The following is a 142350-nucleotide window of genomic DNA, read 5'->3' as shown; positions in this document are numbered from 1 at the left end:
GAAAAACATTGAAATACGCTATCTGCAGAGAGCTGGAGTACCATAATCCAACTAAATCTCAGGAATTACAATGGTCAAACCAGTGGAGCAAGAGAAGCCTGTCTGTACTTTGATGTCATTGAATGCGTCACTTACAGAAAAGCAATTCCTGCAGAATATGACCGGACTACAGCCTGTTTAAGATACAGTTGTTGATACTTTATCGACTTTTTCTGCTCTTGGCAATTCAGCAATATGCAAACGATCGTTGGCGATGGTGTGACATTAAAATTCATGCCCGAAAAGGCTGGTTTAACTTTGACGAGGAGAGGAGGAGGCCAATGCTCCTTCAGAGAGAGAGAGAGAGAGACCACTCTGCTGTTCTCCTGGGTGGTCACAGTTAGAAGGAGTGGAGAGGACATTCAAACAGGCACATGTAAGCCGGCTCTGCTCTACAACGAACCAAACTGCCACTGGCGTTGGCAACAGAAACAACACGAGACTACTTCACTGCCATTTAGGCAAAGATGCAGCAGAAAACCTAAACTCCAGCTGAGGAACCTGCTGAACAAGTCAAATACGATTGGTCACTAGGGACCGGAATAGGACCGCGGTTTCTGGAATAGTAGAACAGCAGCACTTCAGATGCATGGGTTATATAATAGCCTCCAAACCTTTGGCGTAGTAAGGAGATCAGACAGCCACACACGGACGTGCACATACACGCACACGCGCACGCATGCTAAGAGCTGCAACAAGTAGGAAATGACACAGTTTGCTTGTGATTCCAGCTGTCAAACACGAGGACGTTGACCCCATCTGAGCAATCTCCGACAATCAGCTGTATGCTCAAATGGATCCACGGCCGAGCGGTTTACCTTGTCCACGTCATCACGGAGCCGGTGGGCCCGGTTTAACCAAAGTGTGTGTGTGTGTGTGTGGGGGGGGGGGTCGCGTTTGGTGACAAATCCTCTCTTGTGGATGGCCTATTGGGAAACATGTCTGGCTTTCTCACCGCCTAGAATGGGAAGGGGAATGGTTGAACCGGCCGAGGGAGACAGGGGAGCAGGGCTGGCAGGCGGGCCCTCATCATCCCTCACCACAGGAAATTAAAGTAAACAATCAAGACCTCACATCCTGTTCACCAGAGCGCACCATGGCCGGAGCACAAAAGTTAGTGACTGTGTGTATATCTATGACTGGAGTTAACAAGTTCAAATAGGTCGGTGCGCTTTGCCCTGACCTCTCAGTCATTCTACACTCTGCATGATTTTACTCGGAGCAAATTCACAGATTAGGAAAATAACAAGTTCTTCTGTGATGTTCTGTATTACAATAGTAATCCTTGTGCAAGGCTGACAATTATTTACAAATGTGTTTATTTTCTTTGACTAATATTATTATCATTTAATGCTACTATTTCCACTGAAGTCCACTCATTTATTTTATTTTGCCACTTCTTCTCTATACAAATAATAACTTGGGAAAATTGCATGGAACGTGGAAACATATCTCCAAATATATGAGGAGATATTTCAGTGGGCACCAATGAGGCATAGAGAAGAACATGTTCTAATCAGAATCTTTGTTTAGCCGGCCCAGAATATTTGGAAGGAAACGACTTGCATAAAGTTAACCAGCGTTTGTCCAACCATCCTCTCATGTCTTCATCTGTCGCTTTGTGTCCTGCCCTTTTGTCCTCCCTCCTCCCTCCATTGCCACCCCCCCCCCCCCCGGGGGGGGCTCTCAGGTTACCACGCGTCACTGATCCAACCAAGCTGGTGATTCTTTCATCGAGCTAATTACAGGCAATTAGAAGCCCAAAGGATAACATTTAGTGTGCAGGAGAAGGCCGAAGGAAGAGGAGCAAAGGTTGTGCTGTGGAACACCCAGATCCTGGAGAGAAGTGTGTGTGTGTGTGTGTGTGTGTGTGTGTGTGTGTGTGCGTGCGTGTGCGTGTGCGTGTGCGCACGCAGAATTATTCTCGATAACCAATTTTTCCAGTCCTGGTGACGTGATAATCCAGAAACTTTGTCCCTCACCCTTCTGCTTACGCACAAAGACGCATACTGTATACTCCTCGGGGGAAATGTAGAGTGTACTAAAAAGGGCAGATAGTCACAATGGGAGCGCCACACACACACACACACACACACACACACACACACACAGGAGTGTTTAGAGTAGCAGCATGGATTAGTGAACCGCAGCCAAACTGCAGCATTCTTCAGAACCTCTGCAGCTTCAAACCAATATGTCTCTCAGTTCTATCTCCGAGCATGTGTGTGTGTGTGTGTGTGAGTGTGTGTGCAACAGAGTACGTGTTGCCATCGTGTAATTTACCACTCTGAATCGAATGTGAGAGAAGACCGAGGAGATTAGATCTGAACTGAAGGAATAAAGAGTAATGGAAAAATGCATCTCATCTCCACAATGGGGTTCGATTTCTCCGAGTATCTCGAGTGAGTCCGGTTTATGCTTTTTTGCTAAATGCACATTTGGTTTGTGTTCTATTTGAGTGGAGTTCAGAGGGGTCAGCTTCATCTCACTGATCGTTGCTAATGCGATGGAGGAGAGTATTAGCACGCGACTCCAGATGGTTGTCTTACCATTCATCATGAGGAGAAGAGACCGTTTCTAACTCCTCAGCAGGACCTCGGAGCGACTCAATCTTTACACATTTCTCTCACAAACGTCACGACGGCTCACCTGACGCGTGTCGACAACGCTTCGTGTTTGGTTGTTTTTTGTTTTTTTACTGTCTGGAATTAGCACACGATTACCGCAAATGATCCCTCACTGAAACGAGGTGGGAAGAATGAAAGAGAGGGAATAGAGAGAGGAGGAGAGCACCGAAGGACGGTGCGTTCAACAGCTGTGAGCATACCGGGGCCTGGAAGAGCCAACATCATAATCCAGGCCTATCAGTGTAATCACTGCTCCATCACAAAATGGATTTTGTCAGCGCACGCCAAGTCCACTAAGAGCTGATCCAGTTAAACATTAAGCAGCTGCTCTCTCTCTCTCTCTCTCTCTCTCTCTCTCTCACACACACACACATGCACACAAGACAAATCAAGACATAGAATTACATTTGATGTCTTTGAGTGTTTGTGAGGGATACCAATCTTTTGCAGCGGTGTGTGTGTACCTGCGCGTCTGTGGATGTGCAGCAGTGTGCGTGTACCGGCGTGTCTGTGGATGTGCAGCGGTGTGTGTGTACCTGCGCGTCTGTGTGTGTGCAGCAGTGTGTGTGTACCGGCGCGTCTGTGGATGTGCAGCAGTGTGTGTGTGTACCTGCGCGTCTGTGGATGTGCAGCAGTGTGCGTGTACCTGCGTGTCTGTGGATGTGCAGCGGTGTGTGTGTACCTGCGTGTCTTTGAATGTGCAGCGGTGTGCGTGTACCTGCGCGTCTGTGGATGTGCTTCTCTGTGCGTTTGTGTGTCTTAAGTGTGTTTCAAGTGAGGCCTGGAGCTGGTTCGGATTAGCTCTGCGTCCTGTTCAATCTGACAACAGTGACGTGTGCCCCGGTGGCCTGCACTATTGCAGCAGTGGAAGCCTGTGTGTGTGTGTGTGTGTGTGTGCGTGAGTGTGTGTGTGTGCGTGTAGGTGTGTGTGTGTGTTTGTGTGTGTGAGTGTGTGTGTGTGTGTTTGTGTGTGTGAGTGTGTGTGTGTGTGTTTGTGATTCCGGGCTTGTGCGTGAACTTGTTTCTGTCCGTGCACCAGCCTCATCTCTTCTGGCTGGGAATGCAGGGAATGCTCCGGTCCCGACTCCTGGTCCTGTCCTGCTTGCCCGGCCCATTCCAGCGGGACATTGACGGGGGGGGGGGGGGGGGGTTGCCCGGGACGATGCTTGGGTGGGAGTAGTGACAGTTCAGTAACACTCACCAGAGCCTGCCGTCCCCTGCCGTAGAGTGGCATCGCCCACCCTCAATGCCAGAAGGGAGAGTTTATTTTTTTAGCTCCTGCGCTCCCTCGTGCTGGCGAGAGAGGACCACCGAGAGTGGGGTCTCTCTTTCTCTCTCTCTCCCTCTTCCCTAAGCCTCGTCTCTTCCCGCCGGATGAAGATTTATTGGGGAGGGGAAAGAAAGAAAAAAATGCTTGTGACCTCCACTTAACTAAAAGTAAACACATGGCTGTGGTAGTTTAATCAAAAGTGCACGCTCTTCTCTCACTATTGGAGCAGGGTTATGGGAGTTCTGTACACAGGTTGGACTCTGGCTTTTTTTTTTTTTTTTTTTTGAGCATCAAGTGGGAATGAAGGGATGTCAGTGCAGGAGGGGGGCCTGTACAGTTTCCTCACAAAGTGAGGGTCCTAAAATAGACAAGAGTATCAGAAGTTTAAGAAAAGAACTAGGAAGTTTGTCGCTGATTACATCTGTGTGAAAGAGCGGAACTAACTCATCTCTGAGAATATCTCCGTCTGAAATCAGATCCGATCTTCCTGTCAAGCAATTAAAACTCGCACACTGCTAATAACCTACATCTGTTTGACATCATATTTATTTTACAAAGAAGAAATTCCGACCACTTGTTTTGGCTGGTTCAGCGCAGGGATTAAAAAGTCAATCTGCGGGTTAACATTTCTGCAGATTTCTGGTGTTATGTTCTACATATTGGGCCGATTAACCTTCATTTAGGTAGGTTTGTTGTTGTTTGTCTGGTTCAGCTCATACAGCTCTTTTTATAAACACAGCAAAAACATGTAAATATGGAAATAAAAACTTGATTAAATGATCTTGCTCACATTCTTTATTTAAATGTCAGTTTGTAGACTACCTGCTCCTTATTCACTGAGCTTTTGAAACAGCTGTTTATCAGGCTCTTATTAAGACAAAATTAATATTATTAATAAATCTGAAATTTTATAACTCACTGACGGAGTTAATTGCAATGATATCCGCTATAAATGAAATAATTTTAATGGTTTGTTTGTTTTCACAATATATTTCTGCACAGGTATTTTTCATGGGAGGAGAAACAGCATTAAATAGTTCATAACTAAAAATAACTTTAGAATTACATTCCATTTTATAAATGCTAACAGTTGCCTAAGGTTAAATAAAAAATGGAATAATTATCATTAAATGTAATTCTGCCGTTATCAGAAACATGTGCAAAGTATGTGTTCAGTCGCAAGGAATTTGAATTTGGCTTAAAGTTTTCTGTCAGTATCAAACGTAGTTCCAAGAAACAAACACTGAAACAAAATTATGGTTTACAAAAAAGGGCATAAATGCCTTACAAAGATGCAGTTTGTGGACTTGTGTTACGTACTCGTATAATAAAATCTGAATGTATTCAATAACATTAATTTGAGTTTTTGTTACCCTGTTATTGATCATTTCCAAAATAGCACCACAAAAATGTCACTAAAATCTGAAGAGCTGCTTTTTCAGAAACATGCTTAAGACACAGGTGCATGTCCTACGCTGCTGTAGAGCAGGTGTGAGACATCAGTCATCTGAAACGCAAGTGATTACACCACCGTTCTGAGCACCGCCAACGCTTGCGCAATGTTTTTCACATATCTGTGAATAAGACGTGTTTTCCACTGAGCCTACGCTGCCAACTATTTACTTTTTCCCTCACAACATAAGTCCACTGATCCTTATCTCACCTCCAAATTCTCCATGGAGCACCCTTCATGTCACAAATAATAGCACAACAATAACTCAATTTTCTCAAGATCGACTTTCTAGTGTTTTTTTGTTTGTTTGCACGCCTAGCCATCTGTATCTCACCTTCAGACGTTTGTCTTGGTTTTAAATCCACTCATAGGCCTAAACCGGACATCGTAGTGTCTTGTGGCACTGATCATTTAAAAGAAGAGGTCAACTCTGTATAATACCAGGATTGAATAAACGGCCTCCACCAATCTGGGCAGTCTTTGAATGCAGTCCAGGCCTCCGTCCAGCTCCTCTCACTGGGCAGCTGTTGTGCAGCCTGGCCTTCCTGTCTAGACCGGTGGAGATGGGGTTAATGAAATCCGTCCTGCTGAAGCAGACCATCACACCTCAGCATACACCTTTCTTTTTTCCGTCCCACCTCCTAACCCATCTCCACGGCTTGCCTCCCCCCCCCCCCCCCATCCAACTCTCCATCCCTGACCGCTAACTTACACTCACTGTCACTGGGGAATTTTTTTTCTGTCCCCCGCACCCCCTTTACATCTGAGAAGCATGCGCACCTTCATTTCGCGGCAAAGAACAGTTTATGGGACAGTCCTAGAATAAATGGTGGTCAGCAGTTCAGCACATTGGCCCATCCAGCGCGCTAAATATGGATGAGTGGATCCAGCCAGAGGGAAAATGTGTGAGTCTAAAAGAGCAGCTCAGCCAACAAGAGCACCTGGATGGTGTTAATCACAGCTTAACATAAACACCTCTGCGAAAAGACTGCACACGTACACTCGCAATGAAGCGCACAAACTGTTTTATGTGAGGGGACTCATGCTCGCTAGCAGTAGAGACACTTGCCACACAGACACTTGCTGATGTAATACACACTGCGCCTACGCAAAAGCATTTATTACTGCGTTTTCTGTAAGAGACCCAGACAGAACGCAAAAGGACGGATCCCTCCAGCCACATATTCACAAAGGCCATTTTACTACCACTTCATTATTCAGTCTGCTGGTTTGGTTCACCTTTTTCACTCAGGGAATGGTTTGATGTTTGCACTAACCAATCACTGGTGAGTGATGCGTCCGTCTGTGCTCTTGTAACAAACAAAGCAGGGCGTTCTAATTAAGGATGAGAAGAAATGTCTCATTCTCATTGTTTTTATCGGAACATCTCAGTGCTCACAAACGGGGATCATGCACTAATAGGCCACTGTCAGAGATTTACAGTATAATTTAATACTGACAAAAAATAATTGATGAATAAAAGACATTTGAAAAGTTCATTTCCAAAGCACGACTTCCTTCTTATGGTAAAAATTCAATCTATAAATATATACATAAATAAATAAAAAACAGTTAATATAAATACAAAAATATAAAACAAGATTCAAAAATTACAAATATATGTGGACATACATACTAAATATAATTAAATATCAATAAATCCAAACACGCACACTTAAGACCGCCCTCTCGTTTGAATAAAACAATTTGCTGCATTTTTCATCTGCAGCATGACTTTTTTTAAATTAATATAAGATCAGAGCACTTTTATTTATTTATTGATATGTAATTAGATGTATAGATAGATTTTCGTATTTGTGTCCACGTATATTAATTTTTCGATCTTGTTTTTTATTTTTGTGGCAGTTTCGGTCCTCCACACTGCACAGCTTTGCAGCCACACACAGACAAGCACGCATGAAAAGGGGGCTCGTTTCATTGCAGTGTGCTCTTTTCACCACAAACTCCTTTGTGCATCAAAGCATTTTAAATCGCTTTTGTGGAACTTGGCCATCCCGATATTTATCTCTCTGGGAGCCCGACCCGACTGTAATGGATAACTCTCGCTGTCACATAAGATACAGTCAGCTCTGTAATGAGTAAACAATGCTGTCACACATCAGCTCATCAGCCAGGCCTCTCCAAAGGCTCCACCATCCTGTGGTGGTGTTTGTTGGGAAAATACTTCATGTCTGGCCTGGGTGCTAAAAATGACTTTGCTTTATTGCCCGTTGCATGAGTTGAGATAAACACGGCCAGCATGTCACGAGAAAGTTGTGTCTTTGAGTACGCTTGTGTGTGTGTGTGTGTTTGTGTGTGTGTTCATCAATCAGAAGAGAAAGACATATTATCTGTTTATACTTTCTCAGTGCAGCCAGGCCACACAGCAGGCCTGCTGCCACTTTCAAGAAAGCTTTCAATCTGGCCTTCTTCTTACATCTGCAGTTTAAATGGTTTGACTTTAGATTGAAATACCGCGTAACTTCAGATGGCATCTGGCTAGTTTGGTACGTGTTAAGAATCGTAATCTATCTGTGGAAGTGGTAGAAAGCGGCTTACCAATCAGGAAGTAAGGGAAGCCCCACCACATATTATTTTTTTATAGGTTTCATTAATGAGGAGGAAATCGCTGGCGGCAGGTGCCGCCGCCCTCGCCTGTCCGTTCTCCTTCACCATCACCGATCCCAGTTTCTTCCCCGCCAGCAGCTGACATGCCTGAGAATCGGATGGCCCTCGCGCGTCTGTTAGCGCTCATTCTCCAATTCCTCACCTTGGAGAGCTAAGCAGGATAATTCTGCATGACCTTGGAAAGACTGGTACTCCTGGATCGTTTTCCAGTTTGGCACAGCTCAGGGAAGAATTTCACTTTTGCCCAGGGCATGTTAGCAAAACAGACCCTGACTTAAGTAAGAAGAAATGTTTAGTGAGGACGTTCTATAAATCTAGGAAATACCAGGAGGATTATTAGGATCAATCTGAGCCACCAAAGTCTATTATTGTATTCTTTATATCATCAACGACTCTCCTGGATTATTTTACATCTTTTAGGCAGTTGAAAATATTTTTCCGAGTGTATATCTGCCAGTATTAAATAAAATATGTTAGAGAGCAAAACAAAATGTCCTTGAAGCTCCACAGAGTTGCTAGTCTGGCGTGTTTAATGAGCATTGCTGTCCGTGGTGCTGATGCAAATGTCAAATTACATTTCAAATTTAAATACATTGACCTGTTTAACATGTATTTAAATGCACTTAAATGTTTTCAGTGCCCTCCTGTGAAAACCAAACGCTTGGCTAATACTTTCCTCTGGCGCCGGAGCTGTTCCTGTTCCCGCCTGTCAAGTTGAGCTGTATTTCGTGTATTTCCAATCAAAATTATGACATATTCTGTACCGTTTGCTGTGTAATAAGACCACAATCTGGCAACCACACTTTCCAAACCTCAACCACAACAGACCAGGTCTTGGTTTTCAGCTCTGGTTTTACTTGAGAAGGAAAAGGCGGGTGAAGTAAGAGCAGCGGTACCACAGTGTAGAAATGACTCCATCACTAGTTGAAGGTCCTCATTCAAGCTTAATATCATCAAAATATACGATGTGTCCAAAACAAAATAAACATTGTTGAGCAGAATGTCTTAAAATTGTCTTTTTTTAAAATTACTATTATTATAATGTCAGAAACATATAAACACAATTTTGAATTATTGAATCTAAAATTGTGATAATTTGAAATAGTCTATATGACATTGGATAGTATAATTTTAATAATTATATCAAACGTACTGCTGACGGTAGCTGTCAAACAGAATCTAAGTTAAGGCACTTGGCTTTCTTTATCGCTGTACACTTTATATAGTTTATTATTATTATTATTAGTGGATTTTTGTTGTTTGTGTCATTGTTGTTGGAAATCATGTGCTTTCTTTTGGTCTCATATTTGTGCTGCATAAAATAGCACAAAATAAAGGCAAATTATAGCAATTATATTCAATTTGAAAAGTAGCAAATCTAAATTACACTCGATATTTTGATTTTGTCTTTCTCGTATTAAGGCGCTTCTTCCTCATTCTGGGTTTTGTGTTCTTATCCCTTTTATTTACACGTTACAGCGTGTGTTTTTTGTGTGGGGACTTTGCTTTGTGCTTTTGTACTGAGGAACTCATGTTGAACTTGTGATCCTTGCTTTATGAGAAGAACTGGAGTCTCACTTCTCCGTTGGAGCCAGCTGGAGTCTCTTCAATCCCAACATTTTAGTACTTTCTGCATCCACAAGGTTTTTTTTTGCAGACAACAGGCCTGATGCTCAACGCGTTATCAGTTCCTCCTCCTTCACTGCTCATAATAGCATCAACGACACAGGAAGGGAGGTAATAAACCGGGATCAAACAGGTTTTTTACACGCACACACACACACACTGACATGTGTGTGAGGCTCAACCTGCTTGCACATTATAATTAACCCTCAGAGTGTCGGGCCGTTAGATCCCAATCTGCAGAAATCAATCCAATATGTGAACTCTGTGTTTAATGTCAAAACTGTTCCGACGGCTTTCACTCAGAAACCAGAGCTCGGCTCATTCCAGTCCTGCTCTCCGTATCTTTGGTATGAAATACAAATACTCTACGATGAGGGAGAGAAGCACAGGAGAGATGCAGGGTGGGGGTTATCGGGAATCTGCATTTTGTCTGTGGAAAATCAGAGTACATGTCACCCTTACGCTCATCTTCTCTCTCTCTCTCTCTCTCTCTCTCTCTCTCTCCCTCTGATATACATACACACTGACAATCAGCTCCAAAGATATTTCTGTAACGTCAAATGTCCGGAGGCTACCGTGGCAACTCAATTCTCCCCAGTGGGAGTCAGAGCAGAGGAGGACGCTGCTTTCTACCTGCTCTACTGACAGACCTCCCTGAAACCCACTGGCTGCCTTTCAGCTGCAAATGGAGCCACACCACACAAATACAATCTTATAACCCCACAGGGCAAAGTGCAGCAATACAGCAGAGGATCCCTGCCAATGCAGAACACCGTCCAAAGACATAAATGCCTTCTGTCTAATAGTTCTTCAAAACACCCAAAAGCCAAGGACAGGAAAGAAGGAGAGACTTCAGGGTTTACAGCACAATGCCAGGGGTGATGGAAGGATAGGGAGTTAACAGGAAGGACGTTTACCACACTGCGTGGGTGATGTGGATGCGGGGGCAGCACAATGGGCACAGTGAGGATTTATATTTACATTTGGGACGATTGTCTCTGAGTCGACTAAGGTGACTTTAGATTTCATCTCAAGCGGACATGTTTTTAACTAATGCCCATCAAGTTAAAAGAATTTCTGACCCTATTTTAAATGCTACCCCCACTCCCCCTAGCGTAACATAATAATCTAAATTGCAGCGTCATAATGGAGATATGATATCGTGTCTCTCTCAGGATTGGCCGGTTTGAAGGCAGAGACCCGGCAGGAAGTTCGCGATAGGAATAAATTGTTAAGAGGAAGGAAATGTTTTCCGTCCAGTGGGATGATATCTGCTGATTCTGTCACGAGGCATCTCCAAGGACAATTTAAGATGCTATCAAAGTCGAACAAGCTGTTCTACCACTGAATCATGTGGATTTAGCACTTCCTGTAAAGTCACATTGACAAGAGCTAGCGTTTTGATTGATAATCCTTTGGATTAGATCAATGTGTCTGGCGTGAAATACTCCACTGTAGAAAACAAGGTTGAATAAGGTGTCGGGCCAAGACGCAGGACAAATCAGTATCTGTAGGTATTTGTTGTATTTGTCCCCATGACCTCGAAGGGGAAGTGGTTAAGAAAACATTTTATGCCACTTTAAAAAAGAAATGCAATGAATACCACACATCGCAAAATAACACGCAGATGCTGGTTTAGAGACTCAGATCTTAAACCATCTAAAAGTCATATGTTTATTCTGTTTATTTAAATGATAAGTCGGAATGCAAAACAAAAGACAGATGAAACCAAGCAGGTTTGAATCTCTTCAATTCTCTTTGCTCCACCCACATCTTTGCTTCTTGCACCAAAGTCATTTGATCAAATCAGTTTAAGTGTTTATGTGGCGTATCTGTGTGTGTGTGTCTGGTGTGTGCTTACAGCGCACACAAAGTGAGCTTAAAGTCCTATTTCTGACCCGCACGTAGAAAAGAAGTGGCATTAAGCACCTTCCTGTGGATCTGCGCTTCTCTTTGTCATACGTGATGCAACATTCCAGGCTTATTGACAAGTTTATTTTGCAAATGGAGCAATGTCATATGGCGTCGCCGCCCAGGATGAATGCTGCACGTGTGGGCTGCAGCCCTGCAGTGGAGAGTTGAGCCTATGGAGGTCTGGAGCTCTGCCCTCCACAGGTTTAGTCTACAGGACTGGAGGACGAGGCCCCACATCTGGAACTGACCACCGTCCACGCCATTAGCACTGCCATGGCGCCGAGGCACGCTGCACCTCTGCGTCCAACGCGGGGGTATTAGAGGACACTCCGATGATCGCAGAATCAGGGCATGCAGCAGAGACGGAATATTTAGCTAATCTAACAGATTTTCTTTGACTGCAAATGTATTTATATATACTGTAGATGTTTGTGTGCCTGTGTTTGTGTTGGTGTATTTATGCATGCAGCTGTGATGTGAGTAAGGTGTTCGTGGGTAGTAAACAACATAGTGTACTCGTATACCCATCGGGGGACCCACAGGCCTGTACTTTCCTTTTCTGTTTCCTTTTCTTTTATTCCAAATACTTCCCGCATTGCGTCTTGAAGCAGAATACGGCATCACAGGTAAAGATGTCTTTGTCCAGGTTCTCCAGAATGTATTATTATTGATTAAACCTGCCACTTCTGTCACACATCAGGCTTCAGAAAGCACAAGAGTCACTTGATCCTGAAGGACAGATTCTTTTCACCAGCTTTATTTTATTATTTTTTTATCCCCTCTCAAATTGTGACACACGTGGGAGAGCAAAACCATCTAAAGTCTCACGCAGCGGTAAATCTCCAGCAGCCTCACTCGGACATCCCCGCTTCCTGCTATTCTATATATTTCACCAGGCCTTTGCGGAGGGGGGCTCTTTTGGGAGCCTTTGCTGACGAGAGATTTGTCTTTGCCCACTCACGCACGCTTGGCATTCATTTAAATGCAAATACAGTAGACAAGTCTGACGGCTGGCGATCACGCACACACATGCAGAGAATGCCGGAGGGTTGCGGTCCGACGCCTCTCGTTATCTGTGTCACTTACAGCTGTGGGAAACGCTGCGACCGGGCCCAGAGGCTGGCGCTATGGGGGCAGGATGTGTTTCCAGTGGTGAGGCGTAGCCGTGCGTGTGGACATGCTCAGAGACCTGTGGAGGAAATTCTCAGCACCCCTTGGCCTCGTCAACTTGTTGGCGTCAAGAGTGGTGAGCCGTGCCGGCCACACACGGATCAGACCCAGCTATCAGCCCCCTCTGCGTGGAGCGGCTTCATCTTCATTTCCACCTGGTAATAGGAGATCCTTACCTAAAAGTTCCTCTGATATTTGGAACTTTGTCTGTACTTTATTCAGGCTTCCATAGGATGAGTCGCAGGACCAGTGAAAGGCCGCTTGATGGACATATGGTGACTTAATTATGCTGGTTTGAGTGACTCATCCAGTGCTCCGGTGGAAGTTATGACTGCTCCCTTGTGCTCTCTATAAATCCAAGCCCATGTTAAAACATCACTCATTTACATTCTAAAAGCAATCTGGGATTTTAATTGGTCCCGTTGCACCACAGAGAATGAAACGCTTCTGTACTTAATGGACTGAAACAATTCTTCAGAGTCTCACGACACGGCAGCACTTTTTCAATCACAAACTATTTCCTTACATCCCCTCCTCTCTCTCCAAGGGTTTATCTCTCTCGCTCTCTCTCGCTCTCTCTAGTCTAACCTGTCCCGACTCTTCCTTGTCCCGCGATAAAATTGTGGAGTCCTTGAACCGCGGTGATCACGCTTCCTGAAGCAATTACTATTAAGCAGGCTGCAGTGTGGACTTTGAAGCTGGCGACACAAGGCTATTTACATGGAGGAGCGTGGTGACACCCACACAAAGCGGCCAGAGGTGCTTTCCACAGGCTGGCAGAGGGAGGTTTGGGGGGGGTCAATGCGGGTTTGGAGGATGAGGGCTAAAGGGGGCACTGATCTGTTTTTACTGGTTCCCAGCTGTCAGGCTTTGCCCACATGATATGAAATGTTAGAAACATTACAGACAGATGTTTCTTGGCTTCACATGGAAAATCTGATTTCTGGTTACACACACTGTATACACAGAGACATATGATGAAGAGAGGCAAGTTGAGAAATGGTGGGCTGTAGAGGTGTAATGAAAACAAGGGTTCTCACATTCACAGCAATTTGGAGCTTGCTTATAAATTAGAGATCTTCTCTTTCTTTTCATCCAATGGCAGGGTGAGAATGTGAGAAAAAAAAAACCCAGACAGAATCTTGTTGCTCGTGATGCATCGAAGGTCCAAATATCCAGAAGAGATTCAAGATCTTGTTACAGCTCGGTAGAAATTCAGCAATGTCGTCATTATTGACGCTTCAGTTTCATTAGGAAACATGCAGATGCTTTATAGAAGTCGTCAGCCAGCAAATCATTTTATTCAACCGCGTGGTTTTCAGGGCTTATTTAGCATAAACCTTCTGTTTATTGTTGAGATGTCTGTGATAAATCTAATTTGTGCTGAAGAACTAAGAATCCCCTTCAGCCTTGGCAGAGCAAGAAAAGGAATGTGACCCCCAGAGGTCAGTGGTCCCCTCTCCTGGGTTACAGGGGGCTCCTGCGTAAGGGCTGGGCTAGGGTCACAGGTCAGTGGGCTCGCTCTTTCGGCGCTACCCTGGCGCCTGCCGGCACAGCCCTCAATTTGTAAAGCAGCAAAGGGTGACCCCAGAGGGCCTCTCCTGGCTTCCCTGGCCAAACAGGCTTAAACACTACCAGCTTCCCCCCGATTCCCTTGTCTCCCCTTGGCTTTCCCGTCCCAAAGCCAGGACCAGTAGTCCCAACACACACTCGATACCAATCCATCCTTAATAAGAGGAATTACCCCAGGCAGGGGCAGAAGAGAAAAGGAGGAGGGAAGAAGGTATGCCGCCGTCTCCGCCTCATTACTTAGTGGATTTATGTAAGATCATATGTCCTTGCGTGTCGTCGAGCGCTCGGTCGCTTAACTCCTTGACCTGCATTGTAAATAAGTAAATGAATAAATACAAAGGCCTTATCTGAGGAGAGAGGAGTATCAGAGGAACTCGGAAAGGTTAATACAACAAAGGCACGTTTTCATCACCAACCAATATGTGACGCAAACTGAAAAATAAGAAACCCGTAGTTTTGGCCGAAACAACGGCGAGCCACGGTGGTTCTTTGGAAAAAGCGTTGTTTTCCTCCAAAGTCTGCCCTGGAGTGAGTGGCCAGGCTGTTTCCACTGATGAGAGAGACTGAACTCTGTCTGATAGTGACTGTTACAGCGAGACCAATTATCCTGACCAATGAGGACAGGCCTCTGACAGCATAATTACAGACAGCCTTGCCTTGCAGCAACCATACGCCTGGGTATGGCCACCAGTCACCCAACATTTGGGAACAGGAGACAGGAGGAAGGCAGATTCGGGACATGGGGGGGGGGGGTTGGTCGGTCTGAAGGTGTCTTAATCCACCAGGACCCAGTGTCCTGCCTTGTCCTGGACTCTGGGGCCTCTCCACGGGCTGCTGAGAGTGGAGCTGGGGCCTGATTTGGCCCAGCTGGAGGAAGCGGGCGATCAGAGTTCAGTTGGTGCAGACAGAAGTAAAGTAAACAGCCGTGGTCACTGGGCAGGCCGTTAGCAGGCCTCGGACAGAGGGGGCCGGGAAGACCACACACATTCACATGCAGCCAGACCACACAGGGGCCAGGACTTACGGACCTACGCACGCAAGCACACGCCCCACCGTTGAAGTTCCCCTGTGGACAGAAGCATGCTGCAGGTCAGGATGGAGCAACATGGAGCACGGGGGGGGGGAATCATAGACTGGCAGGGAGTTGGCCCGGGACCTGACGAGTGCGTGGATGAACCTCAGCGTCACGGACACGCCGGCAGGTCTGACCGAGTGACGGGAGACGCAGTAATCCGCTAGCGGAGCAAAGCTTTAAGAGAGTAAACACAAACAGGAAGAGATTCATAAGTGTGCTGCTGCTACACTGCCAAATCTTAAAGTGCATTTTCAAGCGTCTTTCCGCCTACATGTTGGAAGCACGCACTCTGTTCAGGGGAAAATAAAACCACGCACGTTAGCTGGGAAAGCATTTTGATTAAGCAAGAGTTAAATAAACAATTGTTGACTAGCATTATTTATGGTTAAAGGGAAAAGAGTTTAAATGACTTTTTTTTTAAAAATAAATTTATGACCTTTAATGTATTTTCATGTTGCTTGTCTGATCAGATTTGAATAATTTTGTTTACATTTTGGACAAATAAATCTATGCGTAAACATTTTATGATGCTGATGGAGAATGTGGACTTGAGATAAACTTGTAATAAATGTTTCATTGGCATGTTATAACAAGACGCTGTGTGGGGGATACATTTTTGTAATGAAACTCAATGCTGGGTTTCTTTTCATTGTCTCTCTCTCTGAAATTAAAAGCTGGAAAAAAAGGTTATCAATGTTGAGTAAACTGTCATTCTCAGGTCTTAAAAATACAAAACAACAGAAGAAATGTAAACAAAAATAAATATGTACCACACACACACACACACATACAAACAGAGGCAAACACGTATACACACATAGTCTCTCTCACTCGCTCCTTTTTTCTGTCTCTCTCCACATAGTCATCAGTCTCTTTATCTGGACAGTGTCAGATTGACCCACGGGAAGTGTGTGTGTGTGTGTGTGTGTGTGTGTGTGTAGAGAGAGGTGTAATGCTCTGAATCACAATTACCGTACTCCCCAATGCCACCAGTCAAGCTGTCTGCCTCGCATCACCTTACCGTGCATTCATCTGCACATGTACCCCTGGCTCGCACACACACACACACACACACACTGAAAGACGAGGTCAGCATTTCCACTGGAAAGAGCCCAAGCTCACCTTCACTGAGGATCTAGTGCAGCTGTCAGAGGGATCAGGCGGGGCGGGGCTGGACTGCACCATCTGCCTGCTTACAACACACACCCTCGTGTGTATCGGTAATCCTCAGAACCCTGCCTCCCTCTTCTTTCATCGCTTATCTGCACATTTAATACCACATTTATGATAAGGCATGACAGGTAGCTCGGGCTGGGATCCCTCTTCATCTGGCCTTCATCTCATAATGGTACGAGCTGCATTCTTTGTCGTAGCGCGCACGGCCCTGCAAGCCCTGCAAGCCCTGATAAATCCTGAACACCGGGCAGGCAGAAACATCCGCTAAAAGTTTTTCTGGCTGTGAAAACCAGTGCAGATGAGGCATAAATATGAGACTTGCTGCTAATGATACATGCAGAATGTGTAGATGTGAGTGCGTTGTGTGTGTTAATGGGAAAAGACACAACCCATACTCGCTGTAATGTCTCGGGATGCTCGGTGAGCTGACCTCGACAGATGCAAGGCCTCCTTAGCAAAGTCTGACTGACATCTTAATGCTGACGTTTGCTATTTGGTGTTTTTTGAGCTGAGCAGAATTTGACAGTTTGTGTCTGGGGGTCAAGCCTGACAAGGACAAGGGTATGTTTCATTGTCTGGACAGGATGACGGGGTCACGGGGGGGGGGGGGTGTAATAAAATAGGCTGAGATGTGAGGAAAAGGAGTGGCTGCAGTAAAGCAAAGCTAGAAAATACTGTTGGGAGGTGCAAAGATGATTTATCGTTGTGATGGTGGGGTTATAGGCCAGGATCGTGGGGGACTGTGGGGGGTCTGTAGCACTGAGGGTTCCAAGGGGGGGGGGGAGCTTGACACTTGCTGTGGAGGGAGCCGGTGAAGGTCATGGGGAAGTGAAATATGGCTGTCAGGTAAAGGGTAAGAATAACACAGACTCTGTCCTTCCTGCTCATGCCACGAGAGCGCCGAGGTCCCGCCGGGTGACACGATGGGGTCACGGCCCGCTCGCAGGCTGAGAAGAGGTCCGACTGACAATCACGCACGATGAGAACGCCATTCAGAAAGCAAGCGCTGAATGAATGCAGCAATTAAAATACAATTATGTTGATGCTAAAACAGGCATATCGGGCGCTATGTGTTTAGAATTGTATTCCTCGTAATAAATTTATTCAGGACGTCAGTTAATGTTATTTGTCAAATTGGTTATGATGCCATTCTTATCTGTTTCTTTTTATTTCTCTTGTCATGCGTCATGTTATTCTACTAAATAATATTTCACTTTTCCATCAGGACACTTTTAATTGTATTTTTAAGTACATTCTGAACGTGTTTAAACGCAGTGAAACAGCCGTGTTCTTATATTTATTGCATTCATTATTCCTAATATTTTTTTCTTTTAAACATTAAGAACCCTGAGGCTGACCCTGAGCCTGATTGAACGTTGAAAGACTTTGGCTCTGATTCTGCTTCTATTGTTTTTATCAGACAGGAGAAATCCACAGTTCTCTTAATGAGCCTCGCACGTAGCCCACTTCCCTTTGACCCTCGACATCCCCGAGCAAGTTCCACGGTTCCTCCTCGGAAAAGGAGGCCCAGGCGGCGAGGAAACCTCGCTGTGGGAGTGTAGAGACGCAGCACATGAAAAGCTCCCGCAAGGAGTGATTCATTAAGGATTCCATCACGGCCATTTAAAGTGCAGAAACACACTTCCCGTCTTTGGCTGCTGCCAAGCGCTGCGTGAATCGTTATCAGTGAAAAAACGTGAAGCAGATGGCGACGTGGGGGGGGGGGATGCTTTCCTGAATGATAATTTAACGACATGATAAATAAAAGCAGAGTATCTATTTATTTAATCAAAATATGCCTATATCAAAATAAGACATCTATGATGGTATTAATTATTCATATCAATTCAAATGCATTAATAATAATTTATTCCTTTCACGTTATAGCAGTTATTTTATTCAATTTCGTTCTCTTGAAATGAATAGTGACGTCATCGTGATGACATCACCACACGTGCTTATGCCCAGGGTGCAATGATACAAACATCTGATCATTTCCTGGAGGTGATTAGAAATGAAAACGAATCGCAGGTTATGTGCACGCTCACAGGTGCGCCAGATTCTTCTGGCACGCCATGCAAAGCAAAAACAATGGCTGCAGGTTTTGTTTGGCTGTAGCCTGGAATCTATTTCCGATTGTGCAGGTTTTAGTCACAATGCAATTGTGGAAATAAGTGTTCTGGGCGTTTTCTCAGCTTCTTCCAAGAATAGACCCTTCCTCTTTATAAACCTATGTAAAATGTCTTTAAAAAGTAGCAATCAGATTTAAAAAACAATGATGTTCCTGGCCCGTATCAGTTCGCAGTGGTCATTTAAAGATGCCGTTTATACATCAAATTCTTTACCACATTGATCGATGGTGACTTAGTCATGAAATATATTTTTTTCTGACACTACTTTTTGGCCTATTTATTCAGAATTATGAGGACATCCAGCAAATTTACTTTTTTCCAGTTTCTTTCAGAGTCACCCTTGAGATTATCATGTATTTAATCTGCAGGTCAAAACCAGGCTGATACTTAAGTATAAAGAAAAAGTCCATCTTCCTTCTAAAGAATATGAGATGGAAAATAAAATTATTTTTAGTGTCTTAAATTCAACATAGTGTAATCTAATCACATTTTACACTTTAGATCCTTGGATTAATCCCCATTAATCCAAGGATCTTCATATCCTCCTATGTTTCCATACATTAGAATGTATATACATTATTCTGTAGATTTATTTTTTGTTCAAAGAAAAGTTAAACGTTTCTCTCTATTGCAGACAATGCTGGACAAATATAGAGAAGACATTTCACAATATTGAAAATATATTTTCATGTTTTTTAAGTATCGTCAGACTCGTGTAATCCCAGTGTGTTTACTCCCCTCTAGGTGGCGTTAACATGCTTTTAAGGTCTGATGCGTCACGGTCTGAAAACACTTGAAGAGGAATAAAAAAAATCATAAATGCAGTTCTTTTGACTCTGAGAAAAATAACGTGTTTTTATTTTATTAGATTGTGTCAGGGATATGCAAAGAATCAGGTAATAGAAGAGAAAGTAAAAAAAAATACAATAATGCATTCAATTCAAAATTCAAAATAAATAATCAATGAAGACCTTTCAAAAAATCAAACATTTTGCATAAATTAGATGAACAGCAGCACCTCTCTCTCTCTGTCTGTCTGTCTCCGAGTCTGTGCAGGCCTTCCAGACACACTTTGGGGTGCCGGTTGCCCTTTCACATATTTTAACATATCTGCTGTCCTAAATGCTCATAATTGATGCATCTGTTGGTCAGCTGGCAGCTCATGATTGGGCTAAAACAGTCCTGTGAGGAAAGATGGGTGGGGGGTAGGATGGAGTGCATATAGAACAGAGTCTCACAGACCCCTTATATCTAATGATTTGGGGTCCCAGGGTCCCAGACTCCATGGCTGTGTGGTCCTGAGCAGACACAGCAGGCTCAGTGAAAAGCAGCCGTCCTCTGGGACAGAAACAACATTCATTCTCTGGATCAAATAGCAGCACAACACTCCGGTCGACATGAGATCTCACCGCAGGCACAAAAGAACTGTTGTGTCACTCGATATCAAACAGAGACAAGCATTTAGACAACTTACAAGGTCAGTGTCACCAGGGTGTGGAGACGCGTCCGCCCGGTGAGGGGATCTCCCCCCAGAACATTTGTGCTTTCAGTCACTCAAATGAATCAATGAAAAAAGAAAAAACCTCGAGAATGTTTTTGTTTTCAGTGCAATTAAAGGGAATTCTTTAATTGCTGGTCTTTCTCATGTTTCCATGTTTTTTCCTTAAGCTAAATATAGGACCAGTAATGGAATACAATCCTGAGGCATCCAGAGATGGAATAAAAGCCAAAGGGATCTGAGTGATTGCTACTATAAAACGTCTCCCAGGCCTTGTAGAGCTGTAAAGGACAGAGAGAGAGAGAGAGATAGTCACACAGGCCTGTTCTCAGGCTGCAAACGGGCGTCTGGCTGCTCTCAGGACGGCTCTGACTCTAGCACACGTTCTCTACGAGTCCACCTTTCCTTCATCTTTCTCACTTTCTCTTTCTTTGTTCTCTCTTTGCTCGATTTGTCCATTTCACTCTCTTTCAGCGTTGCTTCTCTGTACCTCTTTTGGTCTGTATCTCAACTTGTAGAAAGCATCCAGCATTGGTCTGACAGCTATTTAAGGATATGCGTGCGTGTGTGTGTGTGTGTGTGTGTGTGTGTGTGTTGGCAGGGCTTACGGCAGAAGTCTGGGGAAACAGTAACCAGAGAGAATCTCTGAAGTGTCGGATGGGGTCACAGGGAATTGGGGGTGGGGGGGGGGGGGGTTCTTCTGTGACCCATCACAAAGTTGAGCGGTCGACAGGGAGTTCTTATCACGCCACACTGTTGTTCACAAATCAACTTCTCCACACACAAACACACACACACACAGCGACAGACATTTACATGCATGCAAGGCAGTGACGGAGTTTTCTCCTGAGTTTCTGTTTAAGCTGCTGTTGACACCACATATCTCATGTGCTGGGGGGGGGTAAATTTATTTGTTGCTCATCCAGTTTCCCTTCAGAAAGAGTCACAAACACACATGCACGATGCATAAACATGCATGCAAGCAGACAGATCAGGAATTACGAGGTGTTAAATATGATGCAGGAATTAAATCCGAGGCTAGAATATAGTCTGCATATCACCTCACAGCATCGAGATAAACAGAACATAATCAGAGTATCCAAGTCAGCTTTCCTTCACATGCAAAAAAGATCTTATGAGTAAGAAACATTAGGAATCATTAAATTAGACATTAAAACGAAATATGCCCAAATTCCTGTGCAGTCATTACGGGCTTTAAAGTACTGTCATTAAATTCTATCCTCTTGCTTGAATTCTGTGTGTGTGTGTGTGTGTGTGTGTGTGTACGTGTGTGTGTGTGTTTGAGTGTGTGTGTGAAGCTGGGGGAGCCACAAAGTATGAGGAGAATTCATGTAAGTCTCAGGAAGGTCTCAATGTCTGTTTTCCTGACGTGTGATCCATAAATATTTGAAGTGGAAAGGGCTGCGCTGCGTTGTAGGACAAATCTAATTAACCCGTAACTTCCTAAGGGTTTCGCCGTCTGTAGGGCTGCGTGGGTGTCTCTCATGCCGCCAGTTCACCTCCCCCTAAAAAGGTCTGGCTCCTCATTTAAGCCACTTAAACTTTGCTCCATCAACCAGTCATGTAAATTGAAGACCTGATTTTTGTAAATTGAGTCGAGACATTGAGACAAAGACATGTCGATTCTTACATTCTTTAATTGGCTTGATTATTGTCGAAGATTTAATCTCCGATTCGAGACTTTGCTTTAAATAACACTGTCACTTAATAGGAACATGAAATTTTATATTTAAGAAAATGCTGTGCAGAGAAATCAACATGCATTTTGACTCCACTTTCTAGAAGATCACAGCCTGTATTTAGAGTTTTGCTGCTGCCATGAGACAGAAACAACCACGTGACCACCCTTATTCTGTGCCTTTTTCATCAAGCGATCCATATAACGTTCAAATTACGACTCTTGGAATTGTCCGTGTGTGTGTGTGTGTGCGGCTACAGTAGCCTGAGATTCAGTGCATTCTGCTTCTCCTCCCTTTCTGTTCTCAATCTGTCCTGGGCAGGAAGCACAGTGCCTTCGACATACTATACAAGTGCTGCTGATTCCGAGATAGTCTGCCGTCCTTTTAGGCAGATGAGACATGAGGCCTCTTCATAAAACCAGTGCTGGAACGTACCAATTGAAATGTCTGCTTGGGTGAGGATGTAGGGAACGAAAAGCATGGCTTTCATTCCTGAGGCCTGGGGTTGCTGATTTCATTAGCGTTATACCACACTATTAGAGCCGCCTCAGTTTGCTTTGCGCTCGCTCCTGACCCTCACATTTCCATAATACAGCGGCGGATTACATTTCACAAGAAAGGACCATGTTCAAACCGTTTCCGTTGTAAACCGCTTGTTTAAGTTATTACCCATTTTAATAATAAATAATGCGAGCAGCTTCTCGTTGGAAGAGGTTAGTTTGGAAGCCGCGCCGACCCACGTGGTGTTCCCGTTTGTCACGTGTGGACTTACTTCTGAAAGGGAAGCACTCGTGCCGCCGTTCTTTAGGGGTCCAGCATACTTTCGTTAGTTTCATCCAGAACACTGACAGCCGGCGGAGAAGCATCTGATCCTCGGCAGCTGCAACAGTTTAAATAATGATAATGAAGGTGCTGTGTGGTGGAACCAGGTCTATCTACTAGTCCTGCTAGAAGCACCATGGTCCCATGAGCAACCAGTGAGATCTGTCTGCGTCTGGACTCTCAGGGCTGCCAGCAGTTATTAGACACACAGACAGAGCACTAACGCCTGCGCCAGATGTTCAAGCACATGCAGGAACCGGGAATTGGATGAGACCTTGAATTAGAAAGCATCACACACTGAGCATATAGTCCACTTCCCCTGTGCCCCTTAGAAGTGCTATTCCATTTCACTGCATACCACCAACAGTGGACCACTGAGGCAGGATAATGAGAAGGGCCAATTAGGAGCTGTTGGACAGGATAAGACATTTCAGAACAATACTGCCTTTATTATTATTTCTCATAGCATTAGCACAGCCAGTGTGTGTGTTTGTGTGTGTGTGTGTGTGTGTGTGTGTGTGTCCGTGCTTTGGAATACAGTCATCAGGGAAGGACGATGGAATTCTGAGGTCATCCAAAATAAGTGTTTTTTTGTTGTTTGCATTTATAGTTTTTATCTATCTTAATTTTAAATTTCAATTAAAGCTTTGCACAATTACTCACGTATTCTAAAATTTGTGTTCATTCAGAGAATGTTTCCATTTTATCGTTCTGTTCTTTCATATTTCAGAGAAAGTTATTCTCGGCCTGAGTCCATATGTTTTAACATACTGTGTATTAATATCTTACACAGTAAAGCTCTGGACCAGTTTACAATCTATCGCGGTATTCTACAAACAAAACTAAAGATGTAAAACGCTGCTCATGTTAACTCTGTCAAGTAGTTTATTTGAAACAAACAACAACATCATTATTCATTCATTCATTCATTGTTTTGTCTGTTTTTTCCAGATATTTTCATATTTTCTGCGACATAACCAACACCAAGTTTCATCATAGTTTGTCTGGTGTTATATGCATAATAGATAGAAACTAATATCCCACAATTCCGGCAGCCGCACCTTTATCTGGATACATTCCAAAATGTAATGATCTGATATACAGTATCTCCCCAGCTTAGCAGCAAGTAGCCCAAATTGGGCGCTCCACTTGTTCTAGGAAGCCGGAATTTCCGGGTTCCCATTTTGGAAGTTTTAACGGGAATGTCCCCCGAGGTTGGACTTCCGACTATGAAAGCTGGAGGAACGCCATGACCCTGGACCTCATAATCCAAGATGGCTGCTCCTCACATCAACAAAGTGGAAGCTCCAGTAACATGTTTTTTTAAATGAGAATGTCTGACTCATTTTTGTCTCGTTAAATCAGTTGTCCAGCATTGTCCAGCTTCCACTTGTGAATTCATTGATGAGAAAACTATCGCTTACTTAGTTGTTTATATTCTGAAGGGACGAGTTTCCAGTAAGACTTTCATTGTGTATTTGACCTCCTTACTGGAATGAGATCAACGCTAACTTGAAAGAGATGAAAAAACACAAAAGATCAACTTTCATGAAAAAGTGAAATGTTTTATTTCATCATGTTCATCCGTGTCCTGCGATAGATTGGCGGCTTGTCCAGGGTGTACCCTGCCTCTCGGCCGTAGACTGCTGGGATGGGCTACAGCACGACCCGTTACGGACGCAACGATTGAGAAAAATGCTGCTCTGTGCTAAATGTTATACGTCACTCCAAGCAACAGGTTAAGCGTCACGCTTCCTTTGGCCCCACAACACCAGCACGCAACTTAGAATCACATGTTGGAGGCATGTTGTTCTGCCCTTGTCAGTGCCTACAAATTGTGGCTTTGTTGCATGATGTCTGTGTGAACGAGATTTCAGATGTGATGTTTTGGGTGAGTGCTTTTTTTTATTATGTCGGAATGGTCCTTGGGTTGTGCATGCATCCCATTTAGAATAGTAAGTTATTAGATAATGATGCATGGAGAAAAATGTCTCAGAGAATATTGTGCACCGTTGTAACTTTATGTAATTTATGTTTGTATTATTTATTTTAATGTTGCTTTGTTTACATTCTTAGTTTAAAATTGTTTAAATATAAAGTAAACCAATAAATGAATCATGGTCCTTGCAGCAGCTGTGATCGAAACAGCCTCGTCTCTGCATTTACTATGAGGCTCAGCTTAGACAGAAAGTCACAGCGAATGATTCACCGGTGAGCCCAATTAATACACCTTCAAATGAAGAGAATCGGTCATCACAAATGCTGCTTGCAGCCCAGCGAAGTTCATTCGTCTGATAAAATAACATGAAGCGCGTCATATATGAACCGGATGAGCTGACAAGCATCAAAGAATGCCTGTGTAGATAGTAGCTTTTGTGGCCTAATGGATAAAATACTGATTTGTGGTGTTTTAAATGTCGAAATTATGGCCCCCGCCCCCCGAACCCCCCCTTTCTCTGTAATTTGTTCTTATCTAGCTTGTAGCGCTTGATGCCGAGACAGTGTAAGATCACGAAGGGGAAATAGAGAACATGCATGCCATGTCGTCAAGCCAGATAAGAGACTACTCAGAGTGTGTGTCTATGTTTAAGTGCAAGTTTATGTGTGTGTGTGTGTGTGTGTGTAGGTGTGTGTGCGTGTGTCTGAGTGTGTGTGTATGGCACAGAAGAGTCTGGGACTCTGATTGCCTCGGCCAGGCTTCCCACATTAAAGTGGCTTCTGCCTCAGGGAAGAGATTCCTGGCTGCATGGCAAAATGGAGCGGGGTGGGGAATACGGTGAGGAAAAGATATGGGAGAAGGGAGTGAAGTGGGAGGGTGGGGTGGGGGGTGGGGGGGTGCATTTAGGTGAAAAGGAGCTGCCAAAACAACTCCCAGGCTTCATCTGGCATGGGTCCAACACACACTTGTTCTCTCTCTCTCTCTCTCTCTCTCTCTCCAGTGCAAACACACAAATACACACCGCTTCGGCCTCACCACATGTTCCTAAGTGCAGACCTCACAGGGGGTACCCCCCCCCCCGCCCTCCCTGCCCCCCCTGCCCCATATCCCGTTCCTCTCTTCCCCCTCTCAGCTTTAATTGAGAAGACAAATGGATCTTTCAGAGCCCACTACCGCGCCACCATACATCAGTCATGACAATGTTAGCTTTATAACGGCGGGCTTGCCGTGAGCCCAACCACATGTTCGGCCCCGCGCCACACGCACGAGCAAACACCTCGGCACCGCGCTAATGGCGCCCTAGTAATTGCCTGTTGTTTTATTATTAAAGGTAATTTTGGGCTCTAATGGAATTCCTTCAAAATTGTGCACCATCACCACCCAGACGGCGTCGATGGTGAGACGAGCCGCGTCCCCGCGTCCATCATTAAACCCCTCTATCACTCCTGAAGTAAAATATTAGCGCCCTTAATGAAATACGCGACAGCAAAGCCACACTCCTCCTCTGAAAGACAATTCATTTTCCACACTTTGCTTCTATTCAGCAATACAATTTGCATCTTAAAAGTTCACTTTTGCATCTTAAAAGATATGAGAAACATGATTCCAGAGGAAATAAATACCCGCGTAGCGCCATGTTGTTTGAGCTTTTCAGAGAGATTAATGAAAGAAGCCTGGACAAATGAAAGCTAACGTAGCAGCTAGTCCATCGGTCAAGACGACCACGCCTCATGTCACAAGTTTTGTGCTGCGTATTTCACTCAAGTATAAAATGACAAACGGCTCGTAATTCAATGTACAACGCTATAGTCATAGCGGGATATTAGGCTATAGTGTGTCATCAAAGAAACCTTTGCAGGTAGAAATATTTGGACCAATATAAGAGATATAAACCGTCACGCGTGGAGTTCCGACAGAAACAGTCAGAAAATGACAAGATGAGATGACGGAGCATTAAAACACTGCTGCAAGTTCAATGACGTTCTCTCAGCATCCGGAATCTGGCGCAGATTAATGGGAGTGGGAAGAAGTAGGCCACCGAAGGCCTGATTTATGAAAGGCTAACTACAGAGTTATGTGAACGTGATAATTCTGAGTTACAGTATAGCTGTAAAACTACAAGATAGATTGCTGACCGACCCCCATGTGAACAAAAAACAGATACTCCTCCGACATGTGAGAAAATGTCACACAGACATCCACGAATTTAGACTCTGCCGTAAGATGAACTAACGTGCCGTGACACGCCGGTGACCTTTTCCCAGCTCCATGTTGGATAATTTACATGCATGCAAACATCTGCGTTTCCTTATCAGCTTGGACTTCAGCATCTTTTTGATTTGACTTTTTCCCTTTTTCTGACAGCGTTTGTTCCTTCAGCTTTAAGACAGACCATAAACTCCTCGGCCCTCTTTAAATGCCTTCTCTCGCACATCTCGCCCATTTCTAAATGCCTTTGTTTCTCAACACAGGAAGCACATGTGGTATCCAGGGATCATCTGAGGCTGTGTGATCATCATCATCATCATCATCGCTCTTCTTCCTGTGCCTCACTCCCATGCTTTTTCATGCTTGGTGTCCAACATGCCTATCGTCTGACTGGACTTGCTCTCATCTGGGGCCAAAAACACCAAAATAAAGATCTGCCCTCCCCTCATCTGCTCGCTCTGGCGCTCTGGTCGCATGTTCGCTGTGTTTCAGCTGCACACGGTGACACATGTCTCTCAGAGAGCTTGTTCTCATGGGTCGCCACGACCTCACACTGCGTCTTACCACGTCACTTTAGACAGGTTGGAAATCACAACCCACAGCGATGTAGACGGTGTCTTTCTGTTTCTATGACTACCAAAATTGGTGTTCTATAATTTTACGTTTTTAACTCTCTCTGTCTGTTTCTCTCTCTCTCTCTCTCTCACTCTCTTATTCCCAGCAGCATGTGAACATTAGCCAGCATTTTTTTTTTTAAATCAGAGGGTTTCCAGCAGAAGTTCAGCAGGCATTCCCTGGAGAGGAGGCTACAGGAAGTCGTAGGATGATAACTTGGCCATTACTGGGCCAGCACAGGACCCCGAGGTTCATTACTCTCCTCTTCCTAATTTCACTGTCATTGCAGGGACAGCATAATCCTGAACACACCCCAAACTAATGAGACAAACAGTCTGATTTTTAAGATGACACTTTCTCAATGATAATGGAGAAAAGAAAATCCTTTAATAGGCTGAATGAGTTGCTATTTCAGTTTATTTCATTCACTAAATGAATGAATAAAATCTTAGGAACTGGGGTGGATTGGAAATTGCTTGAGGTATACTTTTGCCACGATACATCAGTGGTGGTGCCTCGAAGAAATAAGTCAAGAAGAGCAAAAAAAAAAAAGAATCAAGGGTTTCCTCAACCGACCCTAAGCGAGTCCGGTTGATTCGCTTCTGCTCTTCTCGACGTATCTCGACCTGGATGATTGAAAACCAAAGTCTCAAAGAAATAATTTCAGAAGACAATAGGAACAAGTATGAAGTATATTCTGCTAATAAAAAAAAATATTTCTATAACATGGCATTTTCTAAGCATTACGTTGTTCCTCAGCACTGCCATCCCCTGCAAGGGAGTTCACAGAGGGCATAAGAATAAAACCAGCTGCCTCCGTGACGACGTCACGCCGATAAACACTGCTGATGCAGTTCCCGAGAATAGCACAGAGCTGCATGTTGCTGCAGCTCTTCAGTAGTAGCATGGGATGCAGAGAATTAATTGGCGCTGGTGGCCTTGTTGAAGTGATGACAGCACTGAGCAACTGGAGACGACAGCAACACCGGAGCGCCGCGTAGCACTCGGCAGCTACACTGACAGAGAGCAGCCCAGCAACCACCAAAGAAGAAGAAGGAGAGAAGTGCTGTATGCTATTATTTGTTTCATATTACGACAAGGACAAAATTCAATCTGTATTTTTATTCAAGTTTATTTGTCTGTCATCTTTCCATTGTTTTTATTATTATTAATTACAGAAATGCAAATGTGTGTATTTTCATCTTGAGTCTTATTTTCACTAAAAGCTGACGAAGCATCGGCGCATGTTGTTTGTTTTAGGCAGAGCGAGGCTAGCGCTGTGTTCCTGCTTCCTGATTCGTGCTAAGCTAACCACCAGCTGGCTGTAACTTCACATACACACACCCATACTGTACACAAGAGTGGTATCGCTCTTCTTATCAAGGTCTTGGCAAGTTTTTGAATTAGCATTCTAATTATGGGCAAAAATGTCCCTAATTTAGATGTTTCTAAACATTTTAATTGTTTTTGAAAAAAAAAAAGAATTCTTACAGAAATCATTAAAATAACATTTCATTTCATTTCCACTGGGAAGAAGATCTTCGTAGTCTTTTGCACTCCTCATGTTCACTCCAGTTTATCAGAATCATCCGCCTTTGTGGTAAGTAGGCCTATAAAATGTCTCTTGTTGCTTCTGACATTCCTCTGTCAATCCAGAGAGAGCAGCCAAATGACCCTTATGCTCTTGGGACACCCTGTTCCCCTCCCCGCTCATACCAGCAAATCAGCCCAGCTAGTCTCCTTATCTGTTCACCACTCAATTACCATGTGCTACACGGGGCATTGGAAGCCTCAGGCAAGCGGCCTGGAGGTTACAGTGGGCTCGGATGGGAGGAGACGCAGGGCTGTTGATGGCCTTTTAACCCTTTCTTGCTCAGATTTAATGAACGATGGGACGGGACGCGGGGCCTTAATGCTCCGGTGAGACCCCACCATCTGATGGGCTCGCGAATGGTCAAAATTCACAGGATGTTTAAACCAGAGGTGAAATCAGGTTTTGTAATTTGTATTCATTTATCTTGCTCTGTTTCCATTTGTTACCTTGTAGAGGTTAACATTTCATATTTTTGACAAGAAAATTACTGTAATTGAACATTCTTTATTCATATTTCAATAAATGGTAAAAGTCTAATTATGTTGGTTGAATTTTTTTTTGTCTTTTGCAACTTTTTTGTTAGTCTGTCCTCTTGCTGCTGAAGATGCCACCAGTCACCCTCCATGTGAATGATGTGGCTCCTCATTACGTGTTTTCTTTCAAACGAGACGTTAAACAGGGAACGCTGAAGCCTTCTGCAGCCCCACCGAGGCTTTCAGTAGGCACGCGATGGAAACGGAAGTCAAATCATATGCTGGAAAAAATGTGACACTGGTGAACGGAGCCGGGCGGCCAGCACAGAAAGCTACCAACACTTATCAAACCGTGCGTCTGTGGATGTTTCCCTCCTTTTATGGCAGTGCCGATGTTCTCATGTCTTCAACGGTGCAGCTAAAGAGAGAGCGATGGAGCGGGATGTCCGAGGAGTCGGCTCTCCTCTCCATCACTTCATTACACAAACACAAACGTTGTCGTGTTTCTGTTGCTTGATTTGTAAAAGTTCTTTTTTTATCATTGAGTTATCTCTGCAAACCCTGAATTCTTCTAAAAGTTCACCTCCTCATCTTTTCATTCCATTCTTTATCAGCAGCATTTAACACGGGAGATCGGGTTTGATCTTGCCGCTCCATCATGTTAGTTATCTTCCACAGATAGAGTCTTATCTCTCTGTCAACACCCGGCTGCTTCATATAGGCTATCACACTTTCTGTGACGAGGTCTCCTCACCTGTCCATCCATCCTCACTCGGTGGCATCGCTGTGTGTGTGTTTATCGCTAATTACAAGGGAAGGTGTTGAGATTTGAACCAGCTGTTTGTGATTACAGCTCAGCATCCGTGACACCAGTTTGACGGGTAGTTTGAGGACGGGGAGCTGAAGCTCTTCAGCATGTCTGCAGGTCACAACGTAATGTCACACCAGCACTTTATGAACGCATTCAGCCTCTTGAAGGATCAATGGCCGGAGCAGAGGTGATATGTACATAGGATGTTTTTGATTTGAAGCATGTGGTCCTCTGGGGGGGGGGGGGGGGGGGGGGGTTGATTATGTGACTCTACAGTAGGGCAGATTATTATGACGGTTTGATTGAAGGGTGGTCTCTCCTTCCTGCACTGCCCGAATGCCATCAATAGAAATAGATTGAAGGAACACTTTGTTGTCGGCGTGTGTGTGTACGTGCGTTGGGATCTCATGTGCATGGGTGCAGAAAGCAACTGCCGAAAACGCTGGTCCCTCTTTCTTTTTCTTCATGTGTGTTCCACGTATTTCAGCCACATTTCTGCAAATATTTATACCGGGTGTAAAACACTCTTGATCTCCCTCCCGTGTTTACTCTCCTGTTCCTTCTCCCAGCAGACTCTCACACTGACCTTTTTTCATCCTGACTGAGATCGACAGGAGGGGAGGGGACAAAGAAAGGTTGGAGGGGGTCGAGAAAAAGAGCAAGTGCGAGTCGGGAGGTCGGGAGAAAAGGAAAGGAGGGAGGTGAAGGAAAACTGTGGTGGAGAACGGAGGGTGCAGCAAGCAGAGGAGCGAGGCGTGGGCGTTTGGCGTGATGGATGACTTGTCATCTTTTAGGCATCAGTAGCCCAATCTGCCGATCCAGACTTTCAGAAAACACACACAACGTCGTCGTGTGAGGAGAACATTGAGCTAATTGTGAAGTAATTTGACATCTGAAAACATGCCAGCTTTGACTGAGGGACTCCTGCTTGATTTCCCTAAATGAGGCACATGGCCGAGGTTGGGGGGGGGGGCACACACCTCGGAAATGAGGACTATCATCCTTTTAGCTGCGTTCGCAGCAGTTTAATCAGCAGGGGGGTGCAGCACGCTGTTATCTTTTGTGAAATTAATGATCTTTTCCACTGGGTGGCCTATTGGACGTGACACACACACACACACACACACATGCTTATCTACATCACGCTTACCTTCCCAGCATTCATTTAGATTATCTCTGTCATGATCAATAAAATCAGTTTGTTAAGCAACGCTGCCTTTCAACCATCATCTCTAAATTCCGCATCGATAGATAACAATTTCTTCTTCGGGGTCATTTGTGGATTTTTTTTTTTAACGATCAACAGCTGTGTACCATAAAAAAAACCAACACATTTGTCATGTGATGAATGCATTTTGATCATTCTTGGCATCAGATATGTTTGGCTAATATTTAAATCATTAAAATCTTAGCGAAAGAGAAAACTATTCTACTGTCAAGCCAGCATTAGACAAGATAATTTGTGGATTATTGTCAGCTGACATTCTAAAGCTGCTAACAGGGTGCTAACGCGTCTCCAGCTGTGAGAAGTTCTTCACCTCTCCCTCCACATTCCTATCGGTGTAAAGGCTGCTGTTTTCTGTCTGTGGAAGGGAAACGGAGCTGGTAGGAGATTCCTCTGCAGCATTTTGGCACAAACTATGGAAGAGGCCTTAGGATCATTAGTGAGGCTGGCATGAGAGGTTGAACGAGATCTGCCAACACACTGCCATTATTCATCAAGACAAGACAGCCTTTGCCTGACTAATCACAGCGGTCGTATTATTCTCTTTTAAATGGCAGCTGTCAAAATAAGACAAAATGGCCGGGCAGTGCAGGCACATTCCAAGTCTGCCATATACCCTTACAAAGATCTGTCAGACTGACCTTGCTCTCTTCCGTGCAAAAGTCCTTGGTTAAAATTTGGCATCAGTAATTTTCTCATCACAATTCCAGATAATAGCCTGGCCCGATTCCTCTTCGCACATGTAGCAAACAAAGGACAAGAAGGGCGCTGCGAGGTGACACAGGTGAAATGGAAAATTGTTGACAATAAATGAAAAATCCAAGGCCTGCGAAAGGCCTCACATAACGGGGAGAGAAATACAAAGCAGGAAAGCTGTCGTTTTTGTGCAAACGTGCATGACATCACAGCACTCCCAGCTTCCATTAAGGCCTAATAAATGAAGGGCTAACGAGGCCGAGTGGGTGGGAAATATGGGAGAAGGGGATGGAGAGGGGTCCCTGCCACTCCAAGCCTCTGTCGACTCCATCAGGAACACTTGAAGGGAGGGGTGGGCGTGGGGAGAGGTTCGTAGTAAGGCAAGGGTGGAAGGAGGCTAAAAAAACCTCCCGGCCCATTAGAGAAATCAGGCCGGGACTCTAAAAACACCCCGAGAGCAGAGAGGCCGAGTGGCCCTGGTGTAAACATACGGTGGGTGGCAGCCCCCGAGCGTTCTGACAGCCAACGGCGGCCATGATGGATCTCTGGAGTTATCTCATTTTCCACTGTTTTAATTAGAGGCCAGGCTGTGAGCCTCGGCAGCTGGCTCTGCTGTACTGACTCCTGCGGCCTGACAGAGAAAAATGTCCACCGATACCGCTGCCAAGTTCAGCCTGACCAGAGAAGGAGAAAGAAAATCCACTTCTGGGATCCATAATTCTGTTTACTGTGCAGGTTCCTCTCAAATCAATAAGACACAATCATTTGGGCCAATGTGTTTCGACTTTCTAACTCGTAATGAGAAAGCACCATCGGACATAATTTGGAGGAGAGATTTTTTTAAAAAAGAATCACCTATATTTACTTTAAATTAGAGCCATGCCTCTTAGAATGCAATGATAGAATGAGTTAAGGTATCAGGTATCTGTCCACTAAGTGGACCTGGAGTACAGTTCATGCACCCTGTTATTAGATGGCTCCCTGTAATTCAACAGAGCAGCACGTTGATGGGGCTGAAAGGATGAACAATAAAAGACACACAGTTACTGAAGGTCAAATATGACATTTTAAATTAGAGATTAGATTCATAGAATTTACAGAAATAAAAAATCTCCTGAAATGATCGAACATTTCAAAAATAATTCTGTTAATAATGAATGAAAAAGAGTTTTCCGTATTCGTGCTGCAGTTATAGCAGATTTCACTGGTATAGAAATGTCCTTTTTTTGTTTTTTATGGAGTTCTGTAATTTCAGCATATTTAATTCAAAGTTTACAGGCATCCAGAGAATTAAAGGCTTTGCAGGTAGACAGATTTGAAGTGGTCGAGCTGGGCAGAACGATCCTTCTCTAATCTTGAATCTCTAAACACTGGTTCAGAAACTGCAAAAGTGAATCCAATTAAAACATTTATTTCGTTTAGAATTCTGCAGTAGTAATGACTCGATGGTTTGGTGGCTGCAGCTATTTCAGTATCAACCTGTGTAAAAGATTTTAAAAATTGAAAATGTATTTTTTTCTTGGACAGGGCTCATAAGAAATATTTGGTTTTGAGTTTCCTTGTTTCTTTCCTTCTGCTGAATAGATCAATGTAGCTGTTGTATAACATTTGGTATAAGTTGTGAGAGAGTTATAATGTTTAAAAGAAAAACTGTTTGCGCTTTTGTAAAGTTATTTGACATCATTATTATAATGAGAGCAAATCATTTGACAGAAAGATATTTCAGAGCTAAATGCAGACAACAAGCATTTTTACATCTTCCTCCTCTCGCTTGTTGGAAAGCAGGAAAGGAAAGGAAAGAAAAGTGCAAGCGTGAAAGGTGTTTTACACAGCTCTGGAGGAGATGAAAATAAAATCGTGTCATTGTTGTTTACTCTGTACCCCCAACCTGTGGGTCTGTGTGTGCGAGTTTGTGTGTGTCCCTCCATTTTCACTGTTTAGGCTGCGTGTTATTCTGAGTCAGCCTCCAAGGAAATTTGGAAATTCACCACCATCCGAGACCAATTTAAACTTTCTCCCCTGCCGACGCTTTGTTCTTGTCCTGTGTCCACACGCAAATTCACATAAAGACATAATTTTTGCATTAAGAATATAATAAGAATATCGTTTTGTACATCAGTTATTCAATTTATGCAGATAAAGCACTTCAAACTTTTGTGAATTAAAAGACATAAACTTCTAAAACAAAAAACAAAAAACTGACAATTCCGGCATTTTGACTTTTTCATTCAAACTTCTTTCGTCAACGTTTTATTTTTCTGGGAACAGTAATCAGTCTGTGTTGATGATCGTCTGATGAAATGCCAGACACCCACACACACAAACACACACACAGATATGGATGCGAAGACAATTACACAGAAGAAAACACAACTATGAACACACATGCTTCCAGATGCTTGATGAGCTTATTGAGAGTATTGATCTTTTTTTTCCCCTCAATCTACCAGCTTCCTGCTCATGACAAAATAATCATAATAATAAGTCATTGCTGCGACAGCGCTACCTTTTCCTGGTTGCTGTGGCAGCACCCTTTTTCTCGAGCTTTTCTTTCACTTCTTCTCCATGCTTATTTGCACAGCGGCCTCCATCATAGAATGGCAGAGTGTTAAAGAGCAGGCGACTGGTTACCTGCATTGCCATTTCCATCTCCAGACCTGCCATTGTGCCGGAGCATGCGCACACACACACACACACACACACACACACACCCTCATGCATATCTGGTCTCAGCCTGTCCAGATGGAGTTCATCCCCATCCCAGCCTGCAGCCATATTTTCACTGTTTACTCTTTTCCTCTATATCTGGCCATTGTTAAGCCAGCTTGGCTGTGTGAAGACATTCAGATACATGTTTGAAGTGGGAGTATAGCATGTGCCGCATGTGCCAGTGGTGAAGTATTACAGTGTGTGTGTGTGGGGGGGGGGGGGGGGGATCATGGATCATGAGTGTTCGAGTATGTGCATGAGTGCACGAAACATGTCCGAAGAGTCACTAATTTGTGAACTGCATGACCTGCGCAGGTGGGTGTTATTCTCAGAAATGCATCTTGGTTCCTCAAGACATTTGTTTGTACACATGATGAGTTAGTGTAAGCTGCAGCAGGATGTTTAGGACCTGAGCATGTGTGAGAGGGCGCTTCAGTGTGTGTGTGTGTGTGGGTGGGTGGGTTGATAGTCGCGTGTGCGTATGCATTTGCACCCAGACGTAATCACGATTGCATTGCGATTCCCTTAAAAGTCGTGTTGTCCCTCTGGATTAAAGGCTTTCATTGGAAACCTGAAATCTGTCATTGTCTTAAATTACACACCTCCTGTATTTGAATAATATAGAGTACCGGTATATGGAGCACCGCGGTTAGAGGAAAAGTCAACCAAAAGAAACCCGAACATTTGAGTCCTAGAAATTAGTGGAAAAATGAAATGGTCGACACGGCAGCGCCTCGTTGCGCTATTGTCTTCCTCTTCTCCACGTTCACTTTTTCCACATTTAGCACTGGCCGCTTTGATACATGCTGGAGGAATGCCGGGTGAGTAATCATAGGGGGGGAGAAGGAGGAGGGAGGGAAATGTAAGAGAGGTGGATTACACTGATGAACTGAAGAGGTGATGGAGACAATTAAAAAGGCCACAGGGTGAGAAAAGATGGACGTTTAAGAAGAAAGGTAAGAGAGAGGGGGAGAGGGAAAAAGAAACAGAAAGTAAGCGGGGCCTCCCTGGAGGTAGTTACGCCCTGTGCGATCATTTGAGTTGATTTGGATTAATGCTTTAATTGGGAAACGCACAGAGACCGTTAACATCTGCGTCCCATAGCGGCGGTGTGGACGCCAAGACAAACCAGCGCCGCGTCACGCTGACAGATTCCACCCCAGTAACAAGAGCGCTGCAGCAAAGGCCTCGCATGATGGAGAGAGGGGTTCAAAGGAAAATGGTCCGGGCTTAAGGCTTGGGAGCTGTAGGTCATTTAAATGGCATTGCCAACCCAAAGTTAACATCACACACACACACACACACACAGAGAGAGAACGAGAGAGGGTATCTCTAGTAAACTGGAGAGCTACAGGATTACATCTGGTTCAACAATATCTCCGCACTGGCCTGCGCACAGAAAATAAAATGAATCCCAACGTTTGCAGCTGCTTAAAGCTTAAAGGGGGCGTGGAAGGTCAGGTGGATGTGGAGAGAGGTGCTGGACTGATGATCTTGATCATGAGGAAGGTCAGGAATCCTGGGAATCAGGCAGTGATGAAGATGTTCCGTCATCAGGTAAACATTACTTGCTGTAAAGAGAAAGACAGTCTGAGCTCGGCTGGCATGTGCGCTGACTAATGATGGGCGGAGCTGCAGGGAGGAAGGAGAGAGGGAATAAGATTAATTGGAAATGTAACGAATACATAGAGGTTCATGTATTTGTCGGGTAAAAAAAAAAGAACAGTCACTGGGAAAACAACATCCCAAACAAATGTGTGAAATTTTCTGCATTGACATTTTTTCCATTGTATTTGTTTATCGGTGATTTTATAGTCTAATGTGCTATATACAAGTGTGTAGAAGTATTTCATTGAGTGGCATATATATATATAAATGTCCTGAGGTTGTGCAGAATCTTTGTAGCATCTGATGCTACTGTAAAACACGATGCTGGGTAAAAACAGAACGGCCCTCGTGCGAGTTAGCCGAGGCTGCGTCTTATGTCGGAGCGCTTGCACTGTAGCATGCATGAGCATAAAATTCATGAGCACACACATTCTCAGAGACAATAGTGAGAAAGTGTTTTTTTATGGTGACACACCGTTATTCATTCCGTCAGGCTGCGCTGGAACAATGTAAGGCTACACACCCTGTCTGTGTGACTCTGTGACCCCTGTGACCCCCCCCCCCCCCTGACTGCCTCTCCTACTCAGACTGGATCCCTACTACACCACTCCAACGTTGACCCCCATTCATCTGAACCGACCTCTCTTATCAGGTCTGCCCCCCCCCCGCCGTCCTCCGACTCGACTCTTCCCCATCCGTACCCATGTCAAGTCTCCCGAGTTTTCTTCTCATGTGCTCACACGCATCTGAAGCCGAACGCTGTGTGGGAAGCAGCGCTGACTCTCCATATTCACAGGTGGCACAAAAAGCAGTGTCAAGGCCGAAGACTCAACCTGCCAGGCCAGAGAAATCAGAGCCTGTGGAGGCTGATCAATAAGGTAGAAAGAGCAGGCTGATTGAAATGCCACGGAACTCACACCACTGGAAACACACACGCACTCACACAAACTCTTTACCAAGACGCCTTTCATGGCTGCACGGCTTCCCATTCAACGTTTGATCATTGCGAGTGTGCAACACTCACCTCACCGTACCTAATTAACAACAAATGGTGAGAAGGAGACACTTAATGCCCGCACAAACACACAAGCGCAGTGCATGTTACCCTGGCAGGGAAACGCAGGGGCATTCTCCTGAGCAACACGACCCCATTACTCATGTGTGGATTAAAAGTGCTGCCTGTCAAACACACAGACTCACACTTTAGCTTTTGTACCACACACAGCGTCCAGCGGTTCAATAGTCTCTGAAACACACTCGCACTGCACAGCAGAGACAGAATCATTAGAGGGAAATGGGTTAAAATTAGAGTGAAAAGGAAATCACACACGCCACATGTGGAAGCGCCTCTAAGTAGAGGAAGATGTTTGAACATTTCTTACGCCAAGCTCGTTCATTCCAGGAAATATGTTGCACCTAAATGATTGGTTTCTACCAAACAGCAGTCTTACTGGTGGAAGAGGAAAATAAAATGGGAAGAGAAAGGGGGGGGGGGGGGGCTCTGACAGCTTCCTGACGCTGTGTTGATTGTCTCCACTCCTGCCTGTTGACAAGTTTCACTTCAGTGGGCTGATCCTCGTTCCCTCTCTGGGCCTGCGGCTTCGCTGTTTCGGCCGATCTCACCTCACTCAAGTGACGAGCGAAAAAAGTGAAAACATGTTGACGCACAAGCAGCCGGCGTCTTATCAGAATCTGGAGCACCCGAGAGAATTGAAGGATGGAGATAGTTGGTCCCCAGAGGGCCCTTAAGCTTGTGCCACTGGACTAAAATGTGACTGACTGGTACTAACAAATAAAAAGAAGTAAAGTATATATCGGTATGGTGTCTTTTAAGTGTCTTTGAGTCCGTCCTGCTATGAATGACGCTCTCAGAAAAACAGCCGGGCCTCAGGGACTATAAACAAAGGGTGGGCTAAATGATGGGTGCTAAAAAACCTTGCCCACAGCAAGTATCTGTGCCAGGGCACCTTATATGACGCATCTTTTCTTCACTTGTGAAGTGTAATTACAGATTTCCTACTAACGAGGTAAACAGAGCATCAAACGCAGCTCAAAACAAAGCGCCTGATGAGGAGTTTGGAGAGAGCTAATAGCGTATTCCTGCCACGCAGCGGGGGCGGAAGGTGTTGAAGGTTTTAGTGTTTGTTCCACGGAATCCAGCGTTGGTGCTTTCTCATATTTATGTCAGTATTTATGCGTGTGTGTGTGTGTGTGTGTGCAGGCCCTCTGAGATGTTTACATACTGAGGGAAATGGGATAACTCTGGCCTCTAACGGCGGAGAAGCAGGTGCTTATCTTGTCAAAACTGTTGTGCTAAGTTAACCTTTGACCCCTGGTTAAAAGCCAATTGAGAAATTAAAACAAAAAATTAACTTCTCGCTCTTCTCTCCCAACACTCACAAAAAAAATAAAAAAAAATAACACTTGCAGGTTCAAAAGTGCATTTGTGCAGTAAAGGACATCCAGATGAACGTTTTGTTCCTCACTGTCTGCTGCAAGCCAGTTCGCTGAAGGAGAGCGTAAATGTGAAGGGAAGGATTCAAAACGATGCATTTTTCATCAACACTGGACGACCTTGAGGTTGGGGTTATCCGTGGAGGAGAGGGCAGCAATAAGATCATGAGTGTGTGTGTGTGTGTGTGTGTGTGTGTGGGGTCTGACTTGTGTGTTCACCATCAGGTCTGAGTCGTTGATTTTCAGGCATAAATCCAGAATATTGTACAAGAATTTTGCTTTTTCTCTGCACAACCTGCCAAAGTCTTTCTAGTAGCCCCTGAAATATGGTTTTATAAAAGATGAGCTCTGTCTCTGCATAAATATGAGTGGAAGTTGTAATGTGAGCACATCGCAGGGTTGCAAAGGCTTTTCACATTGACGTGGCACGACTCTGACGTTCAAAGCCAGATTTGTGTTCTTCTAAATATTTCTAAAACGCGTTGCAACAGACGGGATGACTGCTTTCACTTTGACTTTCAAGAGTCATTTCTTCAAAATGGCAAACACACAAAATTTCAGCCAAAATATGCATTTATTATTAGATTTTTTTTTAAAATAAGAAATGTTATAGCCCTCCTGAAATCAGATTAGAAATGGCAGTGGAGATTTCTGAGCGACAATCTCAATTCGTTTTCCACCGCATCCATCATTAAATCCCTCAAACTACACACAAAACACAGACATGCAAACAAGCACATGTTGACAGTCCTTCACTGATGCATAAAAAAGCAGACAAATACAGAAATAAGAACAAAGAAGACCAAAACATAAGCATAACGTACCGTGTCCTTGTCTGTATCTTTGATATGATGCATATGTTTGTGTTTTGACATCATGAGCGAAATAGAAGTTAAAAAGCTTTAGCAAAAAGAAAGTTCTCATGCTCAAACATGAACATGAACATGAAGTTTAATCCCAAAATTAGAACAAAACACCAAACGGAACATCCTCTAAATGTCTCACTTCTTAGTGATTTAATAACCTCTTTGCCAATTATGTGTCCGCTACCAAAATAACTCTTCTTCTTCTGTGGTTGAGTACTGACAAATGTTTAACGCCGTCTCCCTCCCACAAAAAGAAGCTGTCGAGTGTTTGGGGTCAGTAAAACCAAGTCTGTGCGTCTCCCCAGTAATCTTCAGGCCACAGAGGGCTACCGAAGGTGGAGAGCATCCTGTCGCGCTGCAGCCCGGGGGCCTCACAGAGACCTGGGACCGAGGTTGATAATGAGCGCGGGGATAAAGTCGGTCTTATCACCCTAAGCCCCCGGGTCACACGGCACTGCTGGTGGTCACGGGCCCCTTAATCATTACGAAAGCTCACAGCACTGCTCAGCAAACGGGTATTAGTTGTACCTAAACAGACGAATCTGAAGAGTGACGAATGAGCGTGCTCTTTATGTCATATTTGATTTAATTCTTCGCGTCATTCGGCAGAAATATGACCCGCAAATATAACAGAGCCTCTGAGTTGCAGGGATTCTTGGGGACAGCGTGGTCGGTGGAGGTTTAAAAGAAATCCGCCCATGGGTGATATCTCCGTTGGGGGCTGCGCCCAGTCAGGGTGACCTGTGTCGGGGTCAGAGGGGGAGACAGAGATGAGTGTGGTGTGGAGATAGCCAGACTTCAGGCTGTGATTTGTTGAAGTGCATCAGACGGGAGTTGACCAGAACGTGAATAAATCACCTCAGTGGCACCAGTGACAAAATCTCTGCAATGCCCTCGTTTTGAGTGCGTTTGTTTTGCCTCTAAATAGGCATTAATGAATGAGAGCCAATAAAGTGATGCCGGTAAATCCTCTCTGCCTCTTGAATGCAGAGGAGACTGTGCCCCCCCCCCCCCCCCCCTATACTGAAATGTCTTATGATTTGCCCAGATTTTACAATACAGTTGTTTAAGTTGCAAATTGGACCAAACAATGGTTTCCAAGCACATTTATCACTCAAACCTTTAACCTAAAAGGGAGGACAGGAACACTTCTCGCCTCTTCAGTTGATTCATTTAAAAACGTCTTCTTGTTGCCAAACATGTATCACTCTGCAAAGAGAAGGTCCACGTGACACAACAATAAGGGAATGACTATATTTGCATTAAAGCCAGCTTCCTGAATGGGAGAGAATATGAGGACGACGAGCTTCCCAGCAAACTTGTTGCGTAAATCAGATTTGCACCGGCACAGTGGGAAATTGGAGGTTAGTGTAAGTTGTTGGAGTATCGTGTCTGAGTCCAGCCAGGATAAGACAAGCCAGTATTGTCTTACCATTACTATTCTTACGCCGGTTTAACCGCAGACGCAGCAGCCGCTGAAAAGATTGATTGTAGCGGGTATTAAAGCCATTTGATACTGGTGAGTCTGATTAAAGAATGTGTCTTAGGATTCAAACAGCATCAACGGCAGGACGCCCAATAAGCTAATCACTACTGTTCTACTGGTGAGTAAAAAAATAAAAAAATCCTCATTTAGAAAAACATATGTGAATTTTATTGTCGAAACAATCATTAGCACAGAAATGCAGGACAAGCAGTAGAATTTCATTGATGTTTTCATGGCAGCGGTGGTGGAAACAGGAGCGGGCCTCCACTTCGCCCCCTCATTTCAGCATGCATCCCATCATGGCTGTCCTGCGCGGACAGAAGGGTTCTGCCTCCTCGCCACAGCTTTATTTATTTTACTGTCTTTCATCTGCAAACCGCGACCAATCTGCATCAGAGGGAAATCCACTCTAGGTGTCATTTAGGATTGATTCCCTGGAATTAGGAGACGTCAAATTGGAACCATGTGTCTGTCTGTCTGTCCATCCGTCTGTCTCTACCGACACCTGCGATAAGACTCTTTGCACATGGAGAAATTACCAATTAATGTCTCTGGTTAGGCTGCGGCCTCCAGGGATCCACTGGAAATTCACCTCCGGAGTATCTGTCATTCTGTTAAGGAGTTCGTGCAGAAGTGCTAATAAGCAAAATGTAGAATCCACCACCGTCCACATCTGAAAGAAACACTCCGGAGCGTCCTGTATTAATGTCAGGTCAATATTTTTCCACTTGCTGAAATGTTCCCAAAAAAAGGACTTTATTAATTGATTGGGCAGCACGGTGGCGCAGTGGTTAGTTCTGTTGCCTCACAGCAAGATGTTTGCAGTTTCAAATCTGACTTTCTATGAGGAACTTGCATGTTCTTCCTGTGTCTGCATGGAACCCCCGGGTTCTCCCACCACCGTAAACATGGAACCCATTTAGCGTCTTTGAGTTTTCAGAAAAGCGCTATATAAATAAAATGTATTATTATTATTATTATCCTACAGTCCTCACAGTACCAAGAAGAAAATCTGATTTCAGGATCATTCAGTTTGTGTGTAGAAGCCTAACAAGTGGACGAGCTGCTTTTAGCTTAAGCTTCTTTAAACACTGTGGTCTCGCCATCTAAAGTTTTGGACTGCATGAATTTAGATCTGCACCCCGTCGTTCAAGCAATTCTTCCATCGTTTGGTTGAAGGAAAGAGCGCGACAACGGCGAGGGATCCAACATGAAACATCTGCGACCTGATTGATTCCTGAATCAAATTGCCCATAACAACGGCTCGAGCTCGGGCTTTTAAAGAGCTATTTCGCCCTAATACATGGCCCATTACCAAACAGCCATTCATCACATTAACCCCTTCACCTCGAGAGCTGCCGGTGTCTCAGCCGGTGCAGTGCCACAGTGCTCTCTGTCTCCAGTCAGGACACACTCAGCAGCATGTCCACTTTACCATGACTGTGTTTACCTCAGGAATACACAAATGCAGCCTGCCGCAGGCTCTATTAAAGACGCAAGGAGAAACCTATGCTGATGAACGAAGCGTGGACTGGCTGACCTGCTCGCGTTAGCTTTGACTTGTCGTTTTGAGCCTTCCACTCTCATGTAATGTACGAGCAATGGAGCAATGTGACAATTTTCACACTCTAAATTCAGTTTAAGCAGCAGGATTCGTCCTCACTGTCTTTCTAAATAACCGTGATCTCTTTAAGGAAGTTGCAGCAGGACACTGAACGTCGGTACAGATATGAAGAGGATACAAATGCACCAATCAGCACACTCTCAAAGAAACGGAGACAACTATACTTAAAAAGAAAATGCACAAAAAATAAACACGTTTGCCAAACCTTTAATTAACATGCAGCCGTGCGCTTTAGATGGAATTAAGGAGCTTCAGGCCCAGCTGTGGTGAGCTTGATTGCTTAATAATATGGTGATAAACACAGCTATCAATCAAAGCCCCTGACAGGACTTACAATTCAGGAGCGATCAGCCAAAATAAGAGCCGCTGACTCTCTCATTGTGGTGGTGTGTGTGTGTGTGTGTGTGTGTGCGGCTATGTAACAGGATACTTGCTACAGTAGGCAATGAAGTTACTCACACCAGTCGAATGATGGAAAGAAAGTGTCACCTTTATTTACAGGGCACGACTGCAGCAACTACAGGCATCGCTTAAAAACAAGTTAGGCAATCTAACATGTACAGTTAGTGTGGAAAATGACAGTGGCAAACCTGTCTGAGCACAGTAAACACACTTTACGGTATATATAACATCAGGTCCACTGGAGCGATGTGTTGTTCACATAGTAATGATGTAAGAGCCCTCATTTACATATATCATTAACATGATTATAAATAAGATACAATATTTATTGTGTAGGGGCAGTAGAGAACTGGCACAAAATTACAACATTTAAAACTCATACAAAAAACAGGGTAAATACTGCAGATGGAATTTTGCACAGCATTTGGAACTGTGTATACAGACATGTTAACAGTGATGAAACTGCCTTGTGATTTTTTATTTTATCGCCCTCTAAGTGATGAGGTGGGTGAGTAATAGGCGTGATTGTTGGTCTTTCTCTGTGTCAGCGCCGGTGCATATCTATTTATTGCTGAACGTTTTCTACTGTACTGTGCCCTGACATACTTCTCACTGTCTTGTCAATGCCTGTTGTGCTTGGTAGCAAATTAACTTCCCCCTTAGCAATCATTAAACTGCATCCTAATACCAATCATAAGAATCTGTGTTTACTTAATTTGATCAATTTTACTGTCATGCATTTTTTTTTTTAAATCAGCAATATGTTTGTGAAACTGGATTGATCGGAGCAGCAGTACATTGAAATCTTCTGTCTCTACATTATGAGAAAATGTTTTTGTTTGAAAATAGACCTGGTCCCAGTTTAAAGCCCTGGTGCACGCCACAATTTACCAAGGATGAGAACAGACAAGGACATATTAACACAGTGCTGTAGTCCTTCAATCAAAATGTGTGTGATCAATTGTTTAAAGCCAGACTGCTTATAATACAGGAACGAACGCGAACCACCATCAGTCATTCTTAAGTCTTCTCTTGGTCTAGTGACCACAGTCCTGGTGGCAGCGACTTGTTGGTCGAAGAAGATCTTTGCAGAGATGAAGTGAAATAAAGTCTGTCTCTGAGGAAAGTCGCTGCAGCTCTGCTGGACTGCAGCTATTCTCTCTCACCTCGCCACTTTCAGCAGACCGTGGCTGATTTCCTTCCTTGCGTGACTCCACAGTGTAAACACACAGCCAGAGTGACTCATCACTATTTCTCACTTCCATGGTTTGATATAAACACATGAAGGGGTCAGGTGTCATTTTGGGCTGTTGAGTGGGTGGGGGCGGTGGGGGCCAGCATGTCTCTCCATAATACATCTTCCATTCTCCCAAGAATTCATGGCTTCCTGTGGCCAAAGCCGCACGCCTTCCCACTTCAGCCTGCAGCGAGGAGAAGGAAAAGTTAGACATATGAAGGGCGAGATGGACAGACAGTCGGCGTGACAGATTACCCGCTCTGCCGGCGCGATCCTCGGCAAAATGGAAAGAATGCAGTCGTGATGAGCCCGTATCTCGTTTCACCCCATAGCCAGAACAAGAGAAAAGCTGCGACGATCTAAGATGAGATGGAGAGGAGGCAGTTGGTTTTAATTGTGTCGCCTTCCTGCAAATTTACCTCTGAATGTAAATGCAAGCGCGGCGCATGCACGGCACGAGAGACTGGAAGCATGTTGCAGCAAACACATCAAACAAATAGCATGTCATTGTGTTTCCTCTGGTGCCAGTTTGAGTTTCCTTTTTGTATACGCCAACCGACTTCTCTTTCGGACAGATTTTTTAAAATGAGATGTCTCAGAAAGATCTGATCAGCGCTTTGCCTTCTTGAGCCCTGGATTATTACAGGGTATATTCAAGGTGGGTGGAAGGGAGGGATAGCCACTTCCTTTCAGGCCCCAATCTGAAGAAGGGCCAAATACGGTACAACATCAATCACTTTGCACTCCGCAGCTTTCCCAGTGCCATTGTTATAGAGCAGACCAACGGAAAGAGGCCGGTAGCAGGTGGAAATAAAAAAGCCCTCTGACAACTACAGGCAAAGATTTACAGAAGGCAGCAGGGGCAACGTGCAGCATCGCCAGCACCAGACTGGACGATCACGTGCAGATATTTGGTGAGCATCTTTCTCTATGCACTGATCAATAATGGTAGTTAATGTTAGTTATGCACTGATAACTAGCATTATTTATCAGTGAATAGCTACCGTTGGTCACAAACAGGGTTGCTAATATTCTAATATTCTAGCCATATTTACCCCCCACTGATTTTTTTTGAGAATCAAACATGTGAGTAGAAATGTAATGAGAACACAAAAAAGGGTGCAGCTGATCAGATGATCTTCAACAACGTCCGGTGCATGCCCTCTTTGACTTCCTCCTCCAAGTGAAATAGTAGCAGCTACCTCGCCTTTATTATTCCGTCTTTATTCCCTTTATTCTCAGCTTTCTCCTTGGAACTGCCCTCTACACCAAATACCCCCCCCCCCCCCCACTGTTGGACTCCTCTCTTCACTCAGGATCATAGGCTAAAACCTGGCAGGATCACTGTCACACGATGCCCATGCGTGTGATGCTTCACTGGGACCCCCCCTCCACTCAGGAAATGCTCTCGGCCTTTTTCCCACCCTAGTATTCCGCTGCGGAGAGCTGGGCATTACAACCGAATCCAGTTACCGTCCCAAAGCATTCCTGACTGATTCCGACCACTGCTTGGCTATAGGTTCCCACAGACAATGAGGATATGCTATAATTTCAAACTGGCTGGAGCACTGGGTATCAAGTTGTGAACAACCAAAGCTGTTTACGGCATGAACAGAGGAGTTTGAGCGCCACAATAGGCAATTACCATGCCCACTCACCCCCCCCCCCCCTTCATTCAATCCGTGGTTTGTCCGTAGGTGGGTTCAGTTGTGCCCAGATTAAAAATAGTCCATCCCCATTCCAGACAAAAACTGTGAGAGACATGGAACACACATTGCACAAACGATATCTCCCATTGTGGTGGACTGTTTGGGAATTCTTAATTGCTTTTTCCAAAGCAGCTTGCCACAGGAAAATCCCCCCTTCAGAAGAAAGGGGGAAAAGAGCTGGTGGGCTGTGCATAAACACCATAGATATTATGTAAACGCACAAGTAAACACATACATAAACCCATGTCACCCCATGTGCGCCCATCAAACTGCCACCGGGGCAAGTATCAAAGGAGCTAACCTGCAGCAGAGCCGGTTGTGGCCTGCATGCCTGCCCCGCTCTCTTTTGTGTTCTCCACTGTGGTTTCTGCTTCAGCTCTTATTATTGATGTCTCTCCCTGCATCAGACAGACCATGATGGACCAGCCCTGGGAGGCATGCGGGGCTGCAGGGTGGGGCAATAACAGGCTCTCGCTCACTGTGTGGGACGGCATCTTCCCAGAGAGGCCGCAGAGTGGAGGCGAGAGGTGAAGGGAGCATTTTCATCTGTTTTCACGTTTCTGTGAAAGAAATGTTTTGGGGTTTTATATTATTTAGTTTCATTTTCAATACTTCAGGACAGCTTCAGTCAATGTCAGATTAAATACAATATAGTAATGTTCATCTGATATTTGTTTTTGACAGGATTAACTAAATTAATAGTCCAGCACTGAGCATCAACTGGAGCATCCTGTAAAGTTTATTATATCAAAGTAATGACAAAACATTAGCAAAGCAATTATTCAGAAACTCACGAGGGCTGTTTTAAATATTCTCATTAAACATTGTATTAAACTTTTGCTGTGCTTTCAAATTCAAATGAATTTTTTTTTTACTCAACCACAATCACAACTTGTCCGATTTAAAGATCTCACGGAGACAACAGTGGAAAGTTAAGAAATGTTTATTTGACTGTTTATTATTTGACCAGAGTGACTTTTTTCAACAAAATTTAAATAAAAAAAACCCACCAAGAATAATAAAATACAGTCTAAAGCTGACAAGATTTTACATGTATTTTTTCAAATATTCTATTCATGAATTTCAATAAATTAAACAAACCCAAATATATAATAAATATTTAAGTTATAATTCACAATCTGTCTCCAAATCTTTTAATTTGGCTGTATAAATTGAGGACAATAAATTGTCAACTAATTGGATCCCATTTTACATTTATTCCACAGTAAAAATTATATTATGTTATATAATTTATACCTTATTTATTCATACTTTAACCCTGTAATTTAGTTTGATGTGAGTGAAATATGCTTCTATTTGACGGTATATGATTTTCCTTTTATTTTTTATTGAGTTTTTTCCCCTGTCTATGCGTTTTGTTCTGTTTTATGTAGGACTTGTTGAAAGACCAGTTTCGTCGTGAGCAGATATTTAAAATGATGGAACTTTTTCTCTGCACGTATCATTGGACATTTTTGAATTTGTGAAACCTCTGAATTTGCCGTCCTTCATGCGATCACAAAATAAGCCAGAACAAATTTAACACGTCTGTATTCTTATATTATTTGTTTTTCCTGTTTAAAGGAGGCGTCTGTTTTTTATATGCATCTTTCATAAGAACAAAAAAACCCCAAAAGAATAATGAACCCAACCGGTATGATGGATTATTAGAACATGCGGGGGGCTGTTGCGGAGAGGCTTTACTGACGAGGCAGAGGTACTCAAAACAACTATATTTTTTAAAAGGATCAGATCCATACAATTTACCGGGCAATGAAAAATAAATAAAATAAAAATACACCCAAACGAAAAAGATTCCCTCGCGTTAAACTACCAGATGTAAAATCACTCTGCAGATCTTTGTAATATCGCTCTTGTGAAAAGCCCAAATGAGTTTGGTCTGAGATTTAAAAATGTGCTACAGCAGCGAGTTAAACCCAATATTTTGTCGAGCTCAACAATTTCAGGGGATAAATTCAGCGAACAAACGTAAATAAATTTGTATTAAAAGTATGCAGCATCCTTGCATGATCCACGACTTTCAATAATCAATTTTTATCATTTAACTGCTACTACAGGTGACCGTCGGATGCAAACAGGTGGGCGTGTGTGACGTGCATGGGACACGTGCATTTAAACCGTGCAACCGCGTGCATGTGCAGCCAATGAGACAACGGGACAGACTGTTTTACCTTTAGCTCATAAATTGATTGTTATAGAAAGACGATATCGTACATTTGTAAAAATTATTATCGAGAAAAAATGATGTCACTGTGCCACGTTATCTGCCTGTCTGTATTTATAAAGTCTGAATGAATGGAGGTGCCGGAAAGACAGAACGATCCTGAATTACATTTTAAACGCGACGGATCTGCAGGGGATCGAACCAAAATGCGTCTTAGATCAATAATAAACCGTTAAATGAACTCTCATCGGGCCATGAGTCATTACGTGTTGAAAATATGAAATGACAATTCTGAAACTGAATAGGATCAGGCAGCAGGGTCATATATTGCTGAGTTGTGCTGAGTTTCATGCTCAAGGACACTCCGGTAGAGAGAATGTTTGCGTCATATCCGATTGAATCGCGTTTCCATCCATTCTTTAATATTTTACTTTCGTTTGCGTGTTTACGCACAACAGGATCGCGTAGCAGATTAAAGAGGCACGGGGCGCACTTTGTGCTGATCACGGCGGAGGGTGGTGCCCATCACATGCCCTTCAAATCCACGCGCACCCAACGCGCGCGCAATCAGCGGTCTGCGAGCAATCCCGTCTTTTCCCGTTCACATAAACACCACTAAAACGAAAATATACACGCGCGGCCACCTACAGCGCGTTTGGGGGGGGGGGGTTGGGGGGGGGGGCACCTCGACATTACACTGGTTTCAATTAAAGCGGCGACGTTGAGTGAAGTTCAGGCGAGCCAAAAGATCAATTAGGATGATGCTTCCAAAGGTTCGGCTCTATTGTGTTTACAGTCAATACTTAAAATCATTTAATGTAAGACAAAGAGTGCGTGTGCGTGCGTGTGCGTGCGCCAGTCAACATAAAAGTAAAAGGATGTCTGTTTATTTTCTCCAGGTTTGCTGTTCTGTCTTGTGTTGCGTTCAGTGTCTCCACTTTTATCTGAATTATATTATGCATTTTATTATTTCAGGCTAAATTTTATTTATTAAAAATACATAAATAAATCCTGCTATATGAAACTAATTATTTATTGACCGCGTGGCGAATATTTAAAAGGAAGACTGCAATTTTTAAACACGGCTATATATATGATCGTTAATTTCGATATTTAGCCTTTATTGGAAATATGTGAAATACGTTTATCGATTAATTGGTTTGAAATTATCTATACCATGCAGTATCTATACCATTATCTATACCATTTCAAGACATACTCTTTTTTAGTGGCAGCAGGAGTGTTCACTCACTACCAAGCTTTTCATTTGTGGAAGTTGTCAGCTATATGTGAATTCTATAAAAAAAAAAGAAGTAGAGACTTCAAAAAGAATTTCAAGTTCAGCGCGGATGAATTTACGGTAAATTGATCGATCAAAGTCCCTGCGGCCTCTTGGTGACCCTCCGCGGGCCTCTTTCACCACCGAGGAATACCGTCTAATTTCTCAAAGATAATCGTGAGTGAAGTTTAAATCTTTGTCTTTAACACATTCTCTGCGTCACCGTGATTTGGGCCTCGTCGTCTTCTTTAATCTGTTTCTGTGGGACCAAAGTGTTGATCGCCGCAGCTGCTATCTGTAATCCAGCGGGTGTATTTATCTGAACTGCATGAAGAAGCATCGTTTTGAAGTTAACATTGTTTCATGCTTAGATGACGTAGAACACGCAGTATGGGAGAAAACATCTGGATTATGTACCGTACCAAGATTAGGCTGACTGAAGGATGACTGTAATCAATAAGAATCTCTTTGGGCAGGACGATACTAAGGGGGTCCAAACTGGACTCGGTGCACTAAATAATGGTGGAACAGTCCGGAAAGCCTGTCAGGGCTGCGCGCTCTGCGGTGCGCCTCCGCCCAAGTGGCCGAGCATTCCTGAGGATGCAGCGCTGTCAAATATTTCATGATGGGACGTCATGGAAAAGTGCATGACTTTTGTCTGCCATGCAGAGAATAGGGAAGTTCTGACCTCGGGACTGAAGCCGTGCACGGGGATGACGAACATAAAGGAGAAACTATCACGGAGCCCGATTCATCTGATCGTTGAGATACTCTTTGATTCTTATATTGGGAACTGCTTCGATGACGCAATGTGGAGGATTCTTATGTCCTATGTCGACTTTTCAGTGACCATGACGCTTCATTAATACCCCAATAAGAATAACGACAACACAATCATGCCCACATCATGCATGGGCCCAATGAGCATGTAGGGGTGGGGGGGGGGGGGCATCCTAACGGGATGAAGTCATGCGGTAATTAAATGCAGTGGGCAGAGAGAGGACGGGAGCGCGCCTGCCTCTGGTGCGCGCTGGGTGGTCCGCTCCGCTGATAAATGTGCATGTGGCCCTCACTGCAGGCGAGTGGCCGAGCGCGCACCGGTTAAAACAATACTCACGTTCATTTATCCGCGGGTTTAAATCTCCCCTTCAACAGCACAAACTAACAGCGGCGAAAAATGTATGAATTGCTTTTTTTTTATTTTCTCGTGGCAAACCTCGTGGGACAAAAAAATAAAGCAGCTGGTTGTGTTTTGGGAACTGGATGATTCTGGATAATATCAACACGCCATTCATCGAACATTCATTGAATTATGTTTCCTCTAATTTAAACAAAAAACATAAAACCACTTGATATATATATTTTTTTTTTACAGGAAAATCTTCAGAAGCTTCTTGTGACCTTTGCATAGAAGCCTCCAATCGTTGTCTATAGTTTTACGCACAGGACAGAGACTGTGAAAATAAGCATCCACTCTGGTGTAATTTTCCACGATATGTCAAAGCCATCAGCTACATTGAGCAGAAGCGCAACACGCACAACATGAGAGAACCCACGGAGAGGCAAAAGGTTGCAGGCTAGATCTCCAGGGAACAATAAGCGACCTGCTGTCAACAGTTTTACGTTATGAACTGATCGTCGTGCAGTAGCGCGCGTTTAGAGCGACATAATACATCAGATTGAAATAAAAACGAAGCGTTTGGACTTTATAGACACAAACAAATCGAGGAGCATCAACTTCTGAGCGAATTACAACTCACCTAAAGGAAAAAAAACATTCAGAATCATTTAGATTGGCTGCAACTTTTCACCTTCTTATGTCACATAAAACTAAATAAATAAAATCCACAAAGTTCCCCAGTGTGGATCCAAAGCTAAAGCGATTTAAGAAGCTTTATTGAGATTAAATCCACTTTACCTCATATTCTACATCACTCGATCCTAAAGCGCCCGCAGGAGTCGATCTGGAGTCTCCGTCCGCGTTTCTGTGCGCGCTGTTCGGCGACGCTTCCACCTTACTCCTCCTGCGTGCCATGCGTAAATATTATGACTGCATTACACAAACAATATTCATGCGCAAAAAACGTCCAGCGTCTCCAGAAGACGCAGCGAACAGGCGGGCATGTCGCATCAGATGCGTATTAGCTGATCTGGACGGGGCTTTTGCTTGATTTTTCTTTTTTATATTTAAAGAAGGCCAGCGAACATGTTTACTTCTTGCTGTATAAACATCCTGCCCATGTTCCTGTCGATCTTTTTACAGAAATCGGGAAGAATTTTTGAATATGAGGGTCGCGTTCTGCGATAAATTGTTTTTCAATCACTAAAAATGTCGAATAAAATATTCGAAAAAGCATAATAATAAATGGAGACCCAAAGTTTTTTTTTTTTTTTTTTTTGCGGTCCTGGTGCGTCAAACATGTTGCGTTAAAATAGAGGAAAATCATTTTCAGAGTTGTTTTACGAATCTGCAGAGTTGATATATTTAGTTTTAAAGATGAGAATAAAAAATAGAATAAAGTAATCCTATATAAGACGAGCTGAATCTTTATCGAAACGCCTTCACTGGTCCTAGAAGTGCGTGGCCGCGCTCCGTTACAATAAAGCGCATGCACGTCGCTATATCCTATAACACAGAGTCTCGTATAGATTATTTCGGATTAATATTGCCCCTGTTTTAATATAAGGAATGGGAAAAGGCATTTCCCCGAAAAGTGAACGCGCACAGATGTGCGTGCTTTCAGCCCACCGCTGGAGTAGGAGGGAACTGGGCGGGTCCCAACATTCGGACGCTCAAGCTTCCAACGCGCTGATGGTAACAGATAAGTAAAAAGTGAGCTCCTCGGACGCACGACAAACACACCAACCGGAGTGGAACGCGGCTCCTGTTCTGCTCTTTGTCCCATTTCGGACGCTGCCTATAGTCCGCCCGGCTTCAGGTCTGAACGCAGGAACCGAATCAAAAGGACAAAAGACGGTCTCGCAGTTTTGGCTCAAGTTTGTCTCCAGTTTTGTTTTTTTTCTGGTTGTTTATTTTTTTTATTTTTTATTTTTTTGCTATTTATGTCAGCGAGTTTGTTTCCGACATTGTAGGTTTTTTTTTTATAAGCGTAAAGGTGGAAATCGACCGTTTCATTGTGTCATCTCGAAGACTCCACTTTAACTAATGACGGCAGAAGTCCCGCAGCCCCCCGCGCAGACTCCTGCTCAGAGCAGCCCCATGTCGGCTCCAGACAAGCCGCACGCACAGACCGCGGCGATGGAACCCGCCTCCTCCACGACCAAAGCGAAAAAGAGCAACGCCGGGATCCGCAGACCGGAGAAGCCCCCGTATTCGTACATCGCGTTAATAGTCATGGCGATCCAGAGCTCTCCGACCAAGCGCCTGACGCTCAGTGAAATCTACCAGTTCCTGCAAAGCCGCTTCCCGTTCTTCAGGGGCTCCTACCAGGGATGGAAGAACTCCGTGCGTCACAACCTGTCCCTGAACGAATGCTTCATTAAACTGCCCAAGGGCCTCGGCCGGCCAGGGAAGGGCCATTACTGGACTATCGACCCGGCCAGCGAGTTCATGTTCGAGGAAGGCTCCTTCAGAAGGAGGCCCAGGGGCTTCCGGCGCAAGTGCCAGGCGCTGAAGCCGATGTACAGCATGATGAACGGCCTGGGCTTCAACCACATCCCCGAGTCCTACAACTTCCAGGGCGGCGGCGGGGGCCTGCCGTGCGCGCCCAACGGCTTGGCTCTGGACAGCGGGATCGGGATGATGAACGGACACTTGGCGGGTAACATGGACGGGATGGGTCTGTCCGGCCACACCATGTCGCACCTGTCGAGCAACAGCGGACATTCCTACATGGGAAGCTGCACGGGATCCACCGGGAGTGATTACCCCCATCACGACAATTCCGCGTCCCCGCTGCTCACCAGCGGAGGGGTCATGGAGCCGCACCCCGTCTACTCGAGCTCTGCCTCGGCGTGGGCTCCAGCCCCGCCCGCCACGCTGAATAACGGGGGCTCTTACATAAAGCAGCAGCCGCTGTCTCCGTGCAATCCGGGGGCGAACCCGCTGCAGCCAAGTTTGCCGACGCATTCATTGGACCAGTCGTATTTACACCAGAACGGGCACAACACAGACTTACAAGGTAAGTTAATGGGCGTTTGTTTCACCCTTAAATGTTTCTGGGCTGCTTCAAAACGCTGTAAGATTATAAGACAAGTAGAAAAGGCAAAATGCATAAAGCTCCCAAAGAGTTTATTCTCGCTGTTCATGTTCAATGGCGGTTCAGATGTTTATACACCAAACATGCATGGCCTAATGGGAATAATGAGTTGCCCCGCATCTGAATGGGTCTTATAGATCCAGTACAAAATATATAATTCAATTAAATTCAGAATAAAGCGACACCTTAAAAGAAAACGTCAGTTTTTATTTTATTTTTTATATATAAACTAAAATAAGTCCCGTCCATATTCTGCTCCAAACCAAATTGAATACTTCAGTTCAAAAGAAGCCCCAAAATATCAGGGATTCAAGTTTCTGTTATTGGAAGTGGTGCAAAGAAATAAAAAAAGATTCAAGCTGGGACACTTTAGGACGGATAAGAAGCAGCCTGCGTTACCCCGAGGCCCAGAGTCCTCCGGGACTGGCGTGCCAGAGGTCCACTGTTAATTAGCCCTGCAAAACCGCCTCCCTCTTTTGACAATCTTAATCGTGCTTGCTAAATGGGGCTGCGAGTCTATGAGGAATATCTTCCAGGGAAAACAGAAAAGGAAGAAAAACGGGGGGAAGCTTTCCATCCGGTCTCTGAAAATTAAATAGCCTTAATATATATATAAATGCATATTGAAAAATATTTATATTATTACTATTATTTATCCAAAGGATGGATTGTGAAATGTGCACCATAAAATAGGGATTATTTTAATCATTTAAAATCCTTAGAGTTAATATTTATTATTTTTATTTATTAAAAAAAACAGAGACAGAGTAAAAGCATGTACATCATTAGTAATAAATAACATGCCACTGTTTTGTTTTTTTATTTATAATAATTCACGCGTGCACGCGCTTCCCGCAGGTATTCCCCGGTACCACTCCCAGTCTCCGAGCATGTGCGACCGGAAGGAGTTCGTCTTCTCGTTCAACGCCATGACGTCCTCGGCGATGCACTCGCCGAGCAGCAGCTCGTACTACCACCACCAGCAGGTCGCCTACCAGGACATCAAGCCGTGCGTCATGTGAGATGCCCCCGCGGACACAGGACCGGCGTCCGAGGCCTGCTCTCCGGCCTCGGGAGGAGAGCGGACTACTTTCTGTACACATCACTGACAAAGACACGGAGACAGGCCAAACAAACAGCAACAAACATAATAATAATAATAATATATAATAATAATAAATACTTTTACATGCCACACACTACGACCAGCGGGGGGGGTGAGGACTGGCGCCCCCCCACTGTTTGGTACTACTAGTCCTGCAGAGCGGATGACTACCACGTCTCAGACTGTGTCACGTTCATTCGCCTTGTTAATGTAGGCCATTATAAATGCACACGTCCAGTTTTTTGTTTTTTCTCCTCCGTCTTTTATTTGATTTATTAGAGTGATGTTCTTTCTGGACTTTTCATACCAGCGTTGAATTTCAAGATGAACATTAAAGGCTGCGGACATCGCATATGTAAAAGTCCACAGCGTGCTGTGTAAAAAAAAATGATGAAGGCACTTTTTGAATAGCCTATAAGCGCAAACTTTTTTTTTTATTTATTCTGCAGGCCTACATATTTTAATTTCAGGCAAATTGGCAAAGGAGGTATGCTTTATTGGCAATATTTGTCAGAAGGCTTATTTGTTTTAAAATGAAATATATATTGTAAGCACTGTCGTGTTGTTAATGTTAGATATATATGTAGATCATTACATCCAGCACTGTATACTTATGTTGTTAGGACAATTAGCAAGGGTCCGTCTATGAGGTTTGAGAATTAGGCTGTTTTACAACAAATCATTTATAAGAAATAAAATATATTCGTTGGGCTGTTTAAGCCTCAGAGCTGACATTTTTCGATTTTTATCATATACCCCTGTAGAGCGTTAAAGAGTGTTTAAAGTAACTAAACAATGAATTATCACGATAGTTACAACAATTCAAACAGGATTCGTCCATGAATGTGAAAGCTTGCGATAAATAAAACCAATAACGAGGGTAAAATGAGCTCATGGGGGGTTTAACCAAGCGTTTATTCAGCTGGCAGGTTCAGCCTGTTATTGTAAAATTACAATCAAAAGGGGGGGAAATCAAACAGATTTCATATAAAGCAACGATTTGATTGTGATGCTGCCTGTGTAATGGAACAAATCAGACGCAGAAATCTCACCCACGTTTGGTTGCAGGGTGAAAACCATTACTTTGGTGCATTTAGCCGAGTTGTACAACTCCAAAGCAATTTGCCCAAAGGTTGTGTCCTGCAGGATGACGCAGGGGTGTGAGATGGATCGGCCTTTTTAGACTTGAGATAATTAACAATTCAAATTCCTGAAGACAAGAAAAAGCAGCTCAGTTACTCTGACATAAAATATGAAACGATGCTCAGGCACAAAAAGCTTTATTTCTCTTCTCACAAACGCTTTTTATTTGGGAAAAGTCCACTCCAAACTGTAACGTTTTGGGACACAGAAAGAAAGAAATGAAGGTCACACAATGGAAACTCTACAGCAACAAAAGGCACATGACCCAGTTCTCAGAAATGCTCCTCATCAAATTTCATAATTGAAAGTTTCATCTGCTACTAAGAAATATAATTGGTTGTAGCTTGAGAGAAGTCCATGATGTTGAAAATAAAAGGAGAACAGATCTTTGTGATGTATATTCTTCCAAAAAACAAGGAGGGTTTCACTGCGCACCTGTTTGTCCTATAGTTATAGCTTAGGATGCCTTTCTGTTGGTTTGATTTTACTGTTTTTATGCTTCTATGGGTAACTTTGAAATCTCACAGCATGACCACTGACTGAACCCCAGTAACGAGCACGCCATGTAGCACAGAGCTAAGAAGGCTCAGCAGCAGTGGAACGGCACTTTAACAGACTGATGACATTTGCCGAGGTTCAGCGCTCTGGCAGGACCCGGGGAGAGGGATGGGGGGGGCTCCTCAGCTGTTCCCTCACCGGGCCGGACCACAGCTCCATAAAAAGCCAGAGACCTCTGAGCAGACAGACATTCTGTGTGTCTCAACACAATCAACACTGTCCTGGTGCTGCAGACTCAAATGAGAGGGATCAGAGACCAGGTAATAGTCTGAACCAGATACAACAGGGTGCAAGATGACCGTTGGGAAGTGTGTTAATCTATTTATCTGGTTTAAAACACACTTGAACTGATGTACAATTTAAAAGCAACATCCAAAAATTATGCATTACGAAATTAAAAAGAAAACACACTAACTGGATCAAAAGCACTCAAAAATCGCTGCTGTTCAGAGAATCAAAGCACTAAATGTTGACCTTTTATCTTTTTTGTATCAGCCCTGAATCCAATCAGTGATTTAGATTTTTTAGAGTTTGTTACAAATCTAGTCCCGCAATGTCAGAGATTTGTAATTTTTCAAAAGCTGCAAAGCAATGTGAAAATGCTTCGGCCCTCAACTATGTCAAAAGCAAAAATAGTACAAAGATTTTTTATCTCAAACTAAGTTGAACACTGAGTCAAAGGCATGGCAGCGTCTATTTAATGGTGCGGCAACATGGCAACAGTTTCAGCGTCCCTATCCAGATAGAACAGAAATAACATATCCATGGTATTCTAACGCATTATATAAAATATCTATTTTTTATTTTTATGAAAGAGTGGAAAGCAAGTAAGAATCAAAACCCACAGGTTCAACAAGAACACAAACCTCTAAATGTGCTATTTTGTATTAAATATGATGCATAAATCTAGATTCCTTGTCAAAACACACTGAAAGACAGTATAGCGTCTAGAAAATAGCTACATTTTGGGTAACGTGCAAGAATCACAACAAAATCATGTATTTTTAAAGTTATTATATCACTGTAGTCGAATCAAGCTGCCTTCAGATTTCCTATTACCGGTATCTGGATTTACAATTTAAAAAATAAATTCTATTTTTTGGGGTCATTCAAATGTCACAGAGTTGGTGGGAGAGAAAGAAAAAAAAATTATGCATTACCGGTACAGTATATCAAATGCGTGTGGCCAAATAGTTTAATGATGTAACTTCTAATTTTACTCCATGAAGGCATCTCTTGGCTCAGAACTCATCTGTGCTGCTTGAGATGATTAAATGTCCACATGGCGGCGCCAGCAGGCAACGCGAGGAGGATTTGTAGCTGCTGTGGAAATAAAACAAAATACTGCATCCGACTGAGTTCACCCCCGAGGCGGCCGAAGGCCAGGCGGTGAATGGATGAACGAGAAACGGTGAAACGTTTGGTGACGCTGGGATTCAGCCAATGCAGGCTTGTTGAAACGTACGACTTGAGACGATTGAAATTCATGAAACTGAGGTCATCTTGCCACAAATCCCGAAATGTTGACATCAAACACTATTTAAAGCTACCCTGTTGTTGAGTTATTGCAGGATATAAAAGAGTTTTTTTTTTTTTTTAAAGCAGTCTTATTTGAAATTAAGTCCTTTCAATCTTCATTTCTCTGACCCTAGAAATGTGTGTGTGCCGACACCGTCGCGTCCCCCTGCCTGCACTTCCTCATTTTATTCTAACTGGGCTCCGGTGATGCTGTCTAAACACTGTTATGCCCCCCCCCCCCACCCCACCAACACGTCAGATTAATAACCATAAACTACTTTTTCCTCTTTTACAATTGCGTGTTTACAGAAAGCAACAAACGTATCTTTCGCACTAACAAGCCTTTTTAAACGTAATTTAGCATCCCGGCCGTCGGAGCTACTGCTCAGTCGTTTCAACGGTGCCGCTGTCTGGCGCCGCCGGCGGTGCCGAGGGTCTCGGCCTCCTATTGGACCTCCTACCTCCTTGCTGGCTCTTGGCCATCTCAGCCCGCAGGCTGTGGCCGTTCACGCTGAGATCCTGCAGAGCCTCCAGAGCCTGATCTGCAGCCTGAGGGTCGCTGTAGTCCAGGAAGGCCCGGTGCTGAGCCCCCTGCCAGGTGAGCCTGAGCGGGGTGGCCTCCCGCTCTCTGAGGGCGGTTTTCAGCTCGCTTACACGCAGCCCAGCAGGGATGCCCCCCAGGTAAACCGTGGTCACAGTCAGAGGGAGCTTACGTGGAGACGCGACTTCACTTCCAGCTTCCTTTGCGTTCCCTCCTCGTCTCACCTTTTCTCTCTCTCTCTTTTCTTCTATTTCGTCTCCTGTAGCTCCCCCGCTTTCTTTCCTGACTCTATCCGGGGGCTGTCTGGCTTTACGTTCTGAAGGTAATCTCTTCTCCAGTTTGGACCCCCCCTCAGGATCCTGCTGTGCTCTCTGCCTCGGCCTCCGCCTGGTTTGCATTCTGGGTTGATCAGTCGGGAGGCCGGCCTCTGCTGCAGCAGGCGTCGCCCCCAGTGTTACATCCTTTCCGGCCTGCTCCTCCAGATCACGGAGCTTCTTCAGGATGGGGATCTTCTCCAGTTTTTCTGAGTCCAGCTGAAAACGCAAGAGATGGATAAGCTCAATAAAAAAAAAAAAATATAATCATAATAAAGAGCCAGCAAGCTATACGCGTGCATGAGTGGAATTCATATCAAATGTTATTCCACCCTGCTCACGGCCCGTAACATATTAGAAGTAGAACATTTCACTTCCCAAGCAGTTAAAAATAAAGACTGCTCACTTGATTTGTTGGGCTTTTAAGAGTCCCGGCAGCCTTTGATGCTGACCGGTTCTGTAAAGGATATACGGGGCTATTGTTTTTACACTGGCCTGTCTGACACGCCGTTCCCCTGCCCCTGCACAGCCAAGCTGGCCGGGCAGACGGGCCTTTGATGATCAGACATGGCCTTCCTCCCAGTGGGGTCACTGGGTCCTGTTTACACACAACCATGTCCTGAGGAACCAACGAGGTCGCACACAATCGCTCTTGCACGGTTAGAATAATGTCCGCATCAAATTATCAGATGGAAAAACGCATCGCTTCTCTCTGCCAGTGTCCGCAAATCAGAAACACTTAAAGAGAAGACGGAAGTGTGATCTGTTTAATTATTCATAAACAAAGTTTATTTTTTTATGGTGGGGTGTCATCTCAATTCCACTAGAGGGCAGTGTCGTTTAGCAGAAAAGCCCTGTCCCTGTACAATAAATACTCTTACATCCATTCCACTGAATTATTAATGTTCAGCTCTGGTATGGAAACTGTCACAATAAGACTTGATGAACAAAATGATTTATTTTTCGCAACATACTTTCATTTTAACTGGATGAAATTTGAAATGACTACTATGTTGAACATATGTTTTGGTTTTGTAAAGATTAAAAGTGATCAGATTACTATTTGAATAGAGCTGTTGCTCACAGTTATCGATCATCATCTTCATAATCTACCCTCATATCAACCGAAATTAAAAGTCTGGAGCAGGTTATAGCGTAGCAGAGAAATATCATTTGAAATTACCTTTGTCCAGGTGATTCCCTGTGGTTTCGGGTGCCCGCAATCTGTTTTAATAACTCTAGTGGGCGTCAGGATGTAGTCCACAGTCAGGTCATGACTCTCTTTTAACTCCTCTGGAATGTGGACCACCTGAAAACACAAAGACTTCAACTAGGACAGAAATGATCCGTTTTATCATCAAAATGTCTTATGACTATTTAAATAAATAAACAAGGTATAATAAAATAAATTAAAGGTTTTAATCAGGATTGTATTTGATATATATTGCGCCGAATAAAAAAATATTTTAGTTACAGAATAATTTCACCTGTGCTGGACAAAATAAATGAGAAACTCAAGTCACATATTCTCTGATATAAGACAAAACAAGTAAACTAACCTGACAGTCGTGCACAATAGAAACCACCACGGTAGAGTCATTCACAGCTCCCATCGATGCCATCATGCCGTACTCCATGTCAGCGTAGCCCTCTCCTTTTCCTATACGCAAACCTGCATGAGAAGACAAAAGCCTGAAACGACCAAACTGTGCAGCTATCGATTGTCGAGTTAAACTGATTTTCACAGGACTTTTATTTTGAAATTATTTTGGGCAGGGCTTAAAAGTTGGAACCAAACATGCACTGGAGCCAAACTAAGCAGTGTCTGATGCAGCATTGGGGGAGCTTAAGATCAAAACAAACTGCTGGATCTGCAGAGAAAACTTTGCACCCAATTGTTTTACAAACTTTCATCGGACATAAATGGGATTCCTGAATGGCAACACGGTTCCATGGCGATCAATGAATGTGACTTTACATTGTGTACTCCATGCGTTAGGTCATGATCATCTGCTTCAAATTTAGTGAGATGTAATTCACACTTCACGGTTCATACCACGGAACTGGTATTGAATTGTGACAGTCAACTGGCCAATCGTTTCAAACGGCACCGACCTTTCTCCGACACCGCCACAGAGCCAACCACCACCAGGTCGACCTTCACCTTCGCATCGAGGCCGACGGGCACACTGAAGTCTTTCACACCCTGAATTTCAGGAGGGAACACTTTGCTTAAAGTATTTATTAATGAAAAAATTATTCGAGGAGAAAATATTAGTGAAAATCAGAAAAAATATGCAACTGGAACCTGAGCGGAGGAACAGATGCGGAGCTCCTCTTTCTTGGCTCCCTGGGGAGGAACTATTTTATTGAAAAGGCCGGTGCGAAGACGAGGAGTTGGAACCAATAATGTTTTCTGCGCCTGCAAAGATAATCCCCCCAAAAAATCATTCCATTCATCATCATCTATTTAGAGTTTGTTAACATTTTTGTACCTTAATAAAAGGTACAAAAAGACAATTATACTTGGAAGACAATTAGTGAGGAAATAATCCGAATATTAAATACAGGCACGCTGAAATTCAGCAGAAATAAATCACTGATAGGCCTGAATGCTAATATAGAAAAATAAAATTAACGATTTTGTCCCTTTTAAATAATCATTCTGAATGAAATCCCTTCATATAGGTCACTAGGGCATGTTTGCTTTCTCAGGCATTCTAGTTCTTGGTGCCCCCCCCCACACACACACACACACACTCTGCGGGGCTACCTCTAGCACTGCCAGCCGGGCCCCCTCCAGAGGTTTATCAGGATCCACTTTCACCTCAGATGTCTGGGTGAACGCCTGCAGCTCAGACAGCCGACCACAGGCCGTGAAGGCTCCCTGGTTGACGAAGAGGAGAGCAGAGGAGAGGAAGACAGCGAATCAACTTACTTCCAGAGTGAGGAAACGCGCCTGCTGCTGCGGTTTGTCCGGGTTTACTTTCACTGTCTGGCTGGACTTGAATTCCTGCAGCTCTGCAATCCTGTTGCACGCTTGAATTGCATCCTGGGTCAGTAAATCCATCGTAAGCGAAGACGCACAGATGGACAAAGACGGCCATTAGCCGTCCAAAAAGCAACATTAGTCAACATTATAGCAATGATTTTACCTTTACGGGCATTTCCTCTGTAAAAACAAACCTGTTGACATTGGACAGGAGAAGGGGGGCAGCCTGGACAGGTCTCCCAGGACCATGTCTAGATGGAGATTGCTTTAACACCATGCAAACTCCACACAGATCTGGATTCAATGGCACTAACTTTCTTACTGAGAGTCCAAAATGCTAATCCTAGCGCCACCATGCTGCCCGTTACCTATGGGAATATTCAACAGCATCGATATTTATTAATAACGTGCTCACAGAGCACGACGCGGTGACTTTCACAAGTCTGTGGGTTGATGCTTCACAGCCGGTGAGATGTTTAAACTAAAGTAATATCGCTCTAGATTAGATTAAACTACACGTTACTGTAGTTGAGCTACTCTCTGTACGGACGGATGGAAGCTGCTTGCAGATTATAAGATTATCCATATCCCATGGAATCTGGCCAGCACGGTCTAACGTTGCGTTTCATCGCGCCAACGTCACGGATCGTCAGCTTGTTTTACATTCTGGTTAAACCAAACCAAAGTTCTGACATCAAAGCGAAGCCTCATCCCAAATGTTCATAAAGATGTGGAGGCCTGGCTGGATCCAGACTTCTGTTCAGCAGAATGTAAACACAGAACACAAATCGGCAGGTCACATTTTGACTGAACCTCCTGTTCAAACAGAACTTTGCTGGAGTTTGTTCAACATTTGTTCTGCATTTCAGCTTAATTTCCAGCCTCTCTCTTTTTGGGTCGGTTTGAAGTGATTTTTTTTTTTTTTTAACCTGCCTTGAAATTCGGGATCCTGTCGTGAACAGGCCTGGGGAAGTTCGCCAGGTTCTTTTCCTCCACGTAGTCCCAAACTCTCTGACGGACGTCCTGCTTCGACGCTCCTGGAGAGAGAACAGAATCCGCTTCGTGACGCGAACTCGGCGCTGCCATTACGGCCGCTTCGCGTTATACACACACGGTTGTTGCTTTGTTTTACGAACGTTCGACTCACCGGGATTTATAGTTATAACAGGCTCCATCGTGTTAGTTGTGATCGAAGTTAGCGTCTCCTACAACCCTCGGTTCCGTCGAACGTGTGAGCTTCGTAACATAATATGGAACGGACAGCTGCTCGTCAGTGTTTTTCTTTGCTACGGCGGCTCGGGAGGGTCAAACTTAGTTGCGCGTTTGACCTAATTATCAACACATTTAAGAAAAACATTCTATTCGAGCGTTATTTTTCAATAAAGCAGCTATTTTCTTATTTTATTTTGCATGTTACTATCACAAAAGTGGTAAGAAATATTATTTAAAGGTAGATTATTTTTTAAGGTAGTTTAAAACATCGCTATTTCCACTTTAGTAACATATTTTTTGTATTTTATTTATATTTCACGAGTCAACAAATGTTTACACATTTAAAGGCCCATGATAAAAGACAAGTGGTCACAAATGATGGTTGTAATCTTAGCCGGTTGTTTTTGGGACACATTTGTTGAACCCACAAACTTTACAGTGAAAGATTCAACAGATTCAACAGAATTCTTCCTCTGTGGATAATTATAACAAAAATATTGCCAAGAGATTTGAAGGATTTTTTAGATGAAGTGGTTTTCGACTCTAGGCAGTCACGTGATTACCTGAAGGAGCCCCATCCCACCACAAGGGGGCGAGCTTTACCAGCAAATCCCCCTCCGTCTTACTAGGCGCACTATTTCTATTTATCATTTCTCACCGCGTTTCTGAATCACATAATAATCAGTATTTGATTGACGCATCATTTAATCACCCGATTTGCTTTGCGTGGATTGTAAATAACTCAATTTACAGTTTAACCACATTGATGCACATGAACGCAGAGAGAGAGACGCCTAAAACCGCACCGACACCTCTCTCTCTCTCTCTCTCTCCATCAGTCTGGGCAGACCGCCAGCTCTCCCCCCTTTTCAGCCTGGACCTCTCTCTCTTTCCCTCCCTCCCTCTCTCTCTCTCTCTCTCTTCCTCCCTCTCTCTCTCTCTCTCTCTCTCTCTCCCTCTCTCTCTCTCTCCCTCGCTCTGTATTATTTTACATACTAAGCCATCCCCTGCGTTAAATGAAACAAGTGGCTTAGATATTTGCAGTGATGCCGCTGTTCCCGCACCTCCCTCCGCTCCGTGGAATGTCTCTGTGAGGCGGTGCAGCAACCGGCACGGCTCTGATGGGCAGAGCAGGACAGGTGGACCGTGGGAGACGAGAAACGGGCATCAGCGGCTTAGAGTATCCTGATCAAGGGAGGACAAGGATCAAAGAGAGGAAGCTCTGGTGTGGTGAGCAGCGACACCCCCACCCCGGCTGAGCTTGCATGGAGTCACAGGGAGGGGCAGGGAGCCCAGGTAAGATCCATGATCCGTTATTTCTTTTGTTGGTGCCCAAAGCCGATGGTACAGGACACGAGGATGGTTGTTTACTGTATTTGTTATTGTCTGGTCGAGAACTAGACAGTTTCACCACTGGATTTGGATCCAGACTACATTCTACATTCAAACTTCATCCCTCTGGGTCTCTGCAGCCAGCAGTGATCACTGGGTCAGCCACAGTGAGGAGGTGAGGCTGGTGAAAATACAAAATTGCAGCACAGTAGTGGACACATGTAGCCTTTGTGTAAAGGCTACAGTGAAGCCCGCTGTGTGATGGATTGAACCGCACAATGCTAAACCTATTCATCATATCAAAGCACTCGGTTTTATCACGCTGTGACGCGGTGCAAGGATAATATACGCACTTCATAAAGTGAGGTAAAAGCAGCAGGAGGGCGTCTTATAGTTCACGATCTAAATCCCCAAACCGGCGTGCGTTCAGCCTGTGGAATGCTGCTTTTGGGTTAAAACACTGTCTGCAGTAAATGCTCACTCGCAGCATGATCAGTGCATGTTGAAGAAATACCTGCCAGGTGTAGGTGACTCTTCAGCAGGCCCTGCAAAACAAGAAGACGCACCAAAAACATCTCAATCAATTTGTACATAATTCAGTCATTTATTGAAATACTTGTGGTGGAGTGTGTTGAAATATTTAAACTTGTACTTTCTGAACTGCAAAGCTGGAAGCAGGCAACAGGACCTGATGAAAAGCCTGTGTGGATGTTACTTCTTCCTTGCCTGCGATTTATTGAGCCGACCGTGCATTTGGTTCGACTTTCATTTCAACACTCTCCTCCTTCCTTCCTCTCTTTCTTCTCGCTCTTCTCTTGTCTACCTGTCTCGGGTCAGCTGGTTCGCAGCTATTCACGGTTGACAAATGAAAACAGGTCGGCCGCTCGCTGCTTGAATAGACTCCTTATTCTGCTATCGGGTTGCCTTTCGCTGGCTGTTTCCTCACAGCCAGATCCGCAGGGGGGGGGGGGGGCAGCTTAGATCAGACCATCTGTGTCAGCATGTCCTGGATGATACCACGACTTCTTCTTAGAAAGTCTCCTCTCGCACGGATTTAACATCCGTAAACCTCGATATATGGATACAGTATGGCGTACAACAACACACAAACATGCTGCACAATCAGCACAACAGGTTTATGTGCACAGGTGATCCATGGAGGCTCAGTTTACACGAATACACTCTATGTTTGTGTCTGTGTCGTACAACAAACGTGAATATTCCTTAGATGTCTCAAATCAGTCAAGAATGTCACATCCTCGAAGTTTCATCCAGGAGGCCTCTTCAGTTCTAAATGGGAAGCTTTTTGGAGGTCCTTACACAATTATTGACATTATTAAGGATCATTGCATGCGTGAAAGAAACAAACAGATTGTTTATTTAATCAGGCATCAGGAGAGTCGTTGGTATTACTAGCAGTTTCACTCCAAAGACCGATCGATGGTGAAACCTTCTGGGGAGGGAAGCGAAGCCTGAATTGTGTGTAGATGAGAGGTGGAGGATTTAGTGCGGCAGGATTTCTACAGGGCTGAAGCAGATGGAAAATAAATAAAAACAAAGCCGCTGACAAATAACCGAACAAGCATTTCATGATAGCAGCAGAGGGAACACCTTTGGCTCCTGAGGAAAACGGTCAATAGCAGAGCGGCGATCGCTGGGCTTCTCGGGGCAAGATAAGAATCCATCATTTTCTGACAGCGGCACCATTTTCATGTGAAATAAGGAATTCCCGCTGTCTGTGAACGGACCCGCACCATGCAGCCATCTGCTGAGGCCCGTCAGCAGCCGGCCGTCCTCCCACGCTGACGTCACCACGGCTAAATGCTGCTGTTTACCCACAGATGAAAATCTTTTCTGTTACTATATTCTCTTTCACTTTGTTGACTTGGATGCTTCTTGCATGTTTATAGCATCAGAATGACTTTGCTCGTCGTATATTTTTTTTTAAGATTGTTTAAGTTAAGCTTTATCCGACGCCCGGCCTCTCAACGTGCTCCACCGGGTTTTCAGCTGTGACAAACAGGTGAACGCCGTGTGCATACTTCTGCATTTGAAGGGATGCTATTTTAAGTGTCCTCTATTTTGAGACTTTGTGAACAGCTTGTGTGAACTTGTGCTTTTTTTTTTTCTTTCTCGTTTGAATAAATGTTTGAGAGGACAGATGCATTTATACAGAGATTATAATGACAGTAATGTAAAAGATTAAGGAATCAATACATGCACACATTTATACACGTTGCAGAGAGAGGATACAGCACTAAGAGTAGATTTGTATTCTGTGGGACAAACTAATCATAAGATGAGATAAGATATTTTATGTTTAAACTTTAAAGCCAACATTTGATACACGTCGTCTTTCAGGATTTGAGACTTCTACGTCATAAGTTTATCATTGATTTCCCAAAAAACCCGATGCATTCAATCAGACACATGCATCTGCATTTTCAATGTGAAAAATTGCAGATTTAGCAAAAAACTCTACAAATTAAGGCACAAATATTCTAATTTAATTATTATCTTCCATAAAAACCCAATTTTCCAAAAAAATGATCTTTCTGCCAATTATTACACGGTTCCACCTTTAAAGGGTTAAGCCTACAACAGATCCAAGCAGAATCAAAACGTCTCAAATCTATCGATCAACCTTTCATTTTTCTACTCCAATCTAGAAAGATGCTACGGTTTGGCTCGCAGCCAATCACCACAAGCGTTCTTCACGTTAATGCGATGTGTGATTGGCCCTTGACTGCAGTGGCTATGGCCCCGTCTGTCTTTGGTCTGCTGAAGTTGTTTTCATAAGAGCGATATCATTTACTTCTTTCAGTACTCGAGATCTCTTAGGTGATTGTTTCCTCTCTTTACACCATTTTATAAATGTTACTACATTTTAATGATGCTTTAATTTGTTAGAAGACGGCCTGAGATCTGCAGAAGGTTAAGTATATCCGTCATTGATTATTTCTTCACTCTGTTTCTTAATGTGTGTGTTACTGTTGACAGAGCCCAATAAAGACATCCAGAAGCCGCTGAAGCCCTCCAGTTCAGGCGATCTATCCAAGGGGTTGTTCCAGCACAATTCTGGGGGGGAGGAAGAGGACAACGGCCCACCGGGGCACACTGCCAGCCTGTTGCAAATCTCTGAAAGGAGGCGTGAGTACCTGAGAGACGAGAGGGCGAAGCTATGCATGTGAAAGGATGATGAACATTCATGAGTGATGAAGAGGTGATGACACCCGATCCGTGACAGAAAGAATGATTCGGAATGTTAAATAGGGAGTGGAGTTCTTCTGTTATAGTCCGTTTTTTTACATGTATGAATTGGGAGCATGCAAACCCTCAACCAAGTCAGAGTTGATCCTCTCTGAGCTCTAAAACCACTGAATTATCACTTCCTAGTTTAGGTATTCTGAGGTCGCTCGTTCCCAAAGAGCAGGATGAAAGGACTCATTGTGCATCAGCCCCATACAGAAGCAGCCCTGTCTGTGCCTCGCTCCAAGCTGGCACAGACACAAGCAGGGCTGCCGGGGCTGCCGGGGCTGCAGGGGCGACACGGCAACATTTATCTGCCCCAATCACTTTTTTGTTTTAGAGAGGCGGCTCATCCAGCAGCTAATAATTGTGACTATCTAGCCACGCCACCTGAAAGGTATACTCATATCTGCTTCTGCAACAAATGGAAAGACAGGAAACATCACAGTTGGTCCAGTCCAGTGAAAACATGGTGGTGTGTGTTTTAAGGTGTTTTCCATGAAGCCGCACTGCAGCCCCGCCTTAAAAGGCCATCCGCAGCAGCAGCAGCTTTAGAAGTTAGAAAACACCACTTAATTACCAGGTATTGATTAGCAAACAAAACATCATGATGAACTTCACCAGCACCTGCATATGTGTTAGCATCACCAACAAATATTATCTCTACAAGGTTTATCAGTCATCTCGACTCCCTTTCACTGGTAGGGAAGAAAGGGGAGAAAATGAAAGTAAAACCTTTTTATCATGTTGAAATGAGGGTAGCAAACAATTATTACTTCTTACTGTGACATCCTGAATGAGTCGAGAGAACCTTCATTTCATTTTTTTTTTTTTTTTACTACAAAGGCATGAACATAAGGTGGTCAGTCAGGTGGAGGGGAAATACAGTAGGAAATGGTTAAAAATCCAAATACAGGCCTTCTCGCTGTATGCTGGCCGAAAGAAGAATCATTCTTTGCTTCTTTTTGTCTGAGGGTGAATCCTCTATTGTCAGTCTCATGAGAGCTCCCTTGATAGGCGTTGTGTGCTAAAGGCACTAGTCTGAGTGTCTGTGTGGTGAAGCAAACGTACAGTGCCGATCAATTATTCAAGGGTAAAGGGTGTGGGACTGGGAAAAAAGAGATGGGGGAGAAGTGATTAAAAAACCAGCAGAGTAGGAATAATCTTTGAGACTGTTTTACATCAAACCTTCCTTTCTTCTTCATATGCATCTACTCCTTGCATTCCTTCCCTGCTTTTTTGTTCTAGATCTACCTCCTTACCCCCACTTCATCTCTCCTTCTTCTCCCATCACTCTCTCGCTCCTCTTCAGCTCCTCCTCCACAGTTTCCATCCTCCCTGCTCTCCCTGCCTCCTCCAGTTTCTTCACTTACTGGAACAAAAGGGGGTCATAAAGACAGATAGCTCTGAGCAGGCACCTTCCACCCTGAGGGGAAATGAAAATGAGTTCATGAAAAATAACAGCCAAGAAGCAGAGAGTGATGGAAACGTAATGGGTGAAGGGTGAATAGGAGGCGTTAATAAATTATACTAAATTATATTTGCCTCCAGAAAACTCTTGATCTATAATCAATGTCATATTTGCACAAACTAAGGAGGAGCTCTCCTGTGATGAAATGTAATCTCTCAACTCACTCCTCCCCTGCGTTCTTCTCTCCGCCTTGTAGAGCCGCTGAGCAGCGTGTCTTCTCTGGAGGTGCACTTTGACCTCCTGGATCTGACTGAGCTGACTGACATGTCAGACCAGGAGCTGGCCGAGGTTTTTGTCGACTCCGACGAGGAGAACCACAACGAGTCCCCAGCAGGTAAGGGAGGCGTAACAATGAAATGCATACCGCTTCGTAATAAGAGAAGATAATAATGAAAAGTGCGAGGGAAGGAACTATTCATCATCCAAAAGGAATGGATTTACAAAATAGTTTTGTATCATTCGATGATCTTCATTAATCCATGCATTAAGTTCAAGCTTTTAGCCCAATAAACCATACATCATTTATTTTTATGCCTTTACCCTGATCCTAAAGGAGCTCAGTCAATGTTACATTTTATTGCTGAGGGAAGCTTTTCCCAAATTAAATCTCCACCCTGCTGGCTTTTCCTCAGAATATTTGCATGTAAAAAAAAAAGAAATAAAAAAAAAAAAGAATTTTTGCATCTTGGGGATTTTCACATTTTTGCAGCCCGACCGGGCCCTTTTAAATTAACCTGCTGGACCATAATTCAAACTAATTCATACTTCAAACGTAACAAGCCTTCAGGGACTCGAAAGAACACATTTCACAGTGCCTTGGATACATGTCCTTAAGTTGCACTTCATTATAATTGAGATATTTTATTTAGATTCTGCATCACAGTGGTCACATACAAACCGAATGAATCAGCAGTACTGCATGCATATCAATGAGAAGCGAGAGCCCAGGCCCGGTGTACAGTATGTCACAGCAGCAGAGGGGTAAAGGTCAATCCGTCTGTAAAAGGAAACACCGAATCTTTACCATGTTTTATTTATGAGGTGTGAGCCTCATCCCACATGCGGACAGTCATTGCCCTCCTCCTCCAAGGAGTCCGGCCTCTCAGCCAGAGGGTGAGGATACAATGCGAGGCCCAGAAGCACCTCCGACACGCTTCAAACGATGTCTCACACATGTTTGAGTCGAGACGTTTACTGTCAGTTTACACTTCAACAGGTATAATTGTGTGGGGAAATGCCAGGAAGAAAAACATTTAACTAAAGAAAAATCTTCAACAATGGAAAGCATTTCCCCCCAACAACACTTCCCACTGTTGTAGAGCACCGCTAGCATTTTGTTAAATCCATGTTTCGGGCAGCCTTACAAATGGAAGCCCAGTGTTCTCTTTAAGTTCTGTGTTTTTGTCTCTCTACAAACCCCTGAAGAGATTCTCCTCTGGGTCACTTAGAAGATCCTTTTAGCCAAAAATGAATTTAGCCCATTTCCACCCTGAGTATGATAACAAGGGAGATGCAAAAAAAAAAAAAAATCAAGCATCTGCAAAGGATAAAAAAAATAAAAATGTTTAAAGCATAAAAATTGTGAAATTAGTCGTTTTAATATTCTGTGCAGGAAGAAGAGTGTGAATTTGAATAATCAGAGACGTTTGCATTGCAAATCTGGTCAAATGTATAGTTCTTCTGTGCTTTGTGAGCATTAGGCTCTACGGGAATCTGCTGCTGACTGTCTATAAGAGACATGGGGGAGAGTTAGAGGGGGGGGTTCAAGCTAAATGGGAGTTCCTGAATTATTCACTTTTCCCTGCTGGAAACAAGCAGGCCTTCGAAGCCACCCATCAGAATCTTAGAAACTATACTACCGTATGATTCAGACGCTGCAGTCGTGTTTGTTTAGTGCACTCTGTTGTCTTTTCTTTTCTTTGTGGAAGTGAAGCCATGCAGAAAATCAGCAACATACATTCATTGTTCATTCACAGTTTGTTTACTACACAGCAATTATTCAAAAACCCGCCCCAGTTTTCAAATGCAGACAACACAAGATCTCTCTCTCTCTCACACACACACACACACACACACACACTACAGAGGAGGGCCGTTTTTACTAAAAACAGTCAAGATGCCATTAACCTTCTCGGATCTTTTCCACCTCCTCCTTCTTGTCTCTGTCTGTAATGTGTGTGAAGATATGGATGCGTCTTTGGGGAGATCTGACCTTCACGAAGGAGAACCAACATTGGCCTAATGTAGACCCCTACCAGTCATTCCCTATGTTGCTCTTTGGCCCTACATCTCCCCCATGTGGGCCAAAGTGTAACTGCACAATTTCTTTACATGGCTTTTTTTTAAAAAAAGATGCTAGATTGTAGATTCTAGAACATCCAATTGCCTGGCGTTCACTGTGCTCGTCTCTCTGGCAGCCCAGCAAAAGCTGAAAAGAGAAATTTAACTCTGAATCAAATTTGAAAATTCTGATAAAGATGTGAGAGCTGGAGGAGGGAGGAGGAATCGACTTGACCTGTAAAACTCCAAAAATACCAAACCTTGTACAGGTTTTTAAAAATGTTCATGCCTTCCTCATACCATAAAGAAAAATGCCTCTCTAACGACCCCCGAATTGGTACCGAATATTTCAGGTACAAGTTACTAATGTTTTGGCACAAAATATTAATTTTAAAAGTGTTGAGTCTTCCAGTTAACAAACGGTCAACTTTCCCATCTTTGCAGGTCAGTTTTCATTTTAGAGAGTACAAAAGGAGTAATGAGCTGAAAACGGCCTCCTTCTTGTTGGTAAGAAGTTGTTGTCTGTTGGATCTGCAGGTTCTTACCAGCCCGTGCTGCCCCGAGGAGGGTACATGCGCTCTCCCTCATGGACACGCTGCAGCAAAGCTGAGCCCCCCCGAGAGAGGAAGCACCACAGTGACTCGGACACCCCGGATCCTGTAACGAAGCTGGAGAGACCGACGCAGCCGTGAAACATCCAGATCCCAGAGAGAAAACTGAGTGGCAGAAAGACACAGCCAGAAAGTCAACCCAATACGGACCAAGAGTCCCCCCCCCCCATCTGCCACTGTCCATCCATACAGCATTCCATGGCAGTGAAAGACATACACTGTGTTTCTCTTCAACACGAACACAAAAATCATTGTGTTTGTTTTACGGGATTCTTAAGCTTCATTTCTGTGTGACAGACAGGATAAACGTTGGTAGAATAATAATCGACCTCCATCTTTACAGCCTCTCAGGGTAGAGAATAGCCCGGACGGTGACACCGATCTCTAAATTGTGTTGACAGCACATGATGGTTCCGTCTCTCAGGAGGAGGAAATCACTTCACTGGGATTCTCACTGAATTACCAGGACAATGATTTTTAGATTTAAATCTGAGGCTATTTTCGCAATGCAAGCAGCTTGATAACATGACAGGGTTTTTCCTCCTTCTCGTTACGGTGACGTGTTTATTGAAAGCCGATGCCCTTTTATTATCAATCAATCACGCCTTTATTTAAACATGTTGCAGTTGGAGTTGCCTAATTAAACAATACGTGCTTCTCTCACTGGATTGGATTTTCCGTGCCCACTAGAATTACTGGCATTTGGTGCAGATGACATTCAAGATAAATAGCGATAAGTAGCGAGCTATGTTATCCACTCATGCATAATCTAACACTTTGTTCTTCAAAATGTATCCTTTTCAAATTGTGGCTGCTGAGATAATTAAGGAGATGCATTAACTAAGCGGGGGGGGGGGTACTTGAAGCCGATATAAATCAAAGGAGCATTGCATCGTATTCCAGTGGCTTTGCATGAATGCCAAAAAATACATCATCAAAGTGCCAACACATTTTTTTTAAACGTCTTTTAGAAGATGCATTTACTTAAAGATTCTAGTTAATTACTTGATTATTTATCTCATGTGTCGCTTGTCTCTACCAGGAGTGCCAATAGTACTGAATGCTGTGACACAATGGATGAGAAGTGACACCGGAACGATAGAAGAATAAAGAAGTCTTGAAAACGATTGGTTTATTACTGTGTTATTCACTCGTTATGCCATGTGTAATAATGAGCACACATTTTAAACATATCTGCTTTGAAGAGGATCAGGGATGCATGTTGGTCAAAAACAGTAACTGTTAGCAGGCATCATCAGACCGGCAAAAGGAGTCAACATGAGAACTGATCCCCCCCCCCCACACACACAATGGCCTCCAGTTGACCCTAACCCTTCTTTTTGAACAAAGCCAGCGCTCACATTCTGAACCGGTGTTGTTTGGCAAAGAGAAAACTGCCCTGCCTGCTGTCATAAGGCGCATTAGATCGTATCGGACAGGGAAAGATCAACCGTTTAAACCGCACAGAACGTCACACAATCACACAAGTGAACATTGGTACACAAAAAGAACAGAAGCAAATCTAACAGGCGTGAAGCCGATTTGTATGGGAATGGAACAAGACAGTAAGTAAAAGATAAGAATGTCCAAGAGGTCAAGCTTCAGTCCCATGATTGACACTGAAATAGAATTTCTGCTCCATATCCAAATAGGATTTAATTAAACACAACACTTCTGATTGAATGCATTTCTTTACTTTATTCATGCTCGTCTGACATTTTTACATTGCTTGTACTTAACATTTGTCCAGTAGTTCATGTACATCATGCTGAAAGATAGCACAGTCAAAACTAATTATTTTAAAACAAATAATTAAGGTCAACATTTACACATTAGCAAAAGGTATTACTTTTCATATTTGTCGGCTGCAGACAAAATGTACTCAAGACTGAAATCATTCGCATGATGCCGAGTGCACGAATATGTTTGGATAACAGCTGTATGCAACCTGACAATCTTAGGTTCACAAATGTTCACAACACACTGGAGCTGGATTAAACATTGATCAGACTGTTTACAAGGAGTTCAGTTTGGAACAAATTATAATTAAAAAAACAAACATTTAACACTATAGTCCAGATGCTCTTTTATTGTTCATCGTTCTTAGAAAATGTACTTCTGCCGTCTACAGAGTGGCTAATCAACAAAGTAAAAAAGGCCATCATTAATAAGTTCGCCTTTACATCGTGGGCTGAAAAGATATTCACCTTTCTATCAGGATTAGGGCTTTAATTTCTTATAATAATAAGGAAGTTAAAAGGGAAATTTGTGCCTGATGAAATGTTTATTTTTGAGGTGTGAAAAAACTCGTTTTGTTCAGCATTCATGGACAGAGTAGGCAGCACTGGTTAACGCGGTGGAGGCCGGTAAATTGATCTAAACTCTTGCATGCATAATCGCCTGCTGATTAGGTGGCGTTTCTCTGTATAGAGCATTTATTTTATACATTTATACAAGACACACACAGACACTAAGCACTCACACAAACAGTGTTCAGTACATCAAATTCAGGATGGATTAAAAAGTCAGATAAAAAAAATATATATATTCATTTCCAGTCTGCTTTCTAAGCACCCTGCTTAAAACAGCACAGGAATATAAAGACGCTGCAATACAATCATATGCACAGAAGAGCACAAAGACAATAATGAAACATTTAGTCTTCCATCAGACCTTCTTTTTTTTGATCAAGTAGAATGGAAAATGTGGCAAAGTGCAACATGACTAATATCAGGCATCCTTCACGTCGTCGTCGTCGTCGTCCTGCTTGCGCTCAGTCATTCGGGCACATCGAGGACAAGTCGTGGAGTTGTCATAGTAACAATCTCTAAAGAGACACATAACCAAAAACAACTTTTTTTTAAAGTAATACATGTAGCGGTTTAAATTCTACGGGACACAAGTGTAATCCAGCTATTGAAACAGACATTTAGTGCGAGCTCCGATAAGACATCAGGAGTTGCATCAAGGCTGGTGGATTCATGTCGGGTCGAGGACCCACTGCCAATAAAGAGGTCGGCAGTGGGTCCAAGCTTCCACGTAAACAGAGGGCAGACGGATAAGTGACATTAATTTACATTATAGCTCACAGAAACATGAAGCGGCCCATTTTCTCTTCCTCTTTCACCATCATATCTTTTATTTTAGAGACAAATAGAAAGTAAAAGAAAGACCAGACCAGTCCTACCAGTCACTCTCACCCGAGACTAAGTACCCAAGCACACCGACTAACCTGTGGAAGACAGCAGAACACTCGTGGCAGACTGAGGTGTGACTGTCAAAAGGGAACAGGATGTCTCCTTCCTTACAAAGCTCGCACACAAATCCTTTGGCCTGGCAGCGCTGCACATACAAGACACAAACACACCGGGACGGAAGGTCAGGGTTTCAGGGAGGCTGTATGTTTTACACAAGCGTTACAATTGTGACCAGAGATATCAACCAACAGCAGCTGATGATCTATCCGTGCCGCGTATGAGCTCACCTCACAGTCTAGTTTAATGTGCTTAGCAAATGTGGCGTGGATCTCAGCGAGCGAGCAGCTGAGTCGACCGCTGGAGATGTCAATCAGATCCTGGAGTGAATACATGTCATCGTTCTCCACGAAATGCTGCCGGTCGTGAAGCTGGGGGGGGGCAAATGTGCAAGAAAACAAGGCTGCGTAACATCGGACTCAATCGAGCAGAGCGAAAATAAACAAAGTTTATTTTATTTTATGGGAAAAAAGTTTGGTAAGACCATAAATAGCCTTTGAGCTGATACTAAATATGAAGCAGGAGTCCCCGATTCGTGTATATTAGTATAGTATTTGTGTATACTAAAAAATACAGTCTCAATTTAATAGAAGGAACCTGTAAACCAAACACTCAGCTTTCACCACGCGGTGGCGCTGTTGTAACATACATATCCCAGGTCACATAAAGTCATACGATGCATATTCTGGTGCGACATGATCCAACTGCGTCATGTAGTGAGATTACCTGTAATAACAGGCGCGCCTCCATGGCCTCCTTACAAGTAATAAAATAGGGTTTCATCAGCAGAATGTCTTGACGGAGTTTCTGTAATCAAAAGCAATAATAATGTTAATGTTAACCTGCGTTAACATTCACTTAACGCAGGTTGCCCTTCTCAGTGCCTGTGATTACAACACACCAAATAAAGCCTGCATTATAGAAGATGAGATCATTGTTATAAAACACACACATCAGAATCTGCATGAAGAACAACTCTCCATCTATCCACCAGGGAGCCCGGTACACAGCAGCAGCTCTCCGGCTTCCTCCCACCTCCAAAGACGCCAAACTTAGGTGAATTGGTCCCACTAAATGGTCAGTAGGTGTGAGCGTGTGCATCTATCCATGCGTGGCCCTGCGACAAACTCACGTATTTAAAGACTCATCTACAAACCCTGATCTCAACCAGTTCCTCCACGAAGTTGAACAGCAGCGGATTGATTTCTTTCAGCTTCAGCACGGGCCGCGACATCATCAGAGCCAGGTAGCGCAACGAAGAGCGACAAACCTGAAAAGAGAGACATGCTGTCCAAAACACACACTCTCTGGATGAAGGCGCCAAAATGAACGCACAGTCACACAGTTTACAAACCCAACAGTCACGCGAGTCAAATCAGCGTCGGTGCCTGGATGGCCTGAAAACCTCAACGCGCATCACATGACAAAGAATCGCAATCTTTGTTTTATCTCGGTTGCATGTGAAAGGAGGTCAGATGCTGGCTAAATTTAATAATACTAATGTTAAAACAACATAAAACTAACTTCCCTTGAGAAAAAAAAAAAACCCTCCCCTACTGCCAGCCAATGGCATTTCTGCTAATCTCTGAAGCACGATTTATAACAAGTTAACTGATCTTAACAATTACAACGGATGGAATGCTGGCTTTTGGTTTATTTTACGCTTCCGGAAGGCACAGTGGGAAAATAATAGGAAAGCCGTTTCATCGAATGACTGAAATCTTCTCGCGGGGTTTAAGTCGGCACCGCGTGCTGCTTGAGAGGGGCATACAGGGCCAACATTTTAGGGCACGTAAGCACCTTGCGTGGCTCAAACTCCCAGTTGTGGATGACCCGAGCCGGGACGATAGCAGCGTCATTCCAGTGGCAGGTGCTGCAGTAATATTGGCCGGTGTAGTCGCACTGTCTGGCTTCAGTCGGCACCCCCCCTTGCAAGAAAAGGGCACGGCGCAGCCAAATAAAACTCTCATTATATACATGGCATTTAGTTTAGATCACATATGCTATACAGATAGGTCAAATTCTACACGCGTTCATATTTTCTATGAATGTATTAATATCTCGTCAGCACTTTGCGGATGTTAATTTGGTAACTTTATTCACTTTGGAGAATCTGCAAACACTCCATTTGAAGGGTCCGCCATGTCTCCAGTCACTAAAGACACGGGAGACACGAATCTTCCGAATCCCTTTCTCCCGTTTCTTCATGTGAATGAATGAATCACAGTCCAGCACCGTGAATTTGAACTCACTCAGGGAAACAGGCGTGCGACACTCTGCGCAACGGTAGTCTTGCCGGTCCAGTCCGATCTCGGGGCAGATGCTGAGCTCGTACTCAGACTGGTGGCTGACCTTCGACCTGACACAGGGCTTGGTGATCGTGTTCATACACTTACTATGGCAACGATAATAGCAACCTGAAAGAAGGCAGGGTAGCTGCTTCAAACAAACAAACAAACAAAAGAAACGGATGTGGAGGTTTGTGCAGCACATTTATCAGAATGTGCAGGATACAAAGGAAACTGTCTGGTCCTGTACAGGCGTTTAACTTTTGAACAAACTACGTGACAGATACACTGAATATGTATGTACCTGTGCAGGTATACCAAGTCTGGATGAGGCCCCAGATGATGGTGCTGCACTTGTCACAGGTCTGTTTAACACTTTTGCTCTTCTCCTTGGAGAAGCGGTGCTCCAGTACGATCCTCAGATTCGGCTCGTCTTCCTCAGGGTCCTTTAAAAAGGGGACAGAAGTGCAAAAACAAAGTCGCCAACCTGCACCGATTTATTTGAAAGGTATTTTAATAATCCTTCTGTTGACATTTTACTATTGAGATTGTCCTGCGAGACAGAAGACTGTAAATAATCATGTACTTTGCGTCATTTGATCAATAAAGGCGACAGGCTAATGGCACCGTGATCGTTTAAACGGAGACAGCTTTAATGATCAACCTTGAGTTCCTGAAGTTTGAGGCGAAGGTGGATAAGTTTCACCACCGTGTCCTTCTGGCGCTCCGAATGTTCTGGCAGCTCCAAGATCAGCTTTTTACACTCCTCTATGGCCAGTTTCAGCTGTTCGATGTCCGACGCCACAAGCAAGCCCTGTAAAAGGTAAATGAGACAACAACGTACAGGAAATGATCTGGGAATAACTATGCAAAGAACTGTCCGTTTTGAGTTGACAAATCAAAGCTTCTCTCACCATAGGCCTGGAGAAGTGGTCCTCGGCTAAACCGAGGTCCATGGCCCGGTCTGAGTCGTGAGTCCTGGTCCCAGAGAAGAGTTCAGATCTTTCTTCTAAGAAAATAAAAATAAAAAGAAGACTTGAAACGGAGGAAAGACAGAAGCTCAGAATGTGCAACAGGAGAAAGTAAGTTCTGATCACGTGCAGCAAAGCGCCGATGAGACAGACGGACCTACCGCTCCGTTAAATACGCTGCAGATATTTGATGTACTACTGAGTATTTTTGCACCAACATTTTTTTTTTTACAATCAATTCAAATAAATCACAGCGCTAACATTCGGTTAACACTTCACAAACTGAATGTGGAACTATTGGCTTAAATTACGTTTGGCTACCCATCTAGAAAATACACAAAGTTCTGATGATAAGAAATGTATTTCTATGTTCTAGGATGAAGACTGACGCTTTGATGGTTTTGAAAATACACACAAAATCTGAACCGAGGAACTTCAAAATTGACAAGAACAACTTTGATTCATAATCTGCCTCAGAAATCCACAGAGAACGACGGACACATTTGCTACCTGCTTAGGATACACATCAGAACCAAACAAGTTGAGTGAATTCAGATTCTGAAAGGCGGACAGAGAAGACAATAAAACAAAACAAACAAAAAATAAGAGCAGAGGAATCAGATCAGCTCAAAGCACGTCTCTCAAAACTGCTGCAGTCTTTAAACCCTAGACGCCAAAATACAGGAAGTAAATGGAATGAAGCGAAGCCGTTCATTTAATCTGGTTCAGTAAGTTTTCAACTTCCTTTTCTAAAAGGTTAGAGTTACTAGAAAAGCCTTCAGTTCTGGCTAAAAATTAGCTCAGATCACTTTCATTGAATACCCCCCCCCCCCCCAGGCAGTGAGAGTCACAGCAATATGAGCTACACACATAGCAAACTAGCTGGATTTCTCACACGCACCAGTAAGTGCCTTTCAGAGAAGCAGAAACCACGAGGTCAGGAAACGCCTCCCACTGCAGCAGCCTTGTGCTTTGAGATCAGTGAAATACGCATTTTGTCCTCCCAAACACGGAGGAGAGAGACTGATCAAAGATCAAATCTATTTTCAGAGTAAGAGCATCTTGATAAAATTGTCTCGACACGCTCCGAAGCAAAAGTCAAAGTTTCAAACAAATCCGAAACTAGAAACTCATGATGATCCTAATTTTATCTTCTCAACGTGAAATCGATCTTTCTTAGTTCGGGAGCATTATACAAGCTTCTGAGTAATGTTTGCTAGCTTGACTTCCGAGATTTCATTCTCCCTTCATTTCCGACGCTAAAGAGAGTTGGAGGCGGTTATCCAATCGCTGCTGTTCGTTGATGCAAGCAGGAAACTTCAAAAGATATTTGAAGGGATTTCAATTAAATTCTGCGAAAGAGTGGGGCCCTGGGAGGGACAGGCGATTCGATTTTGAAGCTTATTTGGCGCGGTGACACCGCAAATGTTTATGTTTCTCTGAAAACAAGAGACTGTTGGGACTATGTTCTAACCAGCCCCAAAGTTCTGCGTCAAAATCCAGCTTCAGTCAAAGCACCACCCGGTTGAAGCAGGTGACAGTCACCGAAACCGTCCAATGAATTACGCCCATCTGTCTCCACATTCACCTCCGAGTTAGTAATAATTAAGAAAGTCAATCGAACATATTAATTTAAGGGACTTTCAAAGGCTGCGTCATTACGTGGCGGTGAAAAGCGCCTTCAGCGAACGTCACCTTGCTGCGGGGGCATCTTCCCTCCCCGTGGGCCATCGTCATCCTCTCCACGATCAAAAGGATTGAGGCGGGTTTGGCGAAAGAGTGCGAGTCTTTCATCGTACGCCATTTCAATGGCTACATCTGATGGAGACAAGAGAGAAACCGGCAACATCAACACAAGAGAATTCCTCAGCCTCTGCTTTGTGTGAGTAAATATGAGCTGCATGCAAATACAAAATGTATATTTGTGTTTGCAGGGAGTTAAAATGAGAAACGTAATCTTGTAAATGTCAGCGTCAGGATGCAACTCTGCAAATAAAGACATACATCAATGTTTATTTAACTGTTATCACAGGTTTTAGCATGAAAGAAAACGAGCTGGAGGCCTTACGTCATCAATCACACCCAATCAGAGACGCTGTTTACAGTCTTCCACACAAAGCCGCCAAGCAAAACTACTATTAATTACCAGCACGACTAGTTTCAAGAGTCACGCTTTGACTATGACTCCGACATGCAATATATAATTACAGAGCTGGTAGCAACACGAAAGGGCCCGTCCAGCTACTGCTAGCCTGCTAGCTGCAAAAACAGCCAATCCCGTTTGCGCTAGGTCGGTATGCCCGCTAGCTTACCCCGTTTCCGCCTCGTTCGATATCAACGATCCAGCGATTGGAACGTTTTCTCCGGTCGATGCTTGTGGTGATTACGGGGTTTCTCCCGGTGTCGTCTCACTCCGACTTCTGCAACATCACGGGAGAACGACGTCAAGTCATCCACGGTTAAATGTAGATATCCGGTAACAAATTTCAAAATAAATCTCCTCATTGTTATTATTTAACAAAAAACTTTATTTATACTGTACAGTATAACAAAACAAGAAGCGCACTCGGAGAGCGCAGATCTCTGCCAAGCAACTCAGTCCCACTTTATTGTAATTTACACCAAAAATGATTTTCTCACATTTATTTTATCTATATTTTTTAGAACCCAGTAATTTATGGGACTATTAAAAATAAAGGTTTGTAATTTCTGCTTTGATAACAGTATACGGTGTTAGTTTTGCTCCATTTGAAAAGTTAATTTATGTTTTTTTTGCAGCACAGTTGATAAACTTGATCATGGGTTTAAACATAAAATGTTTCAAAAACATCCATGCAGTGTTCTTTATCAATAGCCCTTCTGTTTTGGAGAACAAATGTCCTCTGGCACTTTTTCTTTCTTTAAAGGATGAAAAAAAATAATCATACACATATTGAAGATAAAAAGCATACGTTTAATTTTTTTTTTAAATTGTTTCTTGTTTGTTTGTTTGTTTTCATTCAAAGACTTTTGTCTTGTTAGGGGACACACATATCAAGGTTTGCATATTTGTATTGCAAATTACTAAGAAGAGAAGAAGAAATCTTCATTTCTGTCATTGAAAGTTGGACGACACACAACAAAACTTTTGTTTACACCCGATACAAGTGGCTCCTTGAGACAATCACATGCATATATAGACGATTTAGGTCATCTCGTCTGGATGGATGGAATGATGCATGGATGGAGGGACAATTTGGACTGATTAGTTCACCTAAATTGCAAGTTTGTGCGGCAGCCAGCATGCACAATCTTTAAACATGAGTCATTCCTCGCTATTGGTGACTTTTCCGTACCCCAGGAAATAACTCTCAATATCTTACTTAAAATAAATCGCACGTTTATCATGAAAGGTCTTCTTTATAACATTAACACAAAATAATGCATGTAATAAATGTTTAAAATGTCATTTTAATGACCTTTTTAGGCACATACATTCCATTTTATGATGTCCCCAAAGCAAATTTACAGTTTCAATGAGAAACATTTGCAATATTATTATAAATAAGTACAAACATGTCTTTATTATTGTGTAGTTAAAGCTCTTTAATTATAAATATATATAACTGGATATATTAATGTCATTTATTATTTTTATTGAATTTATTGAATGTCCCTGAAATTGCGTTCCACCCTGTTAGTTTGTGTTTTTTAGCCTTCTGAACAAAAGAAAACTAAAATTCCCATGAACTAACATTCAGGAAGTGTAATCTCTCTTTAGGAGGGAAATACTATAATCTGTGCCAGTTTTATGTTGTTAATCTGTATGTCCTACTCTTAAATTTGCACCCTGTTAGTCTAAATTATGTAGAAAGTAAACCACATTTGAAAAAAATCCAAAACATGTTTGATCTATATACTAAAGTACTGTTTAAATCTGGAGAGCCAGATAGATAAATTTGCTCTTTCATAGAGCAATGGGTAATTTAGTTTAAAAATATTCCACCCTGTTATGTATATAAACTCTCACAGTTCATTTCTTAATACAAGTGCTTAATACAGTGCTCGAGCTCTACCAATACAAATACCTGAATGTTCAATATGTCATTTAACTGATACAATGTTAAAAACACGACAAATTCATTCTTTTTCTCCACAAATGTGAACGCACTGAAAAGTCACCGAGAGCCATGCAGGAATGACCCAGCTGCGTCCTCCGGCTTCCGACACGCCAAGAAAAGGTAGCCGACATTGTTGCTTTCTATTTTTTTTGGGGGGGGGGGGAAACATTTCATCATATTCGGATCCGCCAACAACACCGGAGCATCTCCAGCAGAGTTTTACGCAGCTCCGGGCTCCGGCAGGCGTAGATGAGCGGATCGATGAGAGAGTTGCAGATGATGAGAATGAGGAAAACGTTAAAGTTTCTGAAGTAGCAGTTGCAGAAGCGTTCGGTGGGACAGACGACGATGAGGATGAGGTGGAGGAAGAATGGCCCCCAGCACAGCGTGAACACCCCGAGCAGGATGGTGAGGGTGATCGCTCCCTTCGTGTTCGTAGAATGGCGCCTGTTTTTGTCGAAGGACGTGATGCGCCGGGAATGCAGGTGCGCCGTGAGGAACATGTGCACGTACAGCGCGGCGTTAGACACCAGGATGACGCAGAAGAACGTCACCAGGCAAACGATGACGGCCACGTCGGTGTGGTAAACGATGAAGAGGATGCTGGAGACGACGCTGCCCAGCCACACGGCGGCGATAATAGCGGCGGCGCGCCGCGTCGTCATGATGCTGCGGTAGCGCAGCGCGTAAAACACCGTGATGTAGCGATCCGCGGCGATGGTGCACAGAAAAGAAAGAGACGACACCACGGAGCTGCAGATCAACGCGTCCACGACGTTATCCAGGTGGCGCAGCGCGTAGGGCGGGATGTTCATCCACGCGTGGTCGTTGAGGAGCATGCAGACGGTCTCCACCACGTTGCTGAGGCCGACCAGCGTGTCGGACACGGCCAGGCAGCAGATGAAGGAGTACATGGGCGAGTGCAGTGCGCGGTTCTTACAGATGGCCACAATCACCAGGACGTTCTCGACCAAACTGATGAGTCCGAGGGCGAGGAAGAGCTCCGGCGGGGTGTGGATCTGGAAGCAGCCCACCCCGTTCCCCTCAGCGGTGAAGTTCGTTTCGTTATAATCCATAAAATCAAAATACATGTCCGCGTCCGGGTGCAGGAGGGCGGGAAAGGACCTGTTGCTCATTCTTTTTCTTTTTCTGACTTTTTGTTTTGAGGCTGTCCTGTCAAATAAAATAAAAAAAGGAAAATGGAAGAGGAAAAAAATAAATAAAGCGCCTCGTCCAAAGAAGCTGCTCAAGGCTGCCGAGCCATCGTCGGCGTCGTTATCTGCGGATTGTCGTATGAGCGTGATCCGCCAAACACCTTTTTAATTAACTGTTAATTAATATTTACTCGAGTCATTAATTAAATGGAATAAATTAAAAGGAAGTCAACTTTACGCACGGCGGCGAACACCAGGCGCGTCCGTCCTTCTCTTCTCTTGGACCTAATTCCTTTCAGTTAATGGTTTAGAAACTCCCGACGTCCAACAGCAAACGTCCCTCCTTCAGTTCACGGGTCCGGCGGGTGTTTCCATGTTATACCGAATTAATTTTGAGGCGACCCCCCCCCCCTCAAGTAAACATCAGCTGCCCGCCACCCTCCAGTTTCGGTAATTGATTACACGGTTACATAAAAGGAAGATGAGAGCAGGACTGTGATGTTTTGTTTTTGTTTTAGAGTTGTTCAGCAAAGTATTTCAGCTGCACGATTCTACTAAAATGGATATTTCTTTTAATATCTCTACGCAGCATCGTGCGTAAAAGGCACCACTTCGGCCCATCTGCTCTATTCATGGGTCCTTTCATAAGGAAGAAATGTTGGGATTTTACGTACATGTAAAAAAATAAATCTATAAAACCATTCAGAGATCCCTGATCTGCAGTCAGAGCCTGCTGAAACAGCTCGGAGGAGAAGCAGAGAGACACTCAGAGATTTTGGGATAATCATCTTTGGAAGGATGAGTTAAAAGCAGAATTATTTGGCAGATGGAATATCTTTCAATGAAAAGGGCTTCAGAGCAAACAAGAACAGAGGAGAGAGTGTCGTGATGTGAGGATGCTTCTATTCTAAGCACAGACTAGAGCGCGACAATTTGAAGCTTTGATGCAACAATTCCAAACGGCACAAAAGAGGTTCAATTATATTCTTGTGTCATGAAGCAGTTTGTAAATCAGAAACTCACACACAGTGAAGATCAAACGGTAGATATGGGAACTTCCTCGTGTTCAGGCTCATTTGATCTTTCTCATTCTTTCCTTGGGAATAAAGTTCAGCATCTCATTCATCACGGAGTCATTTTGTTTTTCAATCCGCGCCACTAAAGCAGAAGAATGAACTATGACAACTAAAAAAAACACAATATTCAGTTGTTCTGTGCCATCTGTTTTAATTATTATAAACATCATAACATATTAAAATGATTCTTGCCATCATTATTTCTTTGATTCCTCTTCATCCTCACACTTGGCACCCCCCCCCCACTCCTCTCTCAGTCCCATTCCTCCTCATCTCTGTCGGGGTCGTCTTCTCTCGGCGGCTCTTGAAACCTGATGTTTGCCAGCATGTCCCTCATGGCCACCATAAGACGATTCACTTCCTGGTTGAGTTCCTGACCGGCTCGAGCCACTTCCACGTCCTCCTCCTGCATCGGACCATCCTTTAAAATAAACGTATCCAGTATCAAGGCTATTTCTAAACGGTTGAATCCCATCAAATCTAGCTCTTCTCTCCTTCTGATAATGCTCGTCTCTCTCCATCCGTGGGACGACATGGTTGCTCGTCTGTCTGACCTTCGTGGTCGCTTCACTTCCAACCCCGCCTTCTCCTGATCACCTTGGCTCAATCGCCTTTAAGCTCCACCTGACCTACAAATGGCCCTCCTTCAAGCCAACCATTGTACTTTCAGGACACAAAACCAATCCACAAGTGGTTTTGTTCAAAACTTCTGATAATTAACTGGAATCAGCACCTAATATTCATCCAGTAATGTGGATTCCCAGAGTAAAATTAATTCATTTAATTTTAGAAACTGTTACAACACCCCTCGGACATGGGTCGTAACACACACACTAATGGATTTCCACACATTACCACCTAAAAGCAATTCATACACATCTTTCAGTATCTTCTGTGGTTTAGAACTTCACAATGTGAAATTGTCACATAAATGAGAGGCACTGACAAAGGACAATGGATTTAATCAGTAGGATTTGATGTAGATTTTGTTCTGGTTCTGCAGACACAGAGTTCTTTTATTATCAGAGACAAATGCACCATTAATCGGCTTAATCTAACTGTTGCCATTAAGACTGTAAAGAACGTGCTAAAAATCGAGACTGGATCTATCGTTCAACGGCCTGGGGTCCTTGGTTTTATCTACACTAGACACGGTTCAATGAACCGAACTGTCCTGATAGGCACCTGACCTCACAGCCAGAAGGTCACAGGTTCGAATCCGACTTGCGGCCTTTTCTGTGAAGAGTTTGCACATTCTCCCAGCGTCTGCGCGGTTCTCTCCGGGTTCTCCGGCTTCCTTTCACCACCAAAAACTATGCAAATTAGGTAAATTGGTAACGCCAAATTGTTGTGGGAAAGGCTCCAGCACTACCCACCACCCAGTTATGGATACGGGTAATGTTTTGCACGTTCGTATCAGGAGAGGATCAGTTCACAGTGAATTATTCACACTCGCGAATTAAAAGCATTAAAATTGAGTTGATTTGATGGTAGATCTCAAAGCTGCAACTCACATGATTTCTGGTTCCTTGTATTTGTTCCAGCAAATCTTCCCTATTGTTGACCACTTACACCCGGGATTATTTCAGAGTATGTATAGTAAAATAAAAATAAATGTGAACTTTAATATAATGTTATGTTTACAAATCCGGTTTTACGCCCATTTCCTTCCTTGGCCACCTTCACCAATCAATGCAGCTCACCTGAAGGTTGAAGTTTGGCAGCAAAGACCGGAAGAAGAGCGACAACGTACTCTCACTGGTTGCACCAACGTGCCTATAAAACACAAAATAAACCACACTGATGATATAACGGAGTCCAGTTTCTAAACTACGATGTTTGTAACTTCTTTTGACTGGCGTGGAACCTTCGTGCGCACAGTTTTAACGGTCTTCCATTACCTTTCTGGCTGGAAATAAGATACTACCGAGTCCAGTGGTGGAAGGGGGTCAAAGCCCATCAATGGCTGACTCGTCACCTCCTGAGTGCATCAAACAAATTAAGCATGACTCTAGCCACTTACCCTGGGATGCAACAATTCAGAGATTAAAATGGTTCCCAGAGTTATCAGAATTCTGTAAAATACTCTGTTTAAAGTCAGACGTGTTTTTCACTCTGTGTGAGAAGTGATCAGATTGAAAGGCTACATGTTGTGAGTGACGATCCCTTAACTCTTGTGCACATGTTTTTTTTTATTAAATTGATCGAACTGAATACAGTGAACGGCGCTTCCATGCGGTTTCTGCTTACAAAAGGTAGACTTGAGATGGCTTCTTTGATCTCTGAGAGGAGGACATGGCGATGGATGTTTCTCGGTGCACTCTGGTATCTCTGCTTTCTCCTGGAACAGTGATGCAGGTATGATTATGCAAGCTGGAGTGTACAAATATGTGGTCAGGCCAGCAGCTCTTTGACATCTCACTTGTTTTGGCAGTCCTCTACGAGGAGGTCTTTGGCATCAACTCGATGTAGCACCTCTTTCACAGACTCTTCTAGCCATAGCATTACTGCTGCCTCCTTCCATAAGGTAAAAGTCCTCCCCGCATACAGAGCAGTCAGTTCAGCCAGGGCTGGGGGTTGCCTAGAGAGGTGGAGAAATACACAACAGAAGAGCAAAATGGACAAAAACAAATTAAATACGCAATATGTCCGTCCTTAGAAAAGTGTCAAATGTGTCCCTGTCCACTGAATTGTACAATAAAAATTTCAAAAATTATTGTCACTATAGCATACATTACCCTGTCTGACTCCTTGGCCCAAAGAAGTCGTGTGTGGTGACCGAGGCATCCGGTTGCACAGTACACAGATCCAGTAAGGGCATTAGGACTGCAGCAGGCATATATAAAGCAACAACAGGTCACAGCTCATCAACAAGTTCTTTCATACGAGTCAATTATCACCGCAAACAATGCAAAGGACGGACGGAGAGCCAATGATATCTAAATGTTCAAACAGTCTAACCTCCAGGGAACATTATGAGAGCATTCTGCAGCGTTTGGTCAGCTTTGTGTCTCTGCTTGTCATTTTCCTCTGGACCCATATCTTCCTGCTGGCTGAGATGGAAATGGCAAAGCGCAGTGGAATACGCAAAGTTTGGCAGCTGGGACAGATTCCTGTGCTCCTGAAATGCAAAAGTGAACCATTTGTGTGTTTTGACCAAAGGTGCACTCGAATTAACACACATGTGAGCCAAAAAGGTCTTCATTGGGCATCCACTAAAAATGCATCCTCTTTTCCCTCACCCGAAACAATATCAAAGCAAACTGACATTTGTAAGCATTTAAGAACACTAAACAGAGTTTTAAGCTGAGACCCATCTGCACAATGTTAATGTCATATTCTAATTTTGAACTATGTTCTCAAGTTTAACCTGCGGCATCTGCTGGCTTCTTGGGGCACAAAAAAAAAAAAAACAACTTTACCTCCCACTCCTGATATAACTGCACAAGAGCCTGGTACTCTCTGGAGCGTAGCATCAGGAAATCAATAAGCAGCAGCATGCAAAGTGGGTCAGATTCGGGCTCCAAACTGGATGGAGTGAAAACAAATACATCTGATTAGTAAGTATAACTTAATCAAACAACAGATCACCAAACGCAGCCATGGCTTAAATGTAGATGTTCCCACTCTGTGTGAAATAAACAGAACTTTAGAAACCTGCTAGTATTTAAAACACCACTATTCTGCACTAGACATATTGCTTTCATGAAGCCAGACTTAAGCAATCATAGATAAGTATACGCTTTTAATGCAGCCTCAGAGGTAGCAGCAGTCGTGTCTCCCACGAGCCGGTCCCAAGCCCAGATAAATGCAGAGGGCTGCGGCAGGAATGGCATCCGGCGTAAAAAATTGCCAGAATTAAGCATGTAATCGACCAGAATGTCGATTTGCTGTGGAGACCCCCGACGGGACAAGCCGAAAGAGGAAGAAGATCCGCTTTTAAAGGGTAACTAATAAAATTCAAGCTGGAAAGCACTGGCAGCGTGAAAACACCCCTCGTGATCATCAGCAATTATACTTTAGTCATGTAAAGAGGTTTATTACTGGCAGCCGGGGGGGGGTTCTGATTTGTTGAATCATCTTTCATGAGACAATACTGACACTAACAAATTAATAAAATTAGATACATATTCAAATATCAGCTGATACATCAACAAAATAGCACATGATGACTGTTGGCGGTTATTCCTTCCAGAAAAAAATTAATATGGCTTTCTCAATACTCTGGAGGAATTGATTAATTATGATTATGATTTATACCTTATTGCTTATTACAATATCGTACTTTTCAACATGTGAAATTAAGGACTGGGTCAAAATTGCCTTCTTTCAGTAGAAAGTGTGTGGGTCAGGAATAGTGGGAAAAGATGAACGTCAGAAATGACTCACTGGGGTAAAAGCTATTTTATTGGCTAACCTTGAATGGAGAAGCAGTTTTTTTAGTACTATGTCTACCTGTGCATTTGTCTTTTAACTTTACAGCTTGTTTTTCCCCTCCGTTTCAGCATTTTCTATCATACCTCAAGATGAGTTTGCAGTACTCCAGAGCCGTCCGAGGGCATCCTCTCTTCTCTAGAAACATCATGTGCTTAAAAAGCGCCAGATAAAAGGCCCTGCACATAGAGAATCGATGATGGTTGTTAATTACAATCTGGGGTCCCACGAATTTCCCGAGTATGCAAAGTAAGGAAAGGAAAGCGAACGCCTAACCTGTTCTCTGGCCTCAGATAATCGAGTCTGCTGGTACCCGAGGTCAGACTGAATAAAGGGTGAAAAGAACACTCAAAGCTGTACAAGGCCATCTCTGGGGGGTGAAAAGGAGAAAGCAACACACCTGAACAAATACAATCTTATGACAGTTTTATGAAAGCATCAGCCATCTATGTACTGAATATACTGGAGGCACAATCACAGAACCATAAGACCAAATCAGTTTGTTTTGGCCATTTCCTCTAACAGATAGTCAACAATATTTATTTTGTTTCACGTGATCATAAAAAGTAGCTCATCTGATAAAGGTTAACTGCTGACATTAATTACGGAATGAGACAAGTTACCTTTGTTTAATTATCCCCCCAGTCTGCAAAGCATTTTAGTCACGAGTTCATGAGAGTCTCTTATGACGAGAACTTTGAAACGCTCACAAGGCCAAAACCCCCGGAGAAAAACATTCTGTAAATGTATCTGCCCACGATATCCTTCGTTGCTTTAGCGATCTTACAGCAGTCTATTGTTTTTGGATATATTCTTTGGTATAGTCACAAGATGTCTTCCATTGAAAACAAATAGAGTCCTGTGTGTGATATGACCCAGCAAAAAAAAATATCACCTTGCTAGTTGTTGATTTACATTTAAAAATATCAATTAATAATAATTTCCTTTATTAATTTATGTGTGAAATTTGGTGAAGGTAGGATATATTGTTTGTTTGGTTTTTTTTACCTATGGATAAACCCATTTTCAATTGATGTAAACAATAGAACCTCACCAATGAGGTCTCTGGCCAACTCTTGATCCTCCTGTATGCGACCCACATCAGATAGCTGCAGCAGGGAATCGATGTGGTAAGGGTTAAGCCGAAGAAGGACCTGGGGGGGGGCAGAGAATGGTGATAGTTATAGAGACACACAGTGTCTGAGAACACACTTAAAACAAATACCGTACACATGTTGAAATGAAAGAAAAGCACCCCTCCTCTGATCCCATGTCACATTCTTCAGAACAGCCTTTATTCTGGTCAGATTATTAAATATAGTGAATTTCACAGTCATTTTACTAGAACAGGTGCCGGACAAATCATGTTACCTCACCCAATGCTTTAAAAAAGACTGTCATTTATCATACTATCACTCATTGGAATAGTTGCTCTCTGCACATCCATCGATCCTGCACCAAGTACAATTTAAGAAAAGCTTTCATTAACAGCTGATCAATAGTCCTGTAATGATCATTTCAATGTTGTCCTGTTTTGTGGATGACCAAACGTGAAATATTTTTAGATGATGTGCCTATGAACGTAATTATGTGTATATGTAGTGTGGATATCTACGCTATAATGCGTTATGATTTGATATAATGACGCATGTAATTCCAGACCTCAGAAAGACGAGCTGGTGTCACGGTAACAGCGATCCTTTTATAATACGCAAATACTATTATCTCCTCGTGACACTAAAGTGCACAGCAGAGGTTAGCTTTGTCTTTTACCACAATGTTGTTGGGGTCCATAGACTTGACAGCCTCGAGGAACTTGAACTGTACTTGCTGGTAGTCACGGTTGTGCTCAAAGGTGAAGTACTGAGCACCATCCTGCGACTGCAATAAAGTCATTGAGATTCCTGTGGAGACGTCAAAAAAAAGTTCAGAACAATGTCTAAAGAAAGACAATAGCATGCAATTTAAGCTCTTATAGCTCCCAGTTTACGTCACCAACCTTTGCTATCAAGGCTATTCGGTATCGTTTATCTGCTCTCGCTTTCCATTTGTACATAGTTCATAATGATGGATCTAAATCATTCATCTCAGTACATATAATATCTCTTCTTCTAAGGAGTCCTCATCAAGACAGCAGCATAGATTAAGAGATTAAAATGAATAAAACAGAAAAATTGACATCACAAAGCACACACAAAATAAACTAGAAAGACAATCAGAGATTGCAGACCCTCGCCTCCAATAGACTATTCGATCTCGCGAGACAGTAAACAGGGCTTCCGGATCAGAGGGGCCAACGAATGAAAGAAAAGAGGCAAACAGGAAATTCCCAAAATAGCATTATAACTCTCCATAAAAGGCCAAAACTATAAAAGACATTTACTTCAGGGCAAGCATGTAGAAGAAGTTTAAAAGTATTCAGAGAATGAAATGCATTTAATGTGATTTTGATTTTAATACCAAGGAGCATGAAAGGACAAACCAGTTTTAAGAAAGCTCTGCGTGCAACCGGGGGGGATGTGTAAAAGTATCCGACATGTGAATATGGTGCTGCATTTGCAGGAATAAAAATAACTAATATCTGAAGGTAGTTTACCGAACAATGCCTCGACAGTAAAGAGCAACATATGACTTTAGTTCCTTTGGCATAGATGCATATGGACAATTTAGCATAATAGTTAGTTTTAATATAGAAGGTAACGGCTAATTTCAAGGTACCAAAATAACTAATTAGTTGTGGTTTAATTAATCTGTATACATTTTCTTCTATAAGTAAAACTTTTGAATGTAAGTAATCTACTAAAACAAAATATATACTTAAATATAGCTCTCGAGTAAATTATTTGTGTAAAAGTTATATTCAAGACGACTGTAAGGAAAAGTCTACCTGGGCGGCTGTAACGAGGCCAGCTGTCCTTAACGCTGGTCATCCAGGTGCTACGGTGAAACGGTCTGTTTCTCTGTCGGGGTCTGTCAGAAGAAAACAAGTAAAAGCCAGAGCGTCCACACATCCGGAGCCAAGGCATCCGCCAATGGTTCAGAAAATCAAGCTACTAGTTTGATCAAAGTTCTACTAATAATAAGCAAATTGGACCGAAAACAACAGCTCCTTGGACATGGAAGCAAGAGCAAGAATACATGTGTACACAGGAGGAGAACAAACATTTGATTTTCACCTCTGATCCCCTTGAACAGCCCGTGCCCCAAAATATCTTTTCAGCTCCGTCTCTGGGTTAAGATTCCTAATGAATTGACACAGAAAATTATATTCAATACACAAAACTATGGAGAAAAATATATTCAAAAGGAAATCAAACTTTAGAAGTCTGCTCTAAACTTAACAGCACCAATGCTTTAAAAAAAAAGTGCAGTGTATTATTCTGATATTTATTTATTTATGCTTCTATGCCAAGAGGTAGAACAAATCCACTGATGAACATCCAGTATTTAAGTAATTAAAGGAAAGATTCAGTAAACAAGCAATCATGCTAGGATGGACGCTATATGAAATGTGCATGCAACCGTTAAACACGTACGGTAAGCATTTGTGTATGGAGTGAATTTAATGGACCCTCCACAGTCTCTGCAGAGTTCAGATCTCTCTCTGCGTGTGCGTTTACGACTCTGAAACAGGAGCGGACCTGAAATCTTATGCTGATTCTCATACAGCCTGGTCTGATCTGGCCTTGCAACACTTTTAACCAGCAGGAATTCAATGCAGCCTCTCCCCAGACACTGCTTCCTTAGAATAGCTGTTTCTAAAATGAGCCAAAGGCGCCACCTCATGGTGGAAATCAAGGCCTACAACAATGTTTGTTTATTATATCACGCGTGGCAATTAGTCGGGAACTAGGAATTTTTAGAATACTTTAGTCCATGTTCATAAAATTCATGTTTAACTGTCTTTATTTTTGAACCACAGAACTGAACACATTTAATTTAATAAGTTACAAGAGTAATCTCGTAGAGAAAAAAGTGCGCGCCTGTGTGTGTGTGTGTGTAAAAGTAAGGACTGTTTTGTCAACAGCAAACTCTAGTGGGTGGAGAAATAAATAAAAGCCAATAAAATAAAGAACGTCTGATGTGAATCCATTTAGTCCGTCTGCATGACAGGTGCTGGTCTCTTCACCTGTGCTCCACGTGGAGGGCCGATTTTCGGTCAGAGCCTCCACAATCTTCACTTTGCAAACTCAGACCATTGGATTTCTCAAGGTTCTCCAGTATTAAATCAATGTTATCATCTGGTGCAACTTCCTGTAGGTCAAAAAACACTGACTTAATTGAAAACAGTTTTTGAGTCATAATCTGGAACTGAAATATGACGTGTGGTCAGACAGGAAACATGGAATCAGATCATATATGTGTCTCCTCACTTCATTCACCAGAGGAAATGATTGTTTATGCAGTTAAATTATTATGAAATAACATGAATCAGTTGTTCCAGTTTAAAAAAAGACTGCAAATCATTTTAGAAAATATTCACCTCTCCATCTTCTGAAGTGACTTTTGTCTTCTTCTTCTTTTTCTTCTTCTTTTTAACTCTATCTCCACACTGTTAAATAAAAAAGACAAATATGTGCATTTGTTAGTAGAATATTTTGGTAAAATCTGAAATGAAGAGGAAAAACAACCTTCTAACATTATTTCAAATGTACCGGCACCTTTTTCTGTGTCCCTTCATCTTGCTTCTGATCTGGTTTCTCGATGTCTCCGTTGTTACTTTCCACGCTGCTAGCTTTATTCACATCCACATTCTCTGTCTCTTCATCAGAGGAAATCCTTTCTGCATCAACCATCTAAAAACAATAGATGAAAACCACATCGAGATTGAAAATATTCCTCCAACAAAGACATCTTTTCTTGAACTTATATCATAGTTACAATAATTTAAGAGTAACCGCTACTCGTGGAGAGGATTTGTGCATTCCAAAGGGCAAGAAAATGTATGTGATTCAAAGTTATCTACCACAAATGCAAATGAGAGGCACTATTTGCAGGCTTGTAGAAAATACCAATAGTTAATATTTAAGGTTAGGAAATAAGTAGCTTTTCTGTTTACTAGTTGGTGTAAATAGCTCCTACATTAAATCTAATTATTTTATAATACAACCTGTTACACTTGTGACATATCCATTAATATTAGCATAAATTGAAAAGTGGATTTTAATGAAATTACATGTGTGACTGATACTTTTGATTTGACAACTGCATGAATCTTCCTTTCAAGTCTTAAATATACAGTTTATACACTACAGTGATATAGACCAGTAATGACGTGATGTCTTGATTCATAGGGACTTTGCTTCATCATCAAAAAACCAAATCCATATGTTCAAACAGTCCATTTGGCTGTAGAAATAAACTATATAGTGTGTTTCAAATAAATATTTTTGTCAAAACAAGTCTTTATATACAAGGTAGACTTTGAACTGAAGAGGCATCGCGTTCTTTAGTGTTTGTTTTTAAGACAAGGCCTGTACAAATCCACAATTGAGGTTTGAAACTGGTTCAAATACAGAATGTATAACTGTCTTTAACTAAGAATAGCTTGTATAGAGGTATGTTGCATCATGTTTACGCATCTCCATTTCCTGTCACGTGTCGTTTGTGGACATTTTAATTGCGCTGAAGCTTTACTTCTCGAATTGTTATGAAGCAGGCTACGTCTCAGTACTTTCCTAACGTGATGACATTTTGCTAGCTAATCCTAGCTGCTAAGCATTTGAGTGCAGTCATAAAACTTGACAGTTACGCTAACGCCGCACGGCTAACTCCAGCTAGCAATGTTGAACGTCACTGGACAAGTAGCGTTTACAAGTTCACGTTTGACCCGGTACATTTTGGGAATTACACTTTCACCTTACCAATTCATAAATGTTAGTGACGTCTTTTTTAGCCCTGTCTCTCTTTGCCTTCTGGCTTGTTTTGGTCTGGATAGACGCATTTGCCGTGTCCTGGTCCTCCTCAGGGACGTCACAAAAAGTTAAATCCCCGCTTCTCAAGGCCTCCTGGCCGCGCTGCTTCCCTCTCAGCCTCCGCAGAGCCCGAGTCGACATTGTCAACTGCTCGAACACATACACGTCAATGTTCGAGATTAGTTCTTCTTCTTCTTCTGCTTCTTCTTCGTGGTTTCAACAACAGCTATCTATTATCCTTGTGATGCTGCCACCCTCTGGTCCCTTCGGTGAGGCCCCTGACAACGCATTTTCCCCGCCTCTAGGGGGCACAGTTCTTTGTTTATGGTCTCAACAACAACAACAAAAGGTTTGAGGAAGTGCTGTAGCAGGAACTTTCTTCTTTTATCCATCCATGTGTTTATAGCCCCTCTGATTGAGTAAACATATTGATACAGAATCCATCACTGTGTGTGTTCATTATTTTAGTCTTGATGTCAGTCTGAATCTCCGACCTTCAGTATCAAACTTCAGGTTTGATATGAAGTGTTGTGGAACTAAACTGAATCAATGAGCAGCTCACCCGTGACTGGACGTCGTCTTGTTTGAGGGATCGGAACTCCTCGTGTTTCTGCGCCTCCTCCCTCCTCTCAGTGAGCTCTTTCTCAAACTGTTCCCCCCACTCGCTCAGCTCCCTCTCAAAGGCCTCCTTCTTGGTGAGCATCTCTTTAAAACGCAGACTTTTGGGTCTGGGATTGGAGGCTCAGATGAAGATCAGCAATCTGACCAGCTTTGTGTTTGATCTCCATCTCTGCCTGGTTCTTCTCCAGGTCAACCATTGCCAACATTCTTCATATTTGGAACTAGAGAACCTCAAGTTCCTATGATGTTTTCTAATAGTTCTGTAAAAACAGAGCAGCACAGCAACGTCTAAGAAAGACTCTTTGGGTGTGAAAGGGAACTTCTCAAGTGTTGAAATTAAGTGGCATTGTGAAACAAGGAAGTTGCATTGCTTGAAATAAATTTCCAGGGCAAACCAGGATACATGAAAGTCTAAATGACAGATCAGAAATCAGAGTGCAAATTGAATTTATCTACAAGTCATGATATTACAGAGAACATAATGAAACCTTAATATCAGCCACACAAGTGTGTCACTTTTGTACTGGCAAACTATGTAGTTACACAGTATATAACGCGAGTACACACTGAGAAACAGAAAAGTCCACGTCAGCAACAGAGTGTAAGTGCAATATAGTGTTACCTGGCAACACAACACAGTTAATGAAATGCAGCTTAAAATATATGACGGTTGGAGCAGAAGGCAAGTGCTGCACTTTTATAATCCCAGTAAAAACACCAACAGCAGGTACAATTTGAGGGTTTTTTTCTTTGGTTTTTCTCAAAAATAAAACAAGACATGAACTTCACCCAGTGTCTTTTGAATTCTCACTTCTTGCCAAGAGACATTTTCTCTGCATTGAAGACTTTTCTCTGGAAGTTGAGCTATAAAAAGGTATGGAGCTAATTTATAGACCAGTTACAAGCTTCATTTAACAGCAAGCAAAACATTTTTTTTAATCCATAATCACAGCCTCTGGTGGGCATCCCAGCATGACTGATTTTTATGGATTTAAATGTACCGAGATCTCAGGGGGTCAGGGTAGGTGACACAAAGGATGGGGCAGTAGGCTGGTTAATCAGTGACAGGGATGGGGTTGTCATAGGCTTCTCCCTCCAGGTCATCGACCCGTTTTCTGCGCATCTCTGCAGGAGGTCTTGGAGGCGGGTTCTGAGGAGGATTCTTGATGCTTTGTGCAACTGGCTGTCGGATTTCCTTCACTGGAACATTGGGCTCCCAGTGTTCACCCCGGATAGCTGCCTACGTGATGAGAAGTTGATAAAGAATCCAAGCTATTTATGGTTGACTAATATTACAAGTCAAGTCACTCCCCTAACTGGTATGATTTCAAAACCGCGAGGCGGTGTCTCAACACAGGTTTCAATAATGATCCGATCTCTTCCTCGTTGCCATTTCTGTGTTTCCCCCTCAACGGGCCACTTCCTGCCTCACCGTGCAGGGTTTGTCAAAGTTGACAGTGTTAAGTAATGGAGCTTTATGTTGTAAAGAAAAAAGAAAAAACTTACCACAAGGTAGATGAGACTGGCAATGCCTAGGCAGACGCATCCAAGGACAGTGGCAAGCATGAAAGCTCCAGGAACACAGATGCTGCGGAAGACAAATGGACATTTGAGAACAGCAGACGATAATAATTTTATTTGTATATTTTTTTTTTTTGCCAGAGGCTGACTGTGAATCAGAGGAATGCTGCCCAGCAAAAGACGGCAGCTCATATAATGAACTCACGCTGCATGTAAACCTGCTCTAATATAATAGTTCCTCGTCAGTGGACCGAATGCCTTTACGCAAATAGTGAAGCAGTACTGGGCCCTGAGAAACAAAAAACAAAATTCAACAGACAGGAGTGAGCGAAAAGCTTCACTGACAATATGTGCAGAATTTGCCTGAGTGTTAAACATACAGGTTGAAAAAGACAACATGAATTTACATAAAGAGAAGCAAACTTCTTACGGTCTCTGCACACTCGTGCCCTTGGCCTTCTTGCTCCGGGGATACTCAAGTAGACACACGAACACCCCAGCAGCGCTGGTTAACTGTTAAGGCCGTTTCATCTTACGGGCTTCACTGAGTCACATAATAAAGAAAAGAAGACACTGAAACCATTTTTAACAAAACAACATCGGTAGAACCTGAGCTGCTCCAGAGGGAAGAGTAAATGACAGCTGGGCAGGCTCTGATATGAAGGAGAACACGAGCACAACAAGGTAAAACTGCACAAGTGAAAGGTCACGATTTATGTACGGAAAAATATTGGTTCAAGCATTGCCAAAAGTAAACATGGGTTGTGATTTCAGTTTAGTCAGCTCATCTACATTTAGTCATCAAAACGACACTTATTCCTGTCGGTGCGTGGCTTTTTACATTTTAAACATACATGAAAGCTGTTGCATAAAGGCTGAATAAAAGAAATAATAATAAAATAAATGGCTTCCTGTTTCTTATGCAAACTATAAAGGATACACTGCATAGGCAGCAATCTGCCATCCTCTGAACTGTCCAGCCACCCCCACAATGCCTCCAGTGAGAAGAACTGAAATGAGGAAACAGGAAGGTCAAAATTAAAACTTGAAGACATTTCTTTTGTGTAACTTATGACACAATTTAAAGACACAAGCACATGGAAAATCGATTCCACTTCGAGTTGCAGTTTCTAAATATTGTATTTTTCATAATGTCACATTTATTATGAAAGCAGTGGGTTCATTTCAACGATTTAATTGTATTCTGTGATTAAAATTAATACTAATGAATAGAATTTACTCCAATAATAAACCGGTGTAGGCAGCAAAAAAAGAAAGAAAACTTTTCTATTTGGCTTCAACTTCATATACGTTATTAGATTTACTAGTGAAACGCCCAGAATATTTGTTTTTTTAACTTAAAGTCTTATACTCACTGAGTCCTGAAGCCAGAGCTTGCTCGTTGGCCCACATCGCCCACTCGATTTTCCCCATCGCGTTTACCTGAGCCGCTCCGCCGACGGCTGACTTCCTACCCCACCTGTTACAAGGAAACAAATGTTTTCTACCAGCTTTGGGGAATGTAGATGAGCTGGCTGAAAGGGGCGGGGCTTATTCTGTCGTCATTTCCGAAGAGCGCGAGACTGCAGGAGGGGCGAAGGGACGCGCTGCATATTGTTTTTAACTAATCTGTCCGCGTCCATCTGGATCCATTCCAAACATTTACTGGAATCGTTCTGTTAGAAACAGGTTTTACAGAAATGCCTGGATTGGCTTTTGTGTAATCCTGCTGACAATTTACCAAACAGACATTGGTGATGATGACAATGAGAAATAAACTGACATGAGACACACGCAGGTTTGATAATTTAATGAACAAGACGTCTGCTGTTGCTGTTGCAGTCCATAGAAACATGGTTACATTAAATTACTGCATGTTTTTATTTGTACATTATTATTGCTCATTTAATCTTTGTTATTCCAGGGCTGCAGGGCATCAGGCAGTTTATGTTAGGCAAACCATCAGATCCGAGTAGTTGCTGAGTGGGATCGTCCACAACGCAAGGGCCCGGTCCAGCCTTGAACACAAAAAAGGAACTACATTATGTCTCTATCTTATGAGAGAGAATAGAGAACAGAGAACACATCTGAACTAACATCTAAAAATACATTTCAATTTATAAGATAGTTTTTAATCAAATCTAGCCTGAAAACAGCAGCGCTACCAACACTCAACTACCCACCACTATCTGACAAATGCTATATCACATCCTCAGCCAATAGAATGTTAAATCTTCAGAAAGACACACAGAGACGTAGACCAGAATAGGATAACTTCAGTTAAGGGGTTAAAATAAAACTGACAAAAGAAGCGCGCAACAGAAGGATCACACGTTCGTGTACCTTGGTGCTAATAATATAGCTTATTCCCTTTGGCGTTGGCTCTAGGTCGATAGCCTGTTTCAGCTCCTCAGAGAGAGCAACATGGCCAACTAGAAGACCCTGAACAAACCTGCAGACACATTTTATAGAAGATGAAAGACATTCCATAATTATAAACAGAACATTCATGGGCAAACACTACATACATCATTGTGTATTTATGAATAGAGCTCATAATTGAAATACATAAATTCATTTCAATACGAGAAACATTTTGTCGACTGACACGCAAACCGAGTAAGCCTGGAAACAGTCAACTCACCGTCCTCCGTTGGTCTCTGGGGGGAAGAAGTTATGAACCACCTGAACAAACTCAGGAAGATGCTGCTGCAGAGTGAAGATCACAGCATTGGGTCCTGCGTCAAAAGTGTAACACGCCTGTATGGAAACAAACACACCATCGTATTCTGCTTTCTGAGTGACAAAGTCATCCCATACATTTCTGTATCACAAGACCGCTTTTTCTTTTTTACTAAATCCACAGCAGTCCAAATAACAGAAAAAACCCAACAACTTACACAGACATGATTTATTTAGCGTTAATTACAGTTGCTCACCCTCGTCTCGCCATAGTGTCGGTTATACCGATGCACCAAACTGATAACCTTTTGAGACACATGGTTAAGGTAGAAGATGGGAGGATACGTGTCAAGGCAGGTGGCATGAAACTGGTTACTGTCCTTCATGGTTAGTTCAGCAAATGCAGCAAAGTCCTTTCTCCGTATTGCCGCAGTCATTTCTACCATTCGTTCTGGGACAACAGACTCGGCACGATGCTGAGAAAAGACAGACAGAATAGCTCTTTAAAAACTGGTAAAAAGAATCACAATCTCTCAATATATAGCAGGAAAAACAGTACAAAAAGTATTTACAGTAATACAATCACATCCAATCATGGGAATTAGAGCAAATTACCTTCAAGAGGCAGCTTGTTTGTACGCTGGTTTGCATTCCAGAGGTGCTTCCTACTGCTTTTTTGTCAGCACTAACCTGTGGCACAATGCATTATTAAAAACAGGCATAACTTTTTTTATTGCTAGTCATTACATCAAAAAAATATTTTATAGAGGTAAGAAATAAACAAATTTATTTCACAGTACACATTTGGAACACATTTTTATGCGATTTTGTCGTTTTCTTTCTCTTTCAAACGCACAGAAAGACCTACCACAAGGACAAGGATTCTGAGCTCAGGCCAGTGAGTCTCTGGCTCCACCTGTTGGGCCAGGCTGTCCATGCCATCCTCTTTCTGTCCCATGATCCACCGGACAAACCCTCCATACAGACTCCGGCAAGCGCTGCCCGAACCCTGCCGAGCAATGCCAGACAACTCCGCTTCTACGCCGAAAACCTGGGCCAGCGTGTAAACTGCAACAGATAGAGGAGAGCGAGTGAGATGAGCACATCGCTTAAAATCAAGAGAAAGAAATGGATGCGTCATGTTGAAGAATAGGCATCTGCATGACTTTGTCTTCTTGTATGCTGATGCACGAAAACAGAGTTTACACACAAACATACCGAGACAAGCAAATCCAGCAGCTGAAGAAGCAAGGCCAGCAGCAGTGGGAAAGTTGTTGACGGAACAGATGTGGACTTTGTGAGACAAGCTGGTCGAATCCAAATTGGGGTCACAATCATTACGTCTCTTCCTTGCTAATCGTCGGACTAAATACAGAAACACAAGAAAACGACGTGACGACCTGCACTCTGCTTGGTCTTCTTCTCAGCCATAAAAAAAAAATGAAAGACTAACTCTCTCTCAGACAGGATTGTAGTCTTGGATGGGTTACGTCCTCTTCTACGCCATTGAGCCATATTCGATCTTCGAGAAATGATCTGCTGGTTGCGACTGTTGTGGTTGTTTTCATCTTATCGGAAGGAAGACAAAGCAGATCAATCTTAAACTGCCAGATATGATAATTTATCAAGATATCCACATATTGTCTATAACATAATTTATTTTACCCATCATCCAAGTTCAACCTCAACTGGAATCATGCTCTTGGCTTATTTAAAATGTAAATTTAATGAAAACTATAACACACAGATATTGAAGCTATGTTGTATTGTCAGGAATGCTTCAGAATTCAGACCATAAGCAAAACATATATAATTAAAGACTGAACTGAAGCTACAAGTGAATGGAATCAAATTTTTCTACGAGCATTACTAAATCAACCTTATATTTGTGGTGTTTATAAAATCGCAGGCAAACATGGATAAGTCTGGACAGAAGCAAAAAACACAATGAAAAAGAAAGCAGTTTTCTTCCAGACTCAGTCTGAATGACAACAATGTAGTTTATTTCAATACCTGGTCTTGATGCAATGTGACACTCAAAGATGAGTTAATAGGCAGAATTAATTCTTCATGTCTCTTCCCCCCTGAAAAGTAAGTTTCATACACAAAAACAATACTTAAATAAAACAATAAGAATATGCTCAATTGAATATTGGTTTTATTTGTATTTGCATTGTTAAATTTGTATTGTTAATTGTGGATGATTTATGTACGAAGGACTTTCAACGGAAACAAGACCGCAAGGGCTTTTTTGAAACGCTCCTCTTAGACAGGATGTTTGACTGTATTTGTACTGTAATACATGCTACCGTGTGACTGTACTTGTACTCTAACATTCTATCTAACAAATACATTCATTCATTCACTCAACATTAAATTCACCCATCTAAGGTATAGCAGTAAGAGAGTGAACACAAGTCACCATACAAGAAACCCAAGTATTGAAGATTAAACAGGATTTAGCAGTTTGAGCCTGATTTAAGCAGGGCTGAGCACTAGAGCGATACTCACAGTATTTGATGACGGCTATGTTCACAGGAGCCGAACACGTAACTACGTTTAGCTTGTCCATATTGACTTCGGTTTATCTGCAGTCTATATTTATATTTATATAAACCGTACCCGAATACTCACAATACAGCGAAACTTGTTTGTGTAACAAAACTCTGGTGTTCAGCAGTGAGAGTTTAGCTAACATCACTCAACCTTACTGTGGCAGAGCTCCTCGAAAGGTCTCTCTCGATTGGTCGGTGTTGAACACGTGGTCAGCATCGCGACGAATCAGAGCTGAGACCCTAACCCTAACCAATGAGAGATCATCTCACCACGGTCGTGCGGAAAGTGGGCTGAACCAGTTTGGATCGATCCATCCAGCTGGTAATATAACAGTACATGCGGTGCCGCATTCAATGACTCCATAAATATATACTTTTACATGATTAAAGTTACCCCGATCTGTTATGTACGGAATGTAAATAATGCAATATACAACAAAGGTCACTACATGAATCGATTTTATACTTTAAGTCATGCCAGCACAAGATTCCCTCTCCTTCCCACCTTCCAAGTGGCTTACAGCGATATATATAGTTTAAAATATTTTATAGTAATTCAAAATTTGGCAAGCTGGATAAGTAGGCGTAAATTGTTCAAATTAATTCCAGTTAAGTGTTCCTTTCGGTTATTCTGTTCTAATTTGTTTTTACGCTGATTGTGGCAACAAATAATAATTGCCAGATTTTTGGACTTGACAAAGAGAACGTCTTACTAATGATAAAATAAATCTTATCTTTGTACTTTTTATTCCAAAAGTATGTGGATACATTTGAGAAACTGAAATGAAATAGTACAATGAGTCATGTATGGTGGTGAGGAAACCGTTAAGCCGTAAAGCTTCCTGTTCTGTAATAATTGTGTGCCTTTACCCATTTTAGCTTGAGAAAAAAGCCAAAAACAATCCTCTTGAAATAGTGGCTGAAACTTACTAAAACAACTGAACATTGTGGATGTATTTCACCACAACCATTTTAATTTAAGGCTTCCTTTATGTAAACGTTTGTGATGGAAAAAAATAAAAATATCCAAGTGCTACATTCAGCATGGGGTGTCTGTCCTGATTGAGAACAATATGTAATATTCACAGAACAGTCCAGATAAAATGTAGTATCCAGCTTCTTCTGTTTGTAGAACACACCAACGTAAAAATAAAGAAAGAGTAACTTCAGAGAGTAGATGAGCCATCAGGGGTAAAATGCAAGCAGTACATATTTATAACAAATGTATTACAAAGCATGACTTATTTTGACACCGAGTATGCCAACTCAATTTTGTTTTTCTTCCCTCTTGGTATGTACTTTCATAGACACCCAGATGTTAATGTAGCATCCCAGGATTCAGCCAGTCAGACACCCTCAGAGTCCCAGTAAAGCATATCTTCTCAGTTTATTCCAGGGCCCCAATGTAAAGTTAATCATCCTCATCATCTGAGTCCATCACCTTCCGTCTGTTGAACTGACAAGAACAGAGCATGCAAGCTGAAGTTGGAAGATTGACAAGTGACTGATAAAGAATCAAACATTGATGTTTTCATCGGAACCTACTTTGACAGTTGTTTTCTTTTCTGTTTGTTGACTGACTTGTTCAAGAATCTCAATCAAGCCCGGCTCTGAAATCTGAAAAAGGGAGGAAACTGTACAATTGTACCACTGGCACATGGAAGATTGGCAAGATCAGTTGCTTCTTCATTAAAGATAGATTTACTTACCTTTCCCCCCAACTGTCCCATGCGAGCCATTTGAATGAGATAGTTTTCAACACTGCTGGCCTTGTCTGGCTTCACCAGGGCAAGATTGCTTACTGCAAAAATAAATTTATTTCACCACCTTGTGTTCGCATGCACATGGTATTTCTCTGTGTACTTCTCAAATAATTTGTGACATCCTCAGATTATGTCTATAGTATATATTAGTTATTCCTTAAAATTAAGAAACTGGAACCAGCAAATTATTAGACTATTTTGCTTGAAATAGGATAATAGATTATAGAATAATATGTAAATAATCTTTTATACTGTACAAGTGGAAGAAAACTAATTTTAAAAATGCATTTTCTTTCAATTGAAAAGTGCATAATTAATTAAAAGTGGGATCCCTTAATACAAGTGGAACAAAGATTCTGAGAGCACACTTACATCTAGCACGGGCAGACTGGTCAAGAACTTGAGCCAATATAGAGTTCTTCATTTCATTTTCTCTGTGAATAAAAAGTAACAATAAACTGTCAGATCTACTTGCTCCTCATTTTATATACAACTGTGTTCTGTAAAAATATAACAAAAACCTATTGATGAAAATGTAAAGCCATCATAATACTAGCGCAGTCCTGCAGCTCTAATTAGTGGTTTATTGTTCATAACTTTGCTTTAAGATGTGCCGTGACTCTGTAACAGCAATAATCTCACAATTGCTTGCAGATGATTCAGTGCAGACATATATTTTCCTTATTTATTGAGAGATGAAGAAAGTGTGCGACATCAAAATGAAAGCTCTACCTTTACATTAATAATCACATCCTACCTTTGTTTCTCCTCCGCTTGCTGATTATTTGGAGCATCCTGTAAGAACGCGAGACAGCACCATCACATTTGTGTTGCATTTCTGCATTCAAGTGGATCACGTATAACTAGGACTATGATTTCACACCAGATTAATGCACATTAAAAGGTCTACTGCTTCAGCCACAAGCAGAATCTGAATAATAATAATTTCACTAATACTTGTCTTCTATAAGTAATTCTTACTGTCCACACACAAATGCATATTATTTAATGAACAGTATGAATAATCTTTTAACAACTTAATATTTCCACTTTGAACGATGGCCTACAAACACTATGTGGGGGGGGGGGGGGGGGGTTATGTTACCCTTTAAGCTAACAAAACAAAACCCTTGAGTAATTGCTCATTTTAGTCTCCATTTTTACATTCAAAAAATATCCCAATAATAATGTTCATCAGCCTGCTGACTACGTTTGAATTTGATAACGTTACATTCACATTTAGTTCACTTATGCACAGCTAGCACTGTCATCACCAGAGGGGTGTGTGTGTGTGTGTGCTAATCGAGCTGTCAAGCTAATGGCAGCAGGGCTAATCTGCTTTGTTTGTTATTACTGTGGCCGGTCAACATCAAGTCAACAACTTTAAGCGTTAGGCGAGGCCCATGTCTCGCTTAGAGGAGCCATGGACCTCGCCTAAGGGATGGTTGAGCGGAGATGACTGATTTAGCAACATTAGCCCGGACCATACTGAACTCCTTTTAAGGCTGGCGCTAACACGTTTGCTAGCTCGTGTTTCTCGTACCTCGTTCTGCGCCTGGAGTTCCGCCACCCTTCGCCGCCTAATCGCCGCCAATTCGTCCTCAGCCATAATTTGCGAAAGTATTGTTGGTGCAAAACTTAAAAGAGACTGAAGTGATAGATACTCTTATCAGCAAGGCCCAACCAATGTCAGGCGAATGTAATCAACACCGACAAAGCGATCCACAATGCAAGTCTAAGCAATCGAACGTAGAGCATCGATGATATTGAGAAAGTACTTTCCAGGCAAAATAACAATTTATTGATACATGCAAAAAACATGCTCGTCATATGTCAACTTTATTGTTTGTTATACTATAGATAGTTGCTGTTGTTATTAATAAGTAATGGTGCTGGGAATGGCCTTGAGATCGACAGGGTGAAGTTTTTTGTTGTTTTGTTTTTAATAAAGATTATCATGTATGCATGCATACGATAATATTTATTTCGGCCAAAATTATCATTTAAATCTATGTTAAATCATTAAAAAAAAATCACATTTATTTAATGGGTAAAAACTAAAAATAGATAAAACATTTAGTTGCAAAAAAAAGTTTTCATAAACATATTGAAATTAAAGAATCATTCATGTGAAGGCTTTTGTCTTGAGAAAATTCCACTTGAGCTGAAATATGTTCTTATTACAACTTCCTTTGCTTGTAAGCAGGTGATGGGTGGAGGACGATCTCTAGCTCCCTCTGTATGTACTAAAAGAAAAACGACTCAGGAGCAGAGTCACATGATACTTCTGTCCAGAATCATTCACAGTGAAGGCAATCTGCAATAAAATGGCAAACATAAAGGCGATCAACAACTACACATAAGACTTTTGATAACATCAGCTTAAATGAGTGTGTAAATTGCTGATGTAGTTTGAACTAATGGTAACATCGAAATGAAATCAGAATCATCAGCGGTATGCCTGACAATGGCAGCTGAGGAATGCAACCTTTTCTCACCTCAACATATGGGTAGAAGCAGGTCTGTCCCATGCTCTCCCAATATTGCGTAGTCTCAAAATGAATTTTATAAACGGCAGGTGTAAACATTTGTTTGGTGATGAGCCCAGTGCACCGTCCACCATCGTTAGTAATCCTGTTAAGACAATATATGGTGAAAGACTTATGAACAAAGATACATGTTGTTCAGTAGTAGCATTTAAGCTTTTCATGTGACCGTCACCATACTTTCTCACTAGTCCATTGTTAGTGGCATACATATTGTGTGATGCATTTACCCGGTGCTTATCAGACTCCAGGCATTAGTGAAAGAGTCTTGTCTGTAGAGAGTGAGTGCCATGTTTGAGCCAGGAACACCTATTGCAGTATTTAGCACATGAACAGTCAGAGGATTGGGTGAGCCTGTCATTCCTGTGATCTACAAATCCAAAACAAAAGTTAGACTCTACACCGATAATGTGATTCTCAAGCAAATGCATTAGACATTGTAGCATGATGACATTTTCATACATACGCTGGCAAAAACTGTATAGTTACAGTATATATTGCATTTATAGTATGGAAGTTATTTGGGAATGCAAAGAGTAAATCCTGCGCCTGGAAACCAAAGACATTGCTTGATAATGATGACTGATTTTTATTCAGATTTGTAGTTTTGTTAATATAAACATATTGAAAAGTACTAGAAAGTTAAATCGAATATAACTAAGTAATGATTTATTATATCTGACAATCAAGTTTCAATATGCCTGAATCTGGTTCACCACTTCCTTGTATTACACAATCAACCACAGAGTTGTAGTTGTTGACATATGTCGCAAGGCACAATTTAATAAAATGAATTTATAATGATAATATACCTTTTTTCCCCTTGATCACCAAACAGTATGGAATTTTATTAGAATCAGAATAGATTTTATTGCCATTACGTTCTTAAGTTTAGTAAATAACGTATTCTTTAGTAAATAAATGATTCTTACCTTGTTTTCAGTCAAAATATGACCCTTGATTTTCTGCAGCCTGTATGCACTCATGTGTAAAAATCCAAATAGGGTCGGCAATTGAAACAAACAAACAAACAAAAAGGAAAAAAAAGCTATTTTAAAAGAGCATAGAAATGTCAGAAGGTCCCATGTTCATTTTAAACACTGGTAAATCAGCCAGTTCAAATGTCCTTATCTTTGTGTAAACAGAAGACCAGTTGTGCAACTACTCCTTTTGCACTCCTCCAAATAACAGGGTAGGATTAAAATGCTCTGTTTAGACAGAGCTGTTTGTTAAGGCTGACTTAGGGTCACCCATAGGCAGTTTGCTTTTGAAGCCCTCAAATGAAAGTTTTTTTTTTTTCACCTTTCCAACAATACCAATATTATATTTCAACTCCAAATGGAGCTAATACCTATCAGATGTGTTTAAAAGGAGAAATTCCACCCTGACATAAACTACATACACTTACCCACACTCAGCCAATGGAAATGCAAAATACTGACATATGCTTGGCTTGTAACCGGTTGAACGTCTCATCTCGTGAGGGAACAGCCAATATGATTGGTGACAGTTCCAAGTTAGAAGCGCAAAGGCTCATGGGACTATTAATGTTTAAATTGTGTGACTGGAGCACTGTTAAATTTTATTGCTAATGTATCCATCATGACTGATGTCATGTCTGTTAGTCACTTAAATAAATAGCATGCTGTTTGCTAGCAAGATAACATTAATGTCGGTTCAGGCTGGCTATTTGGTTATCTCACTTGCAGTTTTTCCTCAGTCGCTTCAATGCTTTTCTTTAGTTCAACCTTAATACTTAATAGTCTTAATGTCATTGCTTGAGTCATTACATACAAAAATTTTGAACTAGTTATCAAATTCTATCAAGCAACTAAATACCTTTCTTTATGTGCAAATGACCCTGCTAGCAGCCATGGATGCAGCCGTGGATGCAGCATGTGGCGACGTCACAGCAGAGTCATGCAGAGGGTGGATCCGCCACTCCAGGACAATCCTTCATAGCTGTATTGCAAGGCATGAAAATATGTGGCCAGACAGACAGGAACATCTGGATGTGCCAGAATGCTTTACCCATGCTCAGTTACAATATGTACTGTTATATTGTTCACATTTGTGCACAGCTCACAAAAAGCTCAGCTTTCTTGCTCACAATAAGTGACTCTAGTGTATTTTTCCTTTACACAATATGCTGTAGAATTGCAAAGAGCATATACATTAAAATGTGAAATGTTCCTATTCATTGTCCCCTAAATACAGCAACGTGTAACTTAACTGTAGTTTTCAAATGGCTGTACAAGTTGTGTATACTAGTACTGTCTTCTTCCCCTTGCCTGAGTTTATCAGGCCCCTCTCCACTTGTACCCAATCATCTTTAGATGAGTTTGTGTTTTAATCCAGGCTTCAGTCTTTGTTTAGTCATCTGTTTTGTTTGTTTCTGTGGTGCATTTTTGTTGTCAGGAAGTACTGCTGCATGATGCCCTCTGCTTGGCATCTGGATCCAACTGTTCAGTTCACATTGTGACAGGAGAGTGTTGCATTCAGAGTCTGTGCAGCGTTGGTGGTTTTCTCCTTGGCGAGGAATTCAGCTTTTTAAAAAAAAACAAATTTTCACAGAAGAAAAATGTTTGTGAGTTTCAAAAACAATTTGATAGATGATTGACCACACTATGCATGTTATTTATGGTTTAGTTGTATATTGAAAGTGAGATTTTAATCTGTACAGTAATTCGCATTATATAACGTTATATAATGTTCCTCTTTGCCTGTTTGCCTATTACATAATTAAAAAGACACTCCATATACTGCATTTAGTCGATATGAAAATACTTTAGTGTGACAATGAGTATTTCCACTTGGCTTATAAGAATGCCAGCAAAACATGTAACACCATAGGAAGGATAATAACATATTTAAAAAAACAACAACAACAACATGAGAATCCCTAAAGCAAAGATCAAATCAAACAGTTCTACAATTACATTTAAGTTTACATTAATACACAATATCAGACACTGGCCTGTCTCCAACTGCCAAACACATGGTGGAAGAGATTTGTAATTTTCCTCTAATACATTTTAAGTGGAGAAAACAGCATTACATAACAAGACAGTTTATTATAATCCTTTCTGAGACTTACACACAGAGGCCAGACTCTGTTTCAATCATTAGTGTGACTGTCCAACCTCTAAGCGATTACTGAGGTTCTCTGTTTTATTCTGGTATCATATGCGATAAATAGAAGGGAAGTAGAGCATTAATAAAAAGCGCTATGAGGGATCAAATCTGAGCTACACAGAGGCTGTTTTCATTTCACACTGCATATACCCAAAATTCCAGTGTGAGCTTTATTCTGAATGATGATATTCAAATTAGCAGCATGTAACCACCGAGGCGTCCAGTTTTGATTCCATAATGTCCAAACAATACAGAAACAATCTTTATTAATTGGAATCCAATGTTTCCTATTAACCTGTTGTTTCCTTCTAGAGAGAAACTGGTGAAGTAACGCAAATGTGGGACCTTCAACATATAAAGTTTTACAGTACGCATTGCCTGTCTTTTGACACTTGCTGTATTTCATAGCAAGGCTTTTAATTTGAAAAGGATAAACAGGGAAGTTTCTTTCATGATGTTTTAATTTATGAGCTCTAATGGCTCATTTGATGAATGCAGAAAAAATTGGATCAACACTGGAATATTGTAAATGGTGAATATAACTTTTATTTCACCATTGTTCTACCAGGGATCCAATCATTATAATCTGGATTACACCTCCCTGTCCTTCCATTTGACACAACAAATTCTTCTCAATCACATAATCATCTACTCTGAGTTTTTGTTCACCTGCTGTGAAATCTATTGTTTGATCTGATATGTACACCACATTGGAGGGAAATTGAGCCTCTGATATAAGGATTATCTTGTTTGTTTGTTTGTTGTTGTTCTCTTCCTCCATTTTTGGCACATAATCCACATCTTCTTTTTCCCACTTTCATATTTCCTCTTCATGGTCAGAGCTGTTGTTGCTCATCTGTATCAAACAGACATAGGGAGTCAAAAACAAGAAAGACACTTTGTTAAACTGCAAGCTGCATGTAATAATGCAAATAGAAATTGATTTCACAGTAGCGTAGTCTCTATTTTCACATCACCTCGCAAAACAGACATCTAGTTATCTACTTTGAATGCAAATGCACAAAACAACACAAAAGAGATGGTCTGTCTCCAGAAACCATAATTGCACTGTAAGGGCAATAAAAAACAAAACAAGGGGTGACCCTCACTGGCGCATTTTTGAATCAAACAAGTGTAGCCAGATATCAGGAACATTTACCTTGTGGTGGTCGTCCTTGAGCTCCCTCAGGCCAGGGCTCTCCCTGTGGATTAGATGGTAGGAGTTGTGTGGAGAGAGGGAGCAGAGGGAGTGTTCTGGGCTGCTGCCGGACAGGGCGTATGGTGATCCAGCTGGACTGTCCTCTCTCAGGGGAGACCCTACAACACGGGAGTGAACACACATGGTGAGGTTGAATTTCTTTGGTGTTCAGGTTGTGCTTCATGGAAATACTGTTTGCTGTGTGTCCAAATCAAAAACGCCTGTGCTCGATCCACTGGCTTTAGAGACAAGAGTGGGAGCGGCAGCATGAAGGGCAGATGAGGAGGCAGCAAGAGACGTCAGAGCTGGGTGGACAGGAGTATCGAGATAATCTGACGTTAAGATGGTGGATGCACTTCATGAATAAATCTTTTTTTTTGCAATAACTGTGGTTAAGATGAAACAAAATGCAACCAAATGAATGTCTTTAGGAAGAATGATAAGCTTTGTCCTGCTCACTGTTTGTTATTGGCAGATGCAGTGACTGCGTTATCTTCAAATGTCCACATGACGGCAGCAGCAGCTCTTCTGATCTGATGATCAGCTCTTTTGCCAGTTCCTTGTATTTTGCTCGTTTCTGAAGCTTCATCATTCAGTGACTTCAAAAGCCCTGTTTGTTCAGCATATTCCAAATCCAATTTGTTCACAACCATAAATCAGAAAACCTGTACTCTGACATTTCAAACACACCCAGACCGAAAGAAAATATTTGATTTATCTGTTAAATGGGAGTGGCTCTGGTGCTGCAGTCCATTCCCATGCCTGTAAATTCCCTGAAGCACAGATACTCAATTATTTTTTTAAGGGTTATCTTAATCAAGCAACATGATTCTACCTTAAAATGCTCATGATGTGCAAATAGATTTCCTATCAGTGAATCTCACCCCTACCCGCCTCTTATTGTCTTGGTAAATGAGTGTCTCACCCTTATGGTCACTCCTCAGCGTGTCCATCCTGTCCAGACTGTCAAGCAGTCCATCAATCTGTGTCTTTATGAGGGTCAGCTCCTTTTTAATCACCTGCAACTCTTCCATGCCCACTGCAGTTAAGGAGCAAGAGAGAGTACATGCGAAAGGCATGAGGAAACTGCACTTTAACATTCCTCCAGGGAGAGCTTTGTGGAAGTTGTAAAAATGCACAGCATCTCATGCAAGCGATTTTTTGTGGAACTGTTCCCGCAGCGTTACTCACACTTGGCTGTGGCCGAACTAGTGGAGTGGGCTCTGGAACTTTTGGAGTGGGTTCTGTCTCGGCTGCGTCTGTGCCTGGTGGAGTAGGAGGACGAACGCGATCGTTTAGCCTGACTGGGTCCCACGGGAGGCAGGGGTGACATGGATGCTGGCACACGCTGGTAGTCGTACACCCTGAAAAGTCAGTAGATACAATTATTCTTTAACTGTGTTCATTCTGCGTGTTTTCCCACATTTCTTTAGGGATGCTCTCTGTGATTTCTTGCAGTGTTTTTCTGAAAACACGACAGAGGGAGAATATTCACAAGCATGAGAGGGTTTTGCATAAGAATGGAATTACAAACAATTCGTGGAATACTGCAGAAAAGGATTACTTTGCAGAGAGCATTTCCCCAGACTCTACTCTGATACAAGGTCCAAAACGATACATACTCAAAATAAGGTTTTATGTAGACCTTTAGTTTAGCACCGCAGCAACTGTATCTTCCGTCAATGATAGGAAGCTAGGATATAATCTTCAGTCATGTCAGTGGTCTTTTTTACTTATTTTGTGACCCAGCAGTTTCTGATTTAAATTATCATCTGGTCTTTTATTCCGATACAGGTACAGCACTCATATTTAGACACAACAACTGAGGTCTTCGCAAGTATTTCCATCTTCTTGTAGATGAGATGATTGCAATTGTCTTTCAGCATCTTGTAAAATCAAGTCTTAGCTCAAACAAAAAATGTACACAAGCTGAAAAATACCATAATTATATTGAAGGAAACAGATTATAATGAAGAAAAATCAGCTGTTCAAGCACATCATAGACAATTGTGGATAGTTATATCCAATGTCCTTTTGTCTTTTGTTTGAAATCTCTGCTTCTCTCTAAAGCCAGTGCTGGCGTTGGCTTCTCCCGGTGGAGAGCTCCATTTCTCTATCTGTCACTGAATGTAATTGGTTCTGTCAGGCCCAATCAATAGCTCCCTGCCAGGCTAGTACTGCTGGTGACAGGGGGTGTATCACAGTCAAACTCCATAGTGCTTACAGACATATCACTGTGTACTTGTGTGTGTTGGTCTATACAAGTGTGTTTGTTAATAAAAATCGAGGTGATCCGATTGAACCAGGGTGATCTAGCCTCACATTTGATTGTCTGCAGTCACAGAAGGCCTTAATTCAATGACCAGGTGAAATACGAGATGAAAATCAACCAATCACTGGGCTGAGCAGCTGCAGGAAGCGTGGGAACTGTGGCAATGATGCTTATGGATGCTTTTAACAGTGTGTCTGTTAAAACCACAGTACTCTAAAACTTTCCCATTGTTGGATTAGCAATCTGAAGCACTGGGAGATTCCCCCAGTGGGCGAGTGACAACACAAATTGTACATTAATCTAACTCTAACCCTCCACTTTAAAACATCTGCATCCTGGTGTTGGACTGGCCCAGGTGACATGTCATTTAGGAAGACCAGAGTCATGGACTAAATGAATTAAATGATGACCTGCCGTCTAGTGAAAATCTAACTATCTTTTGGAAAAGCAATATTAATTTTACTTTTAATTTAATTGTGCTGTATTTATAATTCTAACCATCAAGAAAGGAACAAAAACATCACAAATACATTTTCGCTTCAACAGGAGCAAAGACTTTGTTGTGCCTGTCGGTTGGTAGGGAAATGACCTTGAGCAAAGTGAAGTGGAAACGTTTAGATGTTGGTGTTAAAATATGTTCCTGAGGTTGGCAGGCCTGGCGTTATGATGCTGCATGCTAATAGAGTCCATCTCATCACAATCTGGATACCTGGATCAAAGATAGTCTGAGCACAGCTTAAATGGCTTCTGCTATGCCAGAAGCTTTGAAAAGCTCTTCTGTATTGCGCGAGCCAACAAACGGAAAACAAGCTGTCAGCAACAAGGACTTGGAGTCAGACAATGATTCAGATCTACTGACTGAGCCGTGAGCCAATCAGAGACAGCCTTGCATCCTGAAGCATTTTCTCTTTTCTTCTTTTTCTTCAAATTTGTGAGATTCTGTGAAGCTTCTCTATTTGATGCTAATATATGTGCACAGGCTGTCAAGGCTGTCACCAGAACTAGACAGACAGGGATCACATTGTCACAAGGATGAGGTGTGCTAGGTCGCAGTGAATGTGTGAGATTAGAGGCTTTGAGCATCGTCCATGTGTGAAGACAGAGACCAGAGAGTTAATGCAGTTTAAAGTCCTCGAGAACAATTTCCAGGCATATAGACAATATGTTGTAACACCAGCTTTGAAGTGTCGTCTCTGAAAATGGAAGCCCAGACAATAAATGACGAGAGACGAGGAGGATTACGAAAACGTGTGAGTGTGCGTGAGGGAAAGTGTTTGTCTCTATGGATTAGACCCCACATGGGAAGCAGCTTTGTCAGCTCGAGCTGTTATCACTATGCTAAAAGACATTTCTTTAGAAGACAATTCTTGCGCGTTCACACGAGAGGACAGCGGACAGAACGTCTCTCTCTTTCCCGCATATTGATGTGCTCAAAGAACAAACAGAAACAAACACACGCCTGCACACACACACACACACACACACACACACACACAAGCACAGAGCTGTCAGTGGTGCTCGCCAACAGCATGGGGAATAATCATGCACTGTGTTAAAACAAATTGAAAATCAGCAAGTGTTCCCCCTGAGCAAAGAGAAAAAAATGCAAGGCAAACAAAATGGGCAAAAAAGCAAGAGAGCGTTGACATGTGCAAAAGGCAAACGAATGGGATTTCTTTCTCTCCCGCGTTGTGTTTGTGTGTGTGTGTGTGTGTGTGTGTGTGCGTGTGTTTGTGCACGTGCAATATGACTTCTTTTATTCAGATGTGCTGATTGAAGTGTTTATGAGTTAGGCCTCAGGGATGTAGGAAAGCCCCTGTACAATTTCAACGGGCGGAGCCACTCTGAGTGGAAATCAGTCCATGAACCACTTCAGCACCTTTAACTGCTGAACCTGTTTGTACGCGGCACAGGAGTGCAATGTGCAGCGAGAAGTAACTAACCGAGAAGCAACTAACCGAGAAGTAACTAACCGAGAAGTAACTAACCGAGAAGTAACTAACCGAGAAGTACCTAACCGAGAAGCAACGCCGTCAGTGTTTGGAGGCGGATTGTTCCATGTAGTAACTGTAATGTATTACCTGCGAGCTGCAAAACTTACCAGGAACAATAAACACTTTCAAAGTGTTTTTTGACATTTTACTTTGCAGCCTGAGTTTTAGCTTTATATGTAGACAGAATAAATGTTGTTCTTTTGTGATGCAGGAAAACAGGTTAGGTTTGCGTTTAATGCGCAATTTTATGCATATGGAAAAACAAATGTTGTGTGCGTGTGTGTATATCTCTGTGTTAGCTCCATCCTGTTGAGTAGTATTGGGCAACATTGAAGGCAAAGACAGGAAGACTGACAGCCGTGTGACCAACACTAACAGGGAGCAGAGGCAACGAGGACAAAGAATCCACCCTATCCTCCTGTGACACCCAGACAAACAGTCAGAGATGTGTGAGCCGTCATGCATGGAGTTTTCTGACAGTACCTGTCGGAGTAGTCCTCGTGGTAGCTGTCATAGTCCAAGTCAAACTCAGATCTGCAGGAGAGGCGGAGAAAGAGAACGGAGAAGGTGGTTAGTAAAGTATCTGTCAAAACTACATGGGGCACATTTACCGAGGCCATTACACATTTCACTTTAACGGTAGGCTCAGTTGGTGTGCCAGCGTGTAAATGTGAGTCTCAACCGAGTTGCATGGTACAATGACTTCATCTGGAAAGAATGCAGCGTTTATGATCTCCAGCCAGCCAGAAAAAGACGTCGGATTTGTTCGGGCTGCAACATCCACAGAGGAAAATCCATAGGAATTGTCTCACGCTGCGACAGTACCACTCGCTGATCACTTGTCGGCTTGGAGAGGCATGTGTGAGAATGTGAGAATCAGAGGCAGGTGAGTGATGTGGCAGGGAGTGAGCTCATAAGGGCTGGCAGCCGCTGTGTACCTGCTGTAGATGTGGAGGAGAGAAAAGGGACACTAAGCCAGAGCGAGATCACATTTTGGTGTGTCAGTCCTCTGCATTCCTCTCTAATCCCCGCACAGAGTTGCTAATAATCCCTCCGTGTTGCTCACGCTCCCTCTTTGTCTCGCTGTCTCTCACACTGACTCACTCCCTCAATCAACCTTTGGCATTCTTTCATTTGTCTGTCAAGCTGCCTCTTTCTTAAAACTGACCTCAGTTTCTCCTTTTCTGTTTCGATTTGTCTTGCTAATAGGGCAAGTCCAATTTCGTATTATTCTTTTTTGCTTCATGAATAATGATGTACTCACACTTAAAGCCAAGGTTAAAAAAATACTTGCAAAAATAATTGGATTTCAAGACACTTCCAAGATATTTTTGGGAAAACTAGCAGAGCACAGTCATGCTCAGGAAGGCGGTGATTATCCTGCTGGTAGTTTTAGAGCTTGTTTTAAAAGTTGTATGTCCTGACAAACAGCATGGGAGTATGCCGAATACTTCTCTGTTAGAATTTTACATGTTTAAATATATGCTGACAAACATCATGAGGCTGTGAGAAGAAAACCTCTCAACTGCAATCTCCGGATTTGAAGTGTGGACAGTGGCGCTGACCGTAATCCCCTCTAGCGCGACCCGTCATTGTCTCATAACAGCTGCTCTTCAGAGCTCAAGGCACAGAAAAGCACAAAATAATTCATGCAAGTACCAAAAATGGAAACTGTGATTCCATCCAATATGAAGACTGCCTTCTGTCATCGTGTTGGGAACAGCATCTGTTTTCACTCCTTGAGGCAAAGAACGAAGTCTGTCATGCAGACAGTTCATAATGTCTACAACTAAAGCGGGTCTTCTACAAAAGGTGGACCATTTCCTGGACGTCTGGACTTCGACAGTTATTGTACTGAAGAACGAAAATTATTACCATCCAGAAATAAAAGAAGTGAAAAGGAAGAAATAGGTGGGATCCAAATAGCCCAACAAATGCGTATACTCAATAAATTTTCTTTCTTCTTTCCATTGAAGATAAAATGTAAAATATGAATTACAAATAGGAAAAAAGTGGAAATATTATAATTAGAATAATTAACATTTGTTGCTTTGTATGGTCGTGAGGTAACCCTAACCCTAACCCTTGTCATAAAATGATGAAAAAATGGAACAAAATAATCCAACTCAAACCATTTATTGCAGAGTTTTGCTGTTCTGTGGATGCAAATAAAAATAAAATTACTCTCAATGATATCAATTATTTGTTTTAATTATTATTACAATTATTTTACTTAGGATTTGAGTGGAGCTACAATCCAGTAAGCTGTACGACTCTATAATAGTGAACAAATATTCCACAAAATCGGTTCTGGATCCTTTGTTAAGCGGGTTACTGGAGAATATTTTACAGATTCTAATAAGGGAAAAGAAATCAGTACAAGAATGTTGACCCATGAACAGTATAGGCCATTTTATCACTGTTGAATAATAAATATTTAGCTCTTCATTTTAAAATGGCGGTCACCATGGAACAATAAACACATTACTGTACACAAATATGCAGTGCTGCTAAGCCTGCGACAACTAAGCACATCCCATCTAGACTGTAATTACATTGAAATTTACCATCGTCTGGATTGCAAGTGTGTGTGTGTGTGTGTGTGAGAGAGAGAGAGAGAGAGAGTGAGAGCGATATGGACAGCAGGGTCACTAAAGGGTAATTAATTTCGTTTCTTAATTCCTCAAGTGCCAAAGAAATCCATTAGACATGATTGGCTATAAATCTTCTCAGCTTCAGCATGCCTCTTTTTGTGTGTGTGTGTGTGTGTGTGTGTGTGCGTGCATGTGTGTAGGTATTAAGCAAAGATGAGCGGTTTTTTTAAGACCAAAATATCCTGTGAATTTCAAGGCCGAACATCGTTAATTTTAATAGGAGCTGAATTTATGAAAGAACCTGAAAGGTGTGTGTGTGTGTGCGTGCCTGTGCGCACGTGTGGTCGGTGTGATGAATTATTGAGGAATGTAGTTCAAACAATATGAAATATCCATTTAAATCTCAGTGATGGTGATGAATGTCATTTTCATTGAGGGCAGAAATCTTTGGATGTCTGTGGTGATGGCGGGTCGCTGATGCAGCCTTCCTTCCTCTTGCACCAACTTAGTTCATGACATTGTGAGCAGTCTAGTTATTAGACTGGATAAAAAAAATTACATTGTTCAAATGCTGTGTTGTAATTACAATGCAACATTGGCAGCTCAGGTATTAAAATTAACCGGTGGTTTATTTCTGTGTAAAACTCCTTTTGTAAAACCAGATTTTTGATCAATCTTGCCTCCCCAATTTTTTTAAAAAGATTATTGGCTAAATTGAGAAAACCTGCTTTGCCAACATAAAAAAAATAATACCAAAAAACTCTGCATGGCAGTTGGCAGGTCACTTTTCTATTTTCACATTCCTACATTTCTGTCAGAAGTGTCTCATACATATTCACAAACCTGTATTTTCTTGCCATCTCCTGTTAAGAAATAATTTTAGAATGAGCATCATTCAACTTTTAAAGAGAAATTAACTCATCCTTTTGTGTTTTTATGCTGAAATTACTGTAATTATCCTTGCCATGGCCAAGAAGGTGATGAAAAAAAAAAACCATACAGAGCTCATGACTCCAATGTCAGACCCTCTCCAGTAAACCAGTGCAGTTTAAAGATAAATTCAAACTTCTTTTTATTTTCTATCTCCTACCGTTGGCTGAAGTACCTGAGTACATAACTTGTTTAATTGGAGACTATGAACTGTACTTTGGAGTTGTTGTTTTTTTAGTCTCTCGTGTGTGATTCGCCAATCTATTGGACTTTCAAAATAAATGTATTTTTCCTAAATCAGTATGTTCTGTCTGATTTACACTAATCATGCATTAAATCTAATGAGACAGCTATGTTTAGACAGCTCATAATGCCTTTTTTAAGCTCACAGAAGAACAAATTATTACCGACTCACACCTTTCTGATAATTATAGTGGCCTAGTCGGTAAACTGCGAGGTTGTTAGTCCTTCATAGTTTTTTTACTGTGTGCTGTGGAGCGTAGGTTTTCTGCTCCGTAACAGCAAAGACTGTTTGTGACAATGAGTGACGATAGCCAGCAGAGCAGTGTCTAGATAAAGTCAGGGCTACAACACAGCCGTAATATTAAATCCAAGAATTATGTTATCTGTTACACAGAGCAGCCAAATTATTTTGGTATCTGAGCATCATCTCATTTTTCAGCTGCATGATCGAAACCATCAGAAGCAACATATTTATATTTAGATGAAGTTCTGGCTTTATTTGGCAAACAGAAATAGACAATGGATTAGGTTTAAAAGGTTTTCATATTTTTTTCATTGCCTATCTTGTGCAAAGTGTGTGTGTGTGTGTGTGCGAGTGTGTGTGTGGGTGGGTGGGGGGGCTCAGGAAGTTTGTTTGTACAGCTTAAGGACAACTGAGACTCAACTCTCAACTCGCCACAAGCCGTATTTTTACTACAATAATGGTCCATCAAAGCCATCATGCCTGAGCGATACTCCATCGTCAGCCCCTTTACCTCCAGATGAGAAAATCAGCTCACAAATGGAATCAGAAAGAGATTCGACAGTATTGTGGAAACATTGATGCAACACAAGTCATTTGAATGGAGCCAGAAAACATGACCCCCCCCACGGTCCTGAGTCACATAGTGTGCAAAAACAAAGCAGAACAATCAAGAGCCAACACATTGGACTACATCATACACCTACACACACACAAAAAGAGTGTGTTGGGATTTCTGTACTTGAATGCCAAAAATGAGAAAAACAACATTTGTGTTCACAGATTGACAATTAGGACAGAGACTGTTACAGAGGGAGAGAAAAGAGAGACGGGTGTATATGACTGAGTAAGAGAAGAAGAGGAAGAGACGATGAAGACAGTGCTGGCAGCACATTCTCTCCCTCAGACCCTCAAAGAACAGATTGCGAGTGAATCCGCCCCCTCTTTCCCTTTTCATCTAAGTGCCGTCACTGTTATTCCTTCCGTTTGAGTCAGTTTCTTCTTCCATGTCTTTTTTAATCTCAAATGAGAGATACCTCAGATAAAACAATCCTTCCTGCAAGAAATGCAGACATACCGGTACATACACACACAGGTGTTTACAGAAAATGTGTTTTTGTTTACTCAATCGGATTCATGTAAGAAATCGTCTCTTATTCTACGGTTGGGATGAACACTCACTTCTGAATGTCTGCAAGGTCTACACATCACCATGTAATCTGTTCCTTGACGTCCATTGCTGATTGTTCCACTGATCTCCATCATTTGAGTGAGCCGTATTTGCTGCAGGATGCTGACATGGGCGGTATTACAGTAATGGTAACTCAAGAGCCTCGTAAATCTCCATCTCGCATGCATCAACGTTAAATTGTGGACTGCGAGCAAATTACTCAGTATGAGGAAAATAGATGCATCGATAAAGGTTGTGCGTCAGATTGCAGTCATCCTTCTTAAGTTTAAGTGACTCGGATTGACTGAAAGCCCTTTTACTTTGATTGCTGCCACATCGTCAGAAAGTGTCGGTTAAGAGGAGTGAGCAGGAGCCGGAAAGGGAGCCAAGGCACAGCAGGTAGAACATAATCAGAAAGCAGGCAGGGAGAAGGAGTCTCGTAAAAAGATCGACCAGAGAAAGATGTGTCTTTGTCCCTTTGGACTGTTTGTCCATCAGAACGCATCCCTCTGCCTCCTCATAGATATACTCATCAGAGGTACACTCACACTTGAATGGCAGAAGGAGGCAGCTTCACCTCGCCCAAACTCTCACGTAAGTGGATAACTGGAAATGGATGGATGGAGTGAGTGAGGATAAGTGGAGATTTTGTTAAGGAGACAAGGAGGACAGGGACGAGAAATGAGTCCTGGTCACCCACAGCTGTCAGGGTGGGGACATTCCTGACTCATACAGTAGGATCAGCCATGGCAGGGGTGAAGCATGGTGTGTCCTGTGAATCACCATGTGCTTTTATAACCAGACAACGGGGATCGTTGCCAGATCCATGTCTCTATGAGACAATGAAGACATAAGAGGCGATGCCTAAATGTCTTCACACGGGGGGGCCGAAGCAATGCCATTAGAGCCTATAACCATTACACCGTAATGCCTCCATGCTGCTGTCGGGCTTTGTTGCAACAGCAACGGAGGTTCACTAGGGTGGCATAAGGTCCAAACCCACATGACTGAGAGGAAAAAGTGACGCTGCAGATAGGAGAGAAGAGGAGCGCACTATAAATGGCCTTGGACCATCTAAACATAAGATTAGCATAATCTTCATTTTAAATCAGGTGGTGTCACAGGTGTTAACTGTGATTAAAATCCCAAAGAGATTATATATATATAAATATATATATAAATTAAGGTTTTTATGTTCCTTTATTGATAACACAGAGAAGGAACGAGAGGCAGCAAACAGCTGCAGGTTGGAATGGAACCTGGCTGCTCCCAAGGACTAAGCCTTTGTACACGGGCTGTACGCTTTCCCAGATGACATATACGGCACTTACACAAGTGAATAATACTGCACGCGCTTTGTTACCTCAGAAACTTACATATCATTAAGAAATACACAGCAAGAGGTACAAACCTCCAGCAAAGTATTTCAGTTTCTCCATTATGTTATTTCACCAAAAAGAAAAAAAGAAAAAGTCATCTGTAGTTTGACTTTCAGAATATGACTCCCTGGCCACGAATTGGAATCATTATTAGATTGATAGTTACTGAAGAAACACAGTATTTCACAAATGATGTTTTTTTTCCAGCTCAGTACATTTGGAAGATGCAGCAAATTCTACGCCTAATTGATTCAGCACAGTTTCAGCTACAATTTCATCTACAGTACAGTTCCAGTCTGGAGCGGCTTTATTTGTCATGAATTTCCCACAAGCCCTATACATTTTGGATCACTAGTTCTGAAATATTACTTGTTTTGCAGTTGCAAAAGAATCCACCGCCAAAATCTAACAAGGTCTTCCATGGGTCGTTCCATTCTTATATTCATAGTTTCAGAAAAATCCATGCTTCGCCTGGTGCTCGGTGTCCTTTGTAAATGTAGCCTAATCTTCCCGGAGAGTGTTTCTGCGTGAATACACACATATGCACACCGCTCAACACTTCAAGGTGAGCAAAACTTTGCTATTTTAAAAAGGTTTATACGTTTTACAAGTCAGGTGTTTTGCATCAAGGTTAGATGAGGTGCTTATCATAGCCAGCTTATTACCAACAGCTCACAGGCATGCTTGGAGAAACAGTGTAGTTCTGTCTCGGAAAAATGAGACGTACTCATTATAAAATTTTCAGCGCTTTGCTGTCAGACGGTGCTTTCTTTTGGCATAAAGTGCTTTCAGTTGGAGAACCTATTTGCTCGGCCGGCAGCACACGGTATTAATAAAGCGCATTTTAAACATTTGGGTCAGACTTTTAGCAATTACGGAGGAGACGAGAAAAACAAGGGAACGTAAATGAATGATTTATGAGCAACAATGAAAAACTGTTCAATGCAGAGAAATCAGGATACATTTTATGCACCAGAGGATACAGAAGAATATTTTTTTGGGGGATGAAGAGAGGGGACACATCTGTGACAGCTGTGTTTCTTGACTGAGTAAGCTACTTTAGCATCTCGCAGGATAGTAGGCACACTGATGCTCAGTTCCTGTCAGTCTGGTTCATTGACAGTATTGTTTATGGAAAGTGCTGCCTCACAGCATGGTGAAGTGGTAGAATAATTAAAAATAATATAATGCACACTTTGATGGAAATTGTTTTTTTTAATAGTGGGCTTTCATTTAGGTTCTGCATTTTGCTCTTGATTCAAACCACAGCGTTATATTGTTCAGCCTCAATAAGTACCCCCCCCCCCCACCTCCCATTTTCAAATGACTAAAGTATCCCTTATATTGTTTCAAAGCTATGAAAATATCCTCTCAATTAAAGTTTGTTGTTAGAGCTTCTGAAGGATTAAGGCTGCTTAACATGTCATCTGACTGTCACTGATGCAGCACTTCTTTGTACATGTGGGGCGTCCCTACAGGAGCTCCAACTGTTTACGCTGAGTGCCATTCATCAAAAGCGCAGGCCTCAGGGCCTCGCTGGGAGCAATAATTGCACATTTCAGAGTTCAGGCTATTTCATACTAATTATAGGCTTCACACAGGAGCACGGTGATATGTGATAAACAGGGCACTCAGATAGCTCTCACATTGCCATGGCATCAGCTGTTCGTCCAGGTATAAATGCAAAAGAGGCCAAAAAAAATAATGCAATGTAACATTTGACAACAACAACAAGTGGAAATTATATATACGGTATCTACTACTGAGGAAAGGTTATTTCAGGCCAACTGTTGGGGCAAAGCCACATGAGTACGATGAGTTAAAATTAACTTTGCTAACATGCAAAAAAAAGGACGCTGACAAAATACTAAAACTGTAAATGTTGCGGGCGGGGGGGTTAGCATTTAAGGCTAGGACAAATTATAAGATGCCATCCAGTAAAGCCCCCTCAAGATCTGTCTGTGGTTTTAACTGTGATGGACGGGACTGTTATTTACGGAGTCAACCTCTGACTGCAGTCGACAAACCTGAAGCTTAAAGCTCAGCTAACATTAGCAATGATAAGTCGACAGCTCTCCTGTATTTGTCTCACTGTTGTAAAGTGGCAATAAAGTCAAATGTGAAAAGACAGACACATTAAAATAGGGATGCATGGCTTCAAGACTATGTTTGTACAGGACTCACACTAACAGAAAATCTGCTGCTTCAGCCAAAAACTAGGCATTCAAGCTACAATAAGTGATGTGTCTAAAAAATAATGAGACAAAATATGGAAAAGTCAGACTCATAAAGCTCTTTCTCGTGCACCTGACGCCATTCAGAAGATTCCACTGCACCTGAATCTTAACAACCAATCAGAGCCAAGAGCCCTTGGGACTAAGTAGAAAGAGTTGAATTATAGTTCAATGCAGTATAGTTAAACTCTGACTACTTGTGTATAAAGTTTGGTGTTAATAAATGTTGGGGAATTTCTGTCCTGAGTAATAAAAAAAAAAAACTGCAAGTCAGCACTGTCTGATAAAAATGGATAACATCGGAGGGTAGATATCCGCTACCTCGGTCTCAAGGCCTCATCTCTGAAGGACGCCAACAAGGACACGGCGACAACATGCGGGGAGGATACCATTTATCGTGAAGAAGTGAATTCAAACATGACAAGATCCACGACTAAGAGCAAATAGCTTTATTATGAATGCCAAGTGTGTGAAACAGTTTAAAAAAAAAACATCAAACGTCTATGCGATTGCCAAACCCAGAAATAATATTGTCTGTGTTTCCTGTGACATTTTATAAATGTCCCAGCACAGCAGCACTTTTTAAACACCTAGATAACATGGCAACAACAGTCATTTACCTTCCTCATTACGTAGCGGCTGATCATATCCTCTGCTTGGGGGGGGCAACACACTGCTGACCATCGCAGTGCGGTCCCAATTGAAGTTAATTTTCTTCTTATCTGAGTTGCAACTAAGGGCAACTCGCTGCTTTTTAAATATCTCAGTTCCGGATCACACACGTAACACCCCCCCCCCCCCCCCCATCGCCTCATTAGCTCTCTCTACTTATTACAGACATGGATTCTAAGCTGCCATTACCTCTGCTGGATCATTGATTGATGAGGGTCTAACAGTCCCACCGTGAATAAACCTGTGTAAATGGGGCTTCTGACATCAGCATTTGCTTTCTGTGTTTTTTTTCCAGTAAATCTCACTCCTATGAGATTTACATTTCGTTGAAAGCACTCTAGAAATCAAGAGAGATTTAAATTATTCAGAGAGGCAAATACGTTTATGCACATTTGTGTGTTTCCAGGATATTCCTGAGGGTCACTGGGGTCACTGATGCATTGTAATACTCCTTGCTATATGCAACCACTTGCCAGTTTTTTTTTAATTCTCACATTTTCACTCTATTCACCTTTCTAACCCCCATTACCCCTCTGTGCTGACAGAGAGCTTTTCCAGTCCACGCACCAGAAAAGGCTCTCACGCAGCCTCCCAAATGCTGACGTGCTCAGAGACTTTCCTCCCGTCGTCGCTGTTTTTTTTTTTTCTCTCTCTCTCGCACCCATCCTGTATTGCTCACCTTGCCCTACCTCTGTGTCTTTCTGCGACTTTTTCTGTCATCAAAATGAACTATGAGTCAGTTTTCTGTGTGTTTCATCTCTGGAGGCACACTGCAAAGTTGCCTCAGCTTCAATCCAGTAAATACTGTAATGTAAAGTGAGGAAATATCACTGCTGAGTCCGCAATCCATTAGAAATAGGATGCAGGAATAATGGACATTAGACAGCAATAACAGCACACTGACGTCTACAGAAATATCACCAAGTTGATAAAGACACACACAGTCATTGTGATTACAAACCTTTCACTTGTGTGTGCAAAATTATGAAGCAGTATTTTCTACGAGTGCTTCCCCACATCCACAATTCATTTGAGTATCTTTGTAGGCCCGTCTCACACGAGGGCCGAATATGCACAGCTCCCTTCTTGATCCTTTTCCGACACTCCTGTGTGTGTTTCTGCGCTCTTGAATTGGATTTTCAGAGAGACGGAATGCGAGTATTAGCACAGAAAATGTATAGTGAAAGTCACTGTGGGACAAATGTTTGTCTCGGAGTATTTTTTTTTACTGGGTCTTAAGAGACAGGCTACTCCCCTAAGCTGACTAAGCGTCTAAATGTAAGCTGGTATTGATTGCCCTTCCCCGGGCTTTCCATCCTTCTTGCAGAGGACACATTAAATGTGTTATAAGTCATTAAGAGCTCCAGGCCTCAAATCTCACCTGTCTAACTTAGAACATACTGACATATTGCACACTGACAAACTTTTTATTTTTCAACATAGCCTCTAGGTGTGTAATGATGCCTGCACAGTGAGGTGTGTGTGTGTGTCTTTTTTCACAGTATAGTTTCTGCCGTGCTGTACTGTGGAGCATGTGTCTATATATGGTTGTGCTGGGTACATGCTGAGACATTGAATATGTGTATGCTTGTGTGTGTGTGTGTGTGTGTGTGTGTCTGTGCGTGTGTGTACAGCGAACAGACTCGTCTCCCTGCAACCCTGGGGGTTCAGAGCCCATTTCCTGTTGTGCATTGTGATAAGTTTCCCTGTCAGATCCTCCCAGCAACACTATATTTCTGATAAGCTCGACTGCTAGTTTTCCCGACCTCTGGCACAGAGATCAATTTGAGATTGATTCAGAATGCCCTGCTGGGCCAAGCTGGAAGATCAATTTGAGATGGATTGTTCCCACCAGGGGGTCAATGACACGCAGTGCAGTGCTCACTTGCTATCCCTCCATTGCTTTCTTCACCTCTCACTCTCTCACACTGTTCTTATTTCTTTCCCTCTGCATTAGACTCTTACTTATCTACTCCTCTCTCAATTGTTTCACACTTGGCCTCTGTACGGCTACTCTTCATCACCAGGCATGCCTTTTTACCCTTGTTGTATAAATCCTTATTCGTGTCTCCTTTTCATTTCCTCCCACCTGCTTCCCTTACTTTTCTCCTCTTAGCTTGACGTAGGCAGTTAGGATAGAGATGACTTCATTAGCAGAAGGACCAACCCCTGTAGTGCGATAAGCCTGCAGGACAGAAGCGATAACTCACTCAGCTAGGTAATGCACACATCCACAGAATATATGGATATAAACAACACGCTCCTTACTTTTATTTTTTGTGTATTTTTCCCTGTTCAGTGATCTTGATTAGTCTTGCTCCATTGCCTTAAGCCAACGGGGTTGTTCTTGGTTTATTGTTCTGTGGACCAGCAGCTGTAGGAATGACTCACCACGGAGTTTGACCTTTCTCCATAGAGCATCATGTCTCAAGAAACACTTAATAGCTCTCATCCTCCTTCTTAATATTTCCTCATTCTCTAGCCACCTGTCTCCTATCCTCAGTTGTTCTCTGCTGCCTCACGGAGCTTTGGCAGTAACCCTGTAAGCAGCAGATGCACTCGCCTCCTTTCTCTGCACCTGACCTTTCCCCCAGCAGTACAGCATCTCTGACTGCACTGACCTTTACCTGAGATAAAAAAAAAGGCTCAAAATAATGAGGATAAAGTGGAAACAGAATGTCAATTGATCTTGATGGCTGGTCCCTCAGTTAAAAATAAAACCCTGACACTTTAATTCCACTTTCATAGTCTGTCAAGGTAACTCCGATAGTTTGTGGGTTCATTTGATTTAATTAAGTTTGACGTGTTTCTGTAGAATTCTAATGTCAATCAGGTAAATGGTAGATGAAATAATCACCATCATTAGCTGTGATTAATCCCTGTTAAATCCGCTAGTATTTGCTTACTTAGACTTTCGTCATGGAGTTAATACAAAATGCAAGTGTGGTATTTGAATAAAGAAATGCATGACAATTTGCTTATCATTTCTTAATTAACCGAAGAATGGGCTCACTAAAAAGTCTCAGGCAGTGCTTATCACAGAGCGACGGTTGTCAGATGGTAGGGAATCACTAACTTTGACTAACTCGTCTATGATATTCAGCTGAGGTTGGCATGGCTACGCTGTCCCTCTGTTGTGCTTGTGTTGACTTCAGTGGGTCAGAGTAAAAGTCTGTGGCTTGTCGTGCTGACTATGAGGACCATCCTGAGCTTTCCACTCTTCTGTGTTTGCAGGACAATGTGATCCCCCCCCCCCCCCCCCCCCTGTATAACAGCACAAACCATATGCTTGAATTGTAGACTGCTTGCACTATTGAAGATTATCTTTCATGACGCAAAGTCAGCTGTTTACTGCAATATGAGCACACAACATTTGTTTCACCTAAACCTCCAACTGGAAGCTTTTTTAAAGTGAAGCTTGCGTTTCATCTTTGTGCTATTTGTGTTCAATATCCCTGCTGGAATTACGGGAAGGAGTTGGGTTCAAACTTGGTGATTTGATGGATTTGCTTTAATCAAAAGTTAGCTGTGAGTGGTTATGCATTAAACGCCTTATATATATGTGTGTGATTTGAGGCATGCATGCAGCTGCTCAGCCATGAAAACCTATTCCATGAATTCCCAGCACACTGTTTCTGTGCTGATGTAAATACCAGAGGAAGTTTGGAACTCTGCAGTTATTGACCCAACAGAGAGTTGGAGATTTTTTGCACACTATGCAAGTCAGGGCTTGGCAACTCTCCTCTGTGACTTTACGTGGTCCACTGCCTCATAGCTGAGTTTCTATTGAAAGCTCCCACAAAAATAAAACTTAGAATTGATTGTGAAAAAGTACAAGAAATTTCATATACTGACGCATTGAAAAGTTGTCACAGCTTGAGCTTGTGCTTTTCCATGCATTATCTTCTCCTGTCTTTCAGATCCTCCTCCTGCAATCAGCTCATTCCAGTCACCTGTGCTCCCAAGCTCACCTGCAGCTAATCTGTCCGGACACTACATATACTCAGCTCAGACAACATGCCCTTGCCAGATTGTTAGTTAGATGATCCTACTTTCCAGCACTCTTCCTGACCCTGCCTGCCTGTGTACATGCTATTTTGACCAACGACTGTCACAGATATTTCATATGTGTCTGGAAACTGCATTAACTTGTGGGAAAGGGATATAATCTGGGATCTTTAAGACACGTTCTGAGTAATTAATCTGGTGAAGTATTACTAAAAGAGAAAAAAGTGCCCTCGCCCTCATGACAAACTTCTTATCCACACTTAAAACATCCGTCATTGATCTATTGGCCATTAAATTGTGGCAGCTGCAATATACTGTATATAGCATACCAACAACCGTTGCACAATGGACAACTGGAGAGTTTAAACCCTGATCTTTCTCCTGTCCCGCCCCTGCTAGCCTCTTTGAGCCAAAGTGACAAATGGGGCAACTGCATCATTTCTAGCTCAACATAAAGTCCTCTATGAGAGACTATTAAAAGAGTGAAGCACATGGAGAAAGTAGACTAAAATATCAGGGACCAGATGCTCAGTCATTCTGTATCCTCTCTGCCTTGCTTTTTTAAATATATTAAGAGATTTAGCAAATCGACTATCTTGTGTGCGATGGCACGCGCTCATGACCATCTTGCTGTTGCCTTTTTAAAAATTATTCTCCAGTCTTTTTATGCTGCTTTTAAGTGCACCCTCCAACTTCCAGTTAGCACCCAGTCTATACAAAGTCACTAACTTCATCATTTCATCAGTAGCAGAGTCATCAGCCACCACCACCATTGGGGCTATGACTCCATGGGGAGATTTATATCGCTGCTGCTCAGCAAAAATGCCCTTTGATCACAATCTCCACAATGAGTCTAACTGCCAAATACATTAAGACAGACTCATTATCATATATTTTCTGTTGCTACAAGTGATTATATTTTTTCATTCACTTGTCTGTATCTTTGACAACATGAACACAGTGAAGAGACAAATTAAGGAGTGACACATTAAAAGTGTTTAACTATACAAGCCTTTTCTTTGAGTTAAGTCATACGGCTATTTATGTAATTGTATAAAAACGACACATACGCACCGCGGGGTCGACTTTGGCACCTGATCCTCATTATATAGGCCACTCACTACAATGGTCTTTTGTGGTAGTGCAATGAAGCAGGCAGAGGCCACGGCTGCAGCAGCAGCAGCATCTGGGCTGTGAAATGCTCGGTACTCGTTATGCCCCATCCCTCCATCCACAGCTGGGGTTTGCCGAACTGGGGGGGGGGGGGGGCTGTGACCGTCAGAATGCACAGATGATAAATAATGACAAAACCCTTATGTTGCAAGGGTCACTCTTGAGCAGATGGCCCATGGGAGGCATATGAGAGAGTGGCTGTGTGAGGACAGAAAGAGAGGAAACTGTGCCAACTACTGAGGCAAGAAGTTGCATCAACTACATTCATAAGTTAACTGCACCATAAAGGTTAGTTGTAGGTATATGGGGAAAATCCTCTTTATCTTGATAATCCAAGCAATAATAATTCAGAAATGCTGGCAATCTCTGTGGTAACATAGATTACAGTGGTTTCGTATCCTAGATATGAGTGGGGAAAGTCTGCTTGCAAAGTAATCAAGGTAGTAGTGTTTGTTTTACAGTGTTTTAAGAACAGAAGCAGAGCAGTCACATGGCATACTGCTGCCATTAGCACAAAACAGGAATCTCAGAATCTGGAAAGAAATCAGTGGCCGTCTTGCTACTATTTCTATTTTTGACTTAAACTGACTGTTTCTAGGACATGATCATGCATATAAACTTGCCTTTTAATTAACAAAATTAATTATGCAAAATATATTTTTTCCAAGAACTATGAATCTGTGATGTGATAAAAAATAAAAAAAATAAAACGGTATTCAGTTTCTAAAGCTGACATTAGCAAGACACATTAGATGCATAGGATTATTGAAGGATGGCCATACTTGTGTGGACACCTTCCTTCAACAATAACTGCAACTCTTTCAGCATTTGGTGAACTAAGATGGTGATCATGACCAGCGTTATACTGTAATGTTTGCACATGCTGATGTTAGCATTCACCCTTATCATAGCCTTACAGAGCTGCATGTAAAGCTGTATGCAAGTCATTTGAAAACTGGTTCTGTACTGCACTTACAAATGTAATCTCTGTAAAAAGAAATACAAAGAAAAAGAATCAGGCATGTCTGGGCTATATCTGGACTGATACCTCAGGTGTATGCTGTAGTTAGTCATAGTGAGTGTGTGTGTGTTATACAACTAACCTCATTAATGCATGGCCGCACTGCTGAATAACTACAGGGTGCAACGGCTCTGAGGGTTTAGGCATGGTCAGAGGGAGTGGGGGGAGGGGACACAGGCACAAAGCTGGATTAACTGTTTTGAAGGACATGCAATGAACACAATAAATAGCATCCCATACTGCAGTATTTACACCTCTACACGTACTGCATGATATGACGAAGCTTTATAAAGGAAATGGAACTGCAGCAGGAATGGAAAAATATCCATATTTTGTGTAGCGCCGGGAAGTCTGCAACTGAAGCTGATTGGGTTCGAAGCAACAAAGTCAGCACTGATATTATTTCATCTGTTTTTGTTATTTCCCGTTCTCTTCCTTTCATATTTCGTATTCTGCCCTGCAAAGTATTTCAATATCATTTGGTAATATGCTCACTCCAGTTGCTTGCGAGAATCTCTGCTCTCACTATTTTTCACGTCAGCAAAAAACTTGTGTGCTCTCATTGGTATAATAAATCACAACTTTTTTTCTGTGGAAGGGGAATTTTCCAGGAACCCAACACATATTGACTTTTTTCTTCACTTTGTTTTGTTTTTTTGTTTTGTTTTGTTTTTGCAGCACCTTGTTTTTTTCCTTATCCAATGCTGTAAATAGGACTACATATAGAAGGTGAGCTGGGAAATAAGTCTACACATGAAAACAGTCGTCAATATCCCCTCACACATGCTGCTTGTTTCGAATGTGTCCAGCGTACTTCTACAAAGAGGCAGCATTTATGAATGAAGTGAAATGATGATAGATGTAGAAATGAATGCGTCAAAATAAATTTTTTGGCATTCTTTTATGAATCCAGTTATCTAAAATAGAGAATAAATCTATCCACAAAATGTAATTATCTTTTCTTTGATAGTTCTTGAGAGCATGTTAAATTTCAAGCGTGATGCAAATCCACCCCCATTTCAGACCCATTCATATATCTCCTCTCCAGGGGTATAATAAGCACACACAGTACTTTTTCTGGTTTATGCTCATTAGACAAGCTCGAGCTGTGGCTGGAACAAGAGATGCAGTTCAAGGAGAGCTGGAATTGGATGTAAGAGTAATAGTCGTGAATGAATGCGCGGTAATGATCAGCTCCAATCATGTGTGTTCATTACATCAACAGATGGATTAAACATTGACTGATGGAGATGGAACCGTTGGTCAAAATTAATAACAGCTTACATTTGCAGCTGGTACGAAGCGAGCAGATAGCATTGATTACAATACTGAGATGGAACTGTGGAGTTAAACATAAAGACTGACAGCAATTATCTCTGTATTCGTGAGTGTGTGTGTGTGTGTGTGTGCTCACCCATAGGTTGTAGTGCTGGCCCTCTTGCTTGCTGCCCTGGAACGGCTGGACTTCAGCTCTCCACTCATGCTCATGTCTGCATGGAAGAGCACACAGTTGATATGAGATGCAACACGGCCAGTGGTGCAAAGCCCACGCGCGGGATTCCAGGTGTTTTACTATCCTGCAGTGCCTGGACAGTGTCTGCTAATGTTTATCCACAAATAATCAGTTTCTAACGTCACCGAAATGCTAATGACCGATGAAGGTTGGCTAAGACGTATTGTTGATTGCTCCAGCCACTCCAAGCAGCTGTTCAACTCTCTGCAAGTGTACATCAGAACACGGGCATAATCGTACCCCATCGCTCCCTGTCTGCGTATGGATCTGCTGTGAAAACCTAGAACACACGCGGTCCAAAGAGGAAATTAACCACCAGCCGTCTTGATTACAGTACACCGTGACAGCTCGTGACTTGAGTTGGCCGCGGCTCAGCAGTGATTTACAAAAGGTGAGTGCAAAGGAGAGTTAACAAGTGAAGGAATAAAGGAGAGGAGGATGGTCTGACATGGACAGATGGGCGGTGAATGGAGTGTGACTAGGCCAGCTGCGCACACACACACAAGCCTAGCTGTCAAATAGCCGGAGGCTACGATTAATTAAGCGTGGATTTGAAAGTGTGAAAGGAAATTTATACATGTGAATGCTTTCACCAGAAAACATTTTCTGACCGTTTGTATTTAAAAAGTGAGCCACGGCTTCCCTGCAGCTGACAATGTTTCTGCAAGTGAAGACCTGACCTAACAGGTTCACTGCTACTGATCCATACACTCAGGTAGACGGGACTATAAAAAAATTACATCACACATATCCATCCATCCATTTTCTTGTAGATAAGACAATCGATGCAGCCGCTTTTCCACTTTGCGGGTCAGGGGTCTGCTGGAGCCTATCCCATCTTGCCATGGGAGAGAGGCGGGGTACCGGTACACCTCAGACATGTCGCCAGTGCATCACGGGGCCACACACAGACAACCATTCTCACACACACACACTCATACACTACGGACAATTTGGAGTAAACAGTTCAACTAAATTGCATGTTTTTGGAGGTGGGAGGAAACCAGAGAATCCGGACAAATCCCACGCGGACACCTGGAGAACATACAAACTCCACACAAACAGGATCCCCTACCCCGGTACCTTCTTGCTGTGGGGCGACAGCGCTAAACACTACGCCACCGTGCCACCCATCTCACACTTATAAAATGCAAAATTTACCTTAATCCAAATTCTATTCTACCAAGATTCACCCAAATCTGTCTGCTAGTTTATACATAACAATTTAGAAAAAGAAAAGAACATCCTTGATCCACCTATTTTGCTGGATCAAATGGGATCTTTGGTTTCATGAATTTAACCCTGATGCCAGGTTTGACAAACAACTGACAGGTATAGTCTTTGTGCTTCCCTGTCTCGGTTTATTGTAAGTGATATAACATTATTACAAATATTCACTGTCAGAGAGCCATAACAGAGAGTGAAGGATGCTGCTGATCACGGTTGTCTTGCTCTGTGGGAGGAAAACCTCAGGAGGTACTGATGTCATCGTGGCAACATCACCATGGTGTGTGCTATGATATGATAAATAATAAAAGATGATCGCTCATCACTTTGACATAAAATGGAATCCACATATTGTGAGTGTGCCCATGCCTTTTGGCAGAGTCCAAAACACCGGTGGAAATTGACAGAGCTTTTATGTGGGATTTCTGATTGTTCAGGCTCAGGTCGGAAGAACACTCTGTCTGAGTGCATTGCTAGTTTCCTGTTTGTGTTAGACTTAATTTGCACAGATGTAGAAAGTTGGTTTCCTTCCTTCCAAAACCTCAGCTATAATGCATTTCAGCCTCTCACTGATGATGATGATGATGATTGATGCTTGTTGTGGAGCAATTATTTCATTTTCCTCCTTCTGGAGCCAATACTGATTTAAATGTATATAACTATATGAATGTTAACAAATATATGATGTGATACAGGAACATATTTAAATGTTCACTAATGAGCAATAAATGTTAATATTGTATGCTGCTTATAGAAAGCTGACACAATCTGATCCTTTGTTTTGCCACTCGTGCCTTTGTAAAATCGTATTATATGTATTTAAAATTATGAGTCGTGATTTATAGGTTTGAAAAGAAAAAGGTAGGAAAAATATTTGACTCAGAAATAAATCATTCACAAAGCATTCTGACTCAGTATTTCTCAGGCATCTCAGCTGTCTTTCACACTATGAAGAAAAAATGATGATGAAGGATTTTACGAAAGGCTAGATTAAAATGCCAGTAGTATGTAAGTTGTTGGAAGGCATCAAACAATGTTAATGGTGTTTAATTATCATTACTATGAAATGGCATGATGGGCAGTCAGAATCAGGTACAAGTCTGAGAGACTGAAGAAAACAGTAAAGATCAGATCAAGCGTCAGTGTTAACAAAGCGATTGTTGGAGAAATCGGTGCATAGGGCACCAGATGACACCCCAAGGTCGCATGCAATCAGACATAATGAGTTATAAAGGCTGAGCCTCTGCTGTGGTACAGTCTGTCGCTGTGCTTTGTATCAGCGGATGTCAGACTGAGTGCCAGGCTGTCGCTCACACACAGAGCCAAAGTGGGAGCCGACTTAATCACACAACAAAACGCCACAGTCACTAGATGGAAAAGTCTTATTTCAAATTATACTGAATCTTCACAGGAGGCAGGATGTGAGTGTTTCAACAACCTTTGAAGACCCCAGTCTGTCAGCATCCACTCAGCTGGAGTGTCCTTCAACAGCTCCAGGTAAGCTGCTCTGGCTGAACCTCTGCTTCACCTCCCTGACTACACTGAAAGCTAGTGCCTCAGCCCAGGTCTGTTGAGTACGCTATTTTATTAATGCGCCCCGAACATGACTTGCTTTTAGTTATGCTTCAGGTGAGTCATGTACAAAACTAAAAGAATGAAATGTTTCGAGAGACGTGGAGAAAGTTCTGCACAGTTCAGCATGCGTTTAAAATTCTCGCAGATTTTTGCAAGCGCACACACACACACACACACACACACACAAACAACTGTTTTCCCCTGAATTTCATTATTCTCATCTGGATGAAGGCCAATCTTCTCTGAAAACAGTTAACACTGTATTTTATGTTAATCTGTAGACTTTGAAGATGGTGATTTGTGGACGGTGGGGTAATGTGATCAGATTATTAGATTAAAACGGCACAAAATCTTATATATTTTCCTGATTTTTAAATACATATTTCAAAATAAACATACGTATTACATGATAATTTTGACCAGGAATAAATAGATTTCACAATGACAGATATTGTCAGGCTGCTTCATACCTTGGATATAAAAATATATATTTATATTTGTGCATTATATTTTTTATATTGGGAATCTGGTTTCCACAACGGTGATAAAGGAACTGAGTTACATGGTTTGGTTAAAGAGCCAAAAAAGAGCCTATATATATATATATAAATCTAAATCCCAGCAAAGCCCAGACGGACAGATTCGTTTTACTTATATTGATCAGTCTGTTAACCCGTGTTGTGTGTGCTGGATTTAAACGCATGTAGAAATGATCAGCTGGAGGTTTCTGACAGACAGGTTGAGCTTTAGATCACATGTATGCGTACAGTTAAGTGGGAAGTTATCAGAAACACCTGAACGGACCTCAAATGTGACCTCAAATATCCCATACACCGGATCCTTTTTCCAAACTACCATTTAATTAGATGAATCTGTCGGTACGGAAAAAGCCATTAAAAAATCTGAGGCAAAAGTGAGAAGGAATGTTGGATTCAGGATGAAGTGTCAAGCAAAAACCAAGACATGCAAAAACAGGCTGATCAATTAACAAAGAGGATTATACAGGGCAAGGCAAAGGATGGGAGGGAGGACAAAAGCTACAATGGGAAAACAGTCTTTCAGAAATGCAGTGCTGCATGAAAACGTCCATTAATGCATGCACGAACACTCACATTGGGATACATCCTGGTATACTCACATCTTGGACTGAACAGGGTCATATCAGGGATGCCAAGCAACCAGCAGACTGAGAGAAGAGAGGATAGCCGAGGATTTCTTTGCCTCACCCTTGCAGCACACTCTTTTTATGTCCTCTCTCCGGCGGGTGTGTTTGTGTGTTTATTCAGGCTGCCGTGTGGCTTGACTGCTGTGATACTACTGAGTCATTAACAAACCAGCTAGAGAAGCACCAACGGGACGTACCAAATGCTTCTCTTTCACAGGGGTGGGCAGGGGTGCAGTGGGTTATTCCATTTTGCAGGACTGGTGACAGGAGGATAGGATGAGTGTGTGTGCAGCTGGTTCCCCCCCCTCAGCAACAGGAGTCTGGCTGGAGCTCAGGGCTTGCAAATTCCAACCAGGCGGAGAGGAAGCTGCTGGAGTGTGGGCGAGTTGCATGTCTTTACTAAAGTCCAAAAGGAGCATTGTGAGAAACAAGACGCACACACAACACAACACACTAGCATTCAGTGATGGATACACACTTGCAGAGGGAAGGGGGGGGGGGGGGGGGGGAGGCAAGAGGCAACTGACATGTTTTATGGGAGTTATTGATGTACTAATTATCGTTTATCTTGAAGAGAGGCATTCAGTTCATCTTACACACACACACAGTGAAGAAAAAGGCACACCCAGGGTGTGATTACACAAGATGGGCACAAACGGGTACATTTACTGCCTCACCAGAGTATATTTAATGAACTAATAAATCTCTACACTAAACGTGAAGCTGATTGAACAGGTGAGCTCAGTGGACACAGAAAATGAGAGTTGTCTTACATCTCCAGCGGCATCGTCGGCCTTTTTGTATATATCACAGCAATATTTCCATCACTGAGATCTTAATTATAATTAATGCAGCATCTGGAAAACAGCAGAATCCCACTTTGCAAACTGCAACCTGTTCATGCTGTCTAATCATCTTTGCAGCACGGTAGTTGGAGAGCGAATACGCCTGAGGGTATTTAATTTTTCTGAGACTTTCATGTGGGTTTAATTGGCTTCCTGAACAACCAACACAGGCTAAGACTGGCTCCGAGCCTAACTTTAATCTTAGTCAACTCTGAAATTATTGTTACCCCTTTTCACACTACCGGGACCCAGGGACAGTCGGATTACAGCATTAACCCTTTCAGCACAAGTCTGAAAGGTGCAATTAGCTGAGTAGAAATGCTTTTGTTTGCCTATTTGATTCTAAACCATAAACAGATTTATTTAATGCTGATAAATGCAAAGATTCAACAATAGTTTTACAGGCAAACTACCACATATTGATTAAACATGAAAATGTTATTGTAATTTTATTACTTGATAAAGCTGTAAATAAGCAAACCCCATAATCTTCTGTGGTGCAGATGTCTATTCGCATACGGAAAGGATTTCACAACTATTTTCGGTGTCTCTAAAGTTGGAACAAGAAGCTAAAATGACAGGCAGCTTTCCTTGTAAGCAATGTGCATTTGTTTGTGTATATATTTATATATTTGTCTGAATTCCATAAATCAAAACAAAAAGTGAACATGAAATGTATAAATCTCAGCTGGTCAAAATTAATCAGCATCATCGTAATGTACTCTGAACACTGTAGTGAGCAGAATAGAATATATTTATATCTGGGCATATTGGTAGGCTTTGAAATTACATGACTACATGTCATGAAATTACATGAATTACATGTCGGTGCAGAACAGGTGAAGGGTTTTGAGATGAGCCTAATGGGACTTGGTCTACTAACTGTACAATGGACCCATCCTCAGTCACTGAAAGAACATATTTTATTTGTTAAAATGTATTTTCAGTAATTCAGAAAGCTTAAATAAATGATTCGTATTAAAACAATGTGAGCAAATGAGCAAACTTCCCCATAGTAATTTTGGTGTCGTACTATGTTGAGGGTTCATCGAGTCTTGGAGCTACTGGGAATCTCCAGCTTAGATGATGGCGGGGCGGGGCGGGGGGGGGTGTCTTCTTTCCACTACAGTATTGCACAGAGGGAATAATTCACTGTTTTATAGTACAGCAGGAATTGACTTAGACATGCAGTTCTTTAAAAGATTTAAACCTCAGTCTACAGAATCACACCAGTGTGTATAGAATGCATGTTTCAGCAGATCGAGCAGATTATATTTTTATATATATAATCCTGAGCTCATGTAGGCTGGGTCTGATGAGACAGGCTTGTGAATTATCCACTCGCTCTCTTGTTGAAAGCCAACCCAGCTCACCCAGTAGTCTCCCTGGAACCAATTTAGACAAATATAACGCAGCCAGATCACCCAAACACGATGGTACTGTATTTCCTCAAGTACAACAAAGGTGTAAGCATTCTTGGGGCATTGATCGACAGCAAAAAATAAACCGTAGAATGCTTTGTGTCTTTCTCACAGGATTGGCTCATGTGCCATTTGTAATAATTACCAATTAAAAGTAAAAAGTATTGTATATTTCAGTCTACAAGATTTCAGTGCACATCATTCTCACGATTTCCCGGTGAGCCTTCTACTAATGCATTCATGTTGAAACAATGATGGCAGGCCTGCAGAAAGACATTTGTTTATCTGACACGCTCAACCTGTGCTGAGCAAACTGATAATGTGATCACATACAAAGTAAAAAAGGCTGCGGGGCTATAGGCTGCTGGTGGACTCTCAGGAGGAAGCAGGCAGACATGCTGAGATTCAGCAGTCAGCCAGTAATGACTGTATACAAGTAAACAAGCAAAAGCTGTTGGCATATAGGCTCTCTGGAAAATTTGACTCTTTTTTCTGCTTGGAAACATAAAGTCAGTTGTGGCTCTTGAGGAGTCAGAAGACTGATCACAGAAATCCTTACATTCTTGTTCTCGTTCATGCTGGAGCCTCCGACTGCTGCTGGATTCAGACCAGAGTGATTTAAATCCAAGTCGCAGTTGAATCTGCGTAAAGATTGAAATGCAAATCAGTTGAAGAGACAATCTCAAAACAAGACATCAAAAGGATAGAGCTCAGTATGAGCCACAGACACCGACAGATGGCGGACACATGGATATTCTGAAGAAAATAAATATCTGATACGCCCAAGATTCCAACCTTAGAATTAAAAAGATGGACAGATTACAACACCGAGAATCAATGGAAATCATTGTTCATTGGGGTATTAGTCTATCTTGACATGATAATCTTTTTTTTAAATGCACCACTGCTTTCCTTTCCCCTTCCATAGTGCTCTGCCGACAGCTCGTACATTATCATTGAGTGCCTTTTCTCTTTCCTGCCCCCGTCTCTGTGTCACACCCGTTGACTTCTCCTTATGCGTCCTCCACTGCCGGTCTGTTTCCAGTTGGAGTGTGTGAATGTGAAAACCTCATTTTATTCTGCTACTGGACCTGTAAACTGTTTTGGGGGGGGGGGGGGGGAAAAGAGAGTTGTGTCATCAGAGGTAAATAAATCAGGAAGGGTTCCATCAGTGTGACGGATCCCAGGTGGTGAGATTCCCCCCTTTCCAAGCATTAGGTAACTGTAGCAGAAATGCAATATCGCCAAACTCATGATGAGATGCCTGCAGCCAGCCATACATTTTACAAGGATTTAACTGGCACCACAGTCACTCTGTTTTTCCATCAGCCCTCAGCTATTACATTTATATACTTTGTTCAATTAAAAAAAGAAATATTGTTTTTTCTATTTGTCATCTATTTGTCATCTAAAAAAATAAGCGCAAACTATACATTATACGCATCACTGTGGTGAGCTTAAGATTTTTTTCTATTTATTTTAATGGATGAAAATCCTAAAAAATACTAAAAATAACCAAGCCAAAAGCGTATAATGAACATGAAGGAGAGAGCTGGAACACGCGATTACTAAACATCCACTCGGCACATGATCTGCCACCTAAGGACAGGAAGATACAATCTAAATGCATAAATATAATGAGCGAGATGGGAGAGGGGTGCAAATAGCAAAACAAAATCAGAACAGAGGGAATACGGAACAAAGGCAGGAAGTGTTGAACACAAGATGTGGCATGATGAACGGTGATGCGAAAATAAATCAGAAAAGGACTAATTAAATTCTGTTCCATGAACCACATATTTTGTCTGCTTTGGCAGTAATATGTGAACAGTGTTGTAAAACCGAAATGCTATCTTGTTATGCTGGCTGTTGGGATTTCACTTTAATGCTTGCTGTTCACCTACATGTGGGATACCAAGCTCTCTTCTGACCGGTCTTGGAAGATGCCGCCTCTCGGATACAGAACTCGCGCACTGGACTACATCATTTCCACAATTGATTGTGATGCATTGAACAAAGAAAACTCTCTTTGCAGACTCTTTGCAGGTTTCTTAGACTATAATCCAATTTATATTGGCCAGTCTCTGATGAGCAATTAGAAGGCGAATTCAATTATGCTCAAGGATAGTCGGAGTGTAAAACTCAGTTAACTTTGCATTAGCACCTCTTTCCTTTCCTCATGCACCGAGACACACACAATTCAGAGTGTGACTGAACTGAGCAGCATTCCCAAACAGCCTCATTCATCATCATCATCATCCTCCACAGCCCTGTCTTTCCGCGTCAGGGATAGCCTTGTTCACTTGGACCGGCCATCTATGACGACAAAAAAAAAAGAGACTCAACTAAACCATATGTTTCTGTGTCCTCTCTCTAAATGTTTATGCATATTTTTTGTGCTGAAGTATAAAAACTTTAATTTGTGTACTGGTACACCAACTAACCCTGCACCATGCGTTGCATGATTCCAAACGGTATGTCGGCTCAATGAATTAGGTGGTTTCTGATTAAGGTCAGTGTCATTGTGCAGTGTGGGCTACGTCCTGGTCGACACAGCTGATGGTTGTAACAGATTGTTGCAGCCGTTGCTTTTCAGATTTTAGTCTTTTTGAGCTGCATTTGTTCAACTTTCTTGCTCGCTCATCAAAACCCAGACAGATCAGTGTCTGCGTCTTCTCAAAGGAAAAGCTTTGTGCCAGTTGGCGATGATGGATGAGCTGTTTGTCATTAAAATGATTGTAGCTTAGTACTGCAAGCCTTCTGCTATTTGTCAGGCCTCATAACCTTGGTGACAATGCCGAACAGCGACCCACGGCCCGCTAGTTATAATTTGACCACTCGTCCACAGACCAGGGGTCTCTCTTCCTCTTTGGGAGTCGCTGTGGGAAATTATTCTCTCCCGACATCAGCCCTCCTTCATCCTCCTCCGTTCAGGGCTTCGACGCCCTTCCCCCACTCCGTCAGGCCGCATCACTCTTTGAAGTTAATGAGTCAAAACTATCAGTCGTTTCGCTTTTAATTAGAAAATTAACAGAATGATTACATTTTTAATTGAAGCTGTCATTTTCAATTAAGATATGACATCCTTGAG

At 42.4% G+C, this 142350-nt stretch overlaps 11 protein-coding genes across 13 annotated transcripts; 2 read left to right on the top strand and 9 right to left on the bottom strand.

Annotated features, from left to right (window-relative positions):
• The first annotated feature begins 52988 nt into the window (after positions 1-52988).
• Positions 52989-55064, top strand: foxf1 (forkhead box F1). Its single transcript, XM_068740264.1, has 2 exons — positions 52989-53964; positions 54901-55064. Exons 1-2 carry the CDS (start codon positions 52989-52991, stop codon positions 55062-55064), a joined length of 1140 nt encoding a protein of 379 aa, XP_068596365.1.
• Positions 55065-56048: 984 nt separating this feature from the next.
• mthfsd (methenyltetrahydrofolate synthetase domain containing) lies at positions 56049-63445 on the bottom strand. Of its 3 annotated transcripts, none has more exons than XM_068757761.1 (9): positions 63361-63445; positions 63143-63250; positions 61995-62104; positions 61530-61643; positions 61337-61427; positions 60781-60893; positions 60405-60530; positions 58828-59440; positions 56049-56357 (listed from the first exon to the last, which is right to left on the bottom strand). In XM_068757761.1, the coding sequence occupies exons 1-9, from the start codon at positions 63386-63388 to the stop codon at positions 56350-56352; spliced, it is 1311 nt and encodes a 436-aa protein (XP_068613862.1). In that variant the 5' UTR covers positions 63389-63445; the 3' UTR covers positions 56049-56349. The 3 variants fall into 3 exon arrangements, with proteins under 3 accessions (XP_068613862.1, XP_068613728.1, XP_068613800.1); XM_068757627.1 differs by lacking the exon at positions 56049-56357 and adding an exon at positions 62160-62273 and having other exon boundaries at positions 56412-59440; positions 61995-62108; positions 63147-63250; XM_068757699.1 differs by lacking the exon at positions 56049-56357 and having other exon boundaries at positions 56412-59440.
• A 1245-nt stretch (positions 63446-64690) lies between these two features.
• Positions 64691-72449, top strand: dbndd1 (dysbindin domain containing 1). The gene is made up of 4 exons (XM_068742020.1): positions 64691-64721; positions 67758-67907; positions 69674-69811; positions 72295-72449. Exons 1-4 carry the CDS (start codon positions 64691-64693, stop codon positions 72447-72449), a joined length of 474 nt encoding a protein of 157 aa, XP_068598121.1.
• A 1597-nt stretch (positions 72450-74046) lies between these two features.
• On the bottom strand, positions 74047-81330 carry def8 (differentially expressed in FDCP 8 homolog). The gene is made up of 11 exons (XM_068757319.1): positions 81194-81330; positions 80577-80699; positions 78825-78919; positions 78575-78724; positions 78215-78356; positions 77875-78039; positions 77423-77550; positions 76779-76892; positions 75853-75993; positions 75601-75710; positions 74047-75195 (listed from the first exon to the last, which is right to left on the bottom strand). The coding sequence occupies exons 2-11, from the start codon at positions 80683-80685 to the stop codon at positions 75099-75101; spliced, it is 1251 nt and encodes a 416-aa protein (XP_068613420.1). The 5' UTR covers positions 80686-80699; positions 81194-81330; the 3' UTR covers positions 74047-75098.
• A 1824-nt stretch (positions 81331-83154) lies between these two features.
• mc1r (melanocortin 1 receptor) lies at positions 83155-84117 on the bottom strand. The gene has a single exon (XM_068738579.1). It carries the CDS (start codon positions 84115-84117, stop codon positions 83155-83157), a length of 963 nt encoding a protein of 320 aa, XP_068594680.1.
• A 1238-nt stretch (positions 84118-85355) lies between these two features.
• tcf25 (transcription factor 25 (basic helix-loop-helix)) lies at positions 85356-95755 on the bottom strand. Its single transcript, XM_068760778.1, has 18 exons — positions 95510-95755; positions 94307-94441; positions 94129-94197; positions 93775-93899; positions 92822-92887; positions 92533-92615; positions 91419-91549; positions 90700-90799; positions 89922-90015; positions 89732-89824; positions 88634-88739; positions 88173-88332; positions 87950-88037; positions 87634-87792; positions 87462-87552; positions 87113-87192; positions 86915-86987; positions 85356-85632 (listed from the first exon to the last, which is right to left on the bottom strand). The coding sequence occupies exons 1-18, from the start codon at positions 95699-95701 to the stop codon at positions 85465-85467; spliced, it is 2013 nt and encodes a 670-aa protein (XP_068616879.1). The 5' UTR covers positions 95702-95755; the 3' UTR covers positions 85356-85464.
• An 856-nt stretch (positions 95756-96611) lies between these two features.
• On the bottom strand, positions 96612-99181 carry cyba (cytochrome b-245, alpha polypeptide). Its single transcript, XM_068761035.1, has 6 exons — positions 99079-99181; positions 98643-98712; positions 98133-98207; positions 97908-97991; positions 97688-97769; positions 96612-97421 (listed from the first exon to the last, which is right to left on the bottom strand). The coding sequence occupies exons 1-6, from the start codon at positions 99134-99136 to the stop codon at positions 97236-97238; spliced, it is 555 nt and encodes a 184-aa protein (XP_068617136.1). The 5' UTR covers positions 99137-99181; the 3' UTR covers positions 96612-97235.
• A 324-nt stretch (positions 99182-99505) lies between these two features.
• On the bottom strand, positions 99506-103045 carry mvda (mevalonate (diphospho) decarboxylase a). The gene is made up of 10 exons (XM_068760807.1): positions 102896-103045; positions 102398-102468; positions 101838-101952; positions 101603-101749; positions 101253-101452; positions 101000-101074; positions 100642-100860; positions 100347-100462; positions 100046-100154; positions 99506-99720 (listed from the first exon to the last, which is right to left on the bottom strand). The coding sequence occupies exons 1-10, from the start codon at positions 102954-102956 to the stop codon at positions 99604-99606; spliced, it is 1230 nt and encodes a 409-aa protein (XP_068616908.1). The 5' UTR covers positions 102957-103045; the 3' UTR covers positions 99506-99603.
• A 624-nt stretch (positions 103046-103669) lies between these two features.
• Positions 103670-106404, bottom strand: pdcd5 (programmed cell death 5). The gene is made up of 6 exons (XM_068738463.1): positions 106246-106404; positions 105460-105497; positions 105075-105136; positions 104649-104740; positions 104485-104556; positions 103670-104395 (listed from the first exon to the last, which is right to left on the bottom strand). Exons 1-6 carry the CDS (start codon positions 106309-106311, stop codon positions 104351-104353), a joined length of 375 nt encoding a protein of 124 aa, XP_068594564.1. The 5' UTR covers positions 106312-106404; the 3' UTR covers positions 103670-104350.
• Positions 106405-106787: 383 nt separating this feature from the next.
• Positions 106788-108234, bottom strand: uraha (urate (5-hydroxyiso-) hydrolase a). The gene is made up of 4 exons (XM_068738348.1): positions 108181-108234; positions 107479-107618; positions 107201-107336; positions 106788-107019 (listed from the first exon to the last, which is right to left on the bottom strand). Exons 1-4 carry the CDS (start codon positions 108232-108234, stop codon positions 106930-106932), a joined length of 420 nt encoding a protein of 139 aa, XP_068594449.1. The 3' UTR covers positions 106788-106929.
• A 2966-nt stretch (positions 108235-111200) lies between these two features.
• Positions 111201-133001, bottom strand: LOC137895509 (heterogeneous nuclear ribonucleoprotein C-like). The gene is made up of 6 exons (XM_068740988.1): positions 132928-133001; positions 116331-116381; positions 112773-112945; positions 112507-112620; positions 111543-111700; positions 111201-111239 (listed from the first exon to the last, which is right to left on the bottom strand). The coding sequence occupies exons 1-6, from the start codon at positions 132999-133001 to the stop codon at positions 111201-111203; spliced, it is 609 nt and encodes a 202-aa protein (XP_068597089.1).
• Between the last annotated feature and the right edge of the window lie 9349 nt (positions 133002-142350).

The sequence above is a fragment of the Brachionichthys hirsutus genome, chromosome 1, assembly GCF_040956055.1.
Source record: "Brachionichthys hirsutus isolate HB-005 chromosome 1, CSIRO-AGI_Bhir_v1, whole genome shotgun sequence".
Classification (NCBI taxonomy): domain Eukaryota; kingdom Metazoa; phylum Chordata; class Actinopteri; order Lophiiformes; family Brachionichthyidae; genus Brachionichthys; species Brachionichthys hirsutus.
The sequence above is the reverse complement of the archived record's forward strand: the minus strand, read 5'-3'. Positions and strand labels throughout refer to the sequence as shown.

Bases quoted from the DNA above. Each gene is read 5' to 3' on its own strand.
- def8 (XM_068757319.1), bottom strand. From the start codon at position 80,685: ATGGCGTACGATGAAAGACTCGCACTCTTTCGCCAAACCCGCCTCAAT. The intron at 75,711-75,852 runs GTGAGCTCATAC...TTGTATGTGCAG, and splicing joins ACATTAAACTAGACTGTGAG to CGCTGCCAGGCCAAAGGATT. The intron at 75,196-75,600 runs GTTAGTCGGTGT...GTGTCTCTTTAG, and splicing joins TGTTCTGCTGTCTTCCACAG to AGATTGTTACTATGACAACT.
- tcf25 (XM_068760778.1), bottom strand. From the start codon at position 95,701: ATGTCGACTCGGGCTCTGCGGAGGCTGAGAGGGAAGCAGCGCGGCCAG. The intron at 94,198-94,306 runs GTGCCGGTACAT...TTTATTTAACAG, and splicing joins ATGAAGGGACACAGAAAAAG to TGTGGAGATAGAGTTAAAAA. The intron at 87,553-87,633 runs GTGAGATGTCAA...TCACTGTTCCAG, and splicing joins GTAGAGGACTGCCAAAACAA to GAGAAAGCAGAGATACCAGA.
- foxf1 (XM_068740264.1), top strand. From the start codon at position 52,989: ATGACGGCAGAAGTCCCGCAGCCCCCCGCGCAGACTCCTGCTCAGAGC. The intron at 53,965-54,900 runs GTAAGTTAATGG...CGCTTCCCGCAG, and splicing joins GCACAACACAGACTTACAAG to GTATTCCCCGGTACCACTCC.
- mvda (XM_068760807.1), bottom strand. From the start codon at position 102,956: ATGGACAAGCTAAACGTAGTTACGTGTTCGGCTCCTGTGAACATAGCC. The intron at 101,953-102,397 runs GTATTGAAATAA...CCTTCCGATAAG, and splicing joins TCACATTGCATCAAGACCAG to ATGAAAACAACCACAACAGT. The intron at 100,155-100,346 runs GTGAGTTGACTG...ATGTGTCTGCAG, and splicing joins CCAGAGACCAACGGAGGACG to GTTTGTTCAGGGTCTTCTAG.
- uraha (XM_068738348.1), bottom strand. From the start codon at position 108,234: ATGAGTGCATACAGGCTGCAGAAAATCAAGGGTCATATTTTGACTGAA. The intron at 107,619-108,180 runs GTAAGAATCATT...TTGGATTTGTAG, and splicing joins ATATTTTGACTGAAAACAAG to ATCACAGGAATGACAGGCTC. The intron at 107,020-107,200 runs GTGAGAAAAGGT...ATTTTATTGCAG, and splicing joins GCTTCTACCCATATGTTGAG to ATTGCCTTCACTGTGAATGA.
- mthfsd (XM_068757627.1), bottom strand. From the start codon at position 63,388: ATGGAGCCTGTTATAACTATAAATCCCG. The intron at 62,274-63,146 runs GCAGGTTAAAAA...TTACTGACCCAG, and splicing joins ACAGGATCCCGAATTTCAAG to GATGCAATTCAAGCGTGCAA. The intron at 61,428-61,529 runs GTTCCAGTTGCA...CCTGAAATTCAG, and splicing joins GCATCTGTTCCTCCGCTCAG to GGTGTGAAAGACTTCAGTGT.
- mc1r (XM_068738579.1), bottom strand. From the start codon at position 84,117: ATGAGCAACAGGTCCTTTCCCGCCCTCCTGCACCCGGACGCGGACATG.
- cyba (XM_068761035.1), bottom strand. From the start codon at position 99,136: ATGGGGAAAATCGAGTGGGCGATGTGGGCCAACGAGCAAGCTCTGGCT. The intron at 98,713-99,078 runs GTGAGTATAAGA...TCCTCATTTCAG, and splicing joins AGCTCTGGCTTCAGGACTCA to TTCTTCTCACTGGAGGCATT. The intron at 98,208-98,642 runs GTATCCTTTATA...ACAGTTAACCAG, and splicing joins CAGATTGCTGCCTATGCAGT to CGCTGCTGGGGTGTTCGTGT.
- pdcd5 (XM_068738463.1), bottom strand. From the start codon at position 106,311: ATGGCTGAGGACGAATTGGCGGCGATTAGGCGGCGAAGGGTGGCGGAA. The intron at 105,498-106,245 runs GTACGAGAAACA...GCGTTCTTACAG, and splicing joins AACTCCAGGCGCAGAACGAG to GATGCTCCAAATAATCAGCA. The intron at 104,557-104,648 runs GTAAGTAAATCT...TCCCTTTTTCAG, and splicing joins TGGGACAGTTGGGGGGAAAG to ATTTCAGAGCCGGGCTTGAT.
- LOC137895509 (XM_068740988.1), bottom strand. From the start codon at position 133,001: ATGAGCATGAGTGGAGAGCTGAAGTCCAGCCGTTCCAGGGCAGCAAGC. The intron at 112,621-112,772 runs GTGAGTAACGCT...CCTTAACTGCAG, and splicing joins TAGTTCGGCCACAGCCAAGT to TGGGCATGGAAGAGTTGCAG. The intron at 111,701-112,506 runs GTGAGACACTCA...CCCGTGTTGTAG, and splicing joins GCTGAGGAGTGACCATAAGG to GGTCTCCCCTGAGAGAGGAC.
- dbndd1 (XM_068742020.1), top strand. From the start codon at position 64,691: ATGGAGTCACAGGGAGGGGCAGGGAGCCCAG. The intron at 64,722-67,757 runs GTAAGATCCATG...TACTGTTGACAG, and splicing joins GGGAGGGGCAGGGAGCCCAG to AGCCCAATAAAGACATCCAG. The intron at 67,908-69,673 runs GTGAGTACCTGA...TCCGCCTTGTAG, and splicing joins GCAAATCTCTGAAAGGAGGC to AGCCGCTGAGCAGCGTGTCT.